Below are 143,745 nucleotides of genomic sequence, written 5' to 3'. Positions count from 1 at the left end.
TAACTTGTACCATGGTATGGCTGGGGCTCCCAAAAATTTTAGGTCAGCCCAAGTAAGTCTCAGATTTGACTCTGCCCCTTCTTTGATTTTATGATTCTTCTCACCCAGCCTTGCTGTGCCACAGCAGCCTCTCTGTGCAACAGTTCCTGAGCTTCTTCTGGGTGTGTGGGTTAAAAAAAGCCTGTGCAAAAGCTGCATCTTCAGGCTGCAATCCTGGAAATCCTTAATCATGTTAAATGCATGAGCAGTGTCCTTCAGGGAAATGCTGCTGTTGCTGTGCTGCAGGTTAAGCCCAGGCACAAAGATATCCAGTATTAGGGCTCCTGGTGATTTTCTTGTACACATATGCAACTTCAAGTGGCTGTCTGTAAACTGAAAGATTAAAAGTGAAGAAAATGGGGAGAGACAGAAGTGTTTTCAAGTTGCTCTCAGATGGAGGAAAGCACAAGGAGACAGGACTTTTGTGGAGGCTGTTTAAGCAGCTGGAAAAAATGCCATTTGTCAGGGAGTTACGATAGTCTAGTCTAGACAAGACGAGTGCCTGCTTCCAAATCCTGACAAATTAATGTGTGCTGCAACTTGGAAATATAACTCAGCTCCTGACAGATTTCTGTTGCATCACTGTGAGTGCACACACATATGCAGCAGCATATGCACCCACAGAGGGAAAATTCCACTTGTTTTACCTTGTGGGTTTATCCTCACGGTTTGTAAGTGACTGTCAGTCACTAGGGCCACAAACACAGCAGAATGTTTGCAAATGCCCAGCTCAGGCTGGTGGAAAGCCTTTTTTCCCCCCTTGGCACTAGCTAAAAAACTCACTAGCTGTCATTCAGAGCTGGATTGCAGGGGTGAGTGAGACAGTTCACTGGACTGTGTGAACAGGCAAGTGTAGTGGAGATCATCAAGGTGATCAAAGTCAAATTTCAATAACCTTTCTGGTGTTTTTTGATATTTTTCCTTGCTACTTCTTCATGTTGGATGCCCCTGCCCCTTGTTCCCCCTCCTCTTGTTCAGGAGAGTGTGATGGACACTCTGATGCTGCAGAAGGTTCTACTTCACTGGGGTACAGCCCTGGCTGGCCAAACCCTCCTACAAATACATCATAATTGATCATATCATCAGCATCCAATGCCTGCACTAAAGAACCTGATCCCATTTGCCTCTGAGCATAAGACAACCATCTGGTTTTTTGTCTCAGAGAAAAGACTTGCATGCTTTTATAGCTGTAATAAAGCACAGTTTCATTGTCTGAGAGGAGTTATGGCTCTTCCTTCTACCTGTGGCTGAGAAAATTTAGATTTTCAGCTCCAGCATTCCCTGTTGCTATTCCCCATCTCTCAGAGTGTTGTGAGCTGTTTCACTAAAAGCTGTTCCCCCTCCACGCTCCCTGAATGTGGAATTTCAGGACAGATTTTCCCTGCTAGCCTTGCTCCTCATTCTTGGTCTTTGCACTTCCAGCATCTGGGAGCAGCGTAGGGAGCATATGTTGCTGTAATTTATTTATATTTAGGGGAAGCCTGGTGTAGGTTGTGCAGTGCTGAATTCCCCTCTCGATGGCTGTTTCCTTGATGTGTCAGCACAGTGTTTGCAGAGCTTTGGTGTTTCCTGTAGTAAAGACTTGATTCACTGTTGTGTCATGCCATGAATCCCCTGGTAGCCCTTGAAATGATATTTTTAGTTTCAAACAAGGGTTCTGATGCTCTGCAAGGCTCAGAAAACTTCTATATCTCTTTCCCTAAACACCTCTTTACATCTTTGTCTTTTGGATCTTTTTCTGCTCGTGGAGACCAAGGTCAATACTCTTCAAAATAAAATTGGATGGCATAATTACTGTTCCAGCTCAGTTAAGAGCTTGAATGTTTCCATATTAATGTCTGTCATTCTCTTCTTTTGAATGACAGTGCTTCTGACTGGGAGCTGCCAAGAACAGTTTGAACATTAAAGATGCATGAGTAAAAACACTGTATTTTGTTAAGCCAGTCCATTTGAATGTCTTAGAAATATGTGTTCATATCACATCAAAACTGCCAGCAGTGGCAGGACTTTTCCTTTGCAGAAAGGGGGCCTTGTAAATAGTTGTATTCATTGGAGTTAAAATTAGGTTTCTGTGGTGTTGACTTGCAGCCAGCTTTTCCCACAGGGCAATTTATTTAAGGAAAAAATAAGCCTTAAAATAGTAATGTACATATGACATATTCTGTGAACTCAAGAGTCCATTTGGACTAAAGTTTTCTTTGTATTTCTTTCATCCACGGTGCCTTAAAGGAACAGCAATTCAGTAAACAAATGTCCCTTGAAAATAGACAGATAATGCAACACTTCCCTCCAGTCTGAGCTCCCATAGCTTCTGTGGGGCTATAGATAGAAAAAGGGAATTAATTCTTCCCTGAACCATTGATCTGGGAGAGTTTGCCCAGTACTTGGACCATGAAGGTGCCCTTTGTTCTCCCACTACATTGCTTGGATTTAAAAATTAAATCAGGACTCAGATGCACGTTGCTGTATTTTTTTTCTTAAGAGAAAATAGCAAACTCTATGAATTAACCAGAGCTTACATGCATCACTGAGCAAGCAAGCTGGAAATTGTGCTGCACACTGTGGCATCCTGGCTTGGTCCCCTCCAGAGGGGAAGAGCCTTGTCCCCAGGGGTACCCATGTCCACTTGGGTTACAGTGAGTTTTCTTCCTGCCTTGTGGCCAGGGTGAGGAATAAATCTTGGCCTTTGTCCCAAGAAGGCATTATTCATTCCCCCCTCTCTCTTCTGCTCTCTCCTGGCACAGCTCCACCGTGCCCTGGAGTGTGGGCTCAGGAACATGGAGCCTTCCATAAGGAGTCAGTGTGAAACCCCTTATGGAAAACAAAGCTGATTCAATTAAATATAGCAGGGGAGATCACAGGGAATTAGGAATCCCTCACTGAGTCCTCCACCCTCTGGTTTGCCAAGTGGCCCTTCACACAGGTCACAGGTGGATGCTTGTTTTGATTTCTCTTGGAAAGGTCCTGTGGATATTGATGGAAAAGGTGACTTATGGTTCAGGTGCTATTTTCATACGGATAATTTGGCCATCCTACTGAGCACTTGGAGGGGTTGAAATACCAATTCTTGTGTCTTTTGGCAGTATCTGCTTAGTGCAAAATTTGTTATCCTCAAAAGCTTTTTACTCACTATCAGTCCCAGATGGTGCTGCTGTACCTGCAAAGCAATTACAAGTAAAAGAAGCCTCCACATATGCACATTTTGTTATTTAATTTTGTGGGGAGTAAAATGTATCAAATAAGGTTAGGTCTCAACTCTTTTTTTTTTTTCTTGGTTTCTGCTCACATTTGTAGTCTGATTCCCTGCTACAGCAGGTTTCCCTGAGTTAAGTGCAGCCAAGGTGGAGCCTTAAAGATGGTCATAAATCAGCCCAGATACAATAGCTCTGCTTCTGACACCTCCTGTAAGCCCCTTGTGAATTCCACTGGGTTAATTTGCAATGTACTGTAGCTTAAAAACCAAAATCCGCATTTGGAGGGCAACGTTGTTCAAGAGTTATTCACAAAGATCAGTCACCCAGAAAAAAACACACATCAAAGGAAAATCTTTACACAGGACCTATATTAGTATCAATTATAAGGTGAATTCATGAAGCTTTTTTATCAAGGGAGCTTCATGAACCTTATGAGGGCATGGGAAGAGAGTACAAGCAAGTGCCAAATCTTCTTCCAGGAATGGTCATGATCATGAGGTTGGAGATACAGTAAGAGATGTCTTCTGACCTCTGCTCTCTCCTTGGCTCAGCAGAAATACCTTCAATTCTCCACCTCCCATCTCTTTATATTTTATTAGCATCCTATTAAAGGGAGCCAAGAAGTATGAGACACGGCATGTTTTGTTTCTCAGCATGCAAACCCCACCTTATGTAATAGATTTATGTTTATCTTGTAGACTGCACCTAAATTCTGTTTGTTTTATTTGAGGTTTCACTAGATCGAGAGCCTCTAAAGCCAAGTATCCAAGGAGGGACACAGAATGTGTGTGTGAAGGTGTGCAAAAGGAGTAAGATCAACAAATGAAGATGCAATGGTGTCCCTTACAAAGCTACTGAAATCTGTGATTGTTTTGTCCTGTCAGATTTTGCCTAGTCTTTGAAGGTTTTCCTCTAGAAAATGAACTTCTCTACTTCTCATTGAATTCAATTAATGGCAGTGAATAAATATGAATCCATGAATAAAGCTTTGTCCACTCCTTTATTTTTAAAGCTTTGTCTGTGGCAAGCTTTCTGCCTCTTGAGTACAGAAAACGAACCACTCTGCCTCTTTTTTTTTATTTTTTCCTGCAGGGTATGACAGCTAAACTAACATTTCTGCCTGCCAGCATCTCTTGGAGCGTGAAATGTATCAAGGGCAAGAAAGAATAGCAGAAAGTCTGAAAAGCAAGATTTTTAGGTGTGTAGAAAGACCTGTTTCTGTTTGCCTTACGCAAGGCTTGTGGGGAGGGCTCTGAAAGCTCCCCCTTCCCTGTTTGCTTTGGCTCATTCAGCAGGAAAAGTTGTGGAGCATCTCCCACCAGGCTTGGGCTCCCTCTGGGCGGAGCACTTGGGGGAGAAAATGTGAAGATGCTGATGGTTAAGCTTGGATTTAGCCAGCTGGTTGACTTTTAATTTATTACATTTTCAAGTATTGATTGAAGAAAATGGAGTTTGATCAGCTGCTTGGGCCAGGGCTGGATGTCAGCCTGGCTGGTGGGAGCGGGGCTGGAGCCTGCGTGGCGGCCGTGTCTCCTCTCCCGGCCCAGCCGCAGCGCTGGCACTTCCAGCAGAGGCTCAAAAACCTTTCCCTTCCACACACAACCTCCTGCCTCCCCTGTGCCAGTAAAAATAAGAGAACAGCATGGCTTGAATAGCAGACCTCCCTCAAAATAACTCTGTGGTCGTGGGCTGAGGGCAAAAATTGTTCCTTCTCCGCAGCACATGTGAGATAAATGGTTTGCGTGATTACTTCTTTCCCCTTCCCCCTTTTTTAAAAGACAGGGTTCAGATTTTTGAGTGGTTTCCTTCAGGGAAGTGCATGAGAGCTATTAAATACATATTTCTCTTGGAAATATCACCAGAGCCTTCTTTTCCTTGCACTGCAGAAAAGTAGTATATTAAAATGTTTTCGCTGAGGAGAACTTCATCGTAGTATTTTATGGGGTTATTTTGCTCAGTCTTATCTATTCTTTGTCACTTTTAGATGAAGTGATTCCTCTGGCAACAAATAATTTCTCCTAATCACACAACCCAGCCTGGGAATTTTCTTAATTTACTCCACAACATACTTCAGCAGATGGAGGAATAGGGAAAACTGAGGAATGCTGAGGCGCTTTCGCTCGGGTGCACTTTCCGGCACCCGAGATTAAAGTTCTTTTTCTCACCACAAACCCCTGACCCCTTCGCTTTCTGGTAGCTCGGCATCCTCTAGATGGCCCTTAGGCACAGTTTATGCAGGATATGTGCAGGGGAGAGCAAGAATGGAGTTTCCTGCTGGGAAGGTCTTAGGGATTCTGTGAAATCCCAGCGAGATTCGGGGAAATCTGCATTAGAATGCAGTGTTTGGTGCAGGTCTGCGAGCTGAGCGGGCGCACAAAAGGTAACGGAAACTAAATGTGTCAGGCATCATCTTTCTAATCCAATGTGGGTCTGTTTAATCTCTTTCAAAAGATGTCTTAAGAACTCCCAGTGTCTTCATTGAACGCTGGGCTTTCACTGCTGCCCGTATGGGGGCTGGGGCTCTGACTGCTCCACATCCCCCCGGCTCAGGCTTAATTAACACATAGAGGCTTCAGCCTGGGCAGGAGGGCACGGGAGCGGGTCTGGAGGAATTGCCTGTAACCCTATAAACGGCTCCTTGAGGGGCAGGAGAACTGGGAATTCCTGCTCTTTCTGCCTCAAACAGGAGGGACAGAAAAGCCCTGAGATGTGACTCAGACAGGGCAGAAAGTGCCAGCTCGTTCCAGCTTCTCAGCTCCTCCACCTGGATCCTCCTGTGCTTCCACAGCCATTTCATCCTTGCTTTGCCTCCTGCAGAACCCCCTGGCTCAGACCCAGAGTTCTAGACTCAAAATTCAGTTTCTGCTCTCTCCCCATGCAAATGTCATTCTCCTAAGGCATCTCTGGGAAGCGGAATACTGTGGGGAAGTGGAGCAGTGTTCAGAATTGGATGGGGGCAAATCTGTGTTGAATGTTAATAAAGTCTTATGGCCTCAAAAGCTATAGCTCTACTGCTTCATGGAGTTTGTTATCTTATTGTGGAATCACAGGATGGCTTGGGTTGGAAAGGACCTTTTAAAGTTCACCTTGTTCCACCCCTTCAGCTATCCCAGGGTGTTCCAAGCCCTGTCCAGCCTGGCCTTGGATGTCTCCAGGGATGGGGCAGCTTCTCTGGGGAATCTTAAATTATCTTAATTGTTGTGTTATTATGTTATATGTTATGATAGATATGTTGGAGCAAGGAGAAAAGTCTGGATTCTTGTAAGAGTTAATGTGCCATTATCCACACAGTAAAGTAATGTGCCAGGAAGAAAATGGTTGTATTGAGCAAGAAAATAATGGATGAGAAATGAAGAAATGGTACAGGCTAAGCTTTCATCAATATTGATCTTTGCCTGCTTGTGTATTTTCACAATAGTAATTTTTGGCTACTTTAGGCAGCATGAAGCATGAAGGTAGAACATTAAAGTAGGGACCACAGGGGTAGGTAATGAGAACAATGAGCGAGTAAAGCAGGGTTGTTTTCTCAGTACTCATAAATCAGCTCTATTTCAAAATTCTGAGTGAGCCTAGGAAGAAAACCTGAATACTTAAAATGTTAAAAATCAGGAAACAAGACAGCACTCAGAGAAATGCACATGTCCTGCACTGAGCTGTGTTCTGTGCACAGAGCTGCCTGCACTGGATGTGACCCAGGTGAGCTACACTGACTATAAAATTCTACTGGCTTTGCAAAGACACAAAAGAAAGGGAGAGGTAGGAGCAAAATGCAGAATCCCTTTATTTTAATCCACCTTCCAATGTTTGCCTTAGCTACAGAGTAATAACAAAAGAACAGTGTGTATTTTTTAACTGAACACTAAAACTTGTATTTAAATGTCTGTGGAAAGAAGAAAAGCCTAACACCTGTGCAACCAGTCAAGCTCTGTCTGTCCTCCTTGGCACTGGGACCTTCAGCTCTCCAAACTGCTGCCTGATGGGTTTTCAGCTGCTCCTGGGGCAGAGGAGCTGAGTTTTTCCAGGGAATTCACCACCACCACCACTCCATGCACAGAAAGTGACATTTCAGGTGGTCACAGCATGAAAGTCTGGGAGGATTTCAGGGATGTCAGTCACCCTGTGGGCTTTGGTCTTCCAAAAACCCAGCTGAAGCCATAAGTTTGCTTTTAAAGTGCTGCTTAGGGTGGTGCTGTGGTGGTGGATGCACCAGGAATGCCCAGCTGGAAGAGACTGAAGCTGTTCCTGTCTGAACCAGTTTGTCAATAAAGCCATATATCAATAACTATTTACAGATTGACATCCTGGGGCGAATTCTGGATTTTGTTTTGTCAGTGCATTGGCACCAGTCTTCACCACTCGAGGGCAGAGGCCCCAGGGTTTCCTAGCAGGGTTTTTAATTACCTTAATATATTCTCAGTTGATGACAGGCAACTGCAGCACACAACATATTGCTCTTCTATAGCTCCTCTGGCATTTTCTGGTGGTATTGTGTGGTTGGAGCTGGTGGAAAGGATTCAATTGCAAAACAAAATGTGAAAATACATTGAATATTTAAAAAAAGGATCCAGACTTCCATGAAAATGTAGCTATCTCTTTATTTATTTGTTTTAAATAGCTCTTTCATGTGTTGGGACAAAGGGACATTGTATTAATCGTGAAGTGTGAAATGTTTTTCTTGTTTGCTTGGGACAACAACTGGGAATACATGGATTTGCCTATTCACGCTTTATTGTTATGACAACATTTTTTTCACAAAGTATTTGAAAGCCAGTGCTATGAAAGGAGTAAAGTTGGCTATAAAGCTGGAGGAGTTTCATGCTTTTGTTTTAAGCTTGTGTGTGTGAGCTTTGTCAAAATTGTGAGTCTTTCATCTGTGGTGTCTGCCTGATTCAAGGGTTCTTTTCTTGTTCAAATATCCTTTAGTAAAACCCATTTGACTGAAAGGCTGTGCAAACATGAGCTGGCTATGATAAGAGTCCTACATGAAATCTTTAACATGCTTTGTCAGCATGAGGTTTTTTCAGCTGTGGTGCCCTAGTAAATATTCCCCCTCCTGCCTAAAATAAGTTCATTTTCTTGAAGTGCATTTCTCGTTTATAATTGCTGTAATTTTGTGATGGATTCATGACAATAAGCCTTTATGCCTTAGGTGAAATGTTAATCCACTCTGGATTAGAAAAATAGTGCTTTATTTCAATAGTTACTTGAAAAACAGTGCCCTAGTCCAAGCTGTGCTACTAAAACAAGCAGCACCAGAACAGTCAGGTCCCAGCCATGCCTGAGTTTGCACTGGATCTATTTTCTGTGTTTCTCTTTCCTAAATGAGCTGCCTGTCAAGCTTTCTTTAGCACCACTAAAAGGCATCGTAAGGAACCTCATCTTGTGACTTTGCTAGAGGAGGATGCATAAATAGCTTAATCAAAGTCAAAATGCATGATTTTTCTTTCAAATGGGGTTGTCACATCATGGTATAGGCAGGAGCTGGGGACAGGAGGTTCATCTAAACCCTGTCCCAGCTCTCTAACATCCAAGAGAATTTGTGAAGAAAGAGTTGTTTGTTCTGTAAGAAACTGTTCATATCATGCACCACACAACCTGTTTTCTCTATCTGGCTTGGTTCTGAAATGGGCTTATAGGAGGAACAAGGAGCAAATCTTGTCCCTGAAAAACTCTTTGTTTCAGTGCTGTTCATTCCTGTGTTGCTGCTTTAAAGTCTGAGCTTTTCCAGCTCCTATTCATCCCCGCTCACCTTTGCTTTTCTTGGTAAAAGTCTACATTGGCACGCAGCTCTTAGACAGGAAAATGGAGACATTTTACCACATGCCTCTGCTAAACACAACTAATAACACGCTGGATATTTTCCACTCCACCCAAGCTGCATAATTGCTCATGGTACGAAATGAAGTTGAATCTGTGTAATGATTTGATGAGTAATTTTAATCAGGGCTGTGAAGAAACTGCTCTCAGGTCTGGAAATGTAAGTGCTTCCTGTAGTAAACAAATCTTGTGGTTTTAGCATTTCATTTCATTTGGTTTTTCAGATGACAGAACATGTTCCTTCTCTTTCCCTATGGTCTCCAAGGCTTAAGAACAATTTTGTAGCCCAAGTTAATTTGTTCCTCCCTTAAACCAGTTAAAGGGGAGAGAAAAAATGTCATTCTCACCTTTTCCTTTGACAAGGAAAGTCTTGGCCTTGACTTCTTTGCTCTCACCTGTCCTTCAGACAGCAAGAGTGTGATTCTGCTGTGGTGGCCCCTGACAATGAGCAGCTTCTTTGCAGGGTGGCCACTGGACCAGTGTCCTGTTGGAAGAGCACGTGGGAAATGGATGAGTGTGAGTGGATTTGACACATTTCAGCACATGGCAGTGGCTGCAGGCACCTGGAGCCGAACAGACCCACCAAGGAAATCTCCTGCCTTTGTGGCAGGAGCTGCAGGATGAATTTGGTTTATAAACAATCTTTATTGCATGTCTTAAGCTCCCGGGTGCTTTCAAGGCTCCTAAATGCACAAGGTTTGCTCCAGTCTAACCTTTGAAAGCAAAAAGAAGCTGCAAAAGGAGTGATAAAATTACTTTTTTGTTGTTGTATTGTAGTGCACAAGGAGTTGTCTGTACTTGGGATGGAAGAGGCTGATCTAATTCTTGGGCTGTCCCAGACAATCTGTGGCTACAAAGGCCAAGGTACTTAGTTGTCCAGAGCAAGTACAGAAAAGAAATTAAAAACTGAACTTTTCAGTTGCTATGTATGTTATCCACAGGCAAATTAAATATATCATAGCTTTTGCAAGAATATGTAAAGGAAGATAAATCCCTAGATTGTCTGGCTGTTTATTTATGACAGCAATCTTACCCTTTCCAACTCCCCTTCCTGCAGGCTCCTGTGTGCTGCCAGGCAATGCATCACTGTGGATATATTGTGTATTTGTGTGAAGACCCAACACTGGTCACAAAGGCAACCCTTGGGAGCAGAATTCCTGAGAAAATGGGAATGCTTGTGAGTCAGGAATTCACGTTTTAAAAATGCCCTCCAATATTTCCATGTGATTCCTTGGTTTTATGAATTTTCCGTTAATAATCTTGTTTCCTCAGAATGTTTCCAGCAAGAAAGCACAAACAGGGAAGTCGTGGTCATTTTAATATATATGTAAATAGGAGGACAGTGGTGTGATGCAGAGGATATTAACACTGAGCAGTACTCCACCATTTGCTATTGGTAAGCACCATTTCACACTGCAGTTGGAAGTTTAAAGTAATGGTCCCATGAGCTATCCTGTCTCCCTCTTTTATTAAATTCTTTGTCATGGATTTGTCCTTTGCCAAACACATCACCTGCTCTTTCAAAACTGAGAATCTCCAGATGTTAATTTTTTACTAAAGCAGATTCAATGTTCCTCCTGAAAAATACCATGGCAAACAAAAGATGCATGCTGTTACAGAAATGATAGGCTTCATTTTTTGGCAGGTATTCAGCAGGCTGAGAGTGCAGGGAGTGCCTGCTGAAGTTCACGATTCCTGAAGTGCAAGAAATGTATTTTAATTCCACTCTGCAGAGAACAGGGATGTGCAGCTTTTACTGCTCTGCAGCATCCGTGGTGCAGGCTCTACCCGGATGGGGGCAATGGGTGAGAAACTGTCCTACCCCTCACTACAGACAGTTCTAGAAAGTATTGCATTAAATTTCCTTAAGTCTTAAGTGTATCTCAGCCTTCATTTGGTAAGAAAGCTTTAAAGGACTTCAACTTAAAGCACTTTGCAGCAATCATTGTCCCCATTAGTGCAGCATCTGCCATGTGGTGATGACCTGGCTGTTGCATCTCCCTCCATTTGTGAGGAAGAATCCCACTGCTCCTCCTTTACAAAGGAGACCTGAAAAGCAGAATTAAATGTCTTGTGCAGTGTCTCAATGGGGCAGAGATGAGTTCTGAACTTTGGTCTTACCAGACCCTCACCAGCATCACAATTCCTTTCCCTTGTTCCAAAGGTTTCAGCTAAATAAGCCCAAGTGGGCAGCATCACCCTGAGACTGTGCAGTTGCTTCTGCTTGGCCCAGGAAATGCTCCTGCCTCACTGGGGAAGGGGTTTTTTTGCCTGGTAAGGATTTATGTCACATCCAAAGCACTTATCAAATGCTCACCATGAGAACTTGGGATATGGAGATTTCAAAAAGAGTGATTGGTCTGATAGGGAGCCCAAGGCAGGGATGCTGCCAAGGTGAGTTGTGTGTACCTCATGTATTTAGCAGAAGTGTAAAATATTGATTTTCTGTGGCCTGGATGATTTCACAAATAATTTTGGCAGTATATTTTCTTCCCTATGCTGTTTAAGTAGATACTGCATATCCATGTAAAAAACCCTCATAGCTCAGCCTCTCTTTGCCCTTCACTGCAGAAGCACACCTGAGCTGTATCCACCTCCTCTCGCAAGCATTGTCCAATACTGCCCTTCCCTGGGTGTTAACCTGATTTATTTGTTGCTCCTTGAAAGACTGGTTTCTTCATTCAGCCTATGTCTTTTATCACCAGCCTTCTCCTTGGCTCTGTTGATAATACGGCAAAACAGAGGATTTGATAATATTTTAATATATTGAAACATAATATATATGTTTCAAACATTAAATACCTCAGCTTCCATTTCCTGCAGACAGAGCAGGTTTTGATTGTGGCTGCACTGAGGGGTTTTAGGTTTGGTGAAGATTCGGGATGGACACGAACTGAACCCTTTTATCTTCTTTTCCTTTGTAAGTAACCTTCAGAGCCAGTCTGGCTGGAGGATGTAAGTCTGGCTGCTTCCTTTCTGTGCAGAGACACTGGATCAACACCTGTGACACACAGCTAGGGATGGATTCCACATATTGCAGCACTCACTCCCCTGCTGACGCAGGGACAGAACAGATTGTCAGCTTCTGCTGCAGCCATCTAATCATCCACCATCTGTTTTCCATTTTTAGTTTAGACACAAGCAATAGACCTGAATCAAACCGTGGTTCCAGACCCCGTGAGGATTGCTAGGAATTCTTCTGAGATTAATAATTTAATAAATAAATAACAACAACAACAACAAAAACTTGTTTAATCTCCCAGCAGAAATCCATAGTGCTGCACACGTGCCTGCAGAGTCATTACCTCATTCACTCCAGCCCCCGCGCTGTCAGGGCTTGTTCCTTGTCACATCTCAAGTCTCTACCAAAATTTCTGCAGGGCAGGGACTGTGTATGTTTGCCTGGTCATGTATCTATGGGAATAATGTGAAGTACTAATGGTATTAACAGCAAGTGTGAAAGGCAATTTGGAAACCGGAGTTAATTTTGAAATTTGGCTCTTCAGTTCACCATGAGTAACCAGGGAGAAAGAAGAAGCCTGTCATTAAATGTAATTAAAATTAGGGATTTGAAATGAGAATTGTTATCCAAATCATAATGGCTATCGAGGAAATGGCCAGTGAAATCATCAGCCATGGGCCAGCTCAGTGCCACCCCAATGTGGCCACCAGGACACCTCCTTCCCTTTGGGTTACCAGCAAAGATGATGTGAGCACGTGGGCATGGCACAGACCCACCAAGGGATGTGGCACAAGGCTTGGGCACAGAAGGAGGAGAGGCTGTGCTGGGCTGCAGGGTTGTCTTTGGAGCCTGGTTTGGGATAAATCCATCCTGCCAGGGGAAGCAGTGACTCAGAGGGACCACTCCTGCTCCTGGTTCCTGATTCCTGTCCTGACGTGGTTCTCTCCCCACAGCCTCAGTCATCACCTTCTCTCCAGCTCTGATGATGCATTCCCAGCCTGCTGGCAGGAATCTACCTAGAAAACTGAAGGAGCATTGATATAAGAGAATAATATTATTAAAATGCAGGATTTGAGGGTGAGGCTTTCCAGGGACTGTCTCAAGCTCCTGAGGATCGAAGAGTCATCAGGGTTAAACTCCAAAAAGGAGCTAGTTCCCAAAAGACCTTGGCCTTTTTTCTGAAGTGGTGATGTCAACAGGAGAAAGAGAGAAGGGAAAAGGCTCTTCTGCTGGTATTCATCACTTGGAGACAAAAGACCCCCATGGCAGGGGTCTGGAACTGTGTGGGCTTTAATTTTCCTCCTAGTCCAATTTACTCTATGAAGACTTGAGGGCTTCATTGGTGATGTCAGAGCGTTGGAAAGCATTTATGGAGTGAGCAGGTGAATCCCTCCACAGGGAGGGCAGTGACTGGGCCAGTCCTTTGCTCCCCAGACATTAGGCATTTCCTGACTGTGATGGGTCTATGGCACCTAGATTTCATTGTTCTGTTTCAAGTCCGTGGAGCCAAATGCTCTCTTGGGATCTCAGACAGTCCTCAGCAATGGAGCAGACTTTGCAGAGGACAGTGTCCCCTACATGGCTGCAGGGACCTCTGCCAGGTGCTCCCAATCTCCTTAGGAGAGCACACAGGGAGCAGCCCTATTCCCATGGAGTGGAGCCAGGTTATGGGGAAGCAGAGCTGGATTTGCTGCAGCGGAGGCTGCTGGTGGGAGAAGTCTGGCAGAGCTGCATGGCCGGCTGCTGGCAAAGGGATGGGAGATGTTTCCTCTCCTTTTGGCAGAATGAAAAGGTTGATCTGGTTTGGTTTCCCCTGACATGGTGAACAAGCTGACAGCACTGGTGAGGGCAGCAGAGGAGGGCAGAGGAGCAGCAGAGCTGCTGAGAGTCACAAAAAATATTATGTGGGACTGGGGCAGGCTTCCCTCTAGGTCTTGCTTATGTTTTAAAACCTGGATGTGGCGTTGGAATTGGTTAGAGAGAGCTTCTACCTTTCTCCACCTCCAGCCCTGCTCATGAGACAATATCTGAGCTTCTGAGCTAAGAAACCTCTGCCATTCCAGAGCCTCTGATGTTATCCCCTCCCAAGAAAACAAGCATGTGGCTCTCTGCAGGGTGAGAGAGGATTTGGGCACTGCATTCAGGCCTGGCTCTCTGAATGGAAATACTGAGCTCTGCACCGCATTGAGCAAAGCTCCTCACAGATTTCTGCCCAGAAGCTGTCTCTCCTCTGCCAACCTTCAGCTGTCCCAGCCTTCCCAGAATGTTGTCCAAAGCCATCCTGATTTCTGCTCCCCACTGCAAGGAGCTCAGAATTAGGATTAGGATAGGTGGGTGTTGTCCTGGCCCAGTTTTGGAAAGGCTGGTTAACAGGAGTTCAGCACTGCAAATACCTGCTATGGACGTGACCCTGCAGAGCTCATCCAATGTGAAGGAAACAGTTTTTGTCTGAGTCTCCCAAGCCAGAAAGAAAAAGTGACTTCATAACTTTTTTTAAAAAATGTTTTCAGCTTCTGCCTGACTGTTGCAACCTCCCTGTTATTTGCTGCATCATTGTTCATCCTTGCTGGGGAGGGACAGGGAGGGCAGCCCTGCTGTTTAATCACTTGCCTTCACTGCTCACTTGTGGTTAATCCTTGCTCCTCAGCACAGCAAGTGGAATGCAGTAGTGCTGCTTTGCATTACCGCCCTGGAGCTGAGAACCAGGCCAATATCATCAAAATTCAAGGCATTCCTTTCCCAAACCCACTTTACATGGAAAAGTACCCTTAACTCTCTCTAGCCCCAATACCAGGCTTGAGGGCCTCTTTACCTGCCAATGATGCTGGGCAAGCTTTCAGCCCGGATAAATCACAGGCAGCTGGGGAATGGGTGGAGGTTCTTGTTTCACCACTTGAAAGGCAACTCTTAAAAGTTGGTTGGAATTCAGCCTTTAATTTTGCACCCACAGATTTGAGCCTGTAATCAGATGTGAGCTGGGATCTGCAGATCTCATCTGCTGCAGCACCAACAGCACCTCTTGCTCACTGCCTGCCTAATCCAAGAGAACAGTTAGGTAATTAAAGGTCTGGATGTGTTTAGCTTTTCCCATCACTGAATATGGGCAGAGCACTAAAAGGCTTTGGGTCCTCTGCACTCATCCTGGGTGAGCAGATTCCTGTGCTCCTTATCTCCTGGTCGTTCCTTTGGGATCTCTAAGTGCTCCCAGTAGCTTTCCCATTTATCACAAGCTGCTCTCCTAAATTAAGTGCTCTGATATGCTGCTACTCTTATTGTTGTTATTATCACCACACAAAACCCCTAAACCCACACACTTGCAAAAATGAGACTTCATTTAGTGAGGATTCTTTAAAATATATTTATTTTATTTTCCAAATCCAAACTTCAGGAAAATTTTGTATGCAGCATCCATGGCTCGGGACTGTGCCTGTGGGCAGCCAGAGCCTCAACATTGCTTCCAGGGGAATATTGCTCCACACAGCCCAGCAGAAAATTGTTATTTTTACTGGCATTTGTGCTGCAGCAGAATTTGGAAGAAGGCATGGAGGAGCTTTATGGTCTGCTTGCTCTTGTTGTCACTGATTAAAAAAAAACAGATAAATTTTAAAACTGCAGCCCCTATTCTCTGCATAATGATGGAGGAAATGATGCTCTGGTCTGCTGCCTTATCTGAAATGCCACTGCACCCCTCAAAGAAAAAGTCAGGGAAGTAAAATGAAAAAAGAAATAAGAGAGGGTTTTTTTTTTTTTTTCATTTCTTTCCTAAATGTATGTAGTAAGTATGGAAGGAGAAGGTATATTTTTGCTGGGATACTTCTTGAAGAAATCACTGATTTATCCAGTGTTTTCTGCTGGATCCCACAATATCAGATCTACTTCATTCACAGGACAAAGTACAATGGAGCAAAATTATTGAACTTACGTTGAAGTATGTGACTCTCACAGGTGCTGTCTTATTTTATTAAGAAAAAAAAATAAGTCTCTGCACAGAAGCAACTGATGCTTCATCAGGCTTTGGATGTGCTCTCCCCTGTCATGTGAAACTGTGATCCCAGTGATCTCACTGATTCCCAGCTGGAAGTGAATGTTCTCTGGGGGTGATCCCAGGACCCAAACACACCAGCCATGGCTGGGGGCAGGAGACTTCCCCCGAGAAGCCAACCCATTCCAGAAAATCATCATTTACAGTCAGGCACAGGAGGGGAGATGAATTTTGCTCTGAAGCTGTGCTCTCAGCAGCAGCTTTCAGTCTAGATCATGATTAGCTGCAGTCTAAAAATTTAGATTTTTTTTTTAATATATAACTGGGCATTGTGTTGTGGTTTTTTTTGTTTGTTTGTTTGTTTGTTTGTTTCCTGACTCATTTGACTGTATCAGACAAAGTCTTTTTCCTCTCCTGGAAAAACTCTGTAAATTTCTTATCATGAATCCATCCTGGTATGCTTCTGGTTCTCTCTCCATCTTCCCCTTCATTCTGGAACCTGCATCATGTGTACATTTGACACGATCACATTTGTATTTCTGTGTCTTGAGATTCATTTTCTTCTTTCCATCGTCATTACCTTGCCTTGTTGCAATTTAGATTGTAAAACCCGTGGGGCAGAAATTTTCCTTCTACAAAAACACACCCAGGGTGATAAGCAAGCCACGGTGCAGAAGGCACGTGAGTGTTCTCATGGGCTGCTGGGGCGTTCACAGGGAGAAGCTCTTCATTGCAGATGAATGCAGAGCATGGAAATGGAGTGGAATTTGTATTTCACAGAATCGTTTAGGCTGGAAAAGGCCTTGTTAAACACCATGTAATATTTATTCCACATTTGCCGGCCTGAACCACTAAGCAATGTTGCTGAGGGCTGTTACCTCTCCCAGCAGTGGCTGTGGTGGGGGGTTTATGAGGCTGTGCAGGCTCCTTCAAGATGCAAGACCCTGTCTTAGGAATATCCTGTTTTATTATTTATTTAAAGGATGTTTTCATGACACTGCAATTTCTAGCCCAGCATGGTGAGACCATAAAATAATAGCGGGTCTGTTTGGGAGGACGTGTTTTATTTGGCACATTTTGGGGAAGAGCAGTACAAAGGAAGAAAATAAAGTTGCAATGAGCTGGGCTCTCTGTCCATTGGTAACCACTCACCACAAATAACTGCTTGCTGCTGCCCACACGTGATATTTTAAGGCCTGAGCTCTTAAAAAGAAGCTCTTAAAAATCAGCAATATTTAGTGCCGTGCAGCCTCCTGGCAACACATAATGACTGCAGTGTTTTTTATGAAAATGAAACTCATCACATTCTGTGCTTTGCTCTAAGACCTCACATCAATCACTCAACCCCAAGCCGTGCCTCGCACCTTTTCAATTCCCAGAGTCTTGCTCTTTCCATTACGTTGCTCTTAATGTCTTTTTTTTTTCTGCCTTCTTCCTTGCTGCCTACTCCTTGAGGAAATATCCTCTTTCCAAAGCTGTTTGCTGAACAGTCCTCCTACTGATCTGGAGGAGAGAGGAAAACCTGATCAGGTCCATAAGGAAAATGCAATTAGAGCACAGCTATTGACTGTTACAATAAAAACAAACACACGTAGTACAAAGATCAAGCAACACATAAGGCAAGTAAAGGAAAAATTATTTTTGCCCACCAGAGAATTAATGGTGGGACTCACTTCCACAGGATATTGTGAAGGACAGAAATAGAAATTATTTTTTTAAATTAACTAAGAAAATGAATGAAGGCTGGATTCATCACTTGTTATGAAATGCAATGACTCAGGTGAAAAAAGCTGCTGAGAAAGCTCCCAGGCAGTTGGTAGGAGCTGGGAGGACCAGGAATCCACTGCTGGTCCTGTGGGATGGATCTGACTCAGCCACTCTTACGTGCTTTTCAATCATGCCACCTGTCAGGAATAAAACAATTACAAAACGTAATTACAAACTGCTACAGACTGCATAAATGTAGTTAATTCAAGGTATGGATTTGCCTCACTGATGAGATGACCCAGTTCTTCAACCTTTTCATCTCAGTTTCTTCCTTTCTGCCTAATACTTACTATCTTTGTCCTGCTCTGGTGATGGGAAGTTTTGTTTTGCTGCTCCTCAGGGCTGTGCCTGTGGCTTTCTGTCTGTAAAGTTGTCTCATGTAACTAAAAGTAAAGCAGTTTATTCATTTGCTTTTGCTTTTTCCCATTCCTGACAACCCCAAATACTCTGGCTCTCCTTGCCCCTTGGTCTCTTCCTCTCTACATAGTGGAGAATAAACACTGCAAAAAACCTTTCCACCAAGCAGGAAAGCTTGGTAGGACATTTCCAAAGTGCTTGGTCCCTTATCACAGACCCTCGTGGTGAAACTGGGACTCAACCAGCACCAAGGCCACTGCTGAGTGTCTGAAAACTCTTCCCACAACTCTTTTTTAATTCGGGCCCCCCACCCTCTGGTTGTTTTGAATTAGGGTTTTGGCCTGGGATCACTGCATTACACAGTGTGATGTGAGCATATCTATAATACATATTGCAAACAGAGCCCAGCACTGCTGGCTGGCTGAGCATCACTTTATCTCTTGTGGCTGGGGGAGTGCAGGATGCAGGCAGCTGAATTTCTTGCACTGAGACAGCTCCTTCCTCTCTGAGGTTATGATATCATGAAGGAAATGCAAGATAAGCCATGGCTTCAGCAAGCTCCTTTCTCTTGTCCCTCCCCATCCGAGCTGCTGGTGCACACAGACACTGCTGAGCTTTGTTTGGTGCCCTGCTGGGCAGCAGGACAATGCCCAGTGCCACAAGTCACCAGCTGTCCCACAGCAAATGCACCCACAGTAAACAACCAGGGACAATGGGGGCTCTGGAGAGGGGGACTGGGCTTGTACCAGGGCTGGTCACTGTACCTGAGGTGACAAAGGGACAATTCAGCCCTTTGGGATGGTGGCACGGCGCAGAGAGAATCAGTGAGGAGAGATTAGCAAGGCTTGGCTTGTGCAGGCTGGCACTTGATAACATTATTGGTTCTGTCATTTGATGCTGGGTGAGGAATGCAGGAAAAAAGTGCTTTTAGCCAGCCAAGTTAGCATATGATGTCGGTAATGCCATTATTTTATGGCATTTTCTGCTCCCTTTTCCTGTCCCCTGCAGTCTGGTGGAAGACCACTGTACTCCTTTCACCTGCTGATATTCCTGGTTGTCAGGCAGCCCCAGGATGGTGGAATTCCTGCCACACCAGCACCAGTGCTGGCCCAGTTAACAACTGCCCAGCGATCAATACACCCAGAAATTTTCAGGGTGACTCATCTTGGGCAGGCTTTGAAAGTATCAAAAACTGAAAGCCTGGCTTAAAGCATCCAGAAGGGAGGAAAGGTAATCCACAACTGTAAAAAAAATGGTCTGAGGAGGATTTACACTCTGAGAAGTTGGATAACTCGGCACAGCACACAATGAGAAACCCGGCAATAGGCACCTGGGCTTGAAGGTGTTGGTTTGTGCTCTCTGTGACACACTTTGTAAAACCTAAATCTAAGTGTAAATAGTAGCAGATAAAGAATTTTTTTTAAATGGCCCGTTGCCATGAAGAAATGGAGCTGGGCAAGCAAACAAGCAAAGGCAGCTGAGAGAATGAAGGTCCCATAACTCACAGTGCATTTGTTTACTTCCTTTGGCATGAGATGCAGGTGTGAGCTCGGTCTTTGTTTCTTGCTGCAGGCTGGAAGGAAGCCTGCCTGCTCCTTGCCATGCAGGTAGCAGAACTCTAGTACCAAAGAATATTCTTTAGCCACCTTTTTAATGAAGGCACAAATGCCTTTTGGAAAAAAAATGAGTCCAAGGACCAGCTAAAGTTGAATAAATAAAACCTGCAAACTGTTTCATGCAAGGCTCTAAGGATGGTTTTCATTTATTCACCTCACCTCCCCCTGAAATAACCTAAACTGAATGTTCATGGATTACTCTCCCCAGTTTAGTTTCCTGGCCTAGATCTTTGCACATTTTCACCTCTCAGGTGTTGCAAATCCCCACGGACTCCCCCTGAGTGCAGACTCTGTACATGCTCTCTTCTTGGTTCTGTTAGTCTTTTGTATTTTAAACCTTGTAAGGATTTCTTTCATAAGCACTTTTTGATTTTAGACCCTTTTAGTGCAAGTTTAATGAAATCACAGAGAATTTGGGGGAGGGCAAAGAATAAGGGCAGTAGTGAGGATGGTTGAGTGAGTCCAGCTCGGAGCTGCTGGATACAGGGCAACAGTTTTTGGGGAATAGTGGCCACATGCAGCCTTAGGAAAGGGAGTTCAGCTTTCAGTACTAAATGCAGCTGTAAGGAAGCCCCTCCTGGAGCTCCAGGTGGAGGAGGTGTATGTGCAGGAGCAGGAAGCAGGCACCCAGGCCAGCTGTGTAACCTGAACACCTTTCCTGTGGGATGGATAACGGGGAGAAAAGCAGCACCTGGAGAGAGCAACCTGGGTGGACTGACAGCATTATCTTGTGTGTGAGGATGCAGAGGCTGGAGAGCAGGGAGAGGAAGAGGGAGAAAGAGGAAGAGCAGGCAGCTGCTCTGTGGATGCTCCGTGTATTTGGCTAATGATGGTAATAAAACAGGATTAGCTGCTAGCCCTGGATTGATGGCAGTGGCAATTGCCAGACACTCTGCTTCCCTTCTGTGAGCAAAGGAAGGTGGCTGCATGTGGGAATTACTTTTAAAAGCTCATTAGTTGGGTGTTAAGTCTCATCAAACAGTTAACATTTCAAACAAGTACAATCTGGGTATAATTGCAGCCTCTCTAAATTTGTTTGCCCCATTAATACCTGTCACTATCAATTATTTAATTCCTCCTCAGCTGTTTGAATGCTCGTTTCAAACTGAGCCTTACATGGATTTATTTGTTTGTTTCTGACCAGAAGATAGCAGTTTTTAAAACCAGAAGATGTGTTTTCTGTTTCATGAGCCCTGTAATCTGAAGGTAAGAGATTAAGTGGGAGACAATGAGGATGGAACTTTGATTTCATGCTGCAAAATCCTTGGGAAATTTCCAGAGGGCAAGCCCAGGTTTGAGAGGATTGGGGTTTGGAGGACTTGGTTTGAGTCTCCCAGATGTGCCAAGGAGTTCCCACCAAAGCAAATGGAGCCTGAGTCATGCAGGAGACTTCAGCTCGTGTTTATTCCAGCAACGGGAGAACCATAGCAGCAGGAAAACAAACTTTGGGACAGAGGACAGATAAATGAGACATTCCTGGGCAGAGTGAGTGAGTTCCACAGGGATGCCAGAGGGGAGAGAGGGTCCTCTGTTCTGGAGCACTGGGGGAGTGTAAGAGAGGTGAAGTGTCCCGGCCAGGCTGATAAGAAAAATAATAACCAGGAAAAATCTTTATTAGTGCTGACTCAAACATTTTTGCCATTTCTTACCTCGGAATGTTTGCTTTTATTGCTGTTGATTCTCTTTTTGTCTGGCTGCTGTGTCTCTGCTGAAAGTTTTGTGGCACAGATGGCTCCCTGGTAATTTCTGTGTATGTCCTCCAGGACAGCTATTTAAATTTCACGTTTTTTTAAAGTGACACCTGTTGTATGTGGGTATTAATTGGAGAGGGCAACAAAGTGGACTGGCAGGTGAAAGCCCTCCTCTTGATCTCCCTGTGCTTATCCTTAATGCTTTTAAGCACAAAGAATCAAAATAATTAATTAGGGCGGCATTTCTGCGGTCAAAGGGAGAGCTTTGCTTTGGCTCCCAGCTCCCCACAGCTGCTCAGCTGCCACGTGAGCAGGCATTTCTGTGCAGTGCATATGTGGCACTCTGTGCTCCTGGTGACCGAGAAAAGGGGGTTATTTTGGAAACTGCTAATGGCTTTGTTTGCACATTTATTCCCTTTGCTGAGAGAGGCTGCAGACTTGTTAGTGTGACCTTTTGTGTTGCTGTGATAAGAAGATGTTTTGGAGGAAAGCAGGTCTGATGCTTTGGGCATCCAGGGGCCTTTGGAAAGGCTTCTAAACCATCCAGGCAGAGGGAGGCAGGAGGCTGATTGCAGCTGGAATCCATAGGCTGGGTAATGTTTGCTAGGGTAAATATTTGGAATGTAGGCGTAGGAATTTAGAAGGAAAGAGGTTAATGTATATACTTTTCAAGGCACTGGGTTGTTGGTATTGAGAGCAGTTCTGGAGGCATCTCCAGCCATGCCAGGGCTGCTTCCAGTTTATTTCCTCTACAGCAGAGGGATGCACATGGAGGGGAATGTGCTTTCCTCCCATCTTCAGTCAGTAGCCCTGCAAAGCTGTCGGACATCAGCTGAAAAGGGGCTTTTGCTTCCTGGAAAAGGAAATTGCAAACCACCCCTGAAGACTGAGCAGCAGCATTCTCAGTGTTCTCCCATCTCCAGTCCATCTCTTAAATATAGCTGAAAAATAATTCACGTTAAGATGTTCATTTTTATATAAGAAGCAAACTATACATTGTTCTTGCTCTTTATTTTGACACTAGATATGCAAACAACAAGGCATGTCATATTGCCTTTATAAATTAACCCCCCAAAAGTGGCTCTAATGGACTTTCAAGTTTTGGTAATACTGGTTTCCGTACATGTTCCCAGTTTCTAGTAGTAAAAAAAGTCTTACTTACATGAATAATAAGTTATGAGAGAAAACTGAAATTCAGAAAACTGAATTATGAAGACATCCATGCTGAAAATACAATATGCTTTTTTAAAAAATTATTATTCTTGGTTAAAGAAGTAGCTTGGAACTGGTCGTTCAAAGAAGAAAAACAATGCTGGTTGCTTTTTCAGTGGCCTTTTCAGCTCGTGCATATAATAATATATAAAATGAGGCATATTTCCATAGCTGCCATTCTGGAGTGAACAAAGCTTGTTATTAGCTTGTCTAGCCTGGTTTGTTTGATTTGAACTTCAGTCAGGGGATGAGTGCATGCTTGACATTTCTTCTGCACTAAAATATCTAAAGCAATGCCAGCCTGGGCTCCATCATGGGAAACGAGCAAAATCCATTCAGTATGTTCATGAGCAACTATTCTGACTTTTAATATACTTACAAAGCATATAACCACTCTTGGCTGCTTATGCAGCCAAAAGTTTTTGATGTTTAAAAGGAAAAAAAAAACCCACAAACTAGTGTAGGTTTTCTTAGATATGGAAAAAGTACCAGCAAAATCCATATTTGTTTTATGTGGCTGAACCTGTTTATATTGCCCATGCTGAGAATTATATGCCCTTAAACAGGAGAGGAATTTTGTCTACAGCTGTTGTGGGGAGCCTTTATTATAAAAGATGACACAGAAAAAGTGAAGAATTTTCTTAATGAGTGCATTAGTCATGAGACTAGAAGACAGATCTATGATTTTAGCTCAGTTCCTTGAACTCTGGAAATATTTCAAGTACATCCCTGATCTGATCCCTGTTGAACAAATAAAGTGGAGTATATCTTTGAGGTTATTAGTTTCGATGGGGCTTACACGTGTGTTCAATAACTATGCACAACAAAAGCTCTGCTGAATTCAAACTCAAAGGTTTGCTTTTCAAGTCAAGAACAATGGCATTTGTCCAGCTTGTCCTGAGAGCTACAGATAAAACCACTGTGGGTGTTCAAAGTAGTGTTCTCCAGGCTTAAAAATGTTAAAGAAATAGGCAAAGAGTGTTTCTCCCTCTCAGATTCCCTGGAGATGTCTGATTTGGCTGATGGCTTGCCATCAACATCAGATAATCCCAGAATGAAAGCATCATTAAGGTTGGAAAAAGCCTCCAGTGAGCCTGATATGAACGGAGCATGGCCAAGGCCACCAGTAACTCATGTCCCCCAAGTGCCACATCCAGATGTAAATCTCCCAGGGATGATGACTCCACCACTGCCCTGGGGAGCCTGTGCCAATGTTTGCCCACCCTTTAGAGAATAAACTTTTCCTGTTATCTAAACTCCTCTGGCACAACTTGAGGCCATTTCTTCTTGTCCTGTTGTTTGTTACTTGGGAGAAGAGACTGATCTCCAGTGATGTTCATCACGTTAGATATTGCTGTGCAAGCTCCAGGCATCTCCTTTAACTAATGGCATTCTTTATGTCTCTCTAAGCATGCCCAAATAGTTGTTTTTTTATTTTTTTTTTCCTTTTGCCACAGCAATTAATTAACCAAAAGGCTGATGCAAATGGCAGTGAGTGTGACCAGAAATCAGTGTGCAGAAGTGGCCTCTCCCACACACCTTCATGCTGGCTCTTCTGGAACCCTGCTAGGGCTCCTTCCCACAAGATGTGTCTGAACAGGAGGCATCCAGGCTGCCCTTTTCCAGCAGCAGGAAGCGGCTTCAGAGTTCCTCCTTTGGGTTCATGCCACCCAAACATGGATATTTTTTTGGTAAATACAGCATGCATGCAGCCTGCTTGACCTCAGTAAATACTGAGTGAGCCTGTGTGTAAACTTGAGGCCAGCACACGGTGACTTGGAGAGGCTGCTCTGGCATCAATCACAACCTGCTTTTAGGGTGTCAGCCCTTGCAAGCAGAGCAGGCTCTGTTAGTCAGTAAAAACTCTAGATGAGGAGGGGCTTGCTGATGACCAAGCAGCACTGCTGTGTGAGGAAATTCATCTATGGCACTGCAATGTGTGCACAATAACAACAATTCCATCCCCGAATTAGTCACTGTCAGTTTTTTCCTGGTAGCTAGCAGGTATCACTTGAATCTTCCTAACTAGACTGAGTCCCAAATAGTTCCAGACTAACCCCTGGTCAGCTTGTTATAGAGAAGAGAGTGAATTCTCCGTTCACAAATTCTGTAAATTTGTTTCCTTCATTAAATCCCTTCTTTGGGATGTCCATGTCTTTGAACTCTGTTTCCAAATCTTCAGATAAAGGTTGAGGTTGGCACCTGGTAGTCGTTGTTTTCCTTAACACTTCACAATATTTCTTCTTTTGCTCTCTGGGGGAACCTTGATTTTTTTTTCTTTTTTCTGAAGATTAACCCAATCACCCAAACCAGACATTTTTGTGATGGTTCCTGTCAGAACATTTTCAATAGTGGCCCAGTAGTGTTAAAGATGGAGATGAAGCAAGAAAATATGGCTCCAACAAAGCTAATAGGAAAAACTCCCATGAACTTCAGCAGAATAAAGATTTAATCCCTGCTATTGTAGAGTTAAGAGAAGCTCCATGAGAGAGAACTCTTTAAAAAAATTATTAGAGAACAGTTATGATCTCGCATGTCAAATGTATTTAATTAGAAGAATTTTTCCAGTACCTCTAGAGATTTAGGGACATGCAGTGGGACCTTTTCTGTTTGGAAAATACTTTGCCCATTGTGGGCACTAGGAGAGGAAAAAAATTGCAATAATCTGTATCCAATTGCAGTTAGAAATGTAATACAATGGGATAGGGCTGAGACCCACAGGGAAGCAGTGGCAGCACTCCCACTGACCTTAATGGGAGCTGGACCACATCCCACACGGCCTCAGAGATGTTTGTGGGGGGAAAAAATGTCTACTGCAAAGCTGAAAGATGAGAATGAAGAAACGCATGGATTTCAAAACTCTGTGGCTCAAGTGGGGCCAGAGCCAGAACCTGCTGAAGCAAACACAGAGTCAACAGTCAGGCAGGCTTGGTTTGACTCGTCCTGTTGGCTCTTGTGTTTTGCAGAAAGTTTTGTGGGTTTATTTATTCCCACTCTTAGAAAATACCTGTTCATCAGCAGATACTGCACATTAGCAACTCCTCTGTGTAACTGATATGCTGGGTTTTATCCAAAATCATGGGTTTTATCCAAAATCACAGTGTGTTTCTGGACTAATGAAGTCCAGCAGGAGCTGATGACCTCCACTCTCAGCAGTTCCACTCCCAGAGGGGGATGTCTCCCATGGGATCACCTGTGGGCAGGGGCTGGGAAAAGTCTGACAAAAAGGGGTCTCACAGTGGTGGGGTTTCTGTTGCTGCAAGTTGAGGCAGATCATGTTGGTAAAAATGCTGCTGTCTCACTGGCTTTGAAGACAGCAGAAAAATGATGAGGGGGTAAAATTTGCTAGAGGTAAAATATTTTCTGGGTTTGAAACGCAGCTGTGGAAAGGCTTAATGGTGAAAAGGCATTTCCTTCATGTAGAAGAAAAGGAAAACCCAAAGAAAGAGAATGAAAATACCTTCAACCTCAACAGGGCCAGCAAAGGCCAGAGAGCTCCCAAGCTGCTGTTGCTTCCTTGCCATTTTGTGAACATAAGGAAAGAGGTCTCCACTACGGTTCAGTTCACAGAAATCGGGTTTCTGATGTACAAATGTGGGGAGCTAAAGACAAGACAAACACAAAGCCTCTTCTGGATATCAGGATGAACTTTGCTCTGTGTCCCTCCAAGTGCATCGGTTCTCCAAACTACATGGAAAAGTTTCCAGAACTTTCAGCAAAGCAGGGCTCACCAACACCAGTTTCGTAGGGAATTAGGAGGGTCCTCACCCCCAAAGAGCTCTTGGAGAGACAACAAAGAGGAGGAGCCCAGCTCCTGAGCAAAGAGCTCTCTGTGCTTCCAGAAGAACTTGCTAGAAGCCACAATGCATCTTGGAAGGAGCGGGGATCATATTTCAGCCCTGGATTTTAGGCACACGTTGTGACAGCCGGCGGCAGACATGCCAGGAACTTCATTCCGTAAATCACATTTCTTGCAAAGGAGGCCTCTGTGCTCAGTAGTAGTAGCGTCTGTTTCTTCTTTTTCTTGGCTGCTTTGCTTGGAAGTAGTGTAAAGACTTAACCCTGGTGAGAAGGACCTGCAGAGAAATAATGGAGTATGTGAGAGCTCCGGCTTTTGCCTTGTTAAATGAAACTTTGTCTATATAAACACCCTTGAAAAAACCCACTGGTAATGCTGCAAACATGGGATTCAGCAGTGGGCTGTTTTCATTTAGCCTCTTGGCAGCATTTTTAACAAGAATATGTTTTTTTGCGACTTTCAAACCAGACACATCATCTTGGATGAACTATAATGGTAATAAAAGCATTGCAAATATCTCTATTTCTAACCCAGGTTTTGCTGGAAACATCTTACTGCTCAGAGGAGAAATAGAGCCTTCATATAGTGAGTGCAAATTGCTTAGAATTGAGCATATTCCTGTCTTTACTTACAGCCCAGCTCTACTCTTAGTGTTCTTTGGTTGGCTCAGTATCACCCCTGTTGTTAAGGGTGGCTTTTACTTTCATCCAGCTGTGCTGGGAACTTCAGAAGCTGCTGACCTGATGTACTTTGCCTTTTCCCTCTGAAGTGTGTGATGTGTTTAATGCAGCAGTGTTTTGTATACACAAAGGCTATCATCACCCCAGATTACCTGTTTGTAGACAAATGTTTCCTCAGTCACTTGCTGAGGGTGAGGAAGATCTCTGCTGTCAGGTAAGAAAAGGCCTTAGTCTAGAGCCAGGTATGCTTTGAAAATTTCAGAATTAATATTTTGCAAAGAAATGTACATATGGAGACATGGTGTTCAGCTTGATTATAGTGGTGACCCTAAAAAATGTAAATGGAAGTGGAGATAGTATTCACAAAAAGGGTTTAATTAGCAAAGCACCCACTGATTTGTAGAGCAGACAAGAGCACCTTCAGTTTGAAGTTCCTGTTCCTACCTGAGATGCTGAACCCCATCATCAGCTCATCATAACTTTGTGTAGTCCTCTGTGTATCCACTGTCAGCCTAAGGTTATGCAGGAATTTGCCCTCACTACTACCTAGAAAGCTACTCCAGAATCTCTCTCAATAGCTCAAAACTTTCTAACTTCCATGTGTTCTACATTTTCTTGTCATTGCCAGCTGGTAAAGTTTGGCATAACTGTCACTGTTAATCCTGAGCAGCACAAATCTATTCATTGTACCAGTGAATTTAGTCTTTCTTTTTATTCTTGTCAGTTCTGATCCCATTCTCCCTGAATAGACATTCCCATCTTCCTGTGTTTGACAGTCCTTTCCAGTCTCATGCTATCAACAAAATTCAACATGCTCCTATTTCCTGTGCCAAGAATATTAATGAAAATATCTAATATTGATCTAATATTACTATTAAGCTAATTATCTAATAACCCAACACTCAATGTATGGGAACTCTCCTGCTCAACTCTCTCTATGCTGATGTTCCTCCTGTCAGTTTGAGATGACACCTCCAGCTTCCCTAAGAATTCTCTTCTGGCTCTCTGCTGAAAGAGTTGCTGGAAATGCTGGGCTTTGCCCATTGCTCTGCTCAAAAGTTGGGTGAAGACCAAAAAGCACATTTCTTTAAAATGTATGGGTCATAGAATCACAGAATTATTTGGGCTGGAAGATAATTTCTTCTCAATATCTCATCTAAACCTGCCCTCTACACGCTTTTGTAAAATGAAAAAAAAAACACCCAAAACCAGCAGAACTCTTGAAGCTGGGGCCGTCTCTGACCCAAAACACATCTTAATAGTAAAAAGTTGAGTGAGAAAATAGATTGGGCCTTCTGCAAAATTGCTGGGTTGATAAGAATCATAGGTAAGGGGATGTTTATCACCAAGAGCCCCCAGTAGCTCATTGACTGAACAATCCATGCTGTCCATGAAGGTGTAGATTGGGTGTGTTGTCACACAGCTGCTGTTTGCCAGGGCAGTTTAATTCCCTGAAGATGTGGCTCAGCACAGAGGAGGCTCCTCTGCTTTGGAGCAGAGCTTCCTCTGGGAACGCCGGTGGCAGCTGCAATGCCACCACCGCTGCCCGCAGCAGAATTCATCGCCTCCAAACACGTTCATGTGGAAAAAACACCATGTGGAAACCCAGAGCTCGTGCTGTTCCCAGGGGCTTTGCTCTTTCACCTGTGTCCTCCTCCACCCAGCGAGGCGGCCATCGGTGCCCCACAGCCCGCTGAGGCCTGTTTGAGCCTCACCAGAGGAAGGAGCAAGGCAGCAACGCCATTACGGTGCAGGTCGTCCTTCCAGCCCGTGTGGTGCTCCAGGAGGCAGGCAGGGAGTTAACTTTGTGCTCTGCCACGGCTTGGAGCTGCCAGCCAGCCTCCGAGGAGGAGCAGGGCCCACGCGCCGGAGCCGTCAGGCTGCAACATGCCGGAGCCATGGCGGCGCTCCCAGAGCGGCTTGGCCTCACCCCACTGCTCCTTCTGCAGCCCTCCAAAGGCCAGTGGAAAATAACAATCAGGTGCTGCATTGTTTGCCTTCAAATCTCCCGTGCCAAACACAACAGAAATTCCCTGATCTGCGAGGTGCAGACAGGCACAGGAGTGGCCCATTGGCCGTGTGTGCTCCTGCTGGTTTGTGACTCCCCAGCACAGGGCTTTTTACACTTTGGGGCTGTGGGGACAGCACAGCCATGCCATGCCATGGTGCTTCAGGTTTGTGTTGATATTGTCATTTAATGGAGCCACAGAATGGTCTGAGTTGGAAGGGATCCATCAGGACCATCAAATCCAGCTCCTGGCCCTGTGCGGGACATCCCAGCTATCCTCTGTGCCCAAGAGTATTCTCCAAACACTTCCTGAGCTCTGATCCCTGCTCCTATTCCAGTGCTCAACCACCCTCTGGGTGAAAAACCTTTTATTAATATCCAACCTAAACCTTTTCATAAATATCTAATTTTAATGACATTTGATGCAGTGCTGTCCCTGCTGTTGGTGCATGCTGAAAGCACAATTGACCATTCTTTATTTTTTTTTTCAAATGTTTAATTGGCCTAAATAAAGGACTGGATAACTGGCATTGATTTAGGAAATTCCTGTAAAAGTAGCAAATTTGCACAGTTTACTGGCTATTGCGTGCAGTCTTTCCCTGACAATATGTGCATCACCCCATGTTTCTCTGTGTGACAAACCATTAGTGCCAAAGGGCTCTGGTGTGGGGAAAGGGCTCTTTAATGAAGCAAAATTATAATGAGGTTTTGTGGCTGAAAGCTGAAGCTGAAGAATTCAGACCAGTAATAAGGTGTGCATTCTTGGCCACTGGAGAATTTAATATCTGAAACAATTTGCCTAGGGATATGACGAATTCTGTCTTTGAAAACTTAAATTAAGATTGGGTTATTTTTTTTTTTCTAAACAATCTGGTTCAACCAGAAGTTATGGTCTTAATGCTGGAGGTTCTGGTAGTAAGTACCTGACCCAGGCAATGCAGGAGTTCAGACGAGACGCTGCAAGTCTCCACTTGGGTGAAATAAAATGTTTTAAATACTGTACTAAAGCATTGCTTACCTTCATGCTTTAAGTCTTAACTCAATCTTTCCTTCATGAAGAAGTGGGGGAAAAGTGAGAACAAACTGCATTTTCTGAATTTTTCTGTGATGTGCTTTTACTTCTGTATCTATTCCTCCAATAACTTCTCCCTGACATTAAATATAACTTGGCTTGAAGGGAATTGTCTCACCTTTAGAGAGTCTCCTGATCCCTTTTCTTGTCCTGGAGAATGGGTTACTGCTTGCCTGATGGAACTCCAGTGCTAAGGGATAATTCACCAGGAAATACCCCAAGCCAAGCAATGAACTGCACAGCAGCCCTCTTTCTACTCATTTTCCTGCAAAAACAATCCTTGTGTGCTTAGATATTTAAGGAATGCAAAATACAGTGGTGGTAGTGACTTTTGGAGTTACTAAGTATATTTTTCTTCTCTTCCCTTAGCATAGAGGAAAATTTTACAAAAGCCCCCACGGCGGGCAGGGCACAGACCTCCCTGGCTGGAGTAGGATTTCTCCTCCTTCTCCTCCTGGCCTCTTGTGGAGGAGCTGTGGCTGAACTGCAGTGACATCCAAACCACTGCTACCTGCCCAAGTGGCTCCTGAGCCCCTGCAGATGAGCTGCAGAGGGTATAGGCACAGAAAGGTTTTTAATCCCTAGGAATACCTGGGCTGGCAGGAGTTGCCTGGGCTGTCACCACAGCAGTGCTGAACAGTCAGCAACAGGCTTTTGATGAGAAGGGAAAAAAAAACCATCTAGATGAACCCTTGTACTGGTCTTAGCTGTTTCTGTACAAGGATCTTGAAGGAAAATGAAGATAAAGGCCTGTATGTGAGGTCTACTTGACTTTTCTCTGTCTCCATGATAGTGGTCAATGAATGTTTACAGGGAATGCCAAACTTAATTATGTTGTCCGTGAATAACGAGTCTTCTCTTAATACTCTGGAATTAGTAGGTAAACAAGAAAGTATTTTTTGGGGGCATAGATGTAGTGACTCCAGTATTTGCCATGATTTTACACTTAGATTTATTCAGTCAGTGGATTTGATGAACCCTCAGACCACGTCCCCACAATGAAATCAGTAAGACTCCCTCTCTTGTGCTTTAGGAGCTCATTCTGATAAATGTTATTTTTTTTCACCTGTGAGCAAAGCAGGGTTAGAGGTGAACTGAAATACCAATTTACTTCATGTGAAAAGCAGGCAATGTGCAAGGGATAAAATACTGGAAAATTATTATTTCATTTGTCAGCCTGCTAAAGCCAGGATCCATCCTTTTGCCAATGCTAAATTATTCTTCTTTGTGTATAATACAGCTTCACAAATTATTGCTTTTTCAACCTTACTGCCCAGTAGTTATTGAAATGAACAGAAAATTTCATGCTTTCATTTAGAAAGTTGCTCACTTTGGAGAAAAAAAAAATTATTTACCAGCAAGAATTTTACTCTTTTTGAAGCAAAACCAGCACTTTGCTGAAGAGTGTTTTGGGGAAAACTGCATATGTTTATCTCCCTGTGTTTACTGAAAATAGACAGAAAAATCTTCCTAACAGAGGTTCTCTTTACTGGTGGTGAGGCACAGACCTGAAAAGCTCTGGTGGGCTGGGAGCTGGCAGCTGTGAAAGTCCTTATGTTCTTCTGCCTTGTGGCTTTCATCAGCAGAGATGCACAGGGTGGCATTTGAAGATTGTAGCTCACCAGGAGAGTGGGAATAATACCCTCTGGATAGGCAAGGAGATGAGATTTATACAAGGAATTTCAAAGCCTGCAGTTGAGGACTACATGCAGGTAAATTTTGCTGGGCAGATGTTTCTTTATTGGCCTGAGACACAGACACTTTACAATGCTAGTGTTTGGCCAGTAAATTGTTTAATGGAACAAACAGTTAATCTTCAGTCCCAGCCTTGACTCTGGCTCTGCTCGTCAAGCTCGTACTCACTCCAGAGTAAATGTTCCTGCTGACAAATTCACAGTGATTTTTCATGTTGTTGGCGTGGTCTGGCACATTTCTTCAAGGAAAATAAATCTTGATATCAAATAGGGAATATTCACCTAAGGAGGAGCTGAGTAAAGGTTGGCTATTGGTTATTTGGGTGTACCTTCCTTCAGGGGAAGAAACTCATCCTTCTGTTTAACTCTTGAAAGATATTATTGACTTTAAATAGAAAGAAAAAACATTGAGAGCAGACCACAATCTCCTGACAAATATGTAAAATCCTGTCTATGTGTATTCACAGAGCAGAGCTGGAACCAAACAATGAATAAAAACCATCAGAAAACTTGTAGTAGATGAGGCAATGTGCAATGGCCCAGAATGGGTGGGGATGAGCTTTTTAGCAGGGCTGGTTGTGATCAGACAAGAGGGAGTGGTTTCAAACTAAAAGAAGGTTGATATCAGGACTTTTTTTTTTTTTTTTTTTTTTTTTTTACAATGAGTGTGTGAAACACTGGCACAGGTAGCCCAGAGAAGCTGCCCACCCCTGGAATTGTTCAAGGCCAGGTTGATTGGGGTTGGAACATGGAACAACCTGGTTTAGGGTAAGCTGTCCCTGCCCATGGCTGGGGCTTGGAATGAAATTATCTTTAATGTCCTTTCCAACCCAAATATTTTAGGACTCTGTAATTCTATAAAGAATAAAAGAAGATGTGGCCCTGGGGTGCTCTATAGCAGTAATAAATTCAATTATAAATTTCTAGGGCTGGACAGGTGTATAACTGAGCCTTACCCCAGAACAGTGACACCCTGGATGAAAAACTGCTCTAAGGGAGATTTGTCATATGGAAGTGGTACCCAGCCCTCGCAAGGAAATAATTTCTCCTGCTTATCTACAAGCTCTTCTGCAGTGTTGGGTGAACTGAAGTCAAATATTACACTCTAAAAGACAATTACGCGTCTTTCACTTCCTCAAGTCCCTCGAAAGCCAAATAGTGCTATCTAATCTAAACCACCCCAGCTCTTCTCCGTCCCCTCAGCCACATGCTGTGCATTACATTTCTGCAAAAATCCACTGCAGTCTGCTTCAGCAATCCCTTTGAAGTCCTTGGAAGCTTATCTGTACTCCAGCAAGCAAGGGTGTGTCTTCAGGCCAGCTTGTGGGTGACCATAAAGCAGAAATTTATCCCAGAGGCCACAGGTGGCTCTCTGGGGATTTTTTTTTCCTCTGAGTATAAAGAAATCTCCAGAAGTTACCCCAGAATAAAGGGCTTCTGAGGCTGTCAGTGCTGCTGAGTGTGAGTGGGAATGTAGTGTGGGCATGGCCCACCAGGACTTAAACAAAAACCTTCAAGAAAGCAGTGAAAATAGTCACAGCTGCCTTGTGACAAAACTCCACAGGCAAAAACAAAGAGGGGTTGGCAGGAGGCATCTGCCTGTCTCCCCCCAAAACCCCAGCAAATTCCCACCAGCATCAGTCTTCACCTGCCCAGCTCCATTCGCACTCTGCAGAGGAGGTATGGACCCCACTGCCCCTGTCTCATCACCATTCTCATCCCCCTTTCCCAGTAACCACAAATACTTTGCCAAAAAATAAAAGCTGGAAAATGGTTTTAATGCCACAAGAGAAAAGAACAACAACAAAAAAATCTGACATTAATCCTGAGATAAAAATGGTTGAGCAAGTATTTATGTTGATTTAGGGCTGTTCTTGTTACATTCTTGAAACTACTGAGGTTATCTGGTAATCCATCTGAATTGCAGCTTGAGGCATTTTGAGCTAATTTTCAATTGTGCTGCATTTAACTATTCTTTACCTCCTTCTGCCTCCCAGTATTTGTTTGAAAAACATTCATCAGGCTTAGGAAACCTAAGCCTATAGACTCTGAGGGTGTCTCTGCATCAGAAAATGGAGACAGAGCATTTCTTAAAAAGACAGATTTTAGGGTCTGATGAGATTTTGGATTCTGTTGAGAGATGACACTTTTGCAGGGCTGGGTTTTGGCTGGAGGAGGGTTTACTGAGCAGCTCCCTTTCTGTTTATTTTCTGAATGTTTGGAGTGAATGCATGTCTCTATAGATGTTTAGAAAGCAGCAGCACTGGAGATGAGGTTTATTTATTCCCAAGATATGTATCATGCAAACAGCTGTGCACTGCTTCTCCTCACTGCTCGGGTGAAGAGATTCAGCTCCCAGCCCGCAGATCCCACAGGGAGAGGCAGCACAGCCCCCCAGGAGTGGGGTCTGCTGTGCCTGGAGGCTCCTGCCTCTCCTCCAGCATCATGCTTATCCCTTCCTGGAGCTGGAGCTCTGTGCTGCAGGCTGGAAAGGGGGAGGAAAACTGAACATGACCCAGCACCCACAGGAGCTGCAGCTGTCCCATCCCTGAAGTGCTCAAGGCCAGGCTGGACAGGGTTTGGAACAACCTGGGACAGAGGAAAGTGCCCATGGCAGGAGAAGCTGGACTAGCTGACCTTTAAAGTTTCTTCCAATACAAACCATTCCATGATTCTAACATGGATATGAGGATTTTGGAAGAGTTTTTCCCTCTGGTGAAGTTAATTCCCTTCTCCCACCATCCTCTCTATTAACAGAAGAGCTCCAAATGGGTGGGAAATTTGTCAGAGTTTTGGATGCAAGGGCATTAGGGGGTTTGTTCTGCTGGGCCAGTTTGGTGATCTCAACATCCAAGAAAAGGAAGTCTCAGTACTAAACCCAGCATTTAACATATCCAACAACCAGACAGATTTTCCTGGAGTACAAAGCAGCTGGCTGTCTCTAAACACATGGGATACAGCACGATTTTCCTCTGGGATCTTTTGCAAGTTGCTCCCTGAGGAAAGTGGGCGTTAACCCCATTTTTCACATGCCTCTGGAAAACACTCCTGGTCTGCTCCTTACCCCTTAAACCAACAGAAACCTGGGTATTCAAGGCAGGAATGAAGAAAGAAAGAAACCTTGTATTCCTCAAAGAAACCTTGTGTTTACCCATCATGTCTTGGCTCCACAACAGTTTTAGGGAGTGCGCCACATGAGCACCTTCCTTTCCTCCTTCAGCTTCTTTTCCCTTTTGTCCCTTCTCTTGACCCCTGGGCACCCCTGTGGCATGGAAAGAGACCCATTACTTGTAGCTGCTCCTGCCTGTTTGTTTGCAGAGATAGGGTTAAACCTGTATTATTTCTTATCTGTAAATGATGTTTTTCCTGTTGAACACAATTACGAATGCAGCTCCTTTGCTTTTAGCTCAATTTTTCACTGCTTGTTCCTCCCCCCCGCCCCCCTTGGTTGTACTCTGGCGATCACAGCAGTTTCTGTTTAAAATGTTTCAGTTTCTCTGTTTTCTAGAATTAACCAGGAGCTTGTTGCTACATGTGGAGCAGGGCGGGACTGCTGATGCCTTTTTTTTTTTTTTCTTTTTTTTTAATTTTTTTTTTCCCCTCAGAAAGTAGATTGCTGAATGTAAGGCTTCAGGGAATAAAATTTACAGGAGAGAAATTGCCTTGTATGTTTTTAAGGCAGAGCTACATTGCTGGCCAGCACAGGATTTCACCCTTTGCATGCCATGAAAAACTCTTTTTATAGCTAATGCTTTCTATAAATCTGGGATCAGTGCTTCTCTAGTTCCTCACTCCTTACTACTCTTTTCTTGTCTTCTGTGGCCAAAATTGAATTTGTTGTTTTCAGATGTGTTGCTGCTCTACTTTGTCGGTAAGGAGGCTGAATATTCCAGTAAAAATTTGGAGCCCTGTTTAAAATCTCCCTCTTTAAAGAGATTTTTGAGATTTATCATTTGTCACCAATCAACATTACGGCCCTTTTCAAAGGACCTGCAAAATTTTGGGACCCATCCAGCTCAGGAAGGTAAGGAGAGGCCATTTGTCATGAAACCCTCGTGGAGGACACCCATGGGACAGTGCTGGGTCTAAAAGGATCTCTTTGGGAAATTAAAGGAGCACCAGGATCAAAAACCAGCAAAAGCATTGCTGCACATCCTCATGGACCTGCTGTATTCCTCCCACTAGAGGACAGCAGCTGGGCTCGGCAGCCACCAGGAGCACTTCACAGCAGAAGCAAGAATAAAACAGCCCTACCCTTCCTGTAGAAACTTGTTCCTTTCTAGTGGTTTTCACATAATGAATCCCAGTGAATATTTAACTACGTCTCCCCTGTAATCAAGTTTCTGGCCTCTTTACTTGTACCCACAGTGCAAAACATTTCCTGACCCATTGAGTTCAGCAGCCCTGGGACTCTCCAGCAGGATCTCTGCTCAGCTGGCATCAGGAGAGTAGCATGAGGGTTTTTGGGTTTTTCTCATCTAGCAATCACCAACACAAATTTGCTGTCCTTTAAGAAATGGAATCTGACCTCAACTTGGCTATCTAAATCAAAAGCAGACCTTCTCTTCAAGCCCTGAAATATGGCTGTGTGTTTATACATATATGAATATTCATTCATATGCATATGAATATTCAGTAATGCAAGTCTGGATTTCATGCAAAGCAAGCTTTCCTGCAACCCTTTATTTAAAACAGAAAAGAATGAAGGAGAAAAGGGTGTTTCTGGGTCTGTGGGAGCAGGGAAAAAGGACACTGGGTCTGTGTGTGGGAAACCTTTCTATGACTTCAGTTTAAGGAACTCCCCATGCCTGCATCAAATTGTCTTTGGACTTTGTCTGCCTGACCTTCACCTTTCCATCCCATTTTTGGGGACTGCAGTTTGTGAACGTGGTTACAGAGTTAACAAATGAGGGCTGTTAAACCTCGATGCATCTCTGTTTATGTGGAGACTCTTTTGGGCAGACCACTGGCTGCTCTCCAAGGCAATCCAGTGAAATTGTGGGTGCCACAATCACCTGGCAAAGTGGAGGAGGAGGCCATCTTCCAGTGGGGACTGGAGCTGATAAAAGGCATGGCTTTCACTGAGATACACATAAAGGAAGAAGCAAATTCCTGTGAAAACTATGGTGGGAGATAGGGAAGTGAAATTATGTGCAAAGGATGGGGAGAGCAGAAAGAATATTAACTGCCTGGAGAATGGTGACTTGAAAGATGTTTGAGGGTTAAGAAGAATGAGGCAGGGAAATAGTTGTAGGCATTTAGTGCTTTATTACCCAAGGTGGGAAGTAGAAGAATTACTTTTATATTTTTAACTGCTACAGAGTTACTGTGCCTGCTTGTGTCTGCACCTGGGCCTGTGGGAGAGAGAACTGGAAACGCAGAGCTTGGCACTGCAGCAGAGGATTTGGGAAGCAGGAGGGATCTGCTGGGATTTGGTGCTGTGGATCAGCTGGGTCACAGCACCCTGCCCAGAAAGAATAGAGTGCCCACACTGTGGCTTCCTGCCTTCCAGTTCCCTGCTCCTTCCAGGATTTAAACTGTAACACGAGCCCTGCTGTACGGCTGACTTCACACCTCCTGCTCCAAGGCTGTGCCTGGAAGTTGGAGCACCTCTGCTGAACCCTGCGGTGTCACCAGAGAGGAATCTGATCTGATGTAACACTGCAGGGGAAGCTGCCACAACCACCAGCTAGTCCAGTGAGACACAGGGCTCCAGTAAAACAAACCAGTGGGTATTGATCAGCTGGAAACAGAAATGAGGAGTGCTTGGGCCGACAAGCAAAATATACCCGAGTTCTGTAAGAGAAGGAGAAATTTTCTTTGCAGCCTTTGTCTTCTCGTTTTTACAAGTCTGGCTCTGTCTTGCTGTGCCTTGCTCAGCACTCAGAAGTTTATTCACAGCGTTTCTCTGCAGTCTACTTTAAAGGAACTCACAGCTAAAAGATCTTCTCCAATGGATGCTGCTTTCCACTCTTTTAGAAATGATACTGTTCCCTGAGAGCCAGGGGTGCTCTACCAAGACAGTGTGTGACAAATTCTTTATGAGGGAATACATAATAAATTGAGGATTTTCTTTTATTTTGATTATTTAATATTCAATATTTGCATTATGGAAGCGCCTGGAGGTTCCAGCTGAGATCAGTGCCCTATTGTTCTAAGCCATGCATAAAAACATGGTCAGAGATGGGGAGCTTACCATCTAAATAGATGAACTGGATAAAGGGTGGGAGACAGGAAACATCTATTATTCTCATTTCATAGCTGGAGAGCTTGGACACAGACAAATTAAGTGCCTTTCCCAGGAAAGTCAATGGAGAAGAGCAGAAATCATCCAACGTCCAGGATCCCAGTGTAATACCCTGCTCAAAACACACCACATTTCCTGTTTAAATATATCTTGCAACACTGTAACGAAAATGACAAATATTTGTTTGGAATATTTTCCTTAAGACACACAAAATGAGAGCAGCAGCAGAAAGGTTACATGGCTACAAGGCATAACAGTCCAAGGGGAGTGTTGATACTCAAATACCATTACAAGACATTGACACAGCAGCAGTCAAAATAAGATTTTTTTCTCAACTACTTAGCCTTACTGCCTGAAGAAGTATTTCCTAGAATATTCAACTGTTCATAATGCAGAGGAAGATCAAAAATTGATAGACAGAAGCAATTAATTTGCCCCCTTCTCTAGCTTAACCAAAATGAGGTTTCTTTGTTTGATAAACCCAGTAAAACTATCCTTTGATGGGCCAGGAACTGCAGCCCCCCCCTTCCCATACGCATTTTCCTGCAAAAGAACTTGGTAGCCCATCTGCTTCACACTTTCATGGATAATTATTGGATCTATTTGCATTAAAATAATTGTTATCTCAATTTTTCAGTTTAGCAGCCTCTTGAAGTAACACCTGGTGAGAACTAGTGATGGAAGCCTCTCTTTTAGTAGTAGCTTTTATTTTAGAATGGGATTGTTTTTGTATGAAATGACTTTTCACTAAGACACTAAAAAAATCTATACAGCAATTTTGCCTGTCTTTGAAAAAATAATATTTTCAGAAGTGGATTCTTATGATTTGCTCTTTGGTACCCTAAAAAAAAAAGTTTGAAGCTGCCTGGAAAGAGAACCATAAACACTTTGGATACCAGGTAAATATTTCAGCTGCCAAAGTTTGGGTTTAGACACTTAGCTTTGGAAGAACTTCAAAGGAAAAAAAAATAAAAAATAAAAAGACATCTTAAACAAGCATTTAATCATATTTAGCATGGGCAGGAGAAATTTCTGGATGGGACATTTGGAATAATTGTTGGAAGAATTATTGATTCCCGTTGTCTTTCCTGGAGAGAAAACCCTTGGTGATGTGTGTGGTTGAATTTGGATCTAGAGAGTTTCTCCCCATAGACCTCAAAGACTTGAATGTGTGGGCTTTCATTTTCTTTCATTTTTTTCCTAATTTAACTTCCTGTATTTTATTCCTGTTTTCATCTGATGGAACAGTGGCATGTTAGCAGGTCCTGCACCTGGAGAATAGTGAAGTGCTTCAGAACTTCCTTCCCCGGGGTACCCATGGCCTCCCCTGCCATCTGTCTGCACCGTGCCAGGAGCCGGGGCTGCTTCCTTGCTGGAATTTCACGAAGGAGCCCGGTCCCGTGGAGTTCTGGCTGCCCTGATATCTCCAGCACTTGAAAGAAATGTCATGGAGTCTGTGAGGATTAGAACTGAGAGCGCACAGCAGCTCTGTGCTGTGCTTTTTTCCGAGGTGACTTTTCCCACATTACTCGGAGGGGCTGGTTGCCCATCTCACCCCATCTCCCGAGATGTTTGTCACCTGCTGAACCTTCTGCCTTCATCCCTTCCAGCTGGGCTTTTATGGATGAGCTGGGCTCTGCTGGCTCCGGCCCAGGAGCAGCCTTAGGACAAGCACATCTTCACCTTACCCTGCCAGGTAAAAGCGATGTTGGGCAGGAATGAATCCATCTCCTCACCCTCTGCGTGCCCCTCGCTGGGGATTTGGGCAAGCCCAGCTGTGCCCTCGCTGCAGCTGGAGCCGGGCTCGGACCCTGCCCCTGTTGAACATTAACTGTATCCCTGCCTGCGTGCAGAGGGAGGACCGGAGCTCGGCTGACAGCAGCGACAAAGAGCTGGCAGGGCTGAAAGATTCAATTTAACTTTCTTTCTCCTCCCCCGCTTCCATATGCGAGGGCACACAGTGCTGTTCCTGCTTTTGAAACTTGCGGGGCAAAGGAGCATTGGTGTCCTCATTTTCCTTCCTCCCTATTGATGTATCATTGCCAGGATGAAAAAGGACGTCTCAAGAGCTTTTGAAAAAATGGGTGACTACTCAAGACATTTTATAAAGGAGGAAGAATGGGAGAGAAAATAGGACTCGGTAGGGGGTAGAAGGAGCCTGAATGTGTGCCTTGTCTGTCTATTCTTTCGCTTGAAACCTGGAGCTGTTGTTCCTATTTCAGTTCAAACTGTCACCTTTAGTTCATGATGGCTTTACTGCCCTTGCTCCTGAACCTCAACAGATTGGGGCTTATTTACCTATTCACACTCTGCTGTGGAACCTCATTAATAGGCTTATTAGCCACACCATTCACGTGCAGGAGGGCTCACAGAAAGGATCCCAGCCACTTTGAGAGGAGGAGGAAAAAACTGTAAAGAGATTATGCTCTCATTCAGCAGCCTAACTGCTATGAAAGGCTCCCTGGGCCCACTGAGATCTCTTGAAGCCTAAATATGATGACAGAATTGATCTCCCCCCCCCCCCCCAGTCCTTTAATTCCAAACATGCTTCTGCTTTTCTCAGATTGAGGAGCTGGGCTGTTGTGGGCCACTTTAGGAGAATGTGGCTCATTTAAGAGAAAAGGCTGCTATTGATAGACTGCTATCTTTTCATCCTCCAAAAGAATAAATTCTGACAAGTGCTTCCAGACCTTGGAAATAGGTGTTCTGATTTGTCATTTTTAGTGGAATGCTTCCTTTTCTTTCAGAGCATGCAAAGATATCGATGAATGGGGAAAGGTATTGCAGCTTCCTGTGCCAGACAATAATTTATGTGAGAATGTGTTAACAATGTTTTCAATGGGCGATGGACATGCCCGGTGCTGGGAAAATTGGATCTTGACTGTGACATCTCAGCTTCTCAATTAGAACATTCAGATGTCTGTTGCTTTAGGAACAACAAAAAAACCCCACAAAACCAAAAAACTAAACCTGTGTTTCCAATCAATTACAAATTTGTCTGCCATCCCTCATAAAGACTGCAGTAGTGGTGGGAAAATACATGCTGGGAGGTAAGTACATACTCTAGAGTAAACTTGTTTTCAAGTTTTTGCTGTCTAGGTGTGTGTCAATAGACTTACACTACGATGTGTGGCCTCAGTCCTTGAAAATCCCCTTGATCAATACTGCACACAACATATAAAATGTACAGTAGAGCTTAAATAAAGTAACGTTAAATTGATCAACACTGATTAAATTTGAGGCAACCACCATTTATTGATTTTGTTGTCAAGCTGACTCTACACAAGCAAGCATTACACAGGCTCCATATCCAAAACCTTTTAGTTGATGGTATCTAAAGCAAATGTTTTATTAAGCAAGGATTAGGCAAAGCTATATTGAATTCTGAATATCCATATTATGCAGTTTTAAATCTGTGTGTCCAAACAAATGATGTTTGCATAACTTTTCGACAACTTTTCCCATTTGGGCACCACACAGGTATTAAAAGTGCACTGTCAGACCAATTCACGGGGCAGCTGGAATCAGGCTGTGGACTGGGAAGACCACGAGGGTGATTTTTGGAGCGGGTGCTATCCAACTACCCTCTCTAGATGGAGCTGGCCACAGCCCAGCCATGGCTTGTGAGCCAGAAACACTTCAGGAGAGGTTCCGGGCACCGCTGCTGAGCTGGTACCGTTCCTGTGTGAGGATGCAGACGCTGCCCAGTGCCGGGGCGGCGGTGCCGCAGCCCGGGCTCACCCACTGCGGTGGCGCTTTCCGCGCTCCCCACCTTCCCTTTCCAACCCGCTGGAAAACTTTCAGCGGAGCAACCGTCCGGGAGCCGCGCGGGGTTCCTCCCCTCAGCCCTGCGGTGGCACGGGGATGAGCTGTCCCGCTCCCCCGGGCAGGCAGCGGCCGGAGCGGGCGATCCCCGCTCCCTCCTGCCCCTCTCCGGTGCTGCCGAGTGCGCCGGGTCCGCGCCGCGGGGGCATCCGCGACCCTCGGGCGGGGCGGGGGCTCCCGGCTCCGCACCTCCGAGGGCCGGGCGGGGGAAGGGGCTCGGCGGCGATTGGCAGAGCCCGGCAGCGCCGTCCAGGAAACGGCTCGGGTTGCAGCGGGGGGAGTGACCGGGGGAGGAGGAAGGAGCCGGAGGAGTGCGCCGAGAGGGGGAAAGGGGGGGAGAGAGAACCCACCTCCCACCCGAGGGGGCTGTCGGCGTGACAAAGCTGCGGCGGCTCGGGGCGGGCGGCTGGATGGAGCGGAGCGGGACCCGCGGCGCGCTGCTCGGCGATGCCCGCGCGGGGGAGGAGGCAGCTGGCGCCGGGCACGGCGGGCTCGCCCCTCTGAGGCGGTAGCCGCTGCGGCCGAGCCAGGGCACGGCACGGGACGGGGCGCCGGGCCGGCTCCTGCCTCGCCTCGCCGCCCTCCTGCCTGCCCCGGGCGCGTCCCGCGGGGGATGCGCGGCGCTGCGCCGCTGCGGGCTCGCCAGCCGGGGCCGCCCGCGCAGTGACCGCGGCCGCAGTGACGGGAGTTTCGCCCCGTCCCGGGAGCCGCCGCTCGGCACCGCGCCCCAGCCCGGGAGCCGCCGCGGAGCGGAGCCCGCCCGGCGCTCTCGCCGCAGGTAAAGGCAGCGGGCGGGCCGGGGAAGGGGCGGCTCCGGGGCAGGGCTGGGGGTCCCGCCGCGCTCTGGGCGCCGTGTGCGCGCTCCAGCGCTCCGCGGGGCTCGGGGATCCCCCGGTGCGGGGCTCGGGGGTGCCCGGGGCGGGATGTGCCGCTGCGGGGCTCCGTTCTGCTCCGGGATGTGCCGCTGCGGGCTCCGTTCTGCACCGGGATGTGCCGCTGCGGGCTCCGTTCTGCACCGGGATGTGCCGCTGCGGGGCTCCGTTCTGCTCCCCGGTGGAGCTGCGGGTTGGGTTGCGGTCACTCGGTCGCCGCTGCGGTGCGGGGGGAAGCCCGAGCAGCAGCGCTGTTCCCCTGCCTTCCCCGCATCCCCGCGGGTGTCTTCGGGGATGGTTCCAGCGGTGACAGCAGGACGGGCAGCAGGGGCTGAGGAAGCGGGGCTCGGCCCCGGAGAGCAGCCCCGCCTCGGTACCGACTCCGGGTCGGAGCCCGGTGCTGCCCAGCCGTGCTGCGGGAGCGGGGCCGCGGGGCACAGCCACCCCGTCTGAGATAAGAGGGGAGAGAAATCAATGAAATATATATTTAAATGCAAAACGGCCCCTTCAAACTGGGACCCATTATGGGTTTGGTGTGAAACGCTATCAACATTTAAAACTTTATTGTCTCTTTTGTACCAAATCCCTGTAAATCTTCCACTAGCCTTTTCTCATTTTCATCTGAAAAGCCTGTTTGGGCTGAATAGACAGCAATCAGCAGCCTCTGGACTCTCCCGCTCTCTGGAATGTCAATTAAAATGCAGATTTTTTTTTTCCCCCCCTCCCCGATCTCTTGGTGGCAAAAGACTTGAGAAAAACAGGATAGTCCTGGAAAGCAAATGAAAGAAGTTCAAACAATGCAAAAGTACTGAAGCTGCCAGCCGGTTCCCATTAGTCCTTCAGAATTAATGTTTAATAGCTGTGATGCTCCGATTTGCTTGGAGATTGAACTCTGCTAAAGAATCTTGTTAGATATATTTGAGTGTATATATATTTTATAGACGGATGTATATTTCTGCATTTTCTGTCCATACACAATTCCTCTGTCAGTGGAACTGTGTATATAAAGCTGTTAGCTTTACAGCTTCATCTACCTGGATTTTTCTGACGAAGCTACTGGGCTTTTAGAGCGCTTGAGGTTTCTTTGTGGAGGGAAGATCCATATTTCACTCAGATTTTGCTATTCCCCGCTTAATTGAGAAAGATGCTGAAAAGTTATACAGTGAGCAATGTATTGATTTGGTTAACATACTCTACAAATCGTACTGTCCCTGGGGAGTGATAAACATCTTATAAACAACAATGCAAGTAGATTAAAAAGAACACTGAGCATTGAATTTAATTAATGCCACTGCTGAACAAGTACTACTTGTTTGTGTGTGCGAGTGTGTTTAAGCTGAAGTACAGCTTGGAGGAATTTGGTTGGGCTCCCAAACCAGTCTGCTTTCCCATGCTTGTCAGTTTGGCAAAGAAAATTTGGGCAGGTATGTGACGAGGTGAAAATTGACTTGATGAGCGAGTGGCAAGGAGAGCCATCAATCACTGGGGGCTGACAACTCCTCCCCAAAGTGTAGGCTGAGAAGAGAGACAGAGTTCCCTTTCAAGGGGAAAAATAAACACTACGTGTGGCTTTCACTGAGTCTGAGACTCCAGGAGGGATTATGGTATTGTAGTCAGGAAGCCAGAATTGTGGAGGCCAAAAAGCATGCTGGGGCTGTGTTCCAAACATTGAGATAGAGGTACATAATTATCCAGCACAGGAGGTCTTTCCAGGGACTCGTCCCCCAGCAACTGTGGCAATTAAACTATGAAAAGAATTTGGTTTCGTTTCATCTTCGCTGGACTCCACTTCTTTTGGGAGAGGGCAATCCTTGAAGCCTGTTTGCTGTCCTGGTGGTAGAGTGCTTTGGCTCCATGGATGGGTGCAGAGCTCTGATTTTTGCGTTGTTGCACCTTCGCAAGCCAGGATTTTGGGTTTGCTGCTGCCTTGTGGATGAAGAATCCCTTCTTTCTGCCAGCAGATGTTGAGGTGCAAGAGGCAACAAAAATCTTCAGGTGAGGAGACGCGTGGCCAAGTAGCCTTGTGCTGCACTTCAGGATTTAGGATGAGGATAGGAGCCACAAATGTGCTTTCAGTGGGGTTTAGTGTAGTCTGAAAATCTGAAACTGCAGGAATGTCAGTGGAATTAGTGCTCTTGGAGTCTGAAATACATGCTGGTGTTCTGGTATGTTTTCTTTCTGCAAAACCATGATAGGATTTTGGATTTATCAACGTAGACTTTAATCGGAGTTTACAGGATGATTTATGGGAATTAAATCAACATTACATCCAGGCTGTTAATTAGGGGTTTCTACCCACTTTACAGCTGGATAAACTGAGCTGCAGGGCTGTGGCTGCCAGACAGCGAGGTGGGCAGTGGACCTGGGTGGTGGCATCCCAGGGGGGTTTGCTCCAGTCCTGCTCCACACGCAGAGTGGTCCCAAAGACAGAGCTCTCTTCAGCTCTACACCTGCTCTGTGCTTATTTAGAGAAGGGCTGGGCAAGCTCTTTGCAAATGTTTGTGCAGTGGTCTGGTGGTGTTTTCACTGGAAATTTAATGGGAGTTGCTAGCTTGTGGTCTGGGGTGCTGGAGCCAGGCTGAAATCTTTTCAGGAGGGACAGGGCTTTGAGGTGATCCCAACGGAGTTGGAAAAAGCCTGCCCTGAAGTAGCAGGGATTCACCTTGTATTGTTTTCCTCAAGTGACTTCTTTATGTCATCCAAAACCTGTTTCTACTGACTCCAGAAGTTACTGTGTATAGTACCCAAGATAAAAGATGTCTCAACAGCATTTGTGAACTTTGTAGCAGCTAGCACAAGGCTAATGAAAATCAGAAACAACTTTTTAAACGGTTGGCTTTATAAAAAGAGAATCTGTGTCCCTGTTTCACTATGCTGAGGTACCCCACCAAATCCCTGTGACAAGGAGTTTGGAGAAGGTTTACTTTATCTCTACACTCTTTTTTTTTTCTTTCTTTTTTTTTTTTTAAATTTTATTTATTTTTTTTTTTTTATTTTCAAGTGTTGAGGGCAGGAGACAAAAAGAGGTTTTGTGCTATTTTTTCCCCTTCCAGACAAGTGCTCTCCACATTTCAGTTGAGTTTCATCACATCTAAGATGAATCATTGACCAGATTAGAACAATTGCTGCAGTTACTTGTTTTATCCATTTACTGAGGTTTTACTTTTATTTCTGAAGCGGAAAATCAGGTCTAATTTTCTGCTTGAGCTGTTAAATCACCCTGTGAGGAGGATGCTCTTCTGACCCTCACCTGGCATCTCAGTGTGGAGGCAACAGGGTCCCCTGAAGGGAGTGCCAGTTCCTTTGGTGCCACTTCTCTGTCACACCGTGGCTGGATTACCACTTAACTCCGTCCATTTAAATTCGTTTTATTGCGAATAAGATAGACTTTTTTTTTTCCCCCCACCTCTGAAAAATATATCTCAATAAGCAGCATTGAGAGACTGAGCAAAGAAAGTTTTGTGCACATAGCTTGGCATGTATGGATGGAAAGTGGTGTTGGGCAGGTCTCCTGTGAAACTGCAATCTATACCATATTTTACACAGATTTTAATTGCCTGTAGTGCAGTGTAGCAAACCAAAATCACTGCAAAGTCTTGAGCCTTTCATCTGACCAGGACTCAGGGGCTTTCAAAGGACACTAAACTGAGTGAGGAGAAGATACATCCATTGGGGAGCTGGAAGTCCTCAGCTGAAGTAGTCTTACAGATTTTTCCAAGTCTAAGCAGTATATTTTTTCAACTGTTTTTCTTGTGGAAAATTACTGAATTCTTGCAAATTCGTCTGGCTGCAGAACTGCCTCGGTGAAGGAATGAAAAACAAGGCAAACTTACATAAACCTTCAAACAATAACAAGAATATAATTTGTATAATTGTGGTAATTTTGTAGCATTACAGGTTATGTGCCTGCACATGTGTGTGCCTCTCATTTTTGAAAACCTGTATGTTTTTCTGTCAGTAAAATAGCTCTCAATATGTGCTGAGAAGTGATTTTGTGAAAACAAGGAGGACTTGGTTACGCCTCAGGTGATGATGGAAACTGCTAACAGAAGATGAAAAGTCACTCACTTTTCACATATTCTTGAAGCTGGAAAACTATTTTTCCCATCCTCCTGCTCCCCTCCCTCTCACCTCAGCTCTGTTTGAGGCTTTATGAAGGTTTTTGGTTTGTGTTTGGAGATGTTTTTGCTGACAGTGTTAAATCTCTCTCCTCTCCGCAGCAGCAGCCGTCGTTCCAAGGGAGGAGGCATTATCCTGGCCGAAGGCACAGCTTTCTCTCCATGCTTCTCTAGAGGTGTTCAGATGGGATTAAAGTCCACATGGAGATATGGAAATGGACCAGGAATTTACTCTAAAAAGATGGTCAGCTGGGATTTGGGTTGCCTTATCTGCCTGGTGGTGGTCACCATGGCTGGACTTTCCCTGGCTCGACCTTCATTTAATTTAGTTGTTGAAGACACCACAGTGGAACCCGAAGGTAAATCACTCTTGAATACTTAATTCCTTACAAGAAGTTAATTTTAAATGCTTGGACATCTGAAATAGAAGTCAAGTTCTTTCCATGTGCTCTGGTAAATCTAAGGCAAATAACAGAGCAGCCCGGGAGAGTTACGGTTTCTGACTTTCCCTGCTCTCGCCTGGGCTGTGTTTGTACAAGCGTGCGTTTGTTTATTCTTGTGCAAGCCAGTGGTGTCAGTGATTTCGCTTGGGACTGTCATCACGTTGTATAATCAAAGTGTACAGATGAAAGTTTTCAGGAATGGGTCTTTAAGGAATCCAGTCCGTGGCACTTTGGAGCTGTTGTGTGTTGCTGTCTCAAGGTACGAAGTGGATGAGTGGCCGCTGCTCTTTGGGATTGTCTTAACCTGAGGAGTCCAGAGAAAAATGAATTTCAGTAGTTTTCATTTGTGAATGTTTAGTTTTGCAGGCACTCTGCAAAAATGGTATTGCAGCTTTGTTGTTGTTTGCACTCAGGACAAACTTCCAGTGTGTGGATCACCAGTTCTGAAGGTGTGAATGTTGAGATCTCAATAGTAAGGGCTGGAGTTTATTGCTGTGAGAGCAAAGGCCAATCTAGACCTTCGCATTGAAAGAGGTGTTTTGATAAAATCTCCTATTTTAAGCCTGCAGTTGTTTGGTATGTTCTTCTGGGTTTGTCTGTCCTCAAGCTTTGCAAAGTGGTTTTCTTCTCTGGAGAGCTCAGGAGGGGCTGCTTTTTCATTCTTGTGAACTGGTTGTGTTGAAGAATGATTTTACTATGTTGTGCTGGATCATTCCTGCTCTCTGAGCATCTGGGGGAGGAAGTGAGGCTTCTTTCATAAGGTTGTATCTGTCTTTTGGAGGAGTGATCCAATAACTCAGCTGTCAAGCTGATCTAATAGTCCACAGAGCATTTCTGACCTGGCAAGCTTGCTGCAGAGAGTTTGGCCTTTACACATTCTACTACTCATGTCCATGGACACAGCTTCGTTTTTATTTAATAATTCTTCATGCAAAACTTATTTGTTTCTATCCACTGCCTCTAAAAATAGACGTCACCAGCTAACGCATTTTTAGAATCTGCTCCAAGTACATTTTTATTGATGGCAGGGGATGAACTATTTAGAGATGATGAGCCCTCTTCCCTAGCAAACATTCCTGAAAAAAATTCTCAAAGAATAGCAATATTGTCTTCTGTCAGCCATAGAGACTGTTGATAGGAAAAATGCTTGGGTTTTTTTTTCTTTCGAAGGTAATCTGAGATAAAAAAAAAAAAAAAAAAGAAGCCCAAGTCTTGTTGCCACTTACTGTATGATTTGTTAATTGAACACCTGATGCCTTTTTGGCTTTTCAGGAGAATGACAAAATCATGAATAGTTCTGGTTTCAGACTAGCTTTGCAGTGAGGTCCCCTAGTTTTTAGAGTTAAGTCAGAAATAAAGTGATTGAAGACTGGTGAAGTGTTTCACAGGAAGAAGAGTAATAGTTTTTGAATGGTGACTGATAATTTTGCAACTTTTCAGGGAAAGAATAGCTTTTATTATTTTGGAAAGCACAGTTTGAGAATATACGTCTCTTACACACTGATATGTAGGGGGTGGAATCTGGGTTTTATCAAAGAGTAAATTGTTAAAAAAGATTTAAAACTTCTTTCCTGGGCAGGAATGTTACTGATGTGAAACAATTTTAGATGTGAGAACCCAAATCATTACCAGAAACAAGAAAAAAAAAAATCAGAAAATGCTTCTAAGTTAATAGCATAATAAGACCTTTTATGCTGCAGAATACAGGGAATTGTGTGGGATTTATATCTGAGATTTGGGAAATAAAACCTCCTTTATGTACTTCATTAAACCCTTTGATAAGAAAAAACAAACCAAAACACAACCAAGTTTTTACACAATCACCTTCTCTGGGTTCTATCACTGCCACCCACAAGCTCTCCAAGCCCACACGAAAAAAACCCTTCAAAAGATCTCTTCAAAGACAGGGCAGACTTCTTTTTTAATTTAGTAACTGCCAAAATGTTTTGGGCACAGCTAATTTGGGGGGTCAGGTGCTCCAATAATGTAAATTTTCAGCGGGGCTGCGGACTGCAGTCATTAGAGCTATGACATTTCATGCCAGCTGAGAAGGTCGGCGGGGCCATGACCTTTGGTGACATTTGCTGATCTGCTCCTGAGTCTTCCTTCATGGACATGCCCTGAATTGTCTGCATTTATTTATTTATTTTCCGTACAAGGTGCTTGGATTGTTATTGTTTATTGTATTAGCGACTCAGACTATTGGAAAACAGGAGCTGAGATTTGTTCCTTTGGGTGTAGCAGAGAAAATACCTTCTCTCAGCTGTATGTACCTTTTGGGACATTTGCAATTATTTTCTTCAAAGTATCTGGCTATGTATAAAAAATACTAAAGTATGTGCTTTAGTTCAAGCAGTATTTATCTAGCGTGGTAATCAGCTGATGGATATGTGCAAGATGTCATGTATTGAGGGGGTGCTGTGCTCTTCTCAGTCAGTCTTGAGTAAATAAATATCCCTCTGTGACCACCGGGTATTACTCTGGTCTGTATGAAAGTGTTAACACTGAAATTGGCATCTTGATCCATTGTGAGTGGTAATGTTGGTGCTGATGTTGTGGGATCCTGAGTGTGCTGGATCTCAGCTCTGGTGCTTTATTCCCAACCCGGGGCTGTTGATCTGTGTGAGCAGAAACAGGACCTGTAGGACCTCTGTGGGGACTGTCAGCTCTCAAATTATATCTCACATCAAGTGTTTACATACGTGTTTTTGTCCTAGGGGAGCAGAGAGACTTTTTCTGCTTTTAAATATTTAGAAACAAGCCTCCCCCAGCGTTTACAAAGGCACCATTCTCTCAGCCTGTGTGTGCCCAGGCCTTTGATGATAGCCAGTGTTTCACAAGGGCTCTGACCGCACACATGGGCTGAAGGCTTACTTTGTGAGCTGAATAATTAGTTTAGACATATATTTGATAAATAGTGAGCTCTCCCTTGACCTCCCCTTGCCCAGGCTGTGTGTTATCATCCTGCTGGGGAGCTAATTTGGTCTCTTACCCACATGCAATGCCTTGACACCATCCTTGGAGCACCCACTCGGAGCCCCTGCCTGGTGTGGTAACAACGCGTTTCAATTCTTTTAATTTAGGTCAAATTTCAAAGGATTAATTTAAGCTTTCCACAAGGGACAGCCTATTTCTGTGTCCTGTGGAAAACACAGTAGTTCAGAATGGTCCTACTTTTGGGAGGTTCCCAGGAGCAGCAGGGAAGGGGAGTGATCCCCTTTAAGGGGTGACCTGTGCTTATGGTGGAAGTGAATAATGAGTTTTTCTATGGGATTTTGAATCAGTCATAGCCACTTGCTGACACTAAACAACACCCAAAAATAAGTGGGGTCAGCACAGTACCTTCCTTTCTGCAAAAATATTGAGTCATATGAGCAACGTACCTTCATTTTTGTCAAAATGTTGGCAGTGCTTTAAGGTTAATGTCACCTGTGGTCACAGTGGTCAGCACTTGGAGATCCTTCTTTAGCTGCTGTGACCTGCGTGGGTCAGGATGTGGGATTTTGTGAGGTGCTCCAGTGTGTGGAGGAGGGATGCTGTGGTGGTGGGATGTCCCCTGTCCCACTCCCCACCCTGGGGTGTTCCTATGGGTCCTCTCCAGCCAGTGCCACTCTGCTGAGAGTCACAGGGCTGGGGGGACCATGCACATCCATCATTTTCCTGGGACGGAGGTGGTGTGGAAGCACCAGAATGCTGCTTCTAGTTTGGTAGGAAAAAAATAAAGCAAATGGTTCCCCCAGGGTTCCCTTTTGGCTGTTTTATTTTGAATTTTTCTTTTTTAAACAGGCATAGCGGCTTTGATATCAGCGAGTTAAATTAAGAATTCAAACCGATTAGTTAAATCAGAGTTGGCTTTATCTTTTTAATTTCTTTTCCTTTTAATTTTATTTCATGGAAGGGCAATTATTAAAGCCCATTATGGAGGAATGTGACATCCCCACAGCTTCGGGTGAGGGCTGGCTGCCCTTTCAGGGATCTGGTTCAGTAAGTTATTTGGCCCAGTACAGGATTTGCTAGCTGAGATTCTGGGGAATTGTAGGAGCAGCCAGATTAAATCAGTCTTAATGTGTCCATTCTGTGTTTAAAATCTGCAGCCCTTTAGCAGGGGCATGGTCTTGAGCTTCAAACTAATTGGACGTGGGTAGGGTTGTTATTTACAGTCAGTGTTGATGAGACACTGGGAGTTGGTAGTCTCTCAGTGTGGCTACTATTTTGCAAAGTAGCAGAAATAATTGCATGTTTGAGGCTTATCTGCCATACAGTTGAAGCTTTTTGAAGAAGTATAATAGTTATTAACTTTTGGGAATTTGATTCCTTTAGTGAGGGTTTGGGGTTTTTTTTTTGTTGTTGTTTTTTTTTTTTTGAGCCAGAAGATTTTCAAAGATGCTGAGTTGTGAGGTTTTGTTATCTTTTTATTCTTTTTTTAAAAAAACCACTTGTATAGATAAAACCCCAAACCAGCGGCTGACTCCATTGTTTTTTTTTTTTTGAGCCAGAAGATTTTCAAAGATGCTGAGTTGTGAGGTTTTGTTATCTTTTTATTCTTTTTTTTTTAAAACCACTTGTATAGATAAAACCCCAAACCAGCGGCTGACTCCAATGAATGCATAGTTTCCTAATATTAAAATAATTCTTCCTTGGCAGGGAAATAGCAACAAATTTCAGGCCATAGCAACTTTTTTACAGGCAAGTTTGAAACCTCTGAAAGCAGAATTTACAATGAAAATGCTGACATCTCCAGTTATGCAAGGTTGTGTATGCATGAGAAGATGGACTATTGTGGTGTTTTAATAATAACCATAGCATAGCTCTTAATGAGCTTATTTTTATATCCAGCTTCCCAGCTTCCCTAGAAATGATCTTTAAATGGCTTTAAACAAAAACATTCAGAGATTAGTGTTTTCTTAAAATGGCTATTTCATTTAGGATCGGATGGGAATGCTAGAAAAATACTGAACTATGTATTTTGCTGTCATTTATAGAGAAATATTCCTTATTGGAAGTGTCAGATTTTCAAGTGTTAAACATTTTGAGACTCTTCAGTATCGAAGCTTTAGATTGAAAGAGACTTTCTTCGAAGCAGCGCTCCTGAGCAGTTTAAATCTTGTGTTTTTAAAAGAACCATCACCCACTTCAGCAAGTTATGTCTTGTCTGTGTGTAATAGCACACCTGGTTTGACTAGAGGAGAAAATTTATTTCAGTGTAGTTAAAGAAGTGCAAAATTCAGGCTGAAAAGGGACCATGAAGCCCAGCTGGACAAGTGGGAACATCTTCTGCAGAGGACACTGATTTGTGCTGGTGGGAAACAGGGTAGTATTTGGTTTGGCACGGAGCCTTCCAGTGTAAAATCATCCTCAGAGCAATTTGGGGACTCATTTGGAACTGAGACCTTTGAGTTGAGGTTCAGCACATTGCAGGGTGTGTTTGCAGTGGGGTTTTTTTGGGGGAGATTTGGCACAGCATGCTCCCCAAATCACAGACGCCGTCTTGCAGTACCAGGGACTAAACTGACTTATAAGCTGATTGAAAGAGAAGTTGGAGCAACTGAGCAACTTTGGAGCGACTTTGTGAGAGTCAGATCTTAAATAAGGACCAGATTTGCAGGAGTTCAGCAGCCAACAGCTCCTGTTATAATTACGAAACGTGCGCTGGGAGTGCCAGAGCTGTTCTGGAAGTTTGGCCCTTCGGGTTTCACTCGGAGCTGGGAGCGTCAGCAGAACTGCCTTGGCATTTGCTCCTTGGGGACTGTGCTTCCCAACCAGGACAGTTGCAAAACAAGAGATTCTGTAAGAGGAGTGGATTTTTTTTAATGTGTTTTTTTTTTTTTTAAAAGCTTTCAAAACCACCTTATAATTCATAAACCAATTATGTATGTCTCCAGATTGTCCTTTCCCATCTCTTAATTATCACTGGTGGTTTCTTTGTTTTGTTTAGTTTGGTGGGTTTTTTTTTTTTCCAAAGAACCCTTTTTTTATGGTTTTGTTTTTCCTGGACTTCTGAATATCAGAGCACCTGATACTGGGATGTGTCTTGTGGGCTTCATTTTCAGCTGGTTCAGGTTTTTGTGCCTCTTGTCACCACACAAATGCAATTATCCATATCAAAGAAAGGGACAGAAAGCTGAATTCTACAGTGCTGCTTTGTTCACTTGCTGTGCTATTATTATTTTAATTGTATTTTTAAAGTGACTGTAAGTGAAAGCATTTGGTGAACCCCAGTGAAGCTGAGGAGCTGAGACCTGACCTACTTTAATTCCCCTCCTCACACATTGCAGGTTGTGTGTAATTATTGCTTTTCCTTCCCCACAAAAGAACTGGCTCATCAGTTTGGGACATTGACCCTGTCAAGCAAAGCCACAAGAACTGGGAAGAGGGGAAAATTCTTTTGTACCAAGGAAATGGCTTGCATTTGTGAGGGTTTACTGGAAAGGGAAATGTGTTGGAGGACGGGAAGAGAGAAAAATGAGCAGGAGAGGCTGGTTGAGGACAAGAAAATCATAGTTTGGTTGCATTTGAATATTTTTGTTTCCTCTTAGCTGTTCTATTTTGAATAGAGCTTTGTTACATGGTAGGAAAAGAGTTTTGTGACACCTCAGACTTTCTCTCAGGGGACTTGTGGCTGTTTCTGAGTGGGGTTGGAGTGGGATGCTGTGGCTGGGGATGCCTTGGTGGGCTGCACCCACCAGGACAAGGCTGTATGAGGTTCTGTTGTGGTTGGACGGACAGAAAATGATCAGAACACCACACAACATAGTTTTTAAACTGCTACAAAAAGTTGTGGGGTAGAAAAACTCCTGCTTCCTTTAGGATGGGCTGTGTGGAGAGGTGAGCTGCTGGCAGGACCTGCTGCTGGGCAGGAGCAGAACCTGCTCTGGGAGACTGGCTTTGCAAGTTTGGAAAGTGCCCTGCTCAGTGCCTCAGTGTTGCAATATTTAATTTGTTTCAAGGAAAGTAATATGACTTCTAATCCTGAATGCCACCTGACAGTTCTTGAAAATAATTTTACACACCCAGTTCAGATTTTGAGTACTTCTTGAGCATGGTTCTGTTAAACATTGTTTATTTATGAAAAATAGTGCTGTTGAGATACTACAGTATTGAAGTACCCAGATTTCCCTGATATTGTTTACTCAGCAGGGTAGCACAGGTATTTCAGCCGTGCAGGATTAACATGGGGACTCTCTAATAAATCTGCAGTGAACCACAGCTCAGTAATAGCTCTTCTGGCAATTCAGAAGGTTTGAACCCTCTTCCATTACTATGGCAAAGTGCCCAGGAGCCACTGGTACAGTCAGGAGTGACGGAGGTGTCTGGAATTCCAGGTGAAGCATTGTGTGAGTGCTTGTGTGCCACCTGGAAGGGCAGGTAGCCAACCTGGCTTTTCACTTCAGGACTTGTGCTGCTCTTTCTTGGTCCCCACTGGAGATTGTTCTCCATATGGAGCTGGAATTAACAAGCTGTGATGCCTCTTGCCTAAATATTGCTCTCAGTTGAAAGAGAGCCTGGTATGCCTTGAGGCTTTGAAGTGTTTGGAGAATATCCCGTGGTTTATACCTATGTGTGTTGTGGATGGGACTCTCAAAAATGCTGAGAAGATGTTTTGGGGATATTGTTTCCAGTGCCTATTTTCCAATCCCGCTTTAGGAAGTGGGGGGAGATGAATTTCAGGGGAACAGGCAAGATGAGACTTCCAGACGAGCTGCTAAAATTAAGAGGATTTGTATAGTCAAGTGAAAATGGGACCGTGTACAAAAGAAACAACTGCTGACTTGCTTGTAGGGAATCTGAATAGATGTTCTCTGCATCCAGAACTAACACTGCAACATTGAATTGTGCAATTTTAACCTCCCAGTTGTAATTTATTTCTTTTGCACATTGAGTAGTAATAGTCTTGAGCATGGACTTTGGCAAACCTGGAAGAAAAAGGTTCTGTTTTTATGTTTGGATCTATGCTACGTTCTGTTCGGGTTTTATGTTGCTCTTGAAATGCAAATAAAGAACCTGAAAAAGAGCTACAGATTGGAATAGATGGAAGAAAATACTAAGCCCAAGAAAAACCTTTTGCAACCAAATATACGTGCTTGTACACTTTCCCAAGGCTGTATATCTTGTTATGGAGCCTTTCCCAAGCAGACTTTTTAAGGCTGGGTTGAACAACAGGAGCTGGTTTAATTGCTCTGCCACTTGGTTACGTGCAGAGTTCAGTCAGGGAGATTTGAAGTTCTGCTCTTGCTGAAAGAAGAAACAATAAGAATATGTTCCTAGTTTCAAATTCTGCTTTTTTAGAAAGAGAAGATTAAATTTTTTTTCAGCTTTTCATTTGAGGTTCTGGCAAAATGTGATTCATTTCCCCTTTGTATTGTATAATAGATTACATGAGAAGACTCTTCTGTAATGAGTTTGAAGAGCAGTTAATTATTTTTGAGATTGTGTTACATGTGTGTTAGGTTTGTTTTACTCCTCAGTTCACTTAGCAGAGAGACTCCCACTCTGTTACTTTAGGCAGATGGTGGAGTTTATGACTTGAACAGAAATGGTCAAGATTTAGTGCCTGGAACCAAGCATTCAATCCGAACATGGCCTTTAGTTTCTCATCAAACTGATGAAGTTACAAAAGGCAGCACAGTAATTTTAGGGGGTTTGGTGTGGCTTCTCAAGGTTGGGGGGGCTCTTTCTCTCCATGGTTGCCAGATCTTCGTGCAGAAGCCATCCTGGTGCTTTCCTGTTTCTTGCCCTATCTGGAGACCAGTCCTATGGCGCTGCTGTGTAGAGAACCGTTCGTCCTGCAAGGAGCAGGCTGTGCGCAATGGGGACAAGCAGGAAGAAGTGGCAGGGCAGTTCCCAGCAGCAGGAGGTGGCCTCGCTGGTCTCTCTGCTGTTTACTTTGAACTTGGCGTGCTCTGAGTCTCCCCTGGCCTGGCTTCCAGCAGCACAGAGCACAGGGCCAAGCCCATGAGCATGTGATACTTGGCGTTTTGGACGCGGGTTGCGTGGTTGTGCAGCCGTAACTCAACAGTCACGTCTATAAAGACAGGTAGGAGCAGGCAGGCTACGAGTTGTAGGAAGTTTTAATCTCTGCACAAAGCCTAGACAAGTATAATTTTTTTCTCTTTGGAAATGAATCTTTCCTTAACCACGGGGTGAGTGAGACACGTCCACCCAACTGCTTGGCAGTCATCGAAGCCCTGATGAAATTTTCATGTCCCTCACCCCTGTCAACCAACATCCTCATGAGGTTTGGTTCCACTGCCCTGCTCTGCTGGGTGTGATGGGGCCTGGCTTGCTGTAGCCAGGGCCAAATGCTGCTTGGGGACTGTTACCTGCTGCCAAGGAGTATGACCCAAGACAGATGGGATATAATCACATGGGGATAATTTTTGGTTTTAGCAGAGGTTTTTTTTCTTGTCCAGGGAGTCCAGCAAATGGCAAAACACTTTGTTGCTCACCAGAATTTTTTATTTTTCTAAGCCTTCAAAGCATAGGAAAACAAGATATAGTGCACTGTAATATTTTCCCTTACCCATGATGACATTGGCAAGTTATTGCAATTGGAGGAGATTCACTTTTTTAAAGATGGTTTTAGTATATGTAGCACTGAGTAGGAGTTGACATGGTCCAAACTCCAGCAGGTCAGTGTGGCTGGAAGCTCCACACTTGCTGGAGCACCAGCCACATATGACGTGGCAACTTTATTTTGCAAATGTTCATTTCTAGGGCAAGAGGATTACTCCTGGCTGGAGCACCAGCCACATATGACGTGGCAACTTTATTTTGCAAATGTTCATTTCCAGGGCAAGAGGATTAGATTACTCCTGTTCCTTACGTAATTTTTTTTTTTTTTGTCTGGTTTCATCTCATTACCCATCAGATGATTATGTCCTTATTCTATAAGGATAACAATACTAATGGACATGCCAGGAAAAAGGTATTTTGGAGAATCTGGCCCTTTGTTTTGTGGAAGTCTTTCAAATAGAGCAGCCTAGGAGTTTCTGGTAAAAGAACGATTAAAGGCTTAGAATCTGCCACATATTTACGTTTGTTACCATCATGGATAGCTCTTTCAAGTTTTGTGTTTGAAGCTTTTCTATAAGGCCCAGATCTTTTTCCTCAGATTTGAGCAACTAATGTTTTATATCTTCGATGGGGGAAATGATTTGTGCTCTTTGGAGTCTTGTTCAGGGGCAAGGAATTTAAAAATAATAAACTGTTAGTGTTGTTTGAGAATTATGGGAGGAAGTGTAGCAATTTGGAAAGGGAAGTGTTGTATCAGAACAGAGACTTCCTGATGGTGCCTGGCGGAGGCAGAGCTGGGCAGAGCTGGCAGCTGGCTGACAGTAACAGTACAAATGGGACAGCAGGAATCCAGTGGCTTTGGAGCAGCTGATGGATGAATTGCAAACACTGTTTTGTGCCCCTTTGTATAAGGAGCCTTTGTTTTGCTGTTGGCTAATGGGAGATGGTCACCATGGTCAGGAATGACTCTCTTCATTCTTAACTGGTGGCTGTCTTTTGCAGGTTGATTTTATCATCCATTGTCAGAAGAGGGCACGGGAGCCTCTTGATATTGGCCTGCCAGCTTAAATTAAGGGAGAGTTCCATCGTCTTGTCCCTGGGAGGTGGGAGGGAAGGCTGCACACCTGCCTGGTGATACCTGGACTGCTTCTTGCAGAAAGCCTAAAGCCTTGGGCTTGACTTGCAAAGTCATGAGACCTATTTGACATTCCCATTCCATGTTGTTAATCCAGTGTGGTCTTGCTGGACTTCCCTCAATGACAGGAGAACCATGAGGAGGGGTAGGACAAGCAGCAGTGGTGGTGGTGGTTGGCAGCCTGGTGTTCCCTGTGGGGACATTCAATTTTGCAATTGAACCTCTTGGATTCTTGACAGGTCAGGTCTGTTGACCCTTCTGGGCACACTGTGGTGAGTGTTTAGTTATTTACTAAAGCCTTTTGAAGTGAAAGTGGCTTGATGGGGTCTGACGCTTTTGTGTTCTGGAGAGTTGTGTGAGAATCTTTGCTGGGGTTAGCTATTAGCTGATGGTTTCATTATTTGGCTCTGTAACTAAGTAACTAAATGGCTTGGGACTTAAGATAAGCAGCTCTTTGTTAACATTTTATTAAATGGAGACTAATAATAATGATAATAATAATAATTTAAAACCTAAGGAAGTATAAACGTCTCAGTGAGCAAATCTGGAACAGAAACATGATTTGGAATACAATTGTGTATCTTAATAATCTGAAATAGAGCAGTCAGAGTGTCCTCAGTCCTCTATTGTGGTCATGCCTTTTATACAAACAGTCTTTACTCCACTTGATGGCTGGATGGCATAAGCCATGCTGTGAGGCTGTATGAGCCGGCAGAGAAAAAGTTCACAGCTGTTTATTTAACAGCAGCTTGGTTTTCCATGGCAGTATTGTTCCACAGCTCCACCTATAAAGTTTAAATACATTGTGTGCGCCACTGTTACAAATAAGGATGTAGCTGAGAGCAGAAAATAGCAAAAGCAGTGTTCCCTGTCCTGCAGTGTTTAAGAACACCCAGAGTAATTCTGCATGTGTCTTTGTTGCTTGTTTGGTGTTCTAAGGGGTGACAGACAGGTGTAATTCATGTCAGGTAGTGCAGCAATATCAGTGTAATTCATGTCAGGTAGTGCAGGAGGAATCAATGCCACAGTTACAGGATTTGCAGGCTTTCCTTAAAAAGGAACCTTGTGCATCCTTAGAATCAAGGAATGGTTTGGGTTGGAAGAGACCTTTAAAGGCTGTCTTGTACAATCTCCCTGCAACGAGCTGGGTCATCTTCAGCCAGAGCAGACTGCTGAAACTCTGTCCAGCCGGGCCTTAAATGTTTCCAGGGATGGAGCATGCACTGCCTCTCTGGGCAATTTGTGCCAGGGCCACCCTCATTGTAGAAACTTCTTTATGTCTAACATGACAAACCCAGCAAAGGGCTGGTTCACAGGCCTCTGGTGATGGCTGAGGGTCCAGTTCCAAGGTAGAGCTTCCAAGAGGGCTGGAGGAGCTGGATGTAATAGCAGGTCATCAAGCCTTGCCTCTGGAGCAGGGACAGAATCCTGCTGTCAGCCACAGGGGAGCCACAGGTTTGATGGTGCAGCATGGACGTGAGTTCAAAATTTGTCCCTAAATTTCAGAGCAGTGCAAAAATCCTTGTGTGGTGTCCCAGGGAGAGTTAACTTTGCAGCACAGGTTGTTTATGTGCTGCTGGGAATTTCTGAACACTTTGAACTGGTTGATTTTCGCAGTGAAGCTGTTGGGTGGATTCATGCCTCGGAATCCCACCTGTTCTCTGTTTGCTTTTGGGCACCATTTCAAACCCACACTGGAAAAAAGTTTATAGGCAAACATTATAAAAAGTGACAGTCTTAAGTGCTGCTACATTCTAGTTTGGCAACACAAAGGCTTACCTGAAATAACTCACAATTTCCAAACATGACTTCATTATGTCATGACAACACTTTGCTGCATCTTTCCTGATACTCTAGAGAGAAAGAAATGGAGGAGGATAATACATACCAAATGCTAATACTTGAAACTTGTTTTTCCTTTAGTGTACTAGTGATTTTCTTTGTAAAAGGACTTTTTTTTTTTTTAAATTGTAGTTGGGAAATAAATTACTGTTCTTAAGTTTGCATTTGCATTTGTGTTGAAAGACTCTGCAAATTTGGAGTTAGTAGTTTAAAAAGAGATGAAATCAGGGATGTGATGTTAAAAATTACTTTCGCTTTAATTTCCTTTTAATTGTGTGTGGGCTCATCCTGTGAGTTTCCTGGCACTGTTCAGCAGAAGGCTCTAATGCACTTAAAGGAGGTTTGAAGCATCATCACGCAAGGTGGCTTTCAAAGAAGTTTCAACAAAGACTTTTTTAGACTCCAGTACATTGCTGGCACAGTGTAAACTGTAAAAGAAATTTTTTTGCAGGTAGAGAGTTACAAAGTCTTATTAACTTCAAAGTAAATTAGGTAACTGGCTTCAGGTACCTTTTTATTTGACAGTGAAATCGAATGTAAAAAAATTCTCAAGCAGATTCAAACACACTCATTACTGGGACAAAATATGTATAGAAAGGGGCCTATGTTCCTTCTGGAAATTGGATTTCTGAGACCATAATGTAGCACTCAGTGAAACACCTGCACTGCAGACCTGTGGGTTTGTGACTGTATCAGCAAGACTGAATTAGTTTATAAGAGGTATAAATCTGTATTGGAGCCTGTCCTAGACTCTTGAGATGGAACTCTGCATGCTAGAAAGTTTAGAGACCTTGTTATAAATTCTAAATCCAAGAAGCTTTGCAGTCTCTAATTGGTTGTGTTGGGATGGGTTTCATGTGCCACCTTGGTGTGATGTGTGTGTCAAATCTGTTCTTTGAGAAAACATGTTTGCTGTAATGAAAAAGGCAGGAGAAGCTTTGATGGGGCACATTCCTGTAATGACAGAATTGCAGGATGAGTGGGAGGAAAACTGGGTCTCCCAAGTCCATCAGTAGAACCTGATACCTAAATCTCCCACTGTGCTGGACCCTTCTGGTGCTCATGGCATCATATTTCAAATTAGAAGGGACTCATGGGGACCGTCAAATCCAACTCCCTGGTCATTGCAGGGCTGCACAAAACTCAACTACTGGCAGAACTTCAGCATTCCAGACTCCCATCTCCAGGCCTGCTCTGATGTGATGCTTGTTTCAGGCTTCCCTGTTGAAAGTGTGATACAAAAAATGACAGCCCAAGGAGGGGGAACAATGGTTTTGGCATTCTTAGAAGGAAGTGTGGACATCAAAGAGTCACCTTTCAGTACTCCCTCAGAGTCCCAAGCAGACAGAGAGGTGTTTTTTTTTTATTCCTAGGCAAGCAGTTGGTGCCTGTGCAGGGCAGGACGTGTCCGGGGTGCACGGGGAGCAGCTGTCTGTGAGCTCTGACCCTCCCCATGAGCAAACAGAAGATGCCTCTGCTTCTTTCCTTTATTTACCATTCCTGCTGCCCTCGGCGAGGCCCCTGAGAGAGGGATAGTGTGGTGGTAGAGAGAAACCAGTTCCAGAAGCAGTGCCTGTCTGTGGGACAGCCTGAGCTCATCATAGGTGTGCTGAGCCTTCGCGCTGCACTGTGGAGACAGTCTGGAGTGCCCGGGGCTGCTGGTTCTTTCCCCCTGCTGAGAACTGGCCCTGCAAGGGGGGGATGAAGCTCTAGTAACTATAGGCAGATGTAGTTTTCCAAGGATGTTTTTTTGGAAAAAGACTGTGGTTTGACATTCTTCTTGTTACCAAAGGGAGCTGACGGATGAGCCATTGCGTTCGGAACTTGTGTGCATGCTTTGACTTTGAAAGCTTTGCTTGTGCTCCTGGGTTTCTGCTGTATTCCACTTGGGAGAGTTTGTGAAATAAGTAATGAAGCAAAAAAGAATTTAAAGGGAAAAGTTACTGCCATGCAGAGAAGTGCTGGTAGTGCAGAAGGCAAATGTGGAGACTTTGTGATGGGCACTAGGAGAAAAATAAAAACTATCACATATGCTGTGTATAGGAACTCATGCTTATTAGCTTAGTGAATGAAGGGGTTTTTTGGCATCTTTTTCTTTCAAAACAGCACTTCCCAAGTTTTAAAAATTAAAAAGCAACTTATAATAAAATCAGGTGGGGAAAGATAATTATTAATTTGAATTGTGGAGCCAAACACGAAGATAGAAAACGGGATTTGCCTTTTGAACCCCTCCTTCTCCTACAAGTCCTTTGAAGCCTCCAGGTTCTGCAAACCTCATTGTCCCCTGTTCTCTGTGACCGATGAGAGGAGTAATGTTTGTGTGGTTCTGGGGACAAGGGACATGCCAAGACACTGATCAAAAGCGCCTGAGCTTTACTGGTGGTGAACTTCTTGAAAATAACCTGCATGTGGTTCAGTTTAACAACACGGAATACTGGGCGAATCTGGACGAAACTTTTTTTTATTTAACGTAACTTGATTTCCATGGATGAAAAGGGCCTTCACTGACCTGTTTGGAAATTCTCTCCTTTCCCTTCTCTTTCTTCTATTTTTTCCTCCTTTCCTTCCACCTTCGCAGAGCCGCCAACCAAATACCAAATCTCTCAGCCAGATGTTTACTCAGCACTTCCAGGAGAGACGCTTGAGTTGCGCTGTCAATTGAGAGACGCCGTCATGATCAGTTGGACTAAGGATGGGCTCCCTTTGGGGCCTGACAATAGGACAGTGATTATTGGGGAGTACTTACAAATTAAGGATGCCACAGCCAGAGATTCGGGCCTCTATGCTTGCACTGCTGTTAGGACCCTAGACAGTGATACTCTGTACTTCATTGTAAATGTTACAGGTGAGTGAGTCAAACACAGGTTTTTGCATGCAGAAGCTGTAAGATGTGACGTTAAGACACTTTATGACCTAACATGAAACAGTCCACTAGGGCACAGTGAGTTAAGATAAGTTCTGTAGCCATTTTTGGGATTTTTCTCCTTGTCCTGACCCTGAAATGGGCTCAGTTTGTATCTACCCCTTTTTGCTCCATGGGCTCTACAGAGATTAACAGCTGCTGTAGAGCTCTCTGCTTTATGCCACTCCGACAGGATTAAATTAGACAGTTACTGTGAGGATGTCAAAGCCAGTAGAATGAATACAGGTTTTTGCCCCATGCATCAGAAAAGGAAAATGTGTGTTCTACATCCAAGTTTAGAGATAGTGTTCTGCAGATGCTCAGTTCTGTTCAACTGCATTTCTTTAATGGAAGTTAAAGAAAAAAATATAAAGCAGAAAAATTTTTGCAATTAGCGAACTCCCCATGGGAAACTCTGTAGCACTTCATGACTATTAGCTAGATTTGTTACAATTTTACATGGAAATAGCACATTTTGTGGCACATTTTCTTTTTCTCTAGCTTCTGCACAACTAACAAGCACTTGTTCTTCTTAATACACAGTCTAAGATGTAGCTTATCAATTTGTTTTTCTGTTAAAAAAAAATAGGCTGGTTTAAAGACTTGGTTGTTTTTAATGTGCAGATGCTCTTTCCTCTGGGGATGATGAAGATGACAATGATGGGTCCGAGGACTTTGTGAATGACAGCAACCAGATGAGTAAGTAACAGTGAACTGCCAGAAGTCCCTAGCAAGATCCACGTGGAAAATTATGTCCCATCTCTTGCACTCCTGTCTTCAGAGCTTCTTCATTGTTAACTGCATGTACTGTCAAACAGTGGTATCTTTGTCCTCCTCTGTTTTCTGTTTCATGTAGCTCGTAACTTGGAAAAGAAAAATAAAAAATAAACTAATACTCTTTTGAACGTGCTTTTCTGGTCTGTACTTTCTTTTTTCCCTTCTTCCTGGCATTTCTGCAGTTTCCTTTCTTTCTGAATCGAAGTTTGGTCTTTGTCTGGTTTAGAGTCTGACAGATGAACTAACTTTTCCTGAACCTGTGCAGAAATTCAACAGAAGAAACAAAGATCCAGCATATTTTGTTAAAAGGTGGTATGAAAACTTTAAAAAAAAATTAAGTTGTAATGAGGAAAATCCTTCAATCCCTAATCTCAACAGAAATCTCGCCAGGGTGGATGAATTGGAGACAATGAGGTTCTTTTGTCTGCAAAGAACCATAAGGTTTGTTGCAAAGAAGGCGATTCAGTGCTAAACCCACATTTTATGTTACTTATGCATGATGAAAATGGGCTAAAAGAGTCTTAGACCTATCTGAATGCGTTAAACTTTGTCCCCTTTAGAGAATTCATAAAGCTATTAATAAGCTCTAAATAGAGCACTCTCTAAGAGGGAAAAAAGTATGTAAAATTCATATTGGCTCCTTATGCACTGTGCAGTGTAGCAAAACCCCCTCGGTGACTGGTGCTTTGCTGTCGCTGGTGCCTGGTAAAGTCACTAACACGGAGAGCACAGAAATCCCTTGGGGGAGCTGTCAGTGAGCAGCACCCACAGTGGGCAGGGAGTGTGTTTGCTGCTCAGCCTGGTCAGGAGCTGGCAGCTGCACTGCAGCCTGGAGCACTTGTTCAGGTGAGCAAGCACGAGCCTGATTTCGGCTGCCCCGGTTAGCGCCTTTTGTGTGCGGCTGCCCCCGGTCTGAAGCTGTGAAACATTAGATGCTATTTAAAGTGATATAAGTTCCTGGCTGCCTGTTTGGCCTCTGCCATCTGTTAGTGTGATTAACCCTGGCCTGATGCACAGGTGCCTCTGGAAGGGGCTGAGATCAGGCAGCTGGAGGTGCCCTGACAGAGGAATGCAGTGGCAAAGGGAATTGGAGAGCTTGGAAAAGGGACACTGCTTTTAAAACAGGTTGTCTAGGCAAAACTCACCAATCCAGGCAGTGTTAGCTCTGCCCAGAAACGGAGCTGTAACAGAAATTCCTGTTAGGAAACATTCCTGATGTTTGCTGTTCCTTAAAGCTTCACTGGTAGTGGTCAGAAAAGGACTTGTGACATTTTCAGGGACAATTGTGCTTCTGATCTGCAGTGGTGGCTTTGGTGATCCATTGTGAGCATAAATGGCTTTTGGAAGAAGTGAAGGACCTGCTCTCAAGGCAGCTGTGCTCTGTAATGGCACAGAAGGATTCCTGCCCTTCCAGCGACAGGGAGCAGTGCCCAGCAGTTGCGCTAATGACATTCTTGTAAAACGAGCTATCATTTTAAGCTACTGTTAATCAATCTTGATTGGGGAGCTGGTGAAAGGCTCTTGACAGTGTCCATCTGCTGGGGCAGGGATGTGTGCTGCAGCAGGGGCCAGCACACTTTCCCTGCTCTGAGTGAAAGATGCCTCTCAGGCGTGAACGTTCCAGCATCGCGGATGGCAGGGAAAATGTGGAGATGGAAAGGAGGAAACTGCAAAAGACAAATTTGGACCTGAGCAGAGCATTCCACAAGCAAATCCAAATTGTTGGATTGCTCTTTAAAAGGTCTGCTGAGGGAGCAGCACAGCCTCCCGGGGTCTGAGCTGGAAGCAGAACGATGACTGAAGGGTCGCGGCACCGTGTCCCTCCAAGCATTCTGTGTCCAGTGAAAAGCTGCATCATAGTAACTCGATTAATACAAGGCTGCTGAAAGAGGGCTGTGATTTGGCAAGTTTTGTGTGAAAGTCAGGGGTGGGACTTGGTGTGGTGTGCCTAGTGCCTTGTAAGCCTTCTTTTCCTCTTCCAAGTTTTCTGTCACATCCAAGAGGCCGCATCTAATTGAAGATACTGTGTTACAAGGCAGATGGAAGATGGAGGAGTGAACCAGGAGCTGTGTGCGTGTCCTGTGTGTGCTGTGGGGCAGGCAGTGTACACAATGGCTGAGTGCCCTCTACCTTCCCTTCCTATGGGATGCTGAGCCTGGCAAAGTCCATGACCTCACAATAGTCCCTGGCCGCTGCTCTCCTGCAGAAGTCTTTTAAGCGTTTCCTCAATCATGGTTTGAGTTTTGCAGATCTCAAATGATTTAACTGATAATTTACATACAAATTATAGCTGTGATCATTAAGGATAAGCAATGGAAATTGGCATGGTTATGCCTTTACTAATGGAAACAAAAGGCCATAGTCTTCAAAGGTTGTTGCTTTTTGATGAAACAATTCTGATAAAGTCCAGCTGTCTTGGCATGTTAATTATGATGAGATGAGGCAGGAAATGGCTGTAGTGCCTTCAACAGGAAGCTGAACCTTGGCATTCTCATTCCTGCATACTTAAAACTAAAACTTTTTAGAGCTGTTTTATTTACACTGCTAAGTATTCTTTTAAGCTGTTGTATTTCAGAGGCTAAGGTTTCCAAATGCAGGTGGAGAGGCTGTTGCGGAAATCTAGTGTGATTTTCAAGGCTGCCCAGAAAATACAATTGCTCTTGAAGTCAGTGGAGGCTGTAGGTGACTCTGTAGATGTGAGGAGCAGCTCCTCCTTGGGAGAGGAGGGCACTGGTGTGTACCCACATGCATTTGACCACTAGCCCTGTGTGTGTTTTTCAGTGAGAGGCACACTGAGCAGATTTCACTCTGCTTTTGCTGTCCCTTCAGCTTGACAGATACTTTAACTGTCTGAAAAAGCACTGTGGTAGATTTGTTCCAGACTGCATCCTGAATAGCTTTTTATTACTTCCAGCTTTTGTTAAAGGGATTAGTGCTCATGGGGAAGGTGCAGGATTGGTTCCACTGCAAAACAGTACTCTTTCTCCACAAAGGGTTGGTGGTTGCAATCAAGTCCACCAACTAATTTATTCTGTAGACTTCTGAGTAGCCCTGAAGATGCTGCTGCTCTGCCTTGAATTCTGGTCAGGCAACTGGAGGCTTTATGACTTTTTTTCCTTATCGCCCTTTAAACAATTTCTTCTGGGCCAAGCAATGGTAAATTGGCACCAAGAACAAAAAGTATCTAAATGTAATCCACATGCTGTTCCTTTCATGCCTTGAAGAGTTTCAGAAAGGATGAAACAAGGTTCAAATTCATCAAATCCTGTAGAGTGGAAACCCACTCAGGGGAGCAGCAAAAATTGGATGTTGCCTAGAAGTGTTTTTTAATTAAAGGTCAAATACAATAGCACTGAAAACCTTGGAGGAGTTTGAGGTGGTCACTTATGGCACGCTATTGCCTGCTTGAGGTGCTTGTCAGGCAGGCTTGGAGTTGACTACTTTTGTGTTTCTTTGTATTAGGTAAGTCCAAATAAAAACTGAAGAGTCCTGAACTGAAGTGGTCCCCTGGGCTTCCTAATTTCAATTTCACATGCAGGAGATTTGGCTGATTAGATGTAATGTCTGTGCAGTGTGGGTCAGCAGGACATTTTCTTCACTAATGAGAACTCTACGAGCAATCAGGAATTCCCACCCGTTCCCCTGCTGCTCTTTGCTGCTTCATGCTGGAGTCTGCCCTGTGGTTACTGTGAACTTTTAGCAGTGGTGCCACCTACTCCACCTGTCCTGGTGGTGGTGATGGGATGTGATGGACGTGGCCCATGGGAGCAGTCAGCACCTGGTGGTGTCTACTCATTAACTGTGTTCATTATCGGTTTTAGTGAAGCTCGGTGTTTTTCCTCTCAAGACAAATAGAAGCATTAAAAGGTGTTTTAGGTTATGATGATTTAATCTATAAAGAAGAATGCTGTGTGCTAATCAGATCAATCACTGAACGAAAGCACAATTTGAGGGCAAGTGTGATGGTTTGTGGATGTTGCTGCCTTTTCCTCTTTTCCTTGAACATGCTGAGGAGCTGCCAAATGTAGAATGTCTTGAAGCATTTTCAGATGGTGCTTTCCATATGTGATGTCTGCATGTTTTTCTCCAAGCTGACCTGTAATTTAGAAGCATTGCAGGTTATGCTGAGGGTTGGGTGAGGGGAAGCTTTCCAAACAAACTTTTCTCCCGTTCTGGGGTGTTTCCTTTCCCCTCCTGTGGGACAAAATGAAACCACTTCTCTTCATTCCTGCCTGCATCTGCCTGGCCTCTTTTTCGCACCCATCTCTGTCAGAGATCTCCCTCTGTGCATTTGTTGCATTGGAGCTTTTCCAGGGGCAGGTTGTTGATGGATAGTTATTTTCAAGAAAACCAGAGGATGGGCTGGACCATAACAGCACAAACTTGGCTGTGTGAAGCAGCTTTGGGGAGCTGCTGGTGGCTGCATCCTGACTGACTCCAGTGCCCTGGTCTCAGTCTGCAGCCTGATGGGAGCTTCCCAGAGCTTGCTCTTCCAGGGCAGCTTTGCCATGGGTGAGCTGTGGAGGCTCAGAGGCTGTGCTTGCCAGTGGCTGCATGAGAGCTCTTTGTGCCCCGTACGTGTGAGAGAGGTTTGTGTGATGGATGTGGTGGGAAGTGACCGTGCTGGCTGCAGAACTGCTGGGTTGGCAGTACCCACTTGGGGCTAAAGCAAACCCTCTGCTCTGGCTGGGGTGCTGATACAACCAGATTGAATGGTTGGTTGTCTTTGACCTGCCCCAGTTTGCTTTGACTTTATGGGAGCTGCAAGTAGGGCCCAGCAGAGGTTGCCTTGTGGGAGACGTTTTAGCAGTCCAGGGAAAACAGCTTTTTAATCCCTCAGTACCAGCATGTAATTCTGCCTTTGCCTGGTGTACTTGCAATGTAATTTGGCCTTTGCGTGTAGCAGTTAATTCCTCTGGTTGGCTTTGTTTAAAGTCTTCTGTTGTTTTAATGTGATCCTGCTTTTAGCAAATAATGTTAACAGTGATTTTCCTTGCATCCCTAATTCACTTCAGTCTCCGTAACAATTTCTTAGTGTTGCAGTTAAATTTTCAATAGTTACTTGATTTTCTATTTTGATTACATGCATAAATTTGCTTTGCTTTTCTACTTCATTAATTTTAACACTAATTGCCACTTCGGGCAAAAAAAAAAAAAACCCCAAACACTTATCGTTCATAGCATCATTATAGGACTTGCTTTTAGAATGTTTTCTTTATACTGAGAGAGACTTTGTTAAAGGATTTATTCCTGTATTTTCTGTCCAGCTGTATTTTTATTTGGGGGGTGGGTGTGGGGTAGCAGGATTTCTGAGTTTGCACTGATTGTAAGAGCTGCTATAAATATTTGAGGAACAGAAGAATTTATTTATAGTGGAGTGTTGGCCTGCTAATGAAGGAAATGAAGCAGGGTTGTGAGAAATGGAGTTATTTTTCTGGACCCCTCTAGTCCTAAGAATTCCAGGCTAATCTGATTTGCTTCAGGAAAACTCCATTGTAAAAGAAATTAATGTTTCCTACTATAAAATAGATCTTGAATCTTTAACTTAAAAAAAACAAAACAAAACAACCCTGTTATGGTAAGATGACTGAAGCAATGCCATGAAGTCTTTGAGAAATGTAGATGAAGCTGTGCAAGGATCCAGAGCATGGGATAACTTTGTCTTTGGGTCTGTGTCTCCAAGTTTACTTCTGTGAGGGTAAAAACTTATGGGCAGTTGTAAATTTTGTTCTGCTGTGTTTCCTCTACTGGTACATGACAAACATGCTTCTCATGATGTTCATGTGGGCACAGGCTGGGCCAGGACATGGCAAGGAGTGAGCGAGAGCCAGGAGAGCCATGTCAGGGTCTGGGAAAATGCTCACTTCGGAAATTGTGTGTTGAGAGAGAGGCACTCTAATTTTATGCCATGTTTTTGGATGTCACTGACCCTTTGGACTTCAGGAGGCTCATTAGTGCAGGAAACCCCTCCAAAATGATAAATGCTTTTTGCTGATCCACATTTACTCGTTTGGTTTCCTCTGCTTGGGTTAAGATTTCAGAAATATGTTCCATTTGTAAATACATTTCTGTGGTTTCTATGGCAGTAGCAGCACAGTTCACCTTGGCATCACACACTGCAGGCTTTAGCTGCTGTCAGACTGGTGGGTGTTTTTATCCCCCTTCTCACAGAAGGGGAAAGGGGGAAGGCTCATGCTTCCATGCATCTTCTGTTTTGGTCTGTCTGACTTCACAGCTGAGGGCCAAAAATTCTGAACCATCGCAGTAACTCAGCTCAGGGTCAATATTATCTGATGAAAACCCACTCCCTGTGTCTTACTTGATGTACGCAAAACAAAAGTTGTCTGTGGTTAATTACTGGAATTTTGTCACAAATTAAATACCCAGAGCAGCAGACTGAGCCGTTTGCAAAACCCTGGCTGACACTTGCAGCATCTGATCTCCAGTCGTGTGCTCTTTGTAAACCGTGCTTGAAACCGGTTCCTGCGGCTCTGCGCGCCAGTGGAAGGGGCTGGATGGGGAACCGAGTTTCCAAGTGCTGATGTTTCTGGATGTGTCCCTTTGGAACAGGGGCACCTTACTGGACACACACGGACAAAATGGAGAAGAGGCTCCACGCCGTGCCGGCCGCCAACACCGTCAAGTTCCGCTGCCCGGCCATGGGCAACCCAACGCCGACCATGCGCTGGCTGAAAAACGGGAAGGAGTTCAAGCAGGAGCATCGCATTGGCGGGTACAAGGTAAGGGCTCACCATGGCGTTTTGTAATTTCTCTTCTTGACCAAAGCTGTTAGGAAAAAAAAGCCAACCAAACAACCCAAAGCCAGCCCTCCTCCTTCTCAAAAAAAAAAAAAAAAACCCCAAAAATCTACCAAAAACTTGCTGAAGTCAACAGAAAATATTTTAATGGCCTTGGATCAAACGGGAAGCAAAAAGAGGTGGTTGTTTTCTTCTGGGGGAGGGTGGGTGGTTTCTTTGGCTAAGAATTAGTTACTGAGCACGAATTATTTATTTTTTTTCTGAAATTCAAGCTTCTAGCCTAGCAGTGCAGCTAAGGATTATTTTTAGAGACGTATTTGGAAAACTAAAGACTGACTTAGCAAAGCAGATTAAGACTGTTTTGCTCTATTCATTTTTGGCTGCATTGTTAAAAACATGGCCATCCGCTCTGGTGAGTGTAAGGCAGTTTAATAAAGGAAGCCTTGGAAGTCAAAAGTTATTATTTTCTATAGAGTTTATGGCCTGTGAAACTGAAATGGGAAGAAGAATTTGAGGGGAAAGTAACAGCAATTACTTAGAAGGGTTTGTTTGAATTTTAAATAGCTTCAGATTAGATGTCTTATTCTGAGTTGGTGGTTACTGATTAAGAGAGAGTTTTAGGGAGGCCAGCTTGCTCTGTGTGTTAGTGCACAGACCTTTAACCTCGTGGTATCTGCCTAGGTCAGGTCAGAAGTCAGGATTCGGTCATCTGATCCCTCTCCTCCAAGGAACTGGGAATGCGTGACTTTGGTGGCAAATTGCTGTTCAAGCATTGCCATTTCTGACTTCCTGTCACCTCCTGTGTGGGTCTTCTCTGAGCGGTTTCCTCACATCCCCGACACCTCGGCAGCTCCTCCCCCAGGAGGAGAAGTTTCTGAGTCAGTCCCCTTGTGTCAGGGCTGGAATCCCCATCCTGGAGCTTGTGCTGAGCTGCTCCCAGCAGTTTGCAATGGTTGTTGGACACAGATGAGCTGTCTTTGCTAGACAGAGCTCAGTTCTGAGTGCTGAGGCTGCCCCCAGTCCTGCACCACTGCCTTGCCCCCTGGTTGCAGTGGTTTTGGGGAGCTGCCTCGGCTGAGCCATTGCTTTGGCAGCTGTTGATTCAGGTCCTGCCCGGTGCAAAAAAAATCTGTTTTCCAGTGCAGAGGAGGACAAGCCTCAGTCTCCTTTCCTCTCTAGCTGGATTTACTGTAGAAAGTGTAATTTTTTCCAACATTTGTGTTAGCAGAGAGCAGAGCCCAGAAAGTCTCCCCGCATGAGCACTAATTATCTAAGTAGACTTTTCCATCTATGTTTGCTTACACCATAAATTTCTGTTGCTTGTGAGTGTACACCTGGCAACACCTCCTGCCTTTCATAACGCTGTGGAGTGTTAACGAATTGGCTCCCATTCAGTGATTTTTGCCCTTCTCAGTGCTTTTTTAAAAACAAAAAAGCACCAATTAAGGAAAAAAAAATCCCCAACCAAACTAATCCTGTCTTGGAAAATAATAGTAACTGTTCTGGTAGTAACCAGGCTGTTATTTTGAACACTTTGCATCTGATGAAGGGGAAATGAAGATATCACTCTTGAAGACCATGAAGGAAAATGTGTGTTTAGAGAGGCAGGATGGAGATACCTGGTGTCTGCTTTGGGAGGGGGATCTTTGGTGGGGTAAATCAGCTCGTGTGGGGCTCTGTGCTGGCACTGCTAGTGTTAGGGAGCTGGGTGAGATCATTTAGAGTTGTGCCCATTAAGTGGCACAAATGAAACTTTTGGTCGTGTATTAAATGTATGCAATTTCCTAGGTATGTATGCACTCTGGGAAGGAACCACAGTTGCCTGTTCCTAAAGCCAGCTGGATGTGTGAAGTCTGTACCTCTAATTCTAAATCATAACTTCTTATATCTCTTTAGTCCAAAGGAAAAAAAGAGGGCACACAGCTGAGGATTTCAGACTTTCTTGTTGCTCCTAAAGACATTAAATTTTAAATTATCTTGTAGAATTTACTTACCATTGTTGAATCAACCAAATCCGTGTATATTCTATATTCTGTCATTTTGAATAATCATCTTTGAAGATGGAAGCTTGTTCCCAGTGAATGGGTGTTAAAGATTGAGGACTCCAGAGCTCTTTTTTTTGAGCTGTGTCCTCATCCTGTTCGAGGGGCAGGATGAAGTCACTGTGGGCTCATGCAAAATTATACTAGAATAGAGGGAATTGTATTTTCTTGACATCACTATGCCAATGAACTTTCAATCAAGGAGTCCTCAGGAAGGATTGAGTCTGTCTGTGCTGGTCTGTGTTTAACCAGGTATCACAGCAGCTGATGCTAAATCTTGCACATTAGTTTGTCTTGAAACTGGGTGTTGCTCTCTGCAAGGCATTTTTGCTGGAGATATTTACAATATTTATGATAGAATCGCTGGATCCAAACCTGGCCATATCTGACAGAAGAGACAATCATCCTTTGAAGCCTTAAGGGACAAAGGGAAGGGAAAGAAAACGTGAGGCTTCCCAGTAATCCTTCAGCCACCTCTTTTCTGCTAAGAATGAGAAATCCCTTGGTGTATTGTTTTTATCAAAATCAGATAGTGGCTGTAGCACTTTGTCCCTCGGACTGGGGAATGTCTTGAGTCAATTTGCACTCAGGCAGGCAAGCAGGAGGGTGTATGTTCTGGCCAAGATAGCTTCCAGGGCAGAATTCCTGCACTGTGACTAATTCTGGGTGGTGAATTTCAAAATTGATCCTTTTATGATCTTTCGAGATATACCCAACCTCCTTAAAATAAAGACAACATGAATTATTGAATATCTAAATTATTTTTACTCTGATTTTTCAAAGTGATGATAACTCTTGTTTGTGCCTTTAGAGGCATTTGATATTTTCTTTGAGTTGATAATCTAAATCCTCTCTGAGACCATGGGAGCCTTTTCTTTCCTGTACACCACCCAAAAAGCAAACGCACTTCTATCAGCTGTTACTGTTTAAGCATTAACACGTGTGTGTTTGCACCTATGCATTTGGATAAGCCTCATCACTGCAGTTGTCTTAAACACATTCAAATTCAGCCAGGTAAATACAGAGTAAGAAAATTTATGATTACAGGAACAACTGCACAAGCCTGTGGCCTTTGCCTGGAGTGTTCTGTACGTGTTCTCTTTGTCTTAGCAGTACTCTCACAGTCTGAACTGTGCTGCTTTTGTGGACAGTTGTATTTTCATTTCTAATCCTTCTTTCCTTTGAGATTAGTTTAAAATGCATCCTTTTTTAGCTAAGTGACAACTTTTCATGACATTATCTCTCCAGTGAAGACACACATTTTAACACTGAACAGAACTGTTCACAGTTCTCTATGGGATACTCCAAAAGCAAATAGTTTATATGAAAAATTCCTTGCCCTTTCCCAGTTCTCTGACCAGTATTCCTTGGCTTTTTGATTCCAGTTTGATTCCCACCTCTAAGCTATAACTTAAGAATGCAGTTTGTATGCATTTGATACTGATAATGCAGTTTAAAAATTAAATCTTTCGGAGGGATTGTTTGGAGGAATGATTTAAACCTTGATGGAAAGGATTTCCCCCCAATAAAGCTGTCAGTAATTTGCCAGAAGTGTCCATAGCTAGTAAGGAAAACACCTGGGCTAAGGGATGTGGCATTTCATGTAAAAAAGCCACATTACCAAAGCCTGTGTTTCAAGCTGTGTGGGTGCAGGGATGTGGCTGGGCTGTTGCATGACTGAGAATGAAATGTTGAATTTGGAAATATTCAGTGAGAGAAGAGGCTGCTCATCCCCAGCAAAGGGGTTTTTTCCTGGACTTTGCAATGCTGCACTTGTAGCTGCAAAGCACTAAGCCAAGAATCTCATTGGATCCAGAGCCCTGACATTAATCCAGTTGTCTGACAATGTGTCATAACTGCTTTGGACCTCTACAGCAGTTGTTTAGCTTAAACCAAAGTGGCTTAAGCTGTTGTTTTGTTATAAAGATGTTATCTCTGCCCATGCAGTTACAAGAAGGGAAATTGCACAAATACTTTTTAATATTCCCATCCAGTATATCCACTTGTGGCTGTAAGTTAGTTATGTTTTCTTATTGAACATAAACAATTCCTTGTGTTTTCCTGTCAAATTAATTACCTGCAGCTTGTTTACAATTTTTATTTGTTTTAACTTTTGTGGAACTATGATCTGGTCTTCCTGTTTTACAATCACATTGACTAAAAACTCTTGCTCTGATTCAGAAAAGTGTGTTTTAGCTTGTAATGGCAGAAAGTTCAGGTCACTTTGACCAAGTGTCCTTCAAAATAAATCACAAAGAAGTATTTAATACTCAAAATATGTAGCTGTTGTATTTGTTATTTACCAACAGTTTATGACAGCATTTCTTCCTGACCCAAACTTTGACTTTCAGAATTGCTTAGCAGAACAATGAGATGTTAAAATAACACTGATAAAGTCTTTCTATTTCTATAAACTTATCTATAAACTTTTGTGGAGAAAAATCAAGATATCATTTTGATGAAATCAATATAATTGTTTTGACCATCAGTACGGGGGCTGAGGAGATAAACCTTAAGTTTGGACTGGAGTTTTTGAAGCTGTGTCACACATTGCTCTGACATTAGCTTAGCACCTTCTCCTGCTGGAGTCTTGCCCACACTTTCCTTGCTTTTCAAAGCCCACATGGCCAGTCATTAGCTAAATATTATTAGTCCACAACTGAGCAATAAGAGACATATCCAGGTATTGAGACAATTACTAACTGGGGGAATTAGGAAAGCCAGGAGCTGCCTATAGAGAGAACTTCTCTTCCAAGCTTTGAACTGAAGGCATTTTTACCTCCAGCAAGTGCTGTTGGCACTGGGATGTGGCCCTGTGCAGCTTTTCCTGCTGGATAAGGACCTACAAAATAGTCAGGCACGATGTAGGATTTCATAGCTATAGTTGTAATGATGTTTTAAGAATGTATGGTTACTGGAAGCGTCACTGAATGGTCCATACATTTTTCTAGTGTACAGCACTGAATTACTGCTTTCCATTTGGCTGATTAAAATGACTGTAGCAGATTGTGTTTTATTCCATTTGCTGAAATATGTACTTTGCAGTTGAAGAATTGTACACTGCAGCTACAGAGAATGTTAAGCTTTCTGAGCACTTTGTCAAAAATGTAATGCTAAGACAAGGAATTAGTCCATAGCCAGCAAAAGGTCATTTTGGGAGCCAACTTCTGATGCAGGAAATATATGTGTGTACAGGATGGCTCTGTATCCTTCCAGTACTGGGCTGGATCCTATTTTCTGTGAGACCAAAGCCAGTGCTCGTTTGGAGTTCAAATAAGAACATAATCAGTACCTTTAATAAATTCTGTCTGAGAGGGATTCTGTGAGATAAATGTATATCCTTATTCTCTGTTTCAATGAGGATTTTTTTCAGGCATTTTTGATGAGGCAGCATGATTCTAGGATTAATTTCTTTCTTGGGGCACCCCAGAGCAGCAGGAGGTCTGGGGGAGGAATCCCAAACATCACCCCTCAGTTTCTCTAAATTGTGAGCTGTGTTACTGAGCTTTTAGGAAGGATGAAGACCTGGATGTTTAGGGGATCCTATCCATTCTGTGTTGCTGATGGGCAGCTATTACCAGGTGGCTCTTTGGAGACAGATGGGGAATACCGTGAGGGTGTGCATTCACTTCTGAGTAGATTGAAAAGTAAAGCCCAGTAAGACCACTGCTGCTAATTGGTGCCATCCTGCTCAGCCTGGGAGGACTGAGTGTCCACTGACATCTGCAGTGCTTGGAGCAGGGGCCAGGTAGATTTATAGCAGAGGGTGTGAAAGCTTTCACTCTGCAGCCATGCTGTCCTGGGTCAAGCATAAATCATTTCAGCGTCCAGAGCTGTCAAACAAGAGCAGAAGAGGCTTCCAACTGTGGATTACACAAAGATAACTATTCAGTGAACAGTTCTTTTGCAAGGGGAGAGGGTAAAACTCTGCTTGAGAAGATCCCAACCTGTCTGGTTCCATCCCCCAGGTCCGTAACCAGCACTGGAGCCTCATCATGGAGAGCGTGGTGCCGTCGGACAAGGGGAACTACACGTGCATAGTGGAGAACCAGTACGGGTCCATCAACCACACCTACCACCTCGACGTGGTTGGTAAGTGAAGCTCTCATGGGCAGGACACTTTTTCACTAATGGCTTTCTCTATTAAAGCGTTTGGAACTGAGCTGCTACATTCCCCGTTTATTTTGGAGATGATTTCGCAGTACTCTAAAGATAAGATTTCACTGCACAGCCAATTGCTTCATAACTTTATATATTCATCTGTCTCACTCGTGCCTGTAGGATTAATCTACCCCTGCCTTGGCAAAAAGTGTAATATCCATGTGCAATATCCACCCACAAGTTTGCCATGACGACCAAATAATACATGCTGATGCAACCTTAATCATTAGTGTTACAATTTAATTATTACTTGTACGATTGTACTAACACAGACTTTAATAACTGCAGTTATGAGAACTGTCAAGCAATCCTTTAGAGTCCTGTTATTAGAGCTGAAATTATTTTTTTTTCAAATGGAAAGCTAGATATTGACTTTGCAGCTAGAGCAGATCTGGAGCTTCAGGAAGGGCAGTTTGCATTCACAACAGTCTCAGAGAGTTCTGAGTGGAGCCTCTTGGGTGGGCTCTGAGCAGTCCCCAAAACACAGATGATAAAAATTCGGAAGAAATGTTTTACCTGAGGACAAATTCTAAACAGCTGTGTGAATTTTTAAGTAGTAGCAAAGCTGTGATTATGCAGGACTATTAAACACAGGCTTAATAATATTACCTTATTAATACCTAAATCCTGTTGACTTTAATAAGGCTTACAGATATTTATTTAAGTGGTTAGCTAAATTAGAGCTTGAAATCTCAGGAATAATTTCTGTTCACCTCTAGTCTTTCTGATTAGCCTAGATGGGTGTGAGCAATTTTATTGACTCTGAAGGCATTGATGTCCAAAATAACCAGTGTGGCTTTTCTTATAGGACCTTTAGGGGTCAGAGCCATGGTTTCTGAAGTGTGTCTTGAATGGGCTTTGTTCTCTCCAGCTTTGTGAGGTGATCTGAGCATTACCATCTCTGTGAATAGAACTTTTGATCAATCACTATTGAAAGCAAAAATTAATTTGATTATTGTATGCTATTTTTGGCTGGTGACAGACAGCCCAACTCCATAGATTCTTTGTGGAATATCTTACTGTAAGGACTTATAGGACTTAAAAGGTGACAGAATGGTAATTTCCCTAGTTCTTGATTGGTTTTACATGAGTAAAAATATATCCCTTGTGCATTGTTTTGGATGGTCTTTATAAGTAGTGTCTTGTTTCGTCTGAGACCACCTAAATCTGCGGAAACACCCAAATCCAAGAGAAAACAAAGTGCCAGCTTCTTGGGTGGCGCAAAAGGAAAACATTCCCTGAGAAAATGCCAAGGAGAGCTAGCCTTTGTGGAGCAGAGGAGAAAGATCACTTTGGGATGAGAATGCCATCAGACCAGAGCCCTGCCACCAGCCCTCGTCCTTTTAAGTCTTCAGAGCCTGTGAACCACCCAGCTCACCTGTACTCAAGTTTGGGCAGTCAACACTGAAAGCAGTGAGGATTTTCATGGCCTTGGCAATATTTTGTCTCAGAGTGAGCTCTGGGTATGGTTGAGGTGAGCTGGCAAAGCCATTTTTGTTTGAACACTTGTTTAAACAAAATTTATGGAGGGTGCAGCCACAACGGCTGCCAGGGATGGGTGTCAGTTGTTGTAGTGAGCTGTGTTCTGCATGGTGTGGTCCTCTGCTGGCCACCTCACCCAGGGCTCAGGCTGCCTGCAGGGGCTTGCCAGGCTCTACAAACCTTTCCTTGCTGAAATGAAACTGGTTAAAAATTCCCCTTCTCTACCCCCTCTTCGTTTTCCTGTCCCAGCCTGGTGTGTTTCATGTTGACCATAAATTTCTTCACCCATTTTTTTTTTTTTCCTAGCAAATGTGTTCGTGGATGATGCAGTCACTTGAGCAAATATTTGTTAGAAGCCCTCTCACCTCCTCTCCTGCTTTGAGCTTTTTGAATGTCTTGCATTGAGGAATATTTTGCAGAAGTTTATTTTTCCTGGCAGTAAATTATAGTGACCTGCATGAATGAATGGAATGGTAGTAAGGATTATGTCATTTATTTAAATGTCTAGTCCTTTCCTATAGAGAGGCAGGAAGGTAAATAATGAGGTTTTGAAAGGTGATGAGAGTGGGGGTGCTGGGTACCCAGCTGATGGCACTCGGAGGACCCTGCTTTTGTCCTGTAAGAAATGAAAACAAAAGTCCAAAAATTACTTTTGCAAGACACAACCTGCATTTTGGAGTCCTGCACACTTAGTAATTTCACCACTCTTTTTTAAAAATTTCATTTGATGGGTTCAAGGGTATAATTGTGAGTCTGTTTGAAAACCTGTGCATGGGAATGTGCACCTTGGGTTGAGTTTAGTGTGAATCTCTCAAGAGATTGGGATTTTAACCTAAAGGGGGGGTTGATGTTGGAGTTCTCAGCCATTCCTGTGTGGCTGGAGGCTTGCAGTAATTGTGGAGTATAAAATTGCTGAAGCAGTAAATTAAGATTGGCCAGAAGGGGAAACTCTTGACAGGTTTTCTAGTTGAGACAGTTCTACAGAGTTAATTTTATGCCCTTTTTTCTGTTTTCATATGAATTTTCAGTTCCCTTTCTCTGTTTTCATATGAATTTTCAGTTCCCACAGAGCTGTAGAGAGTTATGAATGTTTGTTTAGAGGCAATTGCCGACGTAGACCGCATCTTACGAACTTCAGGTCGTAATTTTAGGTCAAGTTCTGTGTAGAAAACTGTCAGTTGAAAGCCTCTGAAATTACTTTTCCTATATGGTTTAACTGGTTCCAGAGCTGATTAAGTGTAAGTAATAGCAAATGGTATTAAACATGGTAACATATTACACTAACATGAGCATCTGACTATATGGTGTAATGTAGAGAACCCTCTGATTATGTCACAGAGTTGGGAGGTATCCCAGCAAAAATCGTGCCAAATAGTGACACAATGCTAGTTAGGAATATGCCAATAACTTTCCAAACCTTGAACTCTTTTGACAATTAAAAGCCTGGAGCCAGCAGGGCTGAGAAGTTTTCAGTCAGAATGTAGGTGTGAAGTATTCTCATTTTTACCTTGTAATTACTTGCAAGAACTCTTAAGAGTCAGCTCAGATGGTCTTGTTCAAATTTACAGACCTGGCAAAACCCGTGCACTTTTTTTTTTTTTTTTTTTAACAGTGGAAGTAGAAAATACAGAAGGGAAAAAAAAAAAGCAGCAAGTCGTTGGCAGCCTCTCTATTGCACAGGATTCTTGTGCACAGTGACTGTGTTAGCAGGGAATGGCCCATTCAAGTTGGCCAGGATGTTCTGTGCTGGACAAAGTTATTCTTTGAATGTTTGGGATACCCCAATGGCCTTTTCCTTCCTTCTCCATTTCCAAGTGGGGATTGAAGCGGGGCTTTGCTCAGGGACTCAGATGTGTTTGCAGTAGTGGAAAATGGTGGTGATACAAAACTCCGCTGGGATGCTGTGAAAGGGAGACGAGTCGATTTTAGCTTTTTATTAGAGTAGTACACAGAGGCTTCAATTAATATTGGATACTTATTGTCCAGGGCAACATGCCAGCACACAGGAATTGCATACAACAGGAATACAGCAAGGCCAGGAGCGGGAAATGTCACTGTCCATTTTAGAGATGAAAACCCGAGCTGTGGAGTGATGAAATTTCTTGCCCTGGGTCACACAGGAAGCTGGTGACAGAGCCAAGAAGCAAAGCTGGTCTTTGAATCCTAATCCAGTACCTTAATTAAAAGAACGTTCTTTCCCTTGTATAGCTTAGCCCATTAGCTGTTTTTTACATGCAGCTCAAGTGCCTTTTCTCCTCCTTTGTATTTAACAGTAGGTAGAAACTTGGGTTTTTATGGCAAGCTTACTAATAGACTAACTCCATTCTCAGTACACATATATAAAGTCGTGCAGTCTTGAGGGAGAAGGAATGAAAACGATGTGGTTTTCACTCATGAGTTGTATTGTAGTGAATCCTGGTTGTAGGAAGCAACGTGGGAATGCAGCCACTGAGACTTGTATATAATTAGATCACTCTTGGATGGCAATTATTGCTGGAGTACAATTTCAGCAGCAGCAGTTCTGTTTGAGCATGGAGGAGCTAATTGAATTTGGGTTTTAACGGCAAAAGAAAAAAAGGTTACTCTTTGAGCAGTCCTGCTTCAGGTAGCCATTTCTGCCCTATTTAATGTTGTCATCCAGGGAGACAAAAGATGGTTTGGTTTCAGGTGAAGTTTGCCACGTTATCTCATTTACTGGGATTTATAAGCAGCTGCTATAGCACAACACCTCTACAAAGAATATATGATGACCCTGCTGTTTGCTGTAAAAATGAATATATTTTTGCAATTTTTTTTTTTTTCAAAAGAAGCCCTTTTTCAGCCAGGTTCATACTTTAAACAGTTCCTAATTTGCCTAATAGCCATGCCTTTGGCTCTCTTTGCTGAGGAGGGAGCTCCAGGGGTGGCAGAGCACCACACAGCTGTCCCTTAACAGTAATTCATATTTCCATATAAAACCAGTGTAAGAGTAACTTCTCACCCAGAAAGCATTTTAAATGACTCCCTGTTTAAAGCTTGTGCCTCAGAAATCTCATGTATGAGTGATTTTACTGATGGCTGTGCAGAAAAACACTTTTATTCTGAACTCTTGGTTGTTTTATAGGATATATTTTAGGCTATTATAAGATATCCTACTTGCTATACGATAGATTTTGTTCTTGGTTTTTTATGGCACGCTGTTAAAAATCTTACTAAAATGGAATCAACATTTTGCTATTGGTACTTCACTGTTTATGTTTCCCTTCGTTTAGACAGAAGGAAAAACTTCTGTTTTTGCTTCTAGTCAAGTTTTATTTTTGGGCTTTCATGTGCTTTCCCAGTCTCTAGCTGTGAACATGGCATGAGCACATATTTTTTTTTTTTTAAAGACATGTTTCCATTTTGTCATTCCCAAATTCATAAAAACATATGGATTGTTGTTTGCCTTTTGCTGAGGCTTGTTGAAATAAAGTTCAGTATTAGTTTGACTCAAGTACAGTTCTCCCCTTAATTTCCAAAGAATTGTTTTTAGGACTCGGGTTACATACGAAAAAAGGAACTGACACCAACTCAATAACATGCCTTGGGTGTTGCATCATTAATGTCTGGCAGGAGTTAAGGGCAGGTATTACAACCAAGCCTAAACTTGCATTTCTGGCAGATGTTCTTGTAGTTGTTGACTGGCTCTTTACAAGGACAAGCTTTGGCTTGATGTCTTCACCCCGGCGCTCGCGGCGCGGGGCAAGACGAGGCAGGGACAGAAAGCACGTAGGAATCCAGGCTGATGCCTGCCCTCAGGTATCTGGTTAGGCTGAGAGGGAAGATGCTTTTATTTAATGTGCTGATAAGCCCAGAGTGTGGACTTTACACCTGGCACCAGGTTTTTGGCAAGGCGTGTGCATCTCAGGAGGAATTACGCAAATTGTTTAGCGCTGGGGGCTGTGTGGTTTGCTCCTGAAAACAAAGCCCACACTGTGATGGTTCAGCTCAGGCAAAATGAAAGCTTATGGGCTCCCCCCTCCACTTCCTTAATAAGGTAAAAATATTCCAACCCTGTAGCTTTATAGCATTAAAGCTTCTGATTTCATTGGAGTAGTCTGGCTAAATTACATTTTATGGACAAATACTGGTGTCATTACTTCATCTGCTGGGTGAACAGTGAATTTGTCATGTTTGGAATGCTTCCTGCAGAGTCTGCTGGGGAGGACTGGTCTCCCTGTCCCACTTTCTGTCTTATTACAGCCCCAAGGCAGTTATTTCTCTTTCTTTTGATGAGTGATGAACAGGATATTGTTTCAGCTCTGTTATTATAATTTTTAATCATGCCTTCTAATTTGTGTTGTATCCTACTTGTGGAAGTGCAAGTAGGAATTTGCAGGAGTTGTCTGAAGATGCAAACACAGGACCGTTGCCTTGTTAATGTGCAATTGGCATGTGTCAGAAGCCATATCTGTGACTAATAAGAGAGACTTTCTGACCTGATGCAGGCTTTTCTCACAGCTTTATTAGTGAAAAAATGGAAGTGTAATTGGCAGTAAATAGGTAAAGCTATGTCTTAAAAATACAGAAAAAACCCCAAGCTATGAAAATTATTATAAATATAAAAAAGTTGTAAATGAACTGTGATACAGGTTGGATGATGACATATTGAAGACAAACACAAGGTTTACAATCCAGGAGAAAAACAAAATTAAGGTCTGTCACCAAGGTGAGAAAGGTGAGAGGGCAAGGAATCTGGCAGTAGAAAAGCACGGACAAATCAGTAAAATGTAAAATTCTGTGTCTAATAAAGAAAAAGGCTTCACTTAGAACCTTCATGTTGGTCTCCTCTCCTCTCTCTGCTGTGCAGACCACTGTGTGACCTGACATCCAGAGGTGGCTGTGATTTACAGCTTTTGAGGGTTTCAAGCCATTATGTCATCTTTGGATTGCTACCGTTCCTGTGGTGCAGCTTCCACAGCTGGTGTTCCGTTTAAACATAAATGGCACATTAAAAATCAGAGTTTGGTAAACACGTTTGAATATTGAACTGCTCTGTAAATTTAAGATACTGAGTTCATTTTTTTCAGATTGCTCTTCGAAAGGTAGCATGAATATGTTGAAATTGTTGACTTTTCATGAAAGTAAAACACTGATACTGTCAGAACTTTAGCAAAGGGAAGAACCCAACATGACAGGGTATTAGTTGGAATAAAGTAATTTAACATTTTTATAAGATGCTCATAAAAGTCTAAAATTACGTATACTTTTAGGGGGTTTTTAATCACCACCACAAATAAGGTGATCAAAGCATCAGTTGTTTTGTGTATTCTGCATTTATAAGTGAATCTCCATGCATTCCTTAGTGTTTATACCTGCAGCACTGTTTCTGCTATTCAGTTGGATTATGTGCATTACCAAGCAACATAATTTCATTGCAGCAGTTGCTTTCCTTTGATATTTGTGCACCCAGGTATTTATGAGCATACCTATGTCTGTATTCGAGTGAATATTCCAGCAAATGGGTTTTAGTGCCCCAACTGCTCTTCAGTGGCATTTTCTCAGAAAGCAGCTCTGCTGCTCAGCCAGAGGCTGTTGGTGGTGCTCCTGTCTGTGCTTCCTAGGAAGCTGTCCATTTAATCTGAAAGGCAGGAAAATGGGGGTGCAGGAATGTTATGGATTATCCCCAACAAGCCCCATGCAACTCTTCCTTATTCCTCACCATGGGATGGGGGAGACAATTAGAACGGCAGAACTGAGGACTCATAGGTTGAGATAAGAGCAGTTTAATAATTTAAATATAATGGTAATAATGAAAAAGAAAATAAGGAAAAGAGAAATAAAACTCGAGAAAATCAGGTGATGCAAATGAAAAACTGTTGCTCACCACTGACTGACTGGTGCTCAGCCAGTCCCTGAGTGGCTCCTGGCCAGCTTTCCCCACAATTTATACACTGAGTATTTGATCTGGAATATCTCTTTGGTCTGCTGGGGTCAGCCCTCCTGGCTGTGTCCCTCCCAGCTCCTTGTGCCCCCCGTTATCCCCGCTGGCAGGGCAGCACGAGGAGCCGACAGGTCCTTGACTGAGAGTGAGAGCTGCTCAGCAGCCACCAAACCATCAGAATGTTCTCAATATTATCTTCATCTTTAATCCAGACAGGGCACTGTACCAGTGCTAGGAAGAAAATTACCTACAGGACAAGAGCTGTGGAAAGTTAATAAATCAGCTTTGCAGCTCTGGAGCACCAAGTTTGTGTCCAAGCGTGGCCAGCCTGTGAACGCTTTGGCATCTTGTGAAATTTACTTGAATTTACCCAAATTACTGGAAATAAAATGACGAGTATGTAGAATCAGGGTCTTCCCATGAGCAGTTTTCAGCACCTGGCACAGCTTTCAGAACAGTGGACTGTTGCAGAAGGGAATGTGGTGCTGATGGAGGGATGTCTCCAAACTTCACCAGCAGGGAAGGGAAGCACAAAGGGCTCAGTGGGGGCTGACGCAGACGTGTCATGAGGCTGAGCCAGGACTGTCCAGCTCTGAAATTCTGGGTGCTGGAGCTTCTTTTCTGCCCTGAGACATGCACAGTTGGTATGGTCAGTCAGCTGCTGGTTGGCTGTGTCTGGCAGGGAGCTGGGGAAGGGTGAATTCCACAGTTCTTCCAATAATTTCACACCTGCATTGCTCAATAGAGCAAGTGTGCTGTGTAAGAAAAGGGGGGAGAAGTGCAGAAATGTAAGGAGTGCTTTTAAAGCTTTACATAATCTTTTCCATTTTACTTTAAAGGCAGAGCTGTTTTCAGGCAAGGAAATTTGGCAGATGAGAAATCTGTGGTTGGGTCACAATACCAGCAGAAATAATAACTCCCCCTGTGTGCTTTATGGCATCCCTGGGTGCACTGGTGAGCTAAAGCCACTGCAGCTGGGAGAGGACATCATCCCTGTGGGAGGGATGCAGTTTGCCAGGCATGCAGTAAACCTTTGGCAGAGCCTACTGGAGAGCCCATTCCAGTGATGCTGGACCCAGCATTGTCTCTGGTTATTATACAGCAGCTGAGTGCTGGGAGCTGTGCACAGTACAAAGGATGATATCTCTGGGTGTAAAAATTAATGCAGTCTCTGGGAACAGCCAGAACAATAAAATTTTACCACTTGTCTGTGAGAAGTCACAAGCTGTTTTTCATATTCTCTTGTAGCCTTTTTCTTTTAGGGTACCCTGAAAAGAATATCAATGAAAATTGTAGCCTCTCATTGTTCTGTTTGCCATAATTTTTTCACACTAAAATAAGGCCTCTCCACCCTTTGTTCAGACATGTATGAAGCATTTGCTTATGCATGCACTGTGTGAGGGACACTGCAAGGGAGCTCCAAGATTAGTTTTGTGCAACTCTTGCTGCTATGACTTTTTCTGCTCCTTGGGGCTGATGGAGCCCATGCTGTCAGCCTGACAATAGGGCTTTGCTTTTAAGGACAAACTGGTCTTAAAATCCTGTTGATAATTTCATGTTTTAAAACAAGAGCATTCATGTTTCCTGCCATAGCCTCAGGCTTGCTGGATGTCCCTGTCTCTTTTAACCCTCAGATATATGTGTGATTTGAAAGAACAGCTTTTAACTAGTTCTGATTTTGATTTTTTTTTTTTTTTTGGTACTGTTTTCATTGACATCAGTGGTCTTTGTATCAAGCCAAATAGGTCAGTCTTGCTTGCTGTCTCTTCCCCACCTTGCTGCCCCGTGAGGAAGAGGTGTAAAGGTGTGCAGATGGATTTTTTAGCTGAAATGCAGATAGGACACAGAGCTGAAGCTCTGCTGTAGAGCTATCCAAGGAAGACAGATGGGATAACATCAGTGGGAGCTTCACCTGCTTGGGAAACAGTGCCATTACTTAAAATTAGAGGTGAAGGTGGTGAAGCCAAGGACAAAGAGTTTGAACACATCTGCTTAACTTCTGTAAAGATTTTTAAAAGGCACTGCCTTTTACTTAGCTGGCCTCGGTGAGTAGAAGGGCTTGAGTGTCTCAAGGAGGGGTGGATGGAGTGGCAGAGGCTTTGCTATAGGTTCTGCTTTGAAATATGTGACAGAACTTTAATCTTTAGCATTAGAATATTTTAATAACGTTCAAATGTTTAAGTTCTTGTGGAAGTATTCAGTGACAGCAGGGATATGTGGAGTCTGGTTCCCTGCTGTCTCGCTCTGTGCTGACTGCTGGTACTGCCCAAAAACCAGAGCAGAGCTGGGGAGGTGGGGCCCAGAGTGAGACACAAAGCAGCAAGAAGTGCCTCAAATTTGTGTAAAGGGCTTCTAAATTAAAGGACAAAGATAATGGTGATGGAGGTTGGCCCCAGGTCCCTGTGCCAGGTTCCCTGGACCTCCAGATGCAGCGATGCACCTTTGAGCTTTGGCCACCAAAATGATTTCTTCAAGTAGTGTTGGGCCAGTAGGAAGTGCTGCACATGGAGACTCCTGGAGACTCCTGATGTACTGGAGCATGGAGTAGCATGAGCCATGTGTTGGCTAATACCTACTGGTTAAAAGATGCCAAAATTTGTAAGGTGTGATATCATCAGTAGTGCTGGTCTGATCCATAAGCTGTTCTGCCAGTCTGCCTGAGAGGCTCCTGTTCTTTATCAAGTGTTCTTGCCAGGGATGGTCTTTATCTCTTACTGTTTTATGACAGTGATGTTAATCCTTCCAGCCTTCAAGCATCTTGTGATTTTGCAAAGTTTAGGAAGAGAGCATCATCCCTAACTTGCTGTGGGCTCTACCTTGGTGTGTGTAAATTACCCAGGAAGTGATGATTGGAGGGGTTTGTCTGTGTGTCTGTTTGAATGGAACATGACAGCTGAGCAGCACTTCTGAACTGGCTGTAAATAACACACAGTGCCTCATCTTGTTCAGAGAGAAACCCAAAATGATGTGCAGCTGGTGGAGCTGCTCAGCTCCTGGCCCATGGATGTGTGACATCAATTAGCAGAGGTGTTCTGCCTGCACCTGCTTGGTTCTTTCTGATCTTCTGAAAGAGCAGCCAGCACTCAGCCTTTCTCCTCCACGCCACAGACCAAACAGTGGAGTCGGGAGTGTTCTGCTTCCAGGATTTCTGAGAGCACAGGTTCCCCTAAGCAATGGATTTGTGCTGGGGAGAGGAGGCAGAGGTTTGGCTTGGCCCATGTGCAGTGAGCGACCTTGAAGGAGGAAATTCCTGTGGGGGCTGGCATCTCTTTGGTTGGACCCCTCCTACACCTCTCCACCTTGGGGTGTGGAGTGCAAGTCTGGTTCCAAACAGGGTCCAGTGTGTGAACTCGGATAATGCTGGATTTATGGAGAAACCCAAGTTGCAATTCCTCATTCTGGAGTTGCCCCTGGAACTCACCTCAGAAAGGCTCTCTGATTCACAGAACAACGATTAATCCAGCCTGAGTGCTTGTGAATGGATTTGCAGTTAGTGTAGGTGGGATCTTTCATGAAATATGGCAATCCTTGTTTTTCTCCTTTCAGACTGGTTCCTTTGCATTCAGCTAGCACAGGATAGAAACCTGAAAGTCACCGATCACTGAACAGCAAGGGTTTAATGATCTTATAATCTTTCTTTTAGTGATTGATATTTAGCCCAAATAGATGCTGATCAGGCACTGATGTCCTGTGGCTGGCCCCTTGGCTTTAGTAAATGCTCCAATCCTGTAGCAGGTACCCACATCACCAAAACCAGCACCAGAGCCAGCAATAACAGCACCTACATGTGCAGTCTCTCCAGGGATGTCAAAAAAGGAGCACAGAGACAGAGTGGCTTGCACAATGGAGGGAGTTGTTCCCTCAGACTGAGACTGGAATGATCACTAGGGCCACTTCTGAGAGCAAATCATGTTTCAGCTCTGAGGTGTTATGGGGTGCACTGTGGGAAGCTGGAGCTACACCTGAGAGGTTTCACCTTCCTGCCTTCAGTGGTTAAGTTACCTGGAAAGTTACCATGGAAATGCCCTTCCTGATGGAGCAGATTTGGTAATCCCATGGGTAATGTTGGATGAGGGCACCAGGAGAGGGCTCTGGGTGTCCCAGAGATGGGTGACACTGCTGGAGAGGGCTCTGGGTGTCCCAGAGGTGGGTGACACTGCTGGAAAGGGCTCTGAGTGTCCCAGAGATGGGTGGCACTTCAGTGGAAATGGTGGGAAAGTGCTGCTTGTTGGTGAAACACAGGGGTAGGAATGTTTCAATACAAACCTGCAATGAAAGGGCTGTGGTTAATTTTTTTAAGCCTTGCAACTCAATATTGGAAGTTTACAGTGTGAAGCCAAAGCCAATGCAAGAGGCTGTGATTACAGTCTGGCCTAAAATGCTGGAGGATGCTTTTGAGACCCATAATTTACAGCATAATTAGCATCTTCCAAAGCAACAGATGTTGCAGCATCTGAAGGAAGGTGGCTGGGAGTGAATAGTGTTTTATCCAAACAGGGTCCAGGCTGCTGCTGAATGTTTCCCAGGCTTGGAGTCAGGCAAAATAAGCAACTAGAGCTGAGGGTGCTGTGCTGACCAGGGCAAGGGAATAAGAGGGTATGGCAGATCTGTGTTTTCAGTGACAGCTGGAACTACTTCATTGCTCATTTAGTGCTGACTGAATGCACAGAACCTCTACCAGGGGCTATTGATCCAGAACTGGTGCTCAGAGGCATCATTTGAGGGATCCCTCTGTAGTTGCTCAGTGGCAGCCATCAAGATGAGTTCTTAGAAGTCAGTAACATTTCAAAACTGTGATTGAAGGCTCTGATAAATGTGTCTAGCTAAAAATTAGGTAATTTTTTTGTCTCTCATTTCCCCCCTTAATTGAGGATCTCTCCATTGTCCCCAGAACTCATGCTTGGTCTTGCATTTGCTATTAAGCTTTTATTTTTCTAGCCCACACTTGAATCCCACATTTGCAAGGAGAGGAAACAAGCACATTCAAAAGCAGAAAATAAGAGTAGTTTTCGTTTTCTTTTTTTTCAATGAATCGGATGCCTTATGCAAAGCCCATTGAATTCCCTGTGAGTTTTCCCCCTGACTTCAATGGGCTTTGGTTCTGGCTTTTAGCTCCCCTGAAAGGTCCTGAACTATCTGTGCTGGGGTGACAAGGAGGCTTGGAGAGACAATTCCCAGAGCTCTTCTCAGCCCCGGGCACAGCCAGGTTGCTAAGGAGACTTGGCCTGGCCAAGGTCCTGGAGCTCCCCCCTTCCGGGGTTATTGTCTGCTGTCCCTGCCAAGGCTCTCTGGTGGCAGCAGTGCCACTCTCTCAGCCACAATCCCTCTCCACTGGCCTCTGGCAGCAGCAATTCCTGCCCTGCATCTCCCCTCTGCTGCCTGCTTGGCCAGCAGCCTCCCTTCCCATGGCTGCTCCATCCTGCTCCAGGGCTGCAGGGATGGGCTGGTGTCTGCAGGTCTCCCTTGGCTCTGAGGGCTGGGGTTTGGCCCCTGTCACCCACCTCCACACCCCAGCATCTTTCTTCACCTCCTACGGTTGCATCACTTTCTTCTTTCTCTCCTCTCTCCGTTCCTCCGGCCAGCAAAAAAAAAAAAAAAAAAAAAAAAAAAAAAAAAGGAAATAAAGCCAAGATGGGGAAGAGATGAGTCCCTTTTGTGGGAATCCTCTGTTCAGGGGCTTAAATTCCATAAAGAGCCAGTTCTCAGGATTCCTTGTGAAGTGTGTAGGCTCCAATAGTCATTTCCAGCAGAAGGACAGGCTCCCACCATCTCTAGGGGTCCTGCAGTGCTTGGAACTTCCTGGGGAGCTCCTTCCATTGTACCAGGTTTGCTTTTTTTTTGAACCTGTATTTTCCAGCTTTCCTGGATTCTTTGTAGTTTTATCTCTTGGAGGGTGGTATTTTGAACTTTTAACATTAACAGGCTAAATGACAGCTTCCTCTAAGCCTTTTGGGCAAGGTCTCTTTGTCAGCCATCCCTTCAGATAGCAACTCTGTTTGTCTACAGATAAGTGAGCAGAAATGCTCAAGCCCTGGGCACTTTTATGGTGGTGTAAAATGTAGGTGCTTGTGGCCTTGAATCTGATATATCTCATGTGAACCATCATTTTGACTCTGTGTTTTGTAGATAACTACTTCCTCAGATGGGGATGATGTTGGTTTTGTATCTAGATGCAAGCTGGTATACTGTCTCTTATGGTGGGATCCAGCACAAAGCAGGTTGGGGGTGATTTTCTGTGTTATAGCATATGTTTTTGACTTGATTTTATAACAAATTGTGTCATCAATGAGATTGTAACACTGAAATGTCAGTGTTCAGGCAGCATATATTTATTTCTCAAGGTGTTTCTTCAATATTAATGAACAAGAGGAATAGTAAAATCAGCCACCAGAGCTATGAGATTTGTTGCCAGCTTGTTTTGTATGAAAAAATTGTTTAAATAACTAGAGATGTATCTGATCACAATGTTTTAGTGATGATCCTGATTACAGTTATTAGGGAATGATAATATCACTTTCAGCAGCCTTAAAGATTTTTATAAAGGCAACTTTGACTCCTTTGCTGGTGTTCAGTAAAAAGGAACACACTGTTTCCATCTAATATTAGTGCAGCTAGCTGTTTGAGTGATGATATTTGCTTACAAATGTACAGCTTGTATTTTAAATGCTGAATAGTGATGTGAGATTTATGAACATGGCTTTGACAGTACCTGTGCTTAACAGAGTCCTTAGATGTGTGTGGGTTTGCAGAGAAGTAGGATAACTTCAGGATGTTTTTGGATAACGTCCTGAAATGAGTATTTCCAGGAAAAGGTGCTGTACAAAATTAAGCTTGGTCTTTGGTAATTAGTGGAAGTTGCTGTGTAGCTATTTTCCCCAATTCTGAGTGTATTTTGTGGGCTCTTTGGACCCCAGGTTTGCCATGAAGCCTGCTGGATTTGCAACCTAAATGGTGATGGTTTTGTTCTCCTGTGCTGTTTGCCTGTGTGGGCACAGGACTACTCCCCTGTGCTGAAGTGAAGGAGCTGGTGAACACTGATCCATGTGTGGCAGGGCAACAAAAGTTTATTTTTAACACATTTGCCTTTAGAGAAGAAATTTCAGAAGAGGCTGTACGTATGTAGTCATCCACATGCACACACTTTTAATTTTTTTAAACGAAATTGGGGGCCAAGATTGTGGGAACTCTGCTTTTACTCCTTTGCTTTGCCTCCTCTTTTTTGGTAGAGGAAATCCTTGACAGTCATCAATAAAAGATTAAATCATTGATGGCTATCAGGATAAACTAAACACATCTCGTGTGTGGATGCTGGCATAGTAGGAACTTTTCCAAGATGTTTCAGGCCTCATTCTCTGGTTTGTTAAAGGGCAGAGAATAAGGTCACAAAGGAAATCAAACCCTGATGTGGAGAAATGAAACATGAGGCCTACTGACTTCTAAAAAACATTTTAAATAACATTCTCTAAGGTTTCATTTTATACCGAAGGCAGCTGTAATAAGTTTTGGAAGATGGTGTAAGGTTTCTATTAAAGGGAGATTTTTGCTTGCTGGTTTTGTACCCAAATGAAGGAATGAGGGAGATGGAATTAGAGCTTATTTAGTATAAGGTGAGAAACTAAAAGTTCTCTCCAGAACTGTAAAATAATAATTTATATGTTCTACTGCAATTTACAAATTAAAAAATATGAAACTGTTCCTAGATCTTTGAAAATGACACACATAGCCATGGAATAATTTAGTAACTGCAATGCAAATGCACTTTTGCCACAAGTAAAATAAGACTGCTGCTTTGTAGTGTGCTGCCAGCACAGCCTCAGTGAATAAATTCCCAGTAGATGTTTGCTGCATGCCAAATATATTGGACTGTATAAAAGATCCCATTGTTCAATGGCATCATTATTTGCTATTATACTCACAATGTTTGCTTGTGAAACAATTTATTGGAGACAAGTATGTTTAAGAAGGAACGCTTGGTTTGAAATTCAGCTGATTTGGCTTGTAGTGTCAGAGCTTTTACAGTATATAGCCTCTAAAAATAAATATTTAGGTCTGCTATTTTTTACTTATCTTTGAAAGAATTCCTGGAGCAGGGGAGAACGGGGAGCTGAGGCCGGGGATGGCCAGTGAGCATTTCAGTTCTGATTCATAGCATTGTTTAGGTTACAAAAGCCCTCTGAAATAATTGAGTCCAACCATCAACCCAGCACTGCCAAGGCTGCCACTAAACCACGTCCCCAGGTGTCACATCTGCACACATGACTTTTAGATGCCCTCCCTGGGCAGCCTGTTCCAAAGCTGGGCAATCCTTTTGGTCAGGAAATTTTCCCTGGTATCCAATCCAAACCTCCCCTGGCACAACCTGAGGCCATGTCCTCTCATCCTGTCACTTCTCACCTGTGAGAAGAGCCTGACTCCCACCTGGCTAAAACCTCCTGTCAGGGAGTGAGAAGGTCCCTCCTGAATCTCCTTTTCTCCAGGCTAAAGAACCCCAATTCCCTCAGCTGCTCCCCATGAGAGGCTGACTGAAAATGTGTGAGAAGTACTTATGCCTGGGCATAGATTAGAAACTGAATTGGCTCACATTAAACACACTTCAGTTTTCCAGAGAGCTCTGTGTTTGCCTGTGTCTTGGTGAGAATAAGAATGAAGCAGTGTTTCTGCTGCTGTGTCTGGGTGAAGCAGAGAGTAGTGGTGGTGGTGGCACTGATTAGAGCATTTTAAGAAGCTGAGCTGCCTCATTTGTACATCCTGCATGCTGAGGCTTCTGCTACTAATTTGAGAAATTGCTTTTGGTTTATTTTAACATGTTTTAAATCAATAATAATTCAAAATTAATAATATTTATTCTTAATGTGTATCAATTTTTCTTTTAAATAAAAATAATAAATTAATCAAAAATAATCAACAATATTTCTTCTTAATGTGTGGAGGTCTAGTCAATTCAAGATATTATAGAGCTCAGAGGTAACTTAATTACGGTAGCTTAAAAAAACCCAAAAGGAGATATTTTACCTAATTAGGTCTGAGTTAAACCATGGAAAATGAGCAAAGTGTTTAAGCAGGGTTTTCCCCTTCTCCCCCCAAAATGGCTATTCTTTAAATTACAAGTGTAGCACTCAAGCCATCTCCTTTGAACTGCAGGTTTTGTTACACGCTTTGGCTGCGGTGTTATTTCGGAGGAGTCAGCCAACAGGCTTACAGGGCTTTTTGGCTGGGGTTCACTTACAGTTTTCTTGGCAGCCCTGCTTATTTATGCATCTTTATTTCTCTCTCTCTCCCCCTCTCTCCCCGCCGTTCGTTCGTTCCCTGCTGGCGCAGAGCGCTCCCCGCACCGGCCCATCCTGCAGGCGGGGCTCCCCGCCAACGCCTCCGCCGTGGTCGGGGGGGACGTGGAGTTTGTCTGCAAGGTCTACAGCGATGCCCAGCCCCACATCCAGTGGATAAAGCACGTGGAGAGGAACGGCAGTAAATACGGGCCAGATGGGCTGCCTTATCTCCAGGTTTTAAAGGTGAGGCTTCGCAGATGCCGGCAGCGGTGATGCCTTCTTTAGAGCGTGGTGTAAATCCAAGGATTTTGAGTTCTGAGCTTCTTTTGAAAGTGGAGATGTTTATGTTAAAGTGAAATGATGAGTTAGATAAACATTTGCTTGTCTGAATGCTAACTGTGCAGCTTATAGACACTGTTTTTCTCCTTTTTACTTCCATGAAAAGTCCTTTATATATGAATGTTCCAGGCATGACTTGTTCAGAACAAAAATGAAAATCCTTCTAAAAAATATCATTGACATGTTTGCATGAGTAGAAAGCGTCTAAAACATACCTGGGACAATCTTCTCCATTTCTTTAATGTTTCTTCAGCCTCTTGATTTCAAAGAAACGTGGCAGCTGCTTCCAAAAGCTTGCTGGAGGACTGGGCTGTCTGGATGCTGAGCCTGCAGAGGTGTCTGGTTTGGAGCAGTGTATTGGTACTGTCATTCCTGCCAGTTTGGAGCAAGCCTGACCAGGGAAACCGAAGCTTTCCAAGCTGGGTGGCATTGCCAAAACTCTTGTCAGGCAGGACAGCCACCTCTGTACCTGCTTGTCTCATGCAGTACCTGCCCAGGTGGATTCCTTTCTCCCCCACGCTGCTGTTTTCTAACTCCTTGTGTGATGTTGTGGATGTGAGAAAACCAAACAACAACTAAAAGGAAAAAAACAAAAACAAACAAACAAAAAAACCAACAAAACCCCAAACCCTTCAATGTTTAGAGGCTGATGTGGAATATTCTGGTGCCGTGTTGGTGGTGGGACCATAGACAGATTGGTGTCCATTGTGGGCAGCAGTGACGTTGTTCTCCTGTGTTATTGGTCTGTTCTAGCACTCGGGGATAAATAGTTCCAATGCTGAAGTGCTGACACTGTACAATGTGACAGAGGCGGACGCTGGAGAATATATTTGTAAGGTCTCCAATTATATAGGGGAGGCCAACCAGTCTGCCTGGCTCTCTGTTCTGCCAAGTGTACAAGGTAACAATGTTTTTTAAAGCAAGCTGGAAAAAATGGTGCTTTGGGAGACTGCAGGCAGCTTGTAGGATACTCTCTGGCCTTGGTGGTATATGTGTAATCCTCCTTTGGTGGTGCAGCTGGTGTTACACCAGCAGCCATGGAAAAATTCCCACAATATTCTCTGTACCAGAAGCACTGCTTTGGTTTCTGTTTGCTGATCTTTATTCTCTCTTTGGTGTCTTTGTGTCTGCGTGTGTGTGTGTTGAACAGTTTTGTTGCTAATTCTGCATACTCTGCAGTTCACACAGAGGATACTCCTTGAATAATGTAATTACAGCCTAGCAGTGTGTATTTATATTTACACATAGGTGTGTATATATATGACCTGTTCACATAAAAACCCCCTGGAGCACAAGTCAGGTAAATTTAGTCACTGTGACTGTGCAAGTGGGGGGGGTTTTCCAGGTCTTACTCACCCATTACTAACTGGGTTTTACTCAGCAGTTACAATAAAGAAAGGCGACCATGTGACTGCAGCCTACAACTAAATTTACCTCAAAATTGTCCAATAAAAAGGTATTTATTCCCTGATTTGTATTTCAAAGTAACATTTTTGAATGGAACAGAGATCAAAAGTAGCAAACATTAATTTCTCTAAACCTCCATTACTGAGATCTTGATGCTGATGCCCTGATGTACCCATCTTGGGGCAGCTGGGAAGTTCCAGGCCTAAGATTTACTCCATTTGTATGAGTTTGGATAATCACTGATACTTGGATTGGTGCACAATGTCAAACAACAAGTCTGGAAGATGACCAGTAAAAACCACAAAACGTGCAAAGTTTTTTCCCCTCAAAGTCTTGAAGATGTAGAAAAATATGTTTTATTTTCATCTCCTGGTTCTCAAACCTTTGAAGTATTTTCTGTCCTACCTGTGAGAGCCACAACTGAACAAGATCTCTGATTTTTGAGCAAGAGTTGCGATGCTTTTCACTGTGCTTCTAAGCAAATCATCAAATATTTCCAGATTTGAGATTTAAACAAGATTTGGCAACTCTTCACAATGTACAGTAGTAGTTACTACTCAAAAGTGCTGTGCAGTGGGTGATGCAAGGATCATACAATCTAAGACAGCTACTAAGTTGTCTTTTGGAGCAGAATTCACCCCTTTTTCATAATTTTCGAGTATGCTTTTATGGTAAATTCTTTCCTCTGAAACAGGTCTCTACACGTGAAGGATCCCACATTCTGTCCTACTTTGTTTTCTCTTTGTTTTCCTTTCAACTTTCTCTTGTCATAAAAGAAGAAGAAAAAAAAAAAAAGATTTGTGGGTGAATTTTTCCATGTCTTTTGATTGCATGCATGTTTAGGTGGTGAGTTTAGGTCTGGTGAAGGGTGTTGATTACTTTCTGAGGTGAGCTGGGACCTGTTGGTAAACGCCTTTTGGATGAGGGATTGTGGATGGGGAAGGAGCTTTGCATCTCTCCACCTCTGCCTCTACCAATGCAAAGCCCTGTGGCTCCATCTCCCTATCCACAAAAATTCTCTCAGTGTCTAGCTTTTTCTCCTGCTTCCCTCTTGTTTTTTTTTAGGCTGCCGGTGTTAACACCACGGACAAAGAAATTGAGGTTCTCTATATACGGAATGTAACTTTTGAGGATGCTGGGGAGTATACATGCTTGGCGGGTAATTCTATTGGGATATCCTTTCACACTGCATGGTTGACAGTTCTGCCAGGTATACACTGCTCTCTTTCTGTGGTTTTTCCTCTTTTTTTCCCCCCCTCCCCTTGTTGATTGCTGCAGAATTAGCACGGCTTCTGTCTCATAAAAAAGACTTTTACAATGATTTTGGCTTTTTAAGCGCAGTTGTCTCAAGCCAGTGAGTTGTTCTGTCACGTGTTTGCAACTCCAAAAACCAAACAGCAACAGCAATGAAAAAGGAGGTGGAATGTGTGGCTATTGCACTTAATTGAAATGTTTTTACATCGTCAAAAATGCTAAGGAGCTGCATTTCCTTAGCACTTCAATGAGACAACTGAAAATCAGCCTGTAAATCATTGTAAACTTTGTCAAGAGGATGAAATTCAGTTCGTTACAAAGTTTGGAACTAATTTGGCCATAGTTATGTACTGGCTCATTAAAATGCCTGAGCTGTTCAGTGTACTTCAATTCACTTTTACCTATCGTGCAAATCTCTCATGGAAATTCCAATTTCAATGCCAGAGGATCATGTACAGAAGCAGTGCCTTCCATATCTTGGGAATCGGCTCCGTGCATCTTTAAACATTGCATGCTCTAAGAAAACAAGTAGTCATTTGCTTTTACTGCAAAGCATGTCTTGCTGTTCTGGGGTTGATGATGTTTCTGTCCTTAAAAGAAACAAACATCAATGTGCTTTATTGCCTGAAAATTATTATCAGCTGTTAGAAGATGTAACTGTAGCTGGTTTTGACATTAGTCAAATTTTCTCATTTATAACTGTTGGCAGCTGCCTCAGGAGTTCCTTTGGAAAAAAACATGAACCACCTGAGGTTTGCTGGGTCATCTTGTGCTTAACATTTATTAATTGTTAATCCTAAGTAAGAAGTACAAAACCTGCATGTGCGTATTGCTGAGGCTCACAGTGTGGGAGTTAAAGGTTCCCACTGTCTGCAGATAATTTCTTACCTTTTATTGAAATATATTGAACAAGGCAGCTTTATTCCATCTCACTCTGAACTGAACCCCGAGCCTGTGAGGTGTCACCAAGCAGGCAGAGCAGTGCTTGTGTAGAGCTTGCTTCTGCTGGCAGTGTTTGCATTTTACAAGTGCTTGAACAGCATTTTTTTTTAACCAATTTTCTTGAACAAAGTATTTTTCTAAGCCTGGAAAGGCACATGAAAATTTCAGCTTGAAAATGTGCATTGCTTGCGGAGTGACCGCTGATGGCTGTGGAATGCTGTTTATCCGGGGGTTGAATCCCAGATAAGGGATTAGGGACACTGTTTGCACATATAACTGTCTTGAAGATAGCTTCAAAATGGTTTCAATCAGAGTAACAGCCCTGGAGAACCACTCCCTCCCAAATCTAATCTCATAGGCCAGTAACCACTGATGAGGTTACTTGAAAGACCACAGTCCTCGCAGAAGAGGGCTCGTTAATTAACGTGTTGCTGCCAATTCGCTTTTCACTTCAATTATGCTTTTTAATCCAGCACTGGGCTCCTTAAAGGACCTCAGGGGAGTTGGGCACCCAGCATGAAACACAGCTGGTTGAGCAGCTGGACAGCCAGCTCCTTGAAACCCTTTTGAAACGCCTAAGCTGAGTTTATAGATGATGGGGGACTGATTCATCCTCCCTTCCCTCTGTAAGGGGGAGATCCTACTGCAAATTTTGAATATTTTGAGATCCTATTGCAACTTTTGAAGAAACAGGCAGACTTAAGCAGGCTCAAACCCAAACATTAATTTTCAGATGTAGACATTTTTCATTCAGGCTAGCTGATTAATCTTTGGATGTGCTTTTGTGTGGTTCACACGAATTGCAGTGCTCTTTCATTTTGACTCGAGTAACAAAATGAACCTGAGCCTAGTTTGGACAGTTTTTTCTTCCCTCTAAAATTATCCTTAATCATGCAATATTTCAATGTATATGTACTTACCTACCTAGGCAGACACGTGTGTATGTTTGTGTATGCATACATGGATGCACAAGCTCACACTCAGTGCAAACTGAAAAATCAAAGCAGTAATCTGGAAAAAAGAATTACCCTCAGATTACAAGATGGCTCAAACATCCAGTGCTCTGAATATCACACAAGAATCGATTATATTTTATATTTTACCATTACTTGCTCCAAGTGCTGTCCCGAACGCTGCCTTTTTGCTAACCCTGTGGCCTGATTGTTCCCTCCTGAAACCTTCCCATCCAGCTCCTGAGAAAGAAAAGGAATACCCAGCCTCTCCAGACTACCTGGAAATAGCAATTTACTGCATAGGGGTGTTCCTGATAGCCTGCATGGTGCTGACAGTGATCCTGTGCCGCATGAAGAACACCCCCAAGAAGCCGGATTTCAGCAGCCAGCCCGCTGTGCACAAGCTGACCAAGCGAATCCCCCTGCGCAGACAGGTAACAGAAAGTAGATAAAGAGTTTCAAAAACCTTTTCTTAACCCCAACAACCAAGCCAGCACATCATTCCTGCTGAGGAAAGGGAAGTGAAGGAGGGAATTAATAAATTCTAGCAGATTGCGGTAGGGGTGGGATAGAGGGAAGGACTTAGCACAGCGATGGGCGTCTCAAGGAAATCAGGGTTGGGCTGTTAGGGAGGGGAGAAATGCAAAAAAGGAAATATGTTCTGTATTAGCAGTCTGGAGATGGGAAAAAAAATGTATTTCAAGTATTTTGGGGCCTGATCCCACAGCTTGTTGGAAAAATGTTACTGCCTTAATGGGCTTTGGAACAGAATCCTATTTAATTGTATATTTATGATGTTTCTAAGGTGATTATTATTGTAGTAACTAGGTACCAGATACAGAGAGGTATTTTTCAGGAAGACTTTTGAAGACCAAAAGGGAGGGAGTTTCATAGCCAGGCATCCAGAAAGCACCCCAAAATAGAAAAAAAGACTGTAATAAAGTAAAAATAGGGGAGATACTATATCAGATCTTGGACAGCTTGATTAAGATAATGATGCTTTTGAGCAAGAAACAAAAGCAAGTGCCAGATTTAAAATGCACACAACAGCATCACATGTAATACATTTAACAATTGTTTGTGGCTGGCAATGAGCAGTTCTGGAGAGGATGATGCCACGAGCAACAAACCAGTTGAACAAGTAACAGGACTTTGGCTTTATCACAGGCCACCACTTGCCAAAACAGCCTCCATTCCCACACACTGTCCTCTCCTGAAGGATTTGTGGTGTTTTTAGAAGGTGGAGTTGAATAGGTTTTGATTTTCTTGCCATAGGTCTTGAGGCCAGACCTCTGCACCCCCAGGTTTCAGCCCTGCAGGATGGGGGATGTTGGAATCTGAGGTTGGGGTTCACCTCAGCAGCAAAAAACACTGTCTGGGGGTGTTGGATCCAGGCTCTGCCCAGGGAATTAGGATGTGAGGGTTCACTTTGTGTCCCAGTGCACCATGAGTAAGTGGTGCAGAATTTCTGCAGATTTGTTTTTTGCAGCCTGTCCAGAATATTGTCACTGTCAGAGTAACAGAACCCTTAAAAAGGGTTCTTCAGCGTGGGTAAGTGTTTGAAATGAGATGCATGGGCACGCAGAGTGGGAGATTCTGAACAGTATTACATTTTTCTGGACCCTTGTTTCATGGTGTCTGAATTTCCTTGGTTAAAAATATCAAGGAGTGGAATGCTTTAGCTACCTTACTCTGAATTCAGTATTTTACAGAATCTTGAGGTAGGGCACCTGAACATTTTTCAATGTGAAACATATTTGGTTTGTCTTATGAGCAAAAAATGTTAATTCTGACTTATTTTGCCACTTTAGGATTTTTGGGGGGATTTTTTTTTTCTTTTTTTTTGGTATTGCTTTGTTTTTGTTTGGTTTTCTTTTCTTTGTAACTTTGATTTTACTTATTTGCTTGAGTATCACTGGGACAAAGAGGGACTTTTCACTCTGAGTGTGTCAGAAAGAGTGATGAGAAGCCCTTTTTTTTATGAGGAAAAAATTTTAAATTTTTTTTTTTTTTTTTTTTTTTTTTTTTTTTTTCTCTGACTTTCTTTGCCACTTTAGGATGTTTTTTGGGTGTTTTTTGCTTTTGGTTTTTTTTTTTTTGTTTTTTTTTTGTTTTGTTTTTTTTTTTTTCTTCTTTTGATTTCGCTATGCAGATTTGTTTTTTGCAGCCTGTCCAGAATATTGTCACTGTCAGAGTAACAGAACCCTTAAAAAGGGTTCTTCAGCGTGGGTAAGTGTTTGAAATGAGATGCATGGGCACGCAGAGTGGGAGATTCTGAACAGTATTACATTTTTCTGGACCCTTGTTTCATGGTGTCTGAATTTCCTTGGTTAAAAATATCAAGGAGTGGAATGCTTTAGCTACCTTACTCTGAATTCAGTATTTTACAGAATCTTGAGGTAGGGCGCCTGAACATTTTTGAATGTGAAACATATTTGGTTTGTTTTATGAGCAAAAATTTTTTTTTCTGACTTATTTTGCCACTTTAGGATTTTTGGGGGGATTTTTTTTTTCTTTTTTTTTGGTATTGCTTTGTTTTTGTTTGGTTTTCTTTTCTTTGTAACTTTGATTTTACTTATTTGCTTGAGTATCACTGGGACAAAGAGGGACTTTTCACTCTGAGTGTGTCAGAAAGAGTGATGAGAAGCCCTCAGCTCAACATTCACACATCTCTCTGGCTAGAAATCTGTGTGGCTTTCTGGACAAAGGAGGCCTTTCAGATGTTGTGTGCTTAGCCAGAGAGAGAGAGATACATATCAACTGCTTAGATAGGAGACATTTGTTAGATTTCTGCCTGAATATAAAAGCCTAATGACTCAGAGACAAGTTGATGGTATAAAAACTACCTAGGATTTGGTGTGAGCTCAGTTGTGTCAGCTGGAAATGGTTCCTCGGGGAGCAGAGTGTTTTTCATTTCATGTGACAGCAGTGCCAACCACTGCCCTCAGTTTAGCTATTTATCCTTAAATGATGCAATATGGACCTTCTCCAAAGCTATTGTTTTCACAGGGGAAAGAAACTGTCTTACAACATGTTTGTCACGTTGGGGCTTATCAATTTATTTCAGTATTTTTACACGGTTTTTAGCCAAAATGGCATTTTGCTTTTAAAACTGGGAATAGTTTTTTTTAAAGAAGACTTCTATTTAAAAGTTCAAATGCTATTTCAACCCCTAAGCAAAAATCCCACTACTCCCAATTGTTCCTGGTACTGTTTTGTTAGCAGCAGTTGCTCATTGAAGGTCTCTCTGCTTTTGTGTCTGCATGGAAGAAAATGTAACTACTGTAAGCATTGTCTGCAATCTGTATTTCTGGTTTGATGACTTCACTGGTCAGTTTGCAAAGGCAGGATGAGACAAGCAGTCCCTGAAGATTTGCTTGTGAATATTCCTTCATTTCTCCTTGGTGCTGAGGCTGCAGCAGCTCTTCAGTTTCTGCATCTTTTAAATCTGGTTTTGGATTTCGGGGCTGTTGTCACAAGCGAAGAATTGAAAAATAATCCAGATGTTTTATTTAAAGGGTGTGTGTTTCTGGATCATTCAACCCTGTTTTATTGTGCCACCAAGCTCACTTTGTTCCAGTTTATTTGTATTTCAGAGGATTGCATTTAAACTTGGTGGGGTTTTGTCACTAAACCTTTATTTCTCTGTGGATCAGAGAAGGTTTCCCTTTGTGCTGTGTGTGGGAGGGATGAGATGGGAGGATGGGAGGGAATGAGATGCTGGTGGCAGGTAGGCTGTGAGAATGGGGCTGGATCCAGGGCCGGGTGATGGGATTTGTTGGAATTCCAGAGAAATGAGGCCACAGATTGGGAAATTCTTGATATTGTTTTCAAAGCTCTTCTGCTGCTGGGTCAGGGTCCCTGAGGATCTGGGCTGGAAAATAATCCTGGTTCACAGAGAGACATTTGCACAGCTCTGATGCCATCTTGTCTAAGCAGGAGAAGAGTCTTGCTGAGTAACATATGGTTTGGTTTGGATCCTCCTGCACTGTTTAGCCTGAGCTACCACAGGATTTTATCATTCCCCACATGCAGGCATTTTTTCCCTGCCAAAATGCAGTTCTTTTCACATTCCTAGGAAGGATCAGGATGAAGTCAGGAATTATCAGCTCCCATCCCCTATAATCCTCATTCTCACCAGGACCTGGTACTCTGTTTTCAGTTTTTTCCTGGGAAATCCAGCAGGCAGCTCCTCTTTTCATCAAAGCAGTTTAAGAGTTACCCATGGTCTGTGTGGAGGTAGCAGCTTGAGAGGGAGGGGATGAAGAATTTGTGGGATTGAGCCTCACGAGCTGATTTGCAGGACAGGCTTTAAGAGACAGGGCCAACCAAAAAACCACAGAGTTGCCCTCAATAGGATGTACATCTCTTTTGTAGAACCTTTATTTTAACAGATTAATTGTAATTGAAGCAGACAAAAAGACAATCCCATCTCTTGTGACTTGCTCAAAGTCAAGTACAAATGTTTGTCATCATTTAAGGTTTTTGTTAAGGCTGTCACAGTCAATCTGTCAAATTTGGACCCCCTCAACATGCACGTGTCTTAAACAGGAAGCAGTGATCTTTTTTATGCTTTCTATTTAAAATACACTCCCATTAAGTTATGTCTGTTGTTGTTGTTGTGGAGTCTAATCCTTCATAGAGATGAAATGGGTGTAATTGTGATGAACAAAGACTGGTCAGTTTAAAGCAAGGCTTGAGCTTGCCCAGCAGAGTAGTTCAAAATGGTAGTTCAGTAATTCAAAATTATGATGGCAGCTGGAATGTGGAAAAAAAGAAAAGTGATCAGGAAAAAAGAAAGTAATATAGTATTTCATGTAATATTGAGCAGTAAAATCATAATTTTTTTAGGGGAATAGACTATGAAGTACAAAGATTAATACACAACTGTCAGTAAGATAATGTTGAATGGAATTTACCTTAGATATTTATTTTATTTTTTTCTTTATGCTCGGATTTTTCTGTGGAAACCACTGTCTTGTCTAGTGGTATTTATTGGATATTATTTTGTGTATAAGTGTTTCCAAATGAGTGCTTTTCATGGAGGGGTGGTGCATGTGTTTTAAATGTCAGTACTTAACATTAGGATTACTCAATTTTGTGTAGTGCATTTAACCTTGTATTTTCCTGCATCTGGTCACTCAGATGGGCTGTTCCTACCAGCAGCTAACAGCATTATTTGCTAATTATAATATACAAATATGCATATGATTTCAAATTAACTTTTACTGCAGAGCCTTCAAAAAGGCTGACAGTTATAGGAAATCACTGCATGCCTGCTAAAATGTCCCAGCATGAGTGCCAGAACTGACAGATCTGGGCTCCAGGACATGGTATGAATTATCAGTGGAGGAAAACACCCTTCATAATCAATTACAGACAATTACACACTGCTCTGCAGCTGATTTTGCCACATGGCACTTAAAGATTCCAGCAAAGATTTGTTTGTTTTAAATGCTCTGCTGCTTGGAAATGCTTGTAGAGCATTAACTGAGAGCTGGTTAACCACAGTGTGTTGGTCAGGGGAAGAAGATGTAGTGAAAATGGGGATGTAATCATGTATTGATGGGTGAGGTTTGGGTGCAGTGGGCTTTTCTCCTTCTCCAGTGCAGATTTGGAGTTAAAGGTCTGTCTGAGGCTGGTGCTGTTCTCACTTCTGGCCTGCTAAAAGCACAAAGGAAGCACACAAGGAATATTTTCTGGTGGACTCTGCCTTCCTGTTGAGATTAACATCTACCATAATGGTTCTTTCAGTGCTCTGCTCAACTCAAGCTGACTTTCACCTTTCTTTATCTAATTAAGGAATTAAATACCTCCCTAGAGCAGTGTCATCACCTAAACCAGGGTGTGAGCCCTGAGTGGGCCCCCAGGATGTTTAATTCACCTGTGTCAGGTGAACCTGCGTGGTGAGGGGTTGGAGAGCAGAGCTGCACGTGGCAAGCTGGAAAAAAGGAAAAAAGCATATAGAAAGCTGCCACTTAAATGTAGATTAAAGCTGACCATGTCTGCTGACCTTGGAATAGGTAGGATTTTCCTCAGTCTTTTATAGTATGCTGTAAGGCAGTGAAAAAAAATGCTCGAGGGAGGAGATCAAAGGTTAATTCTTTCTTATTGCAGGAAAGGTGAGAGGCCATTTCAAACCAGAAAATCTCCCCCAACCACAGGCCAGGCTGGGTTGGCTTCATCTTTTCTGGAGCAGATTTTTATAGCCCTTGAGCTGCTGTAACTCCTTGTACTGCTCCAGTTAATCAATCAGGAGAATATTCCCTGGGAGTGCAGTCCATTTGTCTTCTCCCAGACATGGAGTAGCTCCTGGATTTCTCATCATTCCTATCCATGTTAATGCACTTTGCTTGCCTCCAGTATCTCTGGCCCATCACACAGTTCTGCTGTGAAGTAAACACGTGGAGTAGTGTTAAAAGGGAAACTGGCAGAGCCTTTAATCTGCTTTTTTCTATACATTATTGCTATTTAAGCTCTGTGTTTAAAATGCATCACTGGAGTGTTTCAGTTTATTGCAAGTTTGTATTTATAGGCTTTATCCAGGCTAAGGCTGCTGAATGGTGAGTGTGAAAACTAGTGAAGAGATGGAAGAAATCCAGACAGTGTCTGGTACAATGATAGTATTCATGAAAAAAACCCAAACAAACAAACCAAAACCATAAAACAAAACTCCAGAACCCAAAATTCGGGACCATTTCTGATACCTAAGGTATCTAAATTTTGTAGCTTCACTTCTGTCCCTTGAAAACAATGGCTGTAATGGCAAAGACAGGTGCAGAAGAAAACGGAATGTAAATTAATAAAGAATATAAGAATCAAGACCTGAATAAATATCTTGGTAGAATGACTGGAGAATAGTAAGTAGATTTTGGAAATATGGAGGAAGTGGTCATAGAGTATTGACAGGTTTGTGGTGAGAGATGAAAAAATGGAAGCCAGAAATAACTGAAAAGTGGAATTCAGGAAAGTAGGGTTGGGGGCAGAGGAGCTGCCACACTGGAGATTTGCACATTTCTTGGTGCTGAGCTGGTTCATTTCATGAAGCATCATTTTCAAACTGTAGTGAAATAATGAAAATGAGAAGGAAAGAGGGGAAAAAAAAAAAAAAAAAGCAGATCAGATTCCAGCTTAGGTTCTCCTGCTGACTGGTCCAGGAGGTGAGTTCCCTTCTGCAGGCTGGGCATGGCAGCATCTCTCTCAGGATTCCATTCAGTATTCACTCACTGATTTATTTACAGCTCCATAGTCTGCCTTAATAGTGCTTTTCTGTTTGTGTCCCAAGTGGTCACTGGATTTATTTTCCTAGAGCAATGTGCCAGGTACTTACATTTGCTGAAAGTAAATATTAACATTCATGATGGTGGGATGAATGAGGCAGAAGCAGTCCGCCTTTCTTTTTTGAATGGTGGCCTTGTGTTTGTGCAGTTCACTCTCTCTTTCCATGGCCACATCTTGTGTGCAGGAGCTGTTTCACATATCAGGAAAGGTCTGTCAGCTGCTAATCTGGTTAACAAGATTAGTTTTTTGATAGCAACCCATAGCATTTTCTTCATTATGAAACCTCTTTCCACTCTTAACCTCTGGTTTTAGAAAGATGTCTTTTTAAATCTAATTTTGTGGAACAAAGCTGTAGCCTGGTGGCATTTTACATAAGCAAACCTGGTGGCAAAGTTGATCCTTATCCAGGTGATGAGGGTGTGGGTACTCTGGTGCTCCAGGCTTCCAGCTGGGTCCAAGAGAAGAACCTCCTGCTGCCTGGTGTGAGGATGGGTGCCAGTGATGGCTTTGTGACATCCTTCATCCCAGCCTGGCTGCCAGATTTGGGCTTAGCCACGACACGATTGTGGCGTGAAGAGAGGAGGAGGATTCACACTGGGGAGGGGAAGACTGGCAATACAAGCATTTCTATTTTGTGTTACTGTTCACTTGAAGCTCTGAGGGCAGCAGATGTCAGGCTGCTGCTTGCAGGCTTGAGGAAAGAGCCTTACAGAAGATTCACACCAAAACAAATTACGTGGATGGAGCAGCAATCTCTTTTTTCAAAATATTTATCAATAAGTAGCTTTGCTACTCTAAGGAAGATACTGGAGCTGATGAGAAATCACACTCCAGAGTTTCAAAACGGAGTTATTTTTAGGACCTCTTCCCCACATTTCCTGTAGAGTCTTTAGCTAAGAATGTAGTTAATTGAAAACTGAAGTGTTGTGATAGCTTTTTGATACTTTCAGTATTGAGTACTTGGAAAATAGAAACTAATAGAATCATATAGGCTGGAAAAGACCTTTAAGATCATTGAGTCCAAATGTAAGCCGTGCCAAGACCACCACTAAACCATGTCCCACGTGCTACATCTACACATATTTTAAATCTCTCTGAGGTTGGTGACTCCACTACCGCCCTGGGCAGCCTGACAGTCCATCCATTGAAGGAGCTGTTCTTAACATCCAATCCAAACCTCCCCTGGAGGCCATTTACTCTTCTGCTATTGCTTTTCCTTGGGAGAAGAGATGGAGCCCCACCTGGGTGTGCTGATTTGGGAAAAAACGTGGTGACATGGACAACTAGGAGTGGAAAAAGAGAACTTATTGGTCACCTGCTCATGATATAAGCTGATCACTTGGATATCTGAGGGTAGTGATGTAAATACTGCCAGTTTATTTTAAAAAAAATTAATATGATAAACAAAAATAACTTCTGAGGGAATAAATTAAAAGCTTACATGGTTTTTGATTTATGGGACGGACTGACAGTATTGGCAGCCATTACAGCAAGTATTCTCCTTAAAGGGAAGGCAAAACGTGAGAACAGAGCACTAGATTCAAGACTCTAGATTCAGCCACTTCCTAAAACAATGGTTCTGAGCTGGCTTGGTATCAGGTGCTGGTGGTTTTCAGATTTTGGGCCAAGATTACATCTCCTTTGTTTTTTTTCTCTTGTTGCATCTTGCATTGCAACCACAGGTGTCGGCCGACTCGAGCTCCTCCATGAACTCCAACACGCCTCTGGTGAGGATCACCACCCGCCTCTCCTCCACTGCTGATGCCCCCATGCTGGCAGGAGTCTCGGAGTATGAGCTGCCAGAAGACCCCAAGTGGGAGTTCCCAAGAGATAAGTACGTGGCTTGCTTCCTCTGACACCACTCTAGAAGTGTATCTGAGGAACCTTGAACAGCATGGCAGGAGGAAGCATCCCTCCTCGTGTCTCCCAGGGTTTCACTGGCTTAAAGAAAAATCCCAGTTACCTGAAGCTGCTCTGAAGATCAAGATTCAGTCTGGTTGTCTGAAATCAGTTTGGTTAAATAGAAATGAAATTTCTCTTCCTGCAGCCCCGATTATATTTTCAGATTTCTTGCAGGTTTTGAGACTCTCTTCTGATGTAGTTCCTCTGGTAGGAAATAAGTTAGGAAAATTTGATGTGATCTAGACTGGGAAAGATATCCACATGCAAGCACTGATGAAAGGCAATGGTGATTTCCCCAAGCAATACCTCTGAATATTAAATCATATTTCTTAGTCAACTACTTAATTAGCTAATATTTAAAAAAAAACAGATAATATAATATGTAGGACATAGAGAAAGTCTAAATTATGCTATTGGACAATCTTTTCTTTCTGTCATGTCTCTGGGTAGGATTTGGTGTTGAGTTTGTATTGACATGTATTAATGGAGATGATTATTTTTAATTTAGGGGAACATTTTGAACATTGGGTGCATGTATGTGCAATTTCTGTGGCTTAAAAGTGTTTGGTTTCAAGCAGAGCACGCTAAATTTTGATATATTCAAATTCATATGGCCACATAATATTTTCTTCAAAGTCTGTTGCCTAACATGCAAAATGAGCTTCTGGATAATCTAATTAAAACTGTAATCGTATTGCTTAATATAGAAAAAGACATGCAAAAGAGAGATAATGTTAACAAAGGTAGAACCATGATTATTTATCAGAATTAGTGCTTGCTTTAAGAAGTCTTTAGGTGGCTTTGAGAAGATAACACCTTTTATCATGGACAGTTCTCTTTGGAAGTTCAGTAACTTTTGAATAGGCGAACTGTAATTTTGAGCTTTCTGATAACTCTTCTGGAAATTATTTGATTGGTTTAGCTGAAAACGAGAGCAAAAGGCTGTAATTGCCACCTGCAGCATTCTGGTCAACAGTGGAGGCCTGTATATGTGCTCCTGTCAGCCCATGCCCTGGGGGGATCCACTAAATGCGGAAAATTTTAGAGTTGCTAAACATTTAAACCCGGTGCTCAGCACAAATGTAGGTGGAGCAGATTTGCAATGAAAGGAGGCTATTTAGAGGCAGTTTATTAGGCTGGGGGGCAGCAGGCACACAATGAGGGGTTTGTAACTTTGGTCCTAGCAGGGCAATAGCACATAAATTAACCAGTTTCCAATGCAAATGTTTGTTCTCTGCCAAGACCCTAAATTCAGTTTTAGCTCTGGAGAAAAGGCAGGGTGACCTCAGCACAGCATATGCTGCCCTTCAGTCTTTGCACCTTTTTAAAACTTGCATTTGCTTTAGAAACCAGCCCAAAACAGCTCAAGGTATTCTCACCCAGCCAGAGCCCACATGTCACAGCGTGAGCTGGCTGCCCTCGGGAGGAGCCACCTCACTTCTGTCCCGTGCCCAAGCAGATAAGCAGGGTGAATTTCAAATCACTTATCCCTCATCTACCATTCCTGATGATGGCTTCATAGCCTCTCCCTGTACTTCGTGGTGTCCATGCTTTTAAGAATGAGTCCCTACATCTGTGATATCTGTGAAATCCTCCTGTTGACCATGGAAAGTCAAGTCCTTAAGAATTTGTTTGCAAAAATGCTTGAATCTGACCCCTATGTTGGATAACACTGTCAGCATCACACTCACTGAGCATCCTCCCTGCATCGCTGCTGCATCACTGCTGCTGGATGTCACAAGGTATTCTCTGCAAGTAAAGGAGCCTGGCTCTGTCACTTAAGCACTTAGGCTGGAATCAAAAAGATTTTGCCCAGAGGCTTTCAAGTTTATTTTTTATTTCATCTCTTTCTCCTCATGAAGCTGAGATCCATGGCTCTGTGTCTGTCTGTTAGATCTTAGCAGGTTTTGCAACCAGGAATATGCTCCTCAAAATGCATTCTGCAGAGCCCACTTAGTGAGTGCTCCTTTTAGGAGGGTTTGATGTTGGTGATGTGATTACAACCAAGTTTATTTTTGCCAGTCTCTGCCTCCCCTCTCTGAGCAGAGCCTGGGCTCTGCAGGCAGGAGGCACCTTCTGGTCCCCTCAGCCAAGACTCTTGTGGCTGCAAAGAGCCTGCAGCCAAGAAAGAGCCACTGTGCTGGACCCTCTGTGGCTGAAACTTGACTCCCACCTCTTGCAGTCAGTGAAGACACAAAGATGACCAGCCATGTCACAGTGACAGGAGACGCTGGCCTGTTGCTGGCTGCTCCCCAATTCCAGCCATGCTCCGATGCTCTTTCAAAGCTCTGCCCCTCCACACTGCATCTCCCCACAAGCCATCAAGTGCAGCCTTGAGGAGAGCTTAAAATCTGGGTTTAGTGACTGATGTGCCTTTCTGAGATGCTCACTCCACCACCCCTAAGAAAACACATCCCGGCGCGCGCGGAAACCGACGCGCACCCAGGCCCTTATTGCTTCCATATGATAAACGCCTCACGCTGCAGCAAGTTGTTGAAAGGTTTTTAGTTGAAAGGTTTTTATATTTAGCCCTGGAATTTCACTGGCTGCTCCCCTGCAGCAGATGCTGTGTGTTAATCTGCTGTTTGCACCTCCAGGCTGACGCTGGGCAAGCCCTTGGGAGAAGGTTGCTTTGGGCAAGTGGTCATGGCCGAAGCGGTGGGGATTGACAAAGACAGGCCAAAAGAAGCAGTGACCGTGGCAGTGAAGATGTTGAAAGGTAAGAAAATTGGGTGATTAGGGATCAGAAGGGGTAGTGTGGCATCTCTCAGCCAGAGAATTTTCTTTTGTGGCATCTGAACTCCGTCATCGTTGCGGGGTGGGTCAAAGAGCACATAGCTGACCTCAGCCTTCAGCAGTGTGGGGTGTAAATCTGCACCCTTGACAGCCTGTTTATCTTGAGCAGTGAGTATTTGGGAGCCAGGAGATGTATTAGCATCATGTGGGTCTCTCTGCTTTCAGTTTATTTCATGTCAGAAGCTATCCTTGCATAGATCTGAGCCCATTCAGTCCAGGTGGTTGATACCAATTTATTTTGAATTTAATTGTAAGGTTAGTTTGCAGGAAAGGCAGTGTTATTGGAGATTTGATAGCTAAGGACAGCTTTTTTATGTCTGGTCTTGCTGTGCTTTTTTATGTCTGATCTTGCTGTGCTGCCTCTTTACATAATAACACTGAAGAGTTGGTCAGTCCACTAAAGAGGCTAAGACTATTTTTTGGCAGGCCATAATATATGATGTCCAGTGTAAACTGGAAAACAAATCCCATATTTTGCATTTTGAGCCACACATATTTTACACCAACTGATGAGCCTTACTGAAGCTGAGGCTGGACACTAAAATATATGAACTGAACCTGTGTCTTCTACAGATGATGCCACAGAAAAAGACCTATCTGACCTGGTGTCAGAGATGGAGATGATGAAGATGATTGGGAAGCATAAAAATATCATCAATCTTCTTGGAGCCTGTACCCAGGATGGTGAGTAGAGAAAAGAAAGTAAACCAGGACTTTCCAGCAGGTCTGTGAAAGACTCATTAATCATAATTTTTCAAGAGGTTTTAAGGAAGCAGTCATGCCGTGATAGGATTTCTAGGTATTTCTTTAGCTTAACAGCAATATTTTAACTTCTGTTTCTCATTATAGTTGCAGCCTTAGTATGAGAAAGGGTCCTGTATCATATGAAAACTCTCTAATCCCTTGCTGTAAGGAACAAATGACCTTTTGCAGGGCCTTTACCCATGTCTGCTGTTCTGAATTGTCAGCCCTACTTTAGAAGAACTTGCACCCCACAAATTTGAAATGAGTACTTTAATTCCTGGAAAAGCTAATTATTCTACATAAAGTGATGCAGAATGGCATAACATTCTGGAAATTAGAAAAAATAAAATTTAAGAAGCACTTTCCCTTTGTTGGAGATCTCAGGCTATTTTTTGATTGAAAATATTTGTTTTTCAGTACATAGCATGGTCTGAAAAGAACAGGCACTGGGGCAGGGTTTAGGTACTTTAAGGCACTAATTGTGGCTCTGCCACTCCTGCTGTGGAGCTTTGGGCAATCACTTCCCCATATCCAAACCTTCTGTTTTTTAAGGTGGTGCTTGCCACTTTCCCATTTCATTGATTCATTTATAATTTATTATAGCGCACTAAAAGCTTTCTTTACATAAAAACCATTTTACCCTGGTAACTCACCCTGCTTTTGCCATGGTTCTTTTCATCCCAAGGCCCTTTGTACGTGATAGTGGAATATGCTTCCAAGGGGAACCTGCGGGAGTACCTGCGAGCGCGCCGCCCGCCCGGCATGGAGTACTCCTTCGACATCAACAGGGTGCCCGAGGAGCAGATGACATTCAAGGACCTGGTGTCCTGCACCTACCAGCTGGCACGAGGCATGGAGTACCTGGCTTCCCAAAAAGTAGGCGGAACTCAGCAAATACAGGGCTTTTTTTTTTTCAGTTTGATTTTGTCCTTGTCTCGTTCGCATTCAGGAATTTGCTGGGAGAAGGAGCTGCCTCCAAGAAGTTGTGTAATCCACACCCCTGCAGATCAGTGGGGAAATTGATGCACTTAAAGGTTTTTCATCTTTGTTTAGCAGTATTGCTGAAATGAGGCCAGGAGTGGATCATTTAAAGTAAATGCTGTGCACGTATCTGCAGTTTGAATCCAGCAGCACAGGTGGTCACTTGGTCACACGAGTCACATCACTCCAGCCATGAGGCAGCAGGCTCTGTTTGCCTTCTGTTTCCAGTCAAACCAACCAAATCCTTTCACATCATGGTGTAGATAAACTTATTTCAGTGGCTGAAAGGACTTACAGAATAACAACAGGCAGGGTTGAGAAGACCCAAGACAGCAGGGCGAAACAGTGGGAAGAAGAGGCAAAAATTAGTGGAGTGTATTAGTCACTTGAATTACACACTTTACTGTAAACTGGTGTTTTCAGAAGAGTGAGCTGGGTGAAAGGATTTATTTATCCTGTCATGTCCCCAGACACTTATTTCTAAAACTTGCCTTCAAACATTTCTTTTTAACCAGCATTTTGATTAAATCATAGCTATAAAACCTTAAATAGCCCTGTATAACTAACTCTGTAAACATACTGTGGCTTAGTGGACGAGCAATCCTGGATACCCTGGGTGATGTTTGGACCCAAAGGCTAAACCAGAGCAGCAGATAGCAATGATAAGTACTTCCTGCAGGGTGTGGAGTGGTTAGTGGGATTTATACCGATTTCCAGTCATGTCCACTCCCAAGTATGGAGCTGTTTTTAACCAAAGAACAGGGCTGAGTGTAACCCTCCATTCCTGTTGTGTGGAGTCATTATTTTGTTATTGTTTTTTCTGCACTTGTAGAGGTTGGGGAAGAGAGGGAATCCAGGTTTAATGTTGCTTTTATTTTTTTTGTTTTGAACAGTAAATCTTAGCTCAGCAGGGTGACGTTTGTGACAGCGAGGCACAGCTCTTCTAATGGAGTAAAGCAGGGGTATTGATTAGGTGACACACCTCAGGATATCTCTCTCTGAAATTATTGCAGCTCCTGCCTGGCAGTGAGCCACGTCCCAAGAAAAGAGAGCTGATGTGAAAGGAAAACATAAATCTTTTCATTGGCCGTCTTGAGAGCAAGTGTCCTCCTGAGGAGCTCTGAAGTGCTGCTGTAGGACACTCCCAAGAGCCACTGCAGTCCTTTTTGTTTGCAAAAGCACTTGGTTGGTGCTGTGCTGAGCTGGACAGGTTGGGAGGCATTGCCCAAGGCAGAGGGAGAACAGGGGCAGCACAGAGTCGAGCTGTGCATTCCTGTGCTCCAGATATCCCACCACTTCTGTTTGTATTTCAAACAGAAAGTTCCTCTCCCCTTAGGGATCCATTTACTGAGCTGGAATAATAAGAGAGGTGCTCTTCTCATGGTATTGCCATCATGCATGAGCTGTGAGAAGGGCAGTGTTCTTGTTATTTCAGTCCAATAAAGGGGCTCACTGAGACTTCAATAATGAAAGTGGTAAAGGTGATGTTTGTTCACCTACCCTTTGCCTCACAAGAAGTTTTTGCCTTACAGGCAGTTGTACTTAGAAACAGTATCCCGTTTCCAAGGTTGGATGGATTATTTTGAAAGTAGGAGGCTTGGCCCATGTTGTTTCTGCCCCCACAGCATTGCTGATGCTGAGTTAGAGGACTGATGGGATGCTGAAATCATGCACTGTTGGCTGGTCCTGTGCTCATGAAGGCATTGCTGGAGCAGGTTTTTCCTGGCAGTTCCCCATGGCTAACCCGGTGAGGAGCAGAAACTTCATTTTACCCATGTGGGATAAGAGATCTCAGCAGCTTGCTGGGGCAAGAAAACACCAAGAAGAAATACTGGTTGTTATGTAGCTTTCTGTAGTGTGTCTATGCACAAACTGAAATAAAACATACAATGTCAAAAGTTATACACTACTGAGGAGGGAAAAAATATATTTAAGTTGAAAATAAATAAAATATCCTGCTGGGATTCAAAGTGCAGTGTTTCTTACCATGCCCTCACTGCCATCTTGTATCAACCCTAATAAAACTACTTGAACACAGGAATAATACCCAGAGCAGTCACAGAGTCCCCTCAGTGTCAGGATAATGCTGACATGAAGGAAACATCTCTCAGGAGGTAATAGTTTTGATACTGAAACTAAACCTATCTTAAAAACAAACACTGATTGCTTTGTTTATTTTTTTTTCTCTTTTCATAATTGCATTTTTATAGTCTTGTGGTTGAAATAATTATACACATCCTAGACATCCTGCTCACAATTATATATCTTTACTATGAAAAACAGTGGCACTGAGTTAGACTGGATCTCTGTTTTATCTCTGGTGAGACAATATAATTTAGGAGAAGCCACACAATAAAAATGTTCATTAACAGTACTTCTGATTAAACTGTATACCTGTACCTGGGCACATGTTAAGGAGAGTGAATCACAAAATGCTTGGCACAACCTGGGTCACCACCCAGCTTTCAGCCTTAGCAAAAATATAAGATTTAAGCGGACCAGGACTTTCTAAGACACTTCTTAGAGCCATTGTTCAGCTTGGAAACACCAGCTGAGAGGATGGATTGCAATAATTAAGAAAATCATATTTCACAGGCTTGTAGTGAATGTGTGGATTTTCCACCTTGTCATTTAGGTTAAAATCTATAAAGGAGATTTAGTTGTGGTGTTGAAGCACTTCCACTTTTGCTGCAATTTATTTCAGTGGGCTGTTTTTTTCTTCTCTTTTGTTTCCAGTGCATCCATCGAGACTTGGCCGCAAGAAATGTTTTGGTAACAGAAAACAATGTCATGAAAATAGCAGACTTTGGTTTAGCCAGAGACATCAACAATATAGATTATTATAAAAAGACTACTAATGTAAGTGGATGGTTTTCTAATCTCTGGAAACAAGTGTTTCTTTCAGTGATTCATTTCAGAACTATGGCTGTAACCTTAATGGGCTTCTTGTACAGCAGACTCACTTTTCATCCCAGACAAAAAAACAGGGATCAGGGACGTGAGCATTTCTGCCTCCTCTTACAGGGATAGTTTGTTAAAAAGCTAAGCAAAGAGGCTGCATATTGGAGGATTAGAAATGCTAAAATACAAGAACTTTTTTTCTATTGTGTCCCTGACTCCAATAATAAGTTGTAATAAGTGGAAATAGTCCTGCTGATCCCAGCTGGTTTAGCACCCAGCCTAGGATCTTGCAATACAAACAATTCCAGCAACAACCACAATGAAAATCCTGTTTACTTGTGGTGATGTCACATTCAGCCTTCTACCTGTGCTTGTACTTAACTTGTTAGGGACAGGTTGTGGTGGTGATCTCAAAGTGGGGCTAGAGATAGAGAAAATTTATTTGTACTCCCCACACTGTCAATATTTTGCTGGTAAACCTGTACCAAATCAGGAAGATAAAACATTTGGGATGTAGCATTGATACCTGGTTTGAGCTCCTTACACCTCCTCAGGGGATCTCTTAAGGTCCTGCTGAACTGCACTTGGGTTTTGATGGGAACTCTGCAGAACCCATTGAGTTCTACAGATTTTATTTGTATAAATATGACTTCTTATTAACAATCACGTTAAGTGGCTTATTTATGAAAATCACTTGAGTGATTAGTGGCATTTTAATGGAAACAACTGCCTACTTCCAAAAGCCAGAACCATCACGTGGGGCAGTGTTGGAGGGGATTGAACCTTCTTCATTTCAGACTCAGTGCAATTCCCAGCTCTGTGTGTGCAAAGCAACAGGCAGCTCTGACCGTGAGCTTTGGGTCACTGCAAAAGGGACAGGAAAACAAAATTTTTGGGTTTAGTAATTAATTTATTTTTGCATGCAGGCTTGTTTTTCAGAAGTTTATTAATTGTGGGGATTTTTGTCTTTAAAGAGCTGTAGCAGAATGATACTTTTGATTTTGATCTGCTTATCCCATCATTCTCCTAGCAAGCAGTCTGGGAAATTTTTGGGAACTCTTAATTGCTTTTAATTTTATCTTCAATGCTTGTATCCATTTTTATAACAATCTCTGTACTTTAGCCCACGTTAGCGTTCTCTCACTGAAAATGTTCAAGGTGAATTATGTGCTGGTTTGCTTTAGCAGACAGCTCTTAGAGAAATCATCCTGTAAATTGCTGCCATTTTAATTTCTCTTCCTTTCCAAACTCACAGGGACGGCTTCCAGTAAAGTGGATGGCTCCAGAAGCTCTCTTTGACAGAGTTTACACACATCAAAGTGATGTGTAAGTGGCCTGATTTCAATGGGGTTTTGGGGATGGGAAAGGTGGGCTGGTGTTTTGCTTTGAGTTTGGTAAAGTTTGGGGTATTTCATATGTGTTTTGCTGTTGTCCTTTACCTTTAAGAGTTTTCATTCTGTTTCACATATTAATAGACGGAACAGGACTTGCCCTTAGAAAGTGAGGATTTTATGGTAGACTGCTAACCAGTGCTCTGTTACTAATCTGCCCAGCTTCAAAGCACATGAAAGGTGGAAAATACTAACCTCCTTCTGTCACTGCGGAAGTTTCCCCCCTTGAACTTATTTACGGATGTGCAGCTACAAAGAATCTATATAATTTGCTTGCCTTTTGACATGCTCTCTGGACTTCCTTCAGGTTTGAAAAAATAAAAGGAGAGAGAGAAAAGAACGACAAAAAAAGAAAGTTCCTGAAAACTTCTTATAAAAATCTGTACTGAGATTTGGTGCAATAAAATGTAGGCTGGGTATGCTGGAAAAGTTTTCTCTGATTTTCATAAGTGGTGTTGCTTCCCAGCAGTACTTCACATGTAATAGGAAATAATTGGACTCTGACACTTCAAAAATCTTTTAATGTGTGTGCAGAGCCACTGGCTGATGCAACTGCTCAGGATTTATTCTGCTTCCTATTACAGTTCTGTGTGCTTGAAGTAGACGTTTATTTCTTATGCAATACAGATGAAGATTCTGTTTTTTATTTCTCCAAGAAAAGCTATTAACTGTAAAGGGCTGAATGCTTCCCAGCAGAGGAGCAAAAGGTTATGCAAGTCAGTGCAGGGTTAAAAAGGAAAAAGGCAGGATGGAGAAAATAAGAAGTATCTCCTCTTCCTTTAACCTGGGTGCAGTTTCCAAGCTGCTCTTTCCTTATGAAAATCATTTACTGAGGCGTTTCCTGCAATCTCTACATCATTTACAAAGGAAACTATATACACAGGTTAAGGGTGGATCAAACTTGTGTTTTAAAATAACATCTTGGCAAAATATTTAAGTGAACGTGAAGTAAACCACTTCACTGGCTCGGGGCTGAGAGTCAGCCTGAGCTCCTCAGCAGCCAGGGAGCACGAGGATTTCAGTGCTGGGACTTGGAGACTCTTGGCCCCATGGTGGCTTTGAAGATGGCTAAAGATAATATTATTGTAAGTTTGTGCAAACTGTTTACTAAAGTACAGAGCTGGGGGAGCTGCAGAGGAGCTGGGGAGCCAGTGCAGGCTCTGTGCTGGTGCTCACCTGGCAGAGCTGCCTGCCACAGAGCCCCAGCTTGCCAGCCAGGCAGGATGAGGCAGGAAAACTGGCTTAAAATTTATTCCCCTTCATATCCTAGCAGAAGTTAGCAACAAAAGAGAAAAAAAAAAAAAAAAGGCAGGGTGACGCAAAATATTTTTGTTTTGAACAGTCTGCTTTTTCCAAAATATCCTGCCACATAATTGCACCCCAGCTGAGCTGTGAGGGCTCTGTAAGTCATTAAGCTGTGAAGATGCAGTGCTCGGAGCACACCAGACAGAGAAAAAGAGGGTATTTGGGAAAATGCTGAGGTCAGTCCTCATCCTAAATGCTGTCCATGTAGCTGATGCACTTCCCAGATCCCCGTCCTGTTCTGGGCAGGCAGACCTGGGCAGAGCCTGGTTTAAACACCTCTGGGAGGGATGGGATTCTCTGTTTCCAGGCAGGTCTACTAATGCAGTTTTCTCTTTGATTTGCAGTTGGTCATTTGGTGTGTTAATGTGGGAGATCTTCACCTTAGGAGGGTCACCCTACCCAGGAATCCCAGTGGAGGAACTTTTTAAGCTGCTTAAAGAAGGGCACCGGATGGACAAACCTGCCAACTGCACCAACGAGCTGTAAGGACCCTGGTTTGCTGTGCCAGGGCTGAAGGGCACAGCCGTACTGAATTCATGTGTTTACAGCTACCCCCAGAAGAACCACACACTTTCAGAAGTGTTTGGCTCTAAAATTCAGGATATTTGTGAGGGTATAGATGTGTAAGGAAAAGGCAGGGGAAGGATTTCAGGAAATGTTTGGCAGAGGATGCTTCTTTGCACACCCTGCTGTGATCCTATTGCAGAAAGAAGAAATCATCAACAAGTCAGTCTCTGTCAATGTTTTTACACACATGTTTGTTTGATTTTAATGTTACTAACATGGAAATTCATAAATGTTGCATATACCACTAATCAAATATGAGGTACATCAGGCTGCTTTTGTACACAACAAAATACATCTGGGAACTCCTGTGTGAACACAGCATTATCTCCTGGTGGTGTGGAGAGTGTGATTTCAGGTATTCCAATACAGACCTTAACTATATTTACATTTTTTTTTGCATTTTAATTTCTTCACAAAGGCTGCAATCCCCGACATGCAAAAAATATTGTAACTTAATGCCTTTGAAGTTGCTGGGCCACAGAATTGGGCCCACAGAAGGTAATTTAGACACTGAGCAAGGGAGAGACAGGAGTAGGAAGCCCCTCTGAGAGCAGGGAGTGTTGCCCAGGTTTGGGGATTTTCAGTGGTCCACGAGCAGAGCTGTGTGTGCTCGCTGCTTTCCTTGTGAAGGGCAGCACTGACTGTGCATGGAAAGGTTTGTGAGGAGGATGTATGATTTTAATTAAGCCAAGCAAATGTGTGTTTCTTCCAGCTATATGATGATGAGAGATTGCTGGCATGCTGTGCCTTCTCACAGACCCACTTTCAAACAGTTGGTGGAGGACTTGGATCGGATCCTCACTCTCACAACTAATGAGGTAGGTAAATTGTCTCCCCCCCCACAAGCTGCTGGTCGGGAAAAATGGTTCAGGGGACAGATGGAATTTATTCAATTATGAAATCCTGCCCAAGTTCACTCCTTATTCTGTTTGTCATTGTCCTCTGAGGTTACACGCAGCTAAGCTATGTATCCTATGAAATCCTCGGTCTCCTGCCATTATGCCTGGAATTATGTAACTAAAAAGAAACACATCTTTGAGGAGTTGTGTTTATTTCTCGCTGCATCTCTGGATGTTTTTAGTGTCGAGGGACGGCACGTGGCAGGTTGAGGGGCAGTGTTTGTGTTTCAGCAGGAATTGCACGTGAGGGAGGCGTGTGGAGTTCGTGGTGGTTCTCATTTGCTGGCTCAGTTTGATTCCCAGCCATGCTATGTAGGTCAGGAGAGGAGAAATCGTCAATGGCAGATTTCAGATGATGTGTCTGAGAGTGAATTAGGTTCACTGCAATAGCTCTCTGTGGAGGCAATGAGGACCCACGGGGGATGTGCAAACAGCCATCCAATTATCCAAAGGTCCTGCCTAGCACTGCTGCAGGTTGGGGTATGTGAATGCAGGAAGGCTTTATTTGAAGAGCGTTCTTTCAGAGGTCTGAGATATTATTAGTTTTAGCAAGGAGCACACTGATTAGGGTATTCACACAGGAATCAGTCCTCTTATCACTGAACCACGTGCATCTTTGAGGAAAATCACAAGTGATGGAAATGTTGATTCTTTTGGTAGAAATTTCTTTTGAGAGACAATACTTGGTGTCCCAGAAATATTCTACAAACTCCTATTACTTCTGAGAAATGAAATGTCTAATGGGAGCAAAAAAAGAACAAAGCAGTTACACAGGAAAGTTGTAACAACTTGATTTGACCATGTCAAAACAAGATTTTTGTATTTGTTGTTGCTTCTTTGTAGGAAAAAAAAAAGAAATTTAAATCACTCTACATGGCTCCTCAACATTATGTTCTAATTTTTTAGAATTGTCAGAGAAATAAAAAATGGATTGTGGAGCAGCTTTGGGAAAGCCTTTTCACAATGGAGATGACAGGAGAACCTGAGTAAAGAGGTGGTGTTTTTTATGATCATCATTTTCCCAGTAGATCTGGCTGAAAAAGATTCTTCGGCTTCAGTAACAGCTGTAAATTTATCTGGGTTCTGTTTTTAAGGCTTTCTCTAAAAAGTGGCACCTTCAGGGCTGGCTGAGAGATACGGAAGGATATGCTGTCTCTGTGGAGCCATGGATGTAGCTCTGTGTCCTGTTACCATTTTCACCTCGTCCAGTACTCTCTGCATCTTTCCTGCCTAATTCATGTATGATTTCACAAGACCAGTTGGAGGTGGGCTGGCTGCCACTGCAGAGTGCTGGGTGGCTTGGACTGGATACGTGTTTGCAAATTCAAGAGGGAGGTTCTGGGCTGCAATTCCAAGCCTGGGAAGGGATATTGCTTTCTTTTTTGCGTGTGTTTAACCGTTGAGCCTTCCCAACCCCGTACCGCTCATAGACCTGGAATGATCTCAAAGTTAACCTGAAAAGGCCTTTAGGGTTATGTAAATTACTTTAGACTAGAATCATAGGAAAAACGTCTGGAAAAAGCTTAGGAACACGTCCAGTCCATCTGATGGGCCTATGGCAGGGCCCACTATACGTTTGTCATTCCTGACAGATGTTTATGTAACTTGTCCTTACAGATCTCCACTGCTGTATTTCGGCATCGCCTCTTGACAGCTTGTTGCTTTGTTTCCCTAATCTCTAATCTTTCAACATCAGATATTGCTTTTGTCCTATTTACCCTGGACATAGAAAGCAAATCATTCTGCTTGTCTTCGCAGCCCGTTTCATGTTCCTGAGTGCTTGTCGTCATCTCGGTGTCTCCTGAGAACTCCAACGTGTCCCGTTTTCCTCCACAGCTTTGGAGATCTCTAATTCTGTGTAATCTGCATGGTCTTCCTGAAGTGCAGGCCCTCCAGGCTCACTTCTGTTTATCCTCTCCCCACTCTCCCTTTCCCCACAGAATAACCCTGGCTCAGTCTGGTTTACCCAACAACTCATTTTGCTGGGGTAGCCAATAATTTCTTCTGCTTTTGTGCAAGTAATGATTTCCGCTTAAATAGTAACATCTCGCTCTTTTTCATGTTGAATCATCTCTTGTTGTGTTTTTAATGTGTTTTCTTGCTGTTTTTTTTTCCCCCAAAAGACTCTCATTCCCATGTTTCTGTGACCCACGTGTGCAGAAGTCACCAGGAGTCAGCCTTGTGGCTGTGGTGCTTTTGTCAGCACCAGAAGCCAGCCTAGCGTTGGTTCTTGTGCCCCTTGGTGTGACTCTGGCTATTGACACTGGATAAGGACCCTATCTACAATACTGAATTCATACCTGAGTTACATCAAGTCTTCTGATGTGATGAGCCATGTCTGATAGCCCCTGGGAAAGCCCTGTTTCTTCAAAGACTGGGATCCTTTCTTCTTCAGTCTATTTAGAAAATGTCTGATTATTTCTGCTCATGCAGGGCTGATTTGCTAATCCACAAATATGTATCAGGATTGCCCTTGTGGATTCTTCAAGAGCCTGGGCAGTCACGGAGTCAGTAATCAATACATCCAAACTCCCTCCTTTTGGTCCCTATTAAATTTCCCAGCATTTTAAAACATGCCACACCCTCCTTTTAAAATGGTGACCATTTTTAAACTCTATGATGGTAATGACTGAATCTCTGACTTAAAAAAGGAATGTTAGCCAGAGGACTAAATTACCCCAAACATAAGCACAGCACCATAAAATACTGACTGAGGTGGAAGACTCGTCTCGTCAGTACGATCATAACTTGTGGTTTAGCAAATGAAGAGATTGCATTTAAATGAATGCAGCTGTCTTTAGAAGTTGAAAGAGAAGGAACATTTCAAGGGGAAAAATAACTTTATTCTCTTGCCAAAACTGTTGTTTCTAGCAAAAGAGCTTTAACCCAAAACTTGGATTCAGCAGATGATATTTCCTTTTTTAATGACTGCTTTGGTCATGGCTACTCTGGGATGCACAAGACACAAATATGTAGTGTCAAAAACCCAAATCGTGTGAATTTGATTTTGTTTTTCCTTCAGATCTTTTTTGCACGTATGCCACTGCATGTTGAAACACAAATTTAATATCACAGAATATAAAACAGAGATTCAAAGTGACCAAAGGCATACAAAGTTGGAAGCGTCTTTCCCTCTCCAAATCACTACCATGTGCTAAAGAAAAATGGTTCTATTTAGGATGAAATTTCATTTTTATCATTGCAAGTGAAAAGCCCTCTTTTGATGTGGTTGCCATGTTTATTCCCACTGACACAGCTAATGCTGGTGATGTTGGACTTCAGAAAATACCGTGTTATTGGCTTGTTTTTTCTTTCCCTAGTCGAGCTCCTTGTTTTATGAGGTATTTAGGCAACAAGGCAGTTTTGAACGCAGCTGATTCACAGAAGCGAGCGTCATTTTCAAACCGCTCTCTTCCAAAACCCGCGCAGTGGTGACATTTTACTGTCAGCTCTCTTCACTGACTAAAAACGGGTTTTATTCCTCTTGCCACAGGAGTATCTGGACCTCAGTGGACCTCTGGAACAGTATTCACCCAGCTACCCCGACACCAGGAGCTCGTGTTCCTCGGGGGACGACTCCGTGTTCTCTCCCGACCCGATGCCTTACGAACCTTGTCTCCCCAAGTACCAGCACATGAATGGGAGTGTGAAAACATGAAAAGAGGAGCAAAGAGGCAAGAACATCAAGCTACCTACCGTATGCAAAGCAAAAGCTTTCCTCCAGGACCTTCATGTTTCTGCTTGTACATAGGAAATATGGGAAAAAAAAAATAAAAGAGAGAGAAAAAAAGGAAAAAAAAAAAACAATTTGGAGGAAAGCGGTCAGAGCCTACATAAAGATTCACATCACTTGCAGCTTTCAGATGTTCCCAAGAAGGAAGAATGTTTATGAGCTGTGTCTAGATACCCATTGCTATCAATTTTCTGGCTTCCTGTGAGCTGCAACAGACTTTGTTTGTACAATGGACCAGTTGGACTTGAGGCAAACTCTGGGTCTGCCTTTCTTGTTTATTTTGTAATATTTGGAGAAAATATATGTTGGCACACACTTACAGAGCACAAATGCAGTATATAGGTGCTGGATGTATGTAAATATATTCAAAAATATGTATAAATATATATTATATATATTTACAATGAATTATTTTTTGTATTGATTTAAAAAATGGATTCCCAATCCACCTAGCAAATTAGTCTCTTTTTTAACAGCTATTTGCTAAATGCTGTTCTTACACAGAATTTCTTAATTTTCACCATCCAAAGGTGGAAAATACTTTGCTTTCAGGGAAAATGGTATATCATTAATTTATTAACTAATTGGTAATGTACAAAACAGTTAATCGTTTATAGGGTTGTTGTGTTTTTGTAATTTAAATGGCATTTCTATGCAGGCAGCACAGAGGACTAGTAGATATATTGCTCAGACTTTACTAGTTTTCAGATCTTTAAGAAAAGAAATATTTACAGTATATAACTAATTTGGGGAAATTAAACTTTTGATTTATTTGTGTTTAAAAACTGCAGTGTCAGATGATTATTCTTATCAAAACCAAATCCTTTAACAAGAAAGTCTTTTTCTTATAAGGTCCAAAAAGCAGAGTCATACCACTCCAAAAAAAATAAAAAAAAAGAAAATAAAGGACATTTAGAAGAAGGTTCTTAAAGTAAGGAAAGACATGGGTTGGTCTATTACCATAGCAGAACAGACTGCTCTAAAAGGAGCTGATCTTCTACCCTGAGTTGCACATGCATCAAATTATCTACAATTCTCTTGCCTTAGTTGGATAATAGGTTCCAGACCTTTTGGCCTGAATTTTTTGCCTTTATCCTTCTATTGTAACTTAAGTTAAAAAGAGAGAAGTTGTTTATAATGACAGCTTGCCATAGGAATATCAGCATCTTTTTAGGGGATTAATTCATGCTGACTCCACTATTTCCTTCTGAACCATTCCATAACAGTAGGTGTAGCACTGGCCTCTGCTAGAATATCACTGTTTGCATCTTTTTTACAGAATCCTGTATTTTTACTTTCAGAACATTGACATTGATATGGCCATGGAATATGAATGCAAATTTCACTGTTTTATGTGGTGGTGTGTTTGTTTTGGTTTTGTTTGTTTTTTTTTGGTTTTTTTTTTAAATAATTTTTTAATTGGGTAAAATAAGTATTAAAATCTGTTAACTTTTGTACTGACAATAAAATGTTTCTACAGATATTAATGTTAAAATTACAAAATAAATGTCATGCAGCTTATTTTTCCTAATCCTTTGTGTCATACAAAATGGTTTCCTGAACATCAAGTGATGGAACACGTCCAGAAAAGCTTCCTTTAGACCTTATCATTGATCCTATATTACAAAGCAATCCTTTCAGGAATAATGCTTTTGCCTCTGTCTTGTAAAATGTCTACTCATGAATATAGCATGGGTTATTTGAGTAAACATATGTACAGTCTTTGGTGGAAAATGTCTTGAAGTGTTCATAATGTAGACCCAAAGTATGTTCTCTTTTTATTTAGGCTGTATCCTTTAATTAGTGAGGTTTCTGATTCATTCAGGGGAGGCTGGAGGACTATTTGCATGGGAGATTTTTAAAAAAAATCATAACAGATGGAAAGAGGGAAAAAGTTTAAAGTTTGGCATCGTGGCAAGAGTCTAAAAGTTTTCTGTTGGATTTTTTCCTTTTTTTTTTTTTTTTTTTTTTTTTTTTTTTTTTTTTTTTTTTTTTAATTGGAAGCAGAAAGAAGACACCCCAAACCAGCCTGTGCTTGAGGCAGAACTTTATGGAAAGAAGACACCCCAAACCAGCCTGTGCTTGAGGCAGAACTCAGAACTTTATGGTCACATTACTGCAGGTTAGCCTGGAGAGGGCTGTTGGATGTGCTCTTCACCACGTGCTCTGGAAGTGCTCCAGACACCAAACTGTTCTTTGGTTCCTTTCTGCTCTGACTGAAAACCCCATGCCAACCCTAAGAAACTTCCTAAAAAAAAAATCCCATTAAAAACTGGTGGTTTTCAATTAAGAATTATCTGATGGGAAGATTCCCACTGACTTCACTGGAAACCATAATTCCCTTTCCCCACAACCTCTATTGCAATCAGCAGCAACGGTGGCTACTGTGACAGAAACCACAGTGGTTGTAATGACACGTCTGGTTTTAAGATTTTTTTAAAGGCTCTCAGAAGATCTTGAATCTTGCTCTGCTTGTGTTGAAATGGATTTAAGTGCATCTCTTCTACTTTGGTACCTTTTTAAAATAACAGGATGAGAACTTGCAGAAATGTGATGGAAAGGTGCTGTTAATTAATGTAAACTTATTTGTTGCCCTGCTTTTGTTTCAAACAGGTGATTTGGTTTTTCTAGTTTGATGTTTTAGCTCTCAGAGAGTTAGATTTTCACCTTGGAGGTGTTCCACAAATGTTATCTGAAGTCTGTTATGCCATTTTCCTAATTTTATACTGTAATCCCTGGAGATCAAGTTTTTAAAATTATTATAGTTAATTATTATTTATTTTATTTTTATTATTTTTTTATTTCATTCTTTCCTGCTGTCTGAAGGCTTTCTTCTCTGTCTGCTGAATGATTTCCTTCTGTGGAAACCCTGGCTCTAGGGCAGGGCACAGAAGCCTCACTTTTGGGGGGAGAAGCAGAATATCCTCTGTGTGTGGAGTTGCAAGAGGAAAGTAGTCCCCAGAAAATAAAATCTGGCTCTGAAATTTGCTCAAAGGGGAAATCCTGCCTTTGGATCGTTCATGAGTAGAAGGCTTGAGGATTTGGGATTGCTGTCTCATCTGAAAGCAAAGTTGCCACTCATGGGAGCAGTGATGGAGAGTGCATTTTGTCAGGAGGTGGATTTACATCATGTGGATAGTGAGGGGCGTGTTCTGGGTGTGGTCAGTTCCCTTCAGCATCTCCGTGGCTTTTGTCCCTCCTTTAGGTATTGATTTGAATCACCTCTGTGCAATATATGGGAAAATAATGTAGAAATGAGGTTTCTTGCAGCTCAAATCCATAAACAAGTTGATATTGCCTGTTTTGGAGGGTTTCCTCTTTTTTATTCTAACTTAGCAAGTAGCAGGGGTGATAGATATGAGTCAAGACTGCAATTTTTGGCTGTAATATACCAAGTATTATTATATATAATATACACAGGAGAATACAGCTTGTTCTTTTTTCTCTTGATGTTATACCATCCAATATCTGGTTCATTTTGCCTTTACAAAAGTAAGAGTTCAGCTGTGTTATGAGTTTCAAACTTGTCTAAAGACAAATAAATTGACTGCTTTATTTCTGGAAGCAAGATGAGCAAAGCTGTGTGCACAATGTAGCAATTTTCATGTCTAGCTCTTGAGAAAAAAGCAGCACAGGACCCTCAGGTTTAGAGAGCATGATTTTAGTGAAAGGTTCAATGATCTCAAAGTGATAAATTAAACCAAGAGAAGGTTAATACCAGTGATGAGTTTCAGAGATTTTTCTGTATTCCAGGAAATTTTAAGTGTATGTCTGTTTAGGAAAAGCAAAATATTATCGGAAGACAAGTCCTAGGAACTTTAATATGTTTTAGTTTTATTTACATTTTTTTAAGCAACCAAACTTACTTAAGGGGAAAAAAAAAAAAAAAATAGATGCTATTCATAAAAAAAACCCCCAGCCATAGAAAGTGGGAAAAAAGCCAACCAACACCTGCTTTTGAAAGGTCATCTGTCCATTCTGTAATCAGGAAGTTCTGTAGTTGGATAATTTGATCTAATAATTAGAAAATATCATTGATTTTTCCACAGTAAATATAATAAGGTTGTTGGGATGAAGCATAAGGTACCTCCAGCAGTTTGTTTTTGGAAAGACTGCCTGTGAAAATGTCTGTACTCCTGAGCTTTTGTTGCCATGAAATTCTGTGGAGCAAGTCTTTTTTTTTATCCCCTTTTATTAGATTTACCTGTTAGCTTTTTCTGTAAGGTCCTAGAGGAGAGAGAAGATGGAGACAGTGCTGAGAGAACAAGGGGAAGAGGTACCAGTTGCTTCAGGGTATTTATCTGAATTTTAGAAGCAATTTCTTCACTTTGGGACCACTTGGACACTGGGATGAACTGTCTGGAGAAGCTGTGGAATCTTCCTGGCTGTAGATGTTCAAGAACTTGGCTTGCCAGGGCCATGGATAAGCTCATCTACAGCCCTGCTTTCAACACAAGGTTGGCCAAGATGATCTCCAGGGTCCTTTCCAGCTGAAACTTTGTGATTTTGCAAATCTGTGCTGTTGGCCAAAGGTAACCCAGATCTGCAGCAGAGTCCTGGAAAGCTCTGCTGGCACATGTGGAGGCTGTCAGTGGGATGTATTGTTCAGTAAATTCAATTTAGTGATGCATTTAACAAGAGAGATCCCCCTCTATTAAGGATGTTAAATGTCAGGTCCTGGCTTGTTTGTGATTATCACAGCTGGCCAAAAATCCTGAGATTGGATTCCTGTGCAGTGGAAAGCAGTGGTTTGTCAGAAGCTTTCTAGAGTGTAAGTGCCCTGCAGAAGATGGAGTATTTTGATTACATCAGAATGATGAAGTCAGAAGGAAATGAAGTCATTTTATGTTGCAGGTATTTAAGAGCAGGCAATGGCATATAAAGTCAAAGTAGGAAACGGAGTATTTAGATTTTGTCACACCAGAACAGACATAGCTCTAAGTGACATCCAGGTACCACAATTATGGTGGCACTAATGCTGTATAAATGTTCAGTAATTTTGCTTTTTAAATGTTTTATTTCCAGTTCAGGCTGAAGATGAGGTTTCCTTGAAGAATACACTTTGAAGGATCAAACAGGTCCATATTGCTCTGACTGTCAGCCAGTATTTTGATGGGTTTTTTTCCTGTTTCTCCAGCATTTGTCCCCTGGAACCAGAGGCTGTGAGTGAAGCCAGGGGCCAGGATGTTTTTGGGATGGCTTGTGAGGGACCTGGTCTACTGTCAGCCAGTATTTTGATGGGTTTTTTTCCTGTTTCTCCAGCATTTACCCCCTGGAACCAGAGGCTGTGAGTGAGGCCAGGGGCCAGGATGGTTTTTGGGATGGTTTGTGAGGGACCTGGTCCCATTTCCCTTGCCCAGCACTGGGTGCTGGGACCAGGTTTTCCTTGAAATAGTGATTTATTGGGAAAGCTTTACCAAAGTCCTCATTTCCAGGGAGGACTAATAATTCTCTGTGGCAGGGGAGCAGCTCATCTCTTCTGCTGGGGCATCTCTGAATTGCCTGAGAGGGTGGAGAAAGAGGCCAGCAAACAGGAGCCCTGGTGTCCCTGCTGTCTGGGGAAATCTATGGCCCATGGTACTGGAATCAATGGGAAATACATTCATGGGGGGGGAAAAAAAAATCAAAACTCCCAAGAACTCTTTTAAAGACATCTGAGAGAAGGTAACCAAGGTGCAATATTTTTTCTAGATGTGTTTCCCTGGCACAACTATGATTTATTTTAGGGTTTCTCAGCAGCATGCAGAACTTCTATTCCAAAGTTTCTTGGCACAGAGATGCACAAATTTCCTTCTGAATGCAAAATTCAGTGAGTGAGGGGTCTACCATGGGAATGATGCTTTGGGTGTCCAGAGGAGCAGCTGCATCCAGGGCTGGACAGAGAGGGTGTGACACTGCTGGGAAATTGGGGTTCATCTTCTCACGTGGTCGCAGAGCTTCTTCAAGGGTCATGTGCCAAATCCTGGGTGCCAAAAGCACTTGAGAATATTTTTCCACTACCACAAAAACTGGGGAAATCCTGGCCTGAAGTTTTTTCTTTCCCTGCTCCTCCTACAAATTTTCTTGAGTCTACGGGGAAATCCTGGCCTGAAGTTTTTTCTTTCACAAATATCCCCTGCTCCTACAAATTTTCTTGAGTCTATTTCAGTTATTTTCAGTGAGTTTCTTTTTTAAAAGTATTTGCATTTTTCAGGTCAGAGAATTGAGAAAAAAACCCCAAACATTTGGGTTTCTGCTGGGAATTGTAAGTAATAAAAATTTGCCTATATATTTTTTCAAATATATTGCCTATATATTTTTTTCTCTCCTTTAAAATTTCCAAGACTTGTTCCCTGACAGCTGTTATAACAAATGGTGGGGCTTCTTCAGCTGATGTAATCCAAGACTTCAGTCATGTCAGTGGAGTTGCAATATTTATTTATCAACTGGTCAATGAAACATCATCTGTTGATTTGTTCGTTAGAGTTAAGTAGCCCTTTTATCATATTTTTTACTAAAAATACTATATTTATTTGTAATTATGTATGCACATTAGGTCTGTACAAGAAATTCAGTAAAGAAATTAAAAAACCTGTTTGCACGTTTTTAAAACAGGAGACTAATGCTATATAAATGATCAGTAATCACATAATAGGCATAATCATGGCAGGGTTCTGAGAGGGTCAATAAAATGTTACTAACCAGATAAAATGGTAAAAAAAGGAAAAATGTTATTATTGTTAGTTAAAAGTAGTGGGGTTTTAGGGTTTTTTTTTCCCCCTAGTGTCTGGCAGTGCTTTGCTTGCCCCTCATTGACTTTTTGCTTCAATTGTTGACAATTACTCGGGATCCTCATCTGGCTTAATATTTGGGAAACGACAGGTTCAGGATGGTTCCAGCAAGCTTTAAAATCAGCCCAGAATTTCACGCCTGGCCTCTTTTGCACAGCCCTAGACATGAAGGATGTCCCTTGGATGCAGATGGAACCCTGTCACCTCTGGTGCTCTGCCTGTGTCAGGTGGCTCCTCAGCGTGTGTGCTGAGCTCCCTCCATTCTGGGGGTTGCAAGAAAAAACGAGGAGAAATCTGCTGTGGTTTTCCTTTGGCTTTGTTTCCCTCACTGCAGGCAGATGAGGAGGGAAGAGGCAGCAGCCCCTTGCTTTTCCTGGTGCCACATTTGTTGTGTGTGTTGCTGGAGCCCCCAGCACCCCCTGCCCTCATCAGGGTACCCACCACACCAGTAGCTTAAAAACCACACATCCTCAAACACCCATATTTTGTATTTGAGATTGAGATTTCTTGTAAAAAAAAAAAAAAGGAAAAAAATTGTATTTGTATTGAGATTTCTTTGTAACCTGACTAGACAGCCACTGCCCCATTAATCGACTCCCTCTGTTTGACACGCAGCAGATTTATGGCTCTGGGTGGATGAAACCAAAAGGCAATTAAACACAATCAATCAGCTGGGCTGAAGGTTCCAGATTCTGCTCACAAAATCCTTTTCAGACATCTTTAGAGCTCGAGAGGCCTGGAGTGAAAACAAAGGAAAGATGCTTGTTTTTTCCATGTATTTCCTGGGTGTTTTCAGCCTCTCAAAATATACCCTCAAATGGTATATTTTTACAAAATATATTTTACCCTCAAAGGGGATTTTTACAAAAAGACCCAAGGGGAAGAGAAGCTTGTAGGGGTTTACTTTCAGTCCTGGGGTAGAAGTGGGGCAAAAAGGAGCATCAGATGACAGAGTGGTAAGTCACTAAATCTGTGTGGTTTCTGCAGTCTCAGTGTCTGCTTTTGCTCTGAGAGGCACAGCAGACATGACCAGCATGCTTCTTTTCAGGGGGAACATTCCCACTTCATTAATTAACAACAAAGATACAATGCAAACATGACTGAGCTGCCTGCTGAATTTGTAAACCCTTTCTTAAACAGCTCTGAAGTTCTTGATTTCCATTGTGTTGCTTTGTACAGCCTTAGTCCACCAGCTGACCTCCAGGAAACTACCATCAACCAGAAGCAGCTGAATTTCACTTTTTCATTTTTTTAATTTCTTCTTTGTAGCAATCCTTTTTCTTCAAGGCAGCTGTGATATACAGGTAATGAAATAAAAAAGGTAAATTTTTATTCTTCCATTCTTTCTTGGTATTCCTTGAGCTTGCACACATTAACAAATGTCAATACTTTTGTTATATCTGTTGCCATTACAAACATATGTAAATTACTATGTGCTGGTCATATAATATGAAAAGGGAGAGACACTCAAGTAATGGTGGCTGAAAACATATGTAAATTACTATGTGCTGGTCATATAATATGAAAAGAGAAAGACACTCAAGTAATGGTGCCTGTGCTCCTATGCAGTTCACATATTGGGTTAATTCTTATAAAAAAGAAAATAATATATTCCTATACACATTTGGGAAGCTGCAATGTCCCAAGACCTGCTTTGCCCAGTGGAGAAAATCCTGACAGTTTTCCAACAATGGGGAAAAAGAAGGGAATTGACTTCCACAGCAATAAGCAAACAATTTTTTTTTTTAAATAAGTTTTTGTCCTACTTGACCTATATGTTAGGTCACTTCATAAATCTTTTGGTGTTTCTGGCACCTCCTTCTGTGTTTGATAGTCAACAAAGGCCAGTTCCCATTTTTGTATATTTATTTTTCCTTACAAATTCCTCTTTATCTGAACTACTTCTCTTCTGATTCTGGTGTGGAGCCAGTACTCCAGACTCACCATTAAAAAAGGAACCAGGATCTCTCTCAGCAGAGTCCAAGGAAATTTGCTGCCATTAAAAGCAGGCCTTTTGCTAGGAGCCATATGATTGAGCTTCTTATGCTTTCAGGGTAAAGTGGTGGAGAAGTTGTCTCCATCTCTAAATCCCCACTTTATGCTGCTCCTAGAGAGGTGAGGAGGGTGCAATGCTTGACTTCAAGCACACTGAAAAAAAAACCAACCCAGCAGGAGCATTCTCCTGGTGATGGAATGGCTGCAGCATCTAGATTGTGATGTTTTTCCCATAATTGATAGAGAAGTGTTGGGTTCTCTGGAATCCTGCCATGACCCTGTGAGATGGTGAGCTTCCACCTTGTGCCAGGTGGTTTGCTGGTTGAGATCCAATTCTGGACCAGAGTCTTGGACCACGGAGTCCAACAGCTGCTGCTCCTGGAGCTCCATGCCCAGAGCAGTTTGCTGTCTCCAGAAGGGCTGCTGGCAGGCTTTGGAGAAAGGCCCTGCAGCTCCAAATCCAACTCCTTGACAGAATTGTTCCTTGTAAGATTTATCTTCTCTCTCTGAACACTTTCTCTGCTTCTTGTTGCAGAACCACCCAGCAGAGCTTCTCTGCCTGCAGCAGCAGCACCAGGGGAAGAATCAGCTGATGGGGGAAAATGTGCTCTCCCTCATTTGTTTTTTCCCCAAAAGGGAACCCCATCCCTGTCAAAGCTCCCCAGGACACATGAGCCAGACCCACATCAGTACTACTGGCTTCAGCAGCAGGCAGGTCTCATCCTGGTGTCACTGGTTCCTACTTTACCTCCTAAAAAAATGCATCTCTTTTATTTCAGAACAAAAAGCCTCACTTCCAGGTTCTCTGCAAGATGACCTAAAGACAGCTACTGCATTGACCAAATAACCTGGATGTTGCACACACTCAGCTGGATCTTGGATTTGTTTTAAATTTTCCAATTGTTAATTTTATAATGTGTCCCTCAGGTCCCTTATTAATGGACAGCTTATGGAGGAGGTCTGGGTTACTGTTTACCACAACCCTCAATACTTTGGCATCCCTTGAGTCAAATTGAGCTCTCAGGCCTCTCCTTGCCAAGTTAAATCCTTTTAGCATTTTTATAATCTCCAAAAACACATTTCTTCATCTCTCAGACTTGGTCTCTGCAGTTCAGTAAGCATTTGTTGTTTGAAATCAGATCATGATGAAATCGTTTAATAGTCGGTCTATGAAAATATTTTGTTTAAAAAACACTCAGAACTTAATTGGAATGAAAATACCAGCAGCTGGGTTGTAGTTTGAAGTCAAAAGTCTGAGAAGCAGCTGGAACAGCAGGATTCAGAGAGACACTTCTAATTCTTCCCCTTCCTACAGGAACATTCCAAGGCTGCTCTGCTTTGGCAGGCAATGAAAAGAACCCACTCGTGCTCAGCCTTCTCTGACCAATATCATCTGCTGCTGGCACATCTGTCCCTGAGCTGTGCAGACAGAGCACAAAAAACCTCCTGGTTTTCTTTTTTTTCAGTTTTATGAAGGGTTCTGATGAGCTCCATGTACTACCACAACATCCTTGTCATTACTGGCATGTCTGAGCAATGACTTGCTCTGGAAGAGAAATTTGGTTTCTTCTCAGATCCCCTAATTAGACTTAAAAGAATATGTGGTAAAGAAAGATTTTGGGTGAGTTGTTCAGTGGATGAGGGCTTACTCCTTCAAAATGATTTGTGAACTTTCTGGGCAGTTTTTGAGTGTTTTATTTATACTGGGTTGGAGGAGTTAAGTTTAAAAGAGTTGGAGACCTTGGATATGCACAGTAGTGTCCCTGCAATGAGTTCACTGGCAAAATGCTGGAAGTTTTCAGACCAGAACTCTGTCCAATTTCCACTAGATAAAATTCCTTCCATCAAAGGAGTTAATTGATAAGGGTGGAATTAGGTGCCTGGAGTAATTGCCTTCTTGGGATAGAAGTAATCTCCATACACAGCCTAGCAGCTTCTTGTTTGTTTCAGAAAAGACTGGCTCTTCAATTTGTATTTTGTTTCAGATAAAGAGGAAAATGGATGTATAAAAAATGTAGTTTTGACGCTGAGGATCTAAGAGGTACATGCAAAATACCCCTAAATTAATGCAAACTTACTGGAGCTGCCTTTAGAGAAATTATTCCCATTGGATGTTTACTTCCAAATTGCACATATGACCAGCAGGATATCTGGATGCCTAAAACCTTTTTTTTTAAGTTACAGATATAATAGTACAAACTTGGCACAGAATGCAGTGAAAATGTCAGCAGCCTCAGAAGTCTAAAAGGATCCAGTGGATGAAGCACCCTCCTCTGCCAGCAGCAACAAAGGAACTCCAGTGAGGACTTTTGGGGGTTTAAAGAGGCATCCAAAGTCATTTAGCCATGTCTGCAATCAGCACAGTATTGACAAGCTTTTTGATATGTGGTTTTTTTGGTTGGGATTTTTTTAGATCCTGGCATGCAAGCTGAGATCAGAGGACATAAATAACAAAGTATAGTTGCCAGACTCACTGGTTAAGGATGTAAACCAGACTCCCAACTTGAAGGTGTTGTCCTTAGTTTATCTCCTACTGAACCATCTGTTTATCCTAAGGTAATCAAAACCATGAGGATGAGGAGAGGGAGCAAGCATGCTTTAGTGCAGAAGGGCAATTACTGTCTCCTGTTAACTCTCAGTCACTCCTGATCATACTGTAAATTATTTGCTGGAGCTAAGATGTGCTCCATTTACATATTTTGCCTATTTTTTCTCAGCAGCATTATTTCAGTGGCCATAGGCTTCATGGATTTAACACAAAACTAATTTTACATCAGCAGGATGGGTCTGGGTTACCTGTCTGGGGCCACCTCCATGCTGATGCAGACAGTGCTCAAGCCAAAAATGTCCCAAGGAGGAGAAAACAAATATAAACAAATCACTTCTAACCACTGGCAACTAATTCTGGAGGGGGTTTTGTTTGTTTAATCCCCTTCCAAATTCTGCATTACAAAGATGTTGTCCTTTCTGGACAACACTGCAGACAGCAGGATTTTCTCACTGGCTTGGCAATGAGAAATGGACACGGATTAAAAATGTGATGCAGACTAGACCTGGTGAATAGTTGCCAAAATATCCCATGAGTATTTGCTCGGGTTTTGAAGTGAATTCACTTTTTCTTCCTTCTTTGGACCTCACACACCAAGAGCATTGTGGTCTTGCCATATCTGACCACGTATGAAAGCAACCTTTACAATAATTTGCATCAGCAGAAATTGAATTTTATATTTGCCACTTTTATATTGCACATATTTGCCCAGCACTTCAAAAAGAAAGGAGAAAAAAGTGAGTGCAGCACTTCTGTCAGATCTTAACAATGACAGTGAGGATGGGAATAGTGCTGCCAGTTTTGCCTTGTAAGCATAGCAGGAAAATAATTCTGGGAGGAAAAAAAAAAAAAGGCATAGAAAATTTATTTGATTTATTTGTTCCTGCCTTTTGCTGGAGGTTGCATTTCATCCACAGAGTGGTCACACCAATCCTGAAATCAGCATGTGATGCCAAAAGAGGGTCAGATCTCAAGTGATGGGAAAGGGCACTTGGGGCTCTACTGCAGGATTTTTGCTGCCACTGGTGAAAGTTCCTGTTATTTTATTAATTATTATTTATTTCTGTTATTTTCTGTGATGTCTGTGTGCTGCTGTGCAAGCTGTGCTCAGGGTTTGTCCCCAGGCTGTCTCACACAGGGTAAGTGTGGGTGTAAGGGAATGGGGCACAACAACCTGGTGGGAGTGGCTGACAAAGAAGTCTGGGAGAGAGGGGTGGATCAGTGTCACAGAAAATGGCTTCAGCACAGAGAGTTCAGCAGCTCTATGAACAACTGATGAAACAAGGGCAATCAAGAAATCCAAGAAAATATTCCTGCTGTGGTTTTCCTAAGGAAAGCATCCAAATCCAGGTTGTAATCTGTTCATGGAGTCTCTGCGGTCAAGGAAGTGAAAGCTGTCAAACACTTCATCGTCTCTAACATTCACTTGAAAAATCAGGTTGTTCATTCAACTCCTAAATAAGCACAAAACCTGATAGACAAACTTGAGTTTCTAGAATAACTGGCTGTCCTGAGGCAGAAAGCTGAGATTCCCCACTGCAGCCTGGTAAATCTGTTTTCCTTTACCCTTCTGGTGAAGACAGAATCCTGAGTTGCTAGATTAGGTTTAGCTTTCAGAAGAGAGTGATTTAAACCAAAATATTTTATCACACATATCCCAGAGCTCAGCACAAGCCCTCAATTGTGCTCTGCTGAAATTCATGTGAATGCCATCATTGTATTGATCAGTTGACTATCACTGCAGATGTTTGAGGGTTATGGATTCTTTCCTGAGATCATATTAAATCTTAAATTTGGTTTCTGAATTACCAAAGTAAATGAATAAAAGGGTATAAATGGATAACCAAGGAAGTTGCATCAGTTTGCACAGCCTGAGGTTGTGAGCTGTACTTTATTTTCTGCCAGCTCTGTGTTCCTACATCATTAAGTTATTCTTGTGGTATCTGGTTGTGGCATTTGATTACAAAATAATTCTGTCATAAAGAAAAAAGCTCTCTTCTAATATAAATCCATGTTTAGTGTTCAGGATTTTCATGTGCTGTGAGGATATCAAGTAAGAATCAAACCCTTTCTTCATGATTTTGAACATACTCTTGAGCATAATGGATATAAAAATCCACTCTAACCTTTTGCTATTGGCACACAGCATGTGTCTGACCTCCTGACCTCACAGCTGTATTCAGGGAATTGTATACCTCAATGATTTCTTTTTATACAGACCTGTGTTTGGTTAATTTTAAAAATAATTATTCTGACTTTTCATAGAAAGGAGAGTCAGAGACGCAGCATGTTCCAGCCTACAAGATACAGCTAAAGCACCATGCTTAAAACCCTTATTTTTATCCGGATAGAAGTGTTATTTACAACTGCCTCTCCTTATCAATGTGAGTATGGATAAATATTCCACTTTTAACTACAATGCTGCTCTGCTGTTCTTTTACAGTAATGCCCCATGAAGCAGAGCTGGAGTGGGTTTTTATACAGTGATATGGAGTCTCAAATGCTGTAGGGCTGACAGAGTCAGATGAATTATTCTGAAATACAAGGAGCTGTTTCATGCCTCAGTGAGGAATCAGATCAGCTGGCAGAGAGTTCCCTCTGCAATGAGTGGTGTGAGATCACCCAGCCACAGCAAGGGCTCTTTGGGAATCCTGTTCTACAGTCACAGGTCTGGACAATGGTTGCACCCACATTTTTGCTTTCAGTTTTATAACTTTTATGACTTCACCAGCACAATTTCTAGCAAACCACTGCAAAATGCTGTACTGGTGCAAGTGGTGGGCAGTGAACAGTGATGTTGGGATGATCATTGTGGAGGGTATGAAAGCAGAAACCTTTAAAATTGGTTTTATTTTTGGAGGAAGGCTGATATTGCTACATCCTGATTGCCAGACTCGACCTACAAATGAAAATGTAATTCTTTCAGAACATTGAATAGAAAGATGTAGATGTAGATAGACAAACACAGATTTAATTGATGTACTACTGGTGAACATCTGGAAATAGATACATTTGTTTTGGAATTTGATGTCATAACAAGACTTCTAACAAGATCTTTAAACCTTGTAAAGTAGAGCAATATTCTGAGTTTCACTTTTACCTACATTTCAAAGCCAGTCATTTAGTGCTTAGCATTGCTTTAAATAAAATAGGACTGATCTGTTTCCACTGTCAGCCTTCTCATCTTCCTTTCTGTTTTACAGAATGAAAGCTGCTGTTTCCATCTGTCATCTCTCTTTCTCTCTCCTGAGAATGGAGAAAGATCTTGGCCTCAGCCTCCAGGCAGCATCCAAGCAGGTCCTTGCCTGATCCCACTCCAGCCTCTTGGTGACTCCCCTGCCCACCTGACCTGCAAGGTGTGCTCTGTGATTTTCTAATTATCAGGGTATTCACAGGTTGTTTTAGAGGGGGAAACAGTCCAAGAAAAAAACCCAACATCCCTATTCATCTTCAGCACTGCCACGTGCTTGACGTGGTACTTCATACAGTACTGAGTAAAATGAGCCTGTACAAATGGTATGGGTGCAAAAATTAGCATTACACAGTCGATAAATCATGCAAGGAATTTGGTATCTGTGTACTTAATCTAAATTTGTTAACACTGGCAAGATAAAGGTCATTTGGACTCCATGCTGACTCTTGAAACTGGGACGCTGTTCAGAAATTTGAGGTTTCTCCATCCAGCTGTGTACATGTGCCTTGTTATCTAATACTTTAATTGCTAACAAAACACTGGGTAGTGGAGAATATACTGGTCTGTGTCAATATTTAAGCAGGACTTTACTTATGGCTGAAGTTTATTCACCTTGGACAGAGAAAATTTCTTGCCTCACTTGAATAATTGGGCAAAGAAACGTCAGGGTTTCAACTTGCTCCTGTGGTTTGTGCTTACTATAGGCAAAGAAAAAAGTATGTCAGCTATCTTTGAAACCTGCATTTTCAGGTCCTTTTTTTCTTTCTTTTTCCTTTTCCTGGATATTTTGGGAACTGTTGAGACCTCAGAGGAGTTTGGGACCTTTCTCGTTCCATCTTCTAAATGGTTGAGGCGAAATAAGCTCTCTGGCTTGTTTCTAATGAATATTTGCCTAAAATTCTTAAAATTCTTCCACAGAGGAGTTGTAATTGTCTCTCCTCTCCTGTCCTCATCACTCCTTGGAAAGCTGAGCCTGGGGATGGGGACTCCTGCAGGCTTACAGGGAAGGGCACATGAGGAGAGAGACAGGAGAACCTGCTGAGGTTTAGCAACCACCATCGCTGTCCACCTACACCCCATTCCCAGAGGCTTTTCCCCAAAGTCACTTTCCTTTAAGCTTCTAAAGCCTAAAAACTTGCTGTTTTCCATGTCCAAAAGTCTGATTCTTGCTGTGGAGGAAGTTAAAATGAGGGATGTCACCGTACTCACATAAAGCCATAAAACTCTTGGAATGATTTTGGAGGGGGTTACAGAGATTAATATTTTCTTATGCAAACTGGAGTTGTCCACAAGGGAGAAGCAGCAGTGTGGAGCTGTGAAGTCTCTGCCATGTGCAGAGGCTCAGACTGGGTGAATTTTCCTGGAATCTGTTCACATGGCTAAAGAATCTGTTTGTTTTTCATACCTCACGTTCACCAACCCGTGGTAACATTAACAAACCAAGTCCTGAGGAAGTTCCGTGCTTTGATCATTCCTTTATGCTTCCTGAAAGTTTCTCCTGGGCTGATCCTGCTTCAAACCTCCCCTTCCATACTCAGAGTTTAATCCTTGCTTCTGCTTTTCCCCATTTCTGTGCTACACTGGGACTTGAAAGAACTATATAGCAAAATGACCCCCCTGCAGCAAGGCACATTCAATACATTCAGTCTTTTTCCTGTGAAATAAGACAATACTGCACCCCAAATGTAGCACAGCTTATGGCTGCTCTGTACATCACAGGACAATAGAAAATAGGAATCGAGGTACCCAACTGCTGGTTTTAATACAAATCTCATTATTAATGTTAGACCTGGCTTATGGCCATAAAAGTGGTGGTTTTGTTGGGTGTGGGAGTTGTTTGGGGGGAGAGGTTTGGTTTCTTTTTTCTCTAAGCAGAGGAAATGTGCAAAGAGCACACACACCATAAGTTAGAGCTGGGTGCAGGTAGCTGGAGAGAGGAAGAAGAGGCAGCGAGCTCTGAACAAAGAATCTTTTCTGCACAGGAGATGTGCACGTGGGCTGTGCCTTCAAAAACCTCTGCCAGCTCTGTTTTGGTGTGCAGCTTTAGCTTTATATTAAGTGTTACTGGGATCTTTTCACAGGGTGGTGAAGAAAAAACAATCCTGTTCTACCTGGAGACTCAAGGACAATCTCTTCAAAGTTCAGGCCCAAAGCATAAGCAAGGTGAAAAGAGGAGGGAAAGCAGGCAAGGAGGATGAAACTTCATAATTTGAAGCTGTTAATTGGGCAGTTAACTCCTATATGCAAATGGACTAAAACTTATAAAAACGTGAGATCTCATGACCAAGATCTTTTGCTTCCATCTTGGAGCCATCTGGGCACTGCCAGGGTGTGACCTTTGAAGGCACTTCAGTAAATATTCACTTTATTCCTCTGAACTCCCTCTAGCCTCTTTCCAGCTCCTTAAGGCATGAAGGGAACAGACTGGAACTTGTCCGTGTGTCCTGCAGTCCGTGGGGTTCTGACTGTCCCTCCAGGGGGAACTGGGAAGGCTCAGAGCCTTCAGGGGTCAAGGCTGATGTTTGTGCTGCATGAATATACAAAGAGCTGGAATGAGCTGCATTTAGCAAGCTAGCCAACAGTTTTCAGCCTTGTTCTATGACAGTCAGCTGTTCATTGGCTTTCAAGGTAAATTTTGGACATTTTTTGAGCTGGTTTCAAGTGTGGCTTATGTTTGTCAAGCAGAATTTTCTTCCACATCCTCTCTATAATCCAGATTTTTTAGCAACTCAAAGAAATTCTTACTAATGTAAATCCAACTCCTTAACAATCCCAGAACACTAGATTTAAATATTTAACTGCTTTGTAATAACTTCAATTCTCATTCAGATATATATTTTCAGCATCTTGACTTGTTGGAAGGATACCATGGATACCATTTAATTTGCAAAATCACTACTTTATGGCATGATGAGGATCTAAATTGTGAAGTGTTGGACTTAAAACTATCATTATGTGCTCTGACAATAAAAATTAAGCCTGCAGCTCACTATTGCTAAACCTGAATGTATAAAACCTCTTGTATGTCCTTCCCATCTCTAATATTTAGCTAGGTGCTAGAACAGCTAAAATCTGAGATTTTTTAAAATAAAATTCTGGGGTTTGGACCTTTAGACTTCATCTTTACAAGACCTTTTTTCTAATGAAGCCTCATATGATCACTCTAAACATTGATACTTTAAGAAAAAGTACCAAATAATTTTTAGAATATGGAAGGTCATCCAAAAGGATGAAATTAGAAAGAACTAAGTTTTTTATGTCAAAGAAAGCTCAAACCCAGCCATGTTTAAATGCTGAGTTTTACAGAGGTGTATTTTCTTTAGGATTTCCTGCTAAGAATGATAGATCCAATATCTTTTATCATGTCAGTGATTTTTGGCTTTCTAGGAGAACTGGAGTGTGGTGGCAAGAAAGTCTTCCTAGATTGCCCATGATGAATGTTTGGACACAAACCAGGTTTTGTAGTTAGGAAAAAGTGGTTTCCTTCCACTCCCAGTATTTTCCTTCCTGTGTTCTCTGTGGTACCTTGCTTCTCAAAGTCAGGTTTTGTCTCAGCCTAGCAGACCTTTGAAACACAGGTTATTAGAAATGTTGTTCCTTCTTATGCAGTTAAATGCATGTCATTTTAGATTTCCTATGCCATTATTTTAAATATGCATTTTTGGGTCTTTTCTCCACTTTCGGGTATTGGCAGGCTCTAAAAAGCCACTTATTACACCATGCCAGTTGTTCTCAACCATTCCTGTAAATTCCAATATTATCCCTGTAAAATGGCCAAAACAGAGGCTGTGTGGATTATCTGATTCTTAATTATTTGAATTACATAGATATTAAATGTAATATGTGCAATCATAAAGCATGTAACCAAATTATTTGACCACTTTTGTATTCTCCCCTACTTTGTTCCTTTTAGTAGTTTGCATTTGTGAATTACCACTTAAAAAATAGAAAAAAACCCATAACATGTGATTGATGTTTCTACACTGGCTTGGATTATGGTAACACATGATGTAAATATGAGAGTCCATTTGAAGGCTTCCACCCTTTTCCACATTATATTTAAACTCAGGGCAGCACAGTTGCTTTGGACCACATGACTGTTAATCTTTCATATCTTGAACCTGCTAATATATGTGATATTATAAAAAATCAATGACCAACTAATTACTTTTGTGACTTCTATCTCATTTCTTGTACCTGGTAACTCATGGATCCAGAGACCCTAAAACTCTGGAGGTATTACTGGATTGATGATGCTCCAGGGGAAGTATTTCTGTAGTAATTTTAGAAATCTCTCCATCTGTCATTACTGGATTTGCTGTCACTAGGAAAATGCTGCATCCTGTGCAGTGCCAACACTGACCTGGGGACAGCTTTGATAGAATCTCTCCAGAGGTTAATTCTGGTGTATTCTTGCCTAAACCAGCCAGATCTTAGAGTGGCAGTCCTAGCACTGCCCAAATTTTATATTGGGCGAAAAACATTGTGGTGAACCCTTACCCTTCCTGTTAGGGCTGGTATATTCACTATAATACTTACAAATACTCCTAAAGCCAAACTACCCTGGTTTTCTGTGCTGTCTTACCAAGCAGTTATTCAGAAATTATTTGGCAAGTTATTCTACAAAACTTCACAGTAAAGTTCAGTTCTAGAACTTCTCTATGGTACTTTCTTCTTCCTTTTAAAAAACCCCCCAAGGTTTGAATGCAGCCCTCACAGTTCTTTTCTAAGCCACTGCTCTTAATCTCTGTGTGTTACAAGCTGCTCTTAGGTAGTACATTCCAGATAACAGAATGTAAAACAAATGGTTTCACTTGCAGAGACTATCACTTAGAGCTAAAATCATTCCAAGCTCTGTGTTGCTTTGAGACTTTAATCAGCCACCTTTTGCAGTTAATTGCTATTTTGGCAGGCTGGAGAAGGGAAATGGAGTTTTTTAGCAATTTCATATCAACACAAACCGAAAAGAATTTGATGAGACAAATAAAAGGTCTCTTTCCTAACTCAAGGATGCTCAGCTTGCCAAGTGCCAGAGGCTTTTTGCAAACATTAAAAGTGGGAGAGGATTTCTTGGAGGAAAGCTTGCTAGATCCCTCTGTGATGAAAGGTTTTATGCAACACAGGTAAGTTCCATTTGGAGCATGTCCTGCCTAGCACACCTCACCCAGGTTGTTCCACCCCAGCATGCCAGGCTCTTGGGAGGCTTTGTGGAGCTCTGATATGTACTGAAAGGTAACAAACCTGGGTAAATTTACCTCTCTGTCCCTCTCCTAGTGGTATTTGCTCCAGCAGATGTGCACCACAGTATTTCTGACCTTCTCCTCACTGACCAACACCACCAACCCAGCATTAGCAGCGAGCTCTGTCCTCTCCTGATTCACCCAGGAAAAAAAGCCATGCCAGGGCTGACAATCAAGAAAGTGGCTGTTTGTCATTAATATCCACTTCACTCTAAACTTACTGAAGCACTGGAAACCTCAGAAGCAGCTATTCCAGTTGCTCATAATGTGCTCTTTGTTTTGTGCTTGGCTTATCTTTGAGCACAATGCAATCTGAAGGAAGTACGCCCACTCCCTGATGTTTTCCTTGGGAGCCAGAAATGTGTGTGCAGCGTTTTTTGGGGCAGTGGTGAGCAAAAGTGGAGTGTGTGTTGTGAAACGTGCGGGGGATGGTGGTGGTGGGATGCAGGAAATTGTGCTGGGCTTTAAAGGCTGCAGTACCAGGCTAAAACCAGAGTTCGGGCACTTTCTGGTCTCAAATTGTGCAGCCTGAGTCAAAAAAAAAGCTCAAGCAGCAGATGCAGAGCCATTCCAACTTGATGGATGGTTTTCCAGGGCTGGTACACCTTGTGCTGTGAGCACACCCAGCCCGTGGAAAGTTCAGCAGCTAAACTGAAACTAACCATTGTTCAAATACTTCTGAAATGAGAGAATCTTGTTTACTTTAACGGTTTCCCTTCCTAAGAGCAAGGCAGTGTTTTCCCAGCCTGAAATGTTTCTCCTCTCCTTAGCATTTCCAGCACTGACAGTGTCCCTGGGTCCTTACATAACCAATTCTGATCCCTTTCCAAATTTTAAATAATAGGTCTATGTGAAAAATCCTAAAATAAAATGTGATTTTATTTTAGCTCATGATTAATCCATTAGTGTGGAAAGTTTAACTTTACACGCGGCTGGCTTGGGAGGCTACCTGGATAGTCCAGATCTGGTGTGTATGTATATTATTTATACTTATATTTATAATTTTATGGGGAGTAGGGAGGACATAAGAGCACAATACAGTGTTTAAGGATTCTGAATTTGCAGAAAGCACACAATCCATATTTGCTACCCTCTCTTTTTTATGGACAGTGGTATTGCAGGTAAAATCCTGATGTGGGTGTGGATCTAATCTCACATGTGTGTCCATGTCCCCTCTAATGGATCAGCTGGGACAGCAGGGCAGTCCACTGCTCTGCTGCTTACTGGAGATGTTCTTTATTTGTGACAGTGAATTTTCATCTGAACTTCTCCCTGCTCTCCAAAGCTCTGTGGGATTTTCTGCCCCTGCACTCTCAGCCTCTACTGGGTTTTGACAAATGACTTTTCATTTTCCACTGCATTCTGAATGTGGTTCCAAGGCATCAAAGAAAATATTATTAAAAATGATTGAATTCAAATAAAATCTTGT

At 42.9% G+C, this 143,745-nt stretch overlaps 1 protein-coding gene across 5 annotated transcripts; it reads left to right on the top strand.

Moving 5' to 3' along the window:
- The first annotated feature begins 42,482 nt into the window (after nucleotides 1-42,482).
- Nucleotides 42,483-124,073, top strand: FGFR2 (fibroblast growth factor receptor 2). 5 transcript variants are annotated; one of them, XM_041415766.1, is made up of 18 exons: nucleotides 42,483-42,740; nucleotides 47,055-47,311; nucleotides 62,464-62,730; nucleotides 63,412-63,486; nucleotides 70,135-70,304; nucleotides 76,333-76,456; nucleotides 93,228-93,418; nucleotides 95,987-96,131; nucleotides 98,308-98,510; nucleotides 107,034-107,185; nucleotides 109,851-109,972; nucleotides 110,623-110,733; nucleotides 111,479-111,669; nucleotides 114,511-114,633; nucleotides 115,931-116,001; nucleotides 117,716-117,853; nucleotides 118,651-118,756; nucleotides 122,331-124,073. In XM_041415766.1, the coding sequence occupies exons 2-18, from the start codon at nucleotides 47,137-47,139 to the stop codon at nucleotides 122,493-122,495; spliced, it is 2,529 nt and encodes an 842-aa protein (XP_041271700.1). In that variant the 5' UTR covers nucleotides 42,483-42,740; nucleotides 47,055-47,136; the 3' UTR covers nucleotides 122,496-124,073. The 5 variants fall into 5 exon arrangements, with proteins under 5 accessions (XP_041271700.1, XP_041271704.1, XP_041271699.1 ...); XM_041415765.1 differs by lacking the exon at nucleotides 42,483-42,740 and having other exon boundaries at nucleotides 47,075-47,311; nucleotides 98,308-98,504; XM_041415770.1 differs by lacking the exons at nucleotides 62,464-62,730; nucleotides 63,412-63,486.
- The last annotated feature ends 19,672 nt before the right edge of the window (nucleotides 124,074-143,745 follow it).

The sequence above is a fragment of the Onychostruthus taczanowskii genome, unplaced genomic scaffold (assembly GCF_017590055.1).
Source record: "Onychostruthus taczanowskii isolate IOZ18803 unplaced genomic scaffold, ASM1759005v1 scaffold5, whole genome shotgun sequence".
Lineage (NCBI taxonomy): Eukaryota > Metazoa > Chordata > Aves > Passeriformes > Passeridae > Onychostruthus > Onychostruthus taczanowskii.
This window is presented reverse-complemented; position numbering and strand designations above follow the sequence as displayed.

Excerpts from the sequence above, each read along its gene's own strand:
- FGFR2 (XM_041415766.1), top strand. The coding sequence starts at position 47,137 with ATGGGATTAAAGTCCACATGGAGATATGGAAATGGACCAGGAATTTAC. Across the intron at positions 116,002-117,715 it reads TACACACATCAAAGTGATGT|TTGGTCATTTGGTGTGTTAA; the intron begins GTAAGTGGCCTG and ends TTTGATTTGCAG. Across the intron at positions 118,757-122,330 it reads TCACTCTCACAACTAATGAG|GAGTATCTGGACCTCAGTGG; the intron begins GTAGGTAAATTG and ends CTCTTGCCACAG.